Source organism: Scomber japonicus, chromosome 4 (assembly GCF_027409825.1).
Source record: "Scomber japonicus isolate fScoJap1 chromosome 4, fScoJap1.pri, whole genome shotgun sequence".
NCBI lineage: Eukaryota > Metazoa > Chordata > Actinopteri > Scombriformes > Scombridae > Scomber > Scomber japonicus.
The window spans coordinates 28,948,682-29,071,266 of record NC_070581.1 but is presented as its reverse complement, the minus strand read 5'-3'; the positions used below and the strand labels follow the sequence as shown (position 1 = coordinate 29,071,266).

General features: G+C 39.8%; 11 protein-coding genes and 1 non-coding gene across 16 annotated transcripts in view; 8 read left to right on the top strand and 4 right to left on the bottom strand.

Annotated features, from left to right (window-relative positions):
• gdap1l1 (ganglioside induced differentiation associated protein 1-like 1) overlaps positions 1-1,954 on the bottom strand; it is a 23,673-nt gene extending 21,719 nt beyond the window's left edge. For 3 of the 4 annotated variants that reach the window (XM_053318455.1, XM_053318458.1, XM_053318457.1), the window contains exon 1: positions 1,615-1,954. In XM_053318455.1, the coding sequence (XP_053174430.1) occupies positions 1,615-1,794 (180 nt within the window). In that variant the 5' untranslated portion in view covers positions 1,795-1,954. Of the gene's footprint in view, positions 1-8; positions 18-1,614 lie in introns of all 4 variants that reach the window. The other variant, XM_053318456.1, reaches the window with a different exon arrangement.
• Positions 1,955-12,298: 10,344 nt separating this feature from the next.
• jph2 (junctophilin 2) lies at positions 12,299-34,132 on the top strand. The gene is made up of 6 exons (XM_053318466.1): positions 12,299-12,854; positions 15,441-16,257; positions 28,548-28,666; positions 31,611-32,524; positions 33,853-33,953; positions 34,050-34,132. The coding sequence occupies exons 1-5, from the start codon at positions 12,476-12,478 to the stop codon at positions 33,931-33,933; spliced, it is 2,310 nt and encodes a 769-aa protein (XP_053174441.1). The 5' UTR covers positions 12,299-12,475; the 3' UTR covers positions 33,934-33,953; positions 34,050-34,132.
• A 2,884-nt stretch (positions 34,133-37,016) lies between these two features.
• On the bottom strand, positions 37,017-39,604 carry LOC128358001 (tubulin alpha-1C chain-like). Its single transcript, XM_053318452.1, has 4 exons — positions 39,503-39,604; positions 38,383-38,605; positions 38,147-38,295; positions 37,017-38,060 (listed from the first exon to the last, which is right to left on the bottom strand). Exons 1-4 carry the CDS (start codon positions 39,503-39,505, stop codon positions 37,086-37,088), a joined length of 1,350 nt encoding a protein of 449 aa, XP_053174427.1. The 5' UTR covers positions 39,506-39,604; the 3' UTR covers positions 37,017-37,085.
• A 220-nt stretch (positions 39,605-39,824) lies between these two features.
• On the top strand, positions 39,825-43,788 carry LOC128357671 (cilia- and flagella-associated protein 45-like). The gene is made up of 11 exons (XM_053318040.1): positions 39,825-39,893; positions 40,777-40,892; positions 41,065-41,209; positions 41,291-41,461; positions 41,545-41,723; positions 41,866-41,995; positions 42,542-42,688; positions 42,890-43,003; positions 43,126-43,319; positions 43,415-43,639; positions 43,728-43,788. Exons 1-11 carry the CDS (start codon positions 39,825-39,827, stop codon positions 43,786-43,788), a joined length of 1,551 nt encoding a protein of 516 aa, XP_053174015.1.
• A 4,568-nt stretch (positions 43,789-48,356) lies between these two features.
• Positions 48,357-50,027, bottom strand: LOC128358002 (tubulin alpha-1A chain-like). Its single transcript, XM_053318453.1, has 3 exons — positions 49,810-50,027; positions 49,549-49,697; positions 48,357-49,462 (listed from the first exon to the last, which is right to left on the bottom strand). The coding sequence occupies exons 1-3, from the start codon at positions 49,928-49,930 to the stop codon at positions 48,482-48,484; spliced, it is 1,251 nt and encodes a 416-aa protein (XP_053174428.1). The 5' UTR covers positions 49,931-50,027; the 3' UTR covers positions 48,357-48,481.
• Positions 50,028-55,827: 5,800 nt separating this feature from the next.
• tuba1c (tubulin, alpha 1c) lies at positions 55,828-58,797 on the top strand. Its single transcript, XM_053318451.1, has 4 exons — positions 55,828-55,894; positions 57,116-57,338; positions 57,429-57,577; positions 57,670-58,797. Exons 1-4 carry the CDS (start codon positions 55,892-55,894, stop codon positions 58,648-58,650), a joined length of 1,356 nt encoding a protein of 451 aa, XP_053174426.1. The 5' UTR covers positions 55,828-55,891; the 3' UTR covers positions 58,651-58,797.
• Positions 58,798-61,312: 2,515 nt separating this feature from the next.
• On the bottom strand, positions 61,313-73,488 carry pmelb (premelanosome protein b). The gene is made up of 12 exons (XM_053318446.1): positions 73,431-73,488; positions 71,069-71,164; positions 70,090-70,236; positions 69,201-69,329; positions 66,751-66,912; positions 65,846-66,169; positions 64,819-65,042; positions 63,446-63,578; positions 62,860-62,962; positions 62,577-62,782; positions 62,374-62,464; positions 61,313-61,475 (listed from the first exon to the last, which is right to left on the bottom strand). Exons 1-12 carry the CDS (start codon positions 73,486-73,488, stop codon positions 61,313-61,315), a joined length of 1,836 nt encoding a protein of 611 aa, XP_053174421.1.
• A 4,962-nt stretch (positions 73,489-78,450) lies between these two features.
• Positions 78,451-84,510, top strand: sarnp (SAP domain containing ribonucleoprotein). Of its 2 annotated transcripts, none has more exons than XM_053318465.1 (11): positions 78,451-78,483; positions 79,639-79,738; positions 80,022-80,065; positions 80,416-80,483; positions 81,241-81,292; positions 81,414-81,487; positions 82,454-82,491; positions 82,664-82,698; positions 82,803-82,871; positions 83,079-83,165; positions 84,024-84,510. In XM_053318465.1, exons 1-11 carry the CDS (start codon positions 78,451-78,453, stop codon positions 84,063-84,065), a joined length of 642 nt encoding a protein of 213 aa, XP_053174440.1. In that variant the 3' UTR covers positions 84,066-84,510. The 2 variants fall into 2 exon arrangements, with proteins under 2 accessions (XP_053174440.1, XP_053174439.1); XM_053318464.1 differs by having other exon boundaries at positions 79,639-79,753.
• Positions 84,511-86,982: 2,472 nt separating this feature from the next.
• LOC128357670 (cyclin-T1-like) lies at positions 86,983-90,622 on the top strand. The gene is made up of 4 exons (XM_053318039.1): positions 86,983-87,155; positions 88,376-88,457; positions 88,563-88,691; positions 90,536-90,622. The coding sequence occupies exons 1-4, from the start codon at positions 86,983-86,985 to the stop codon at positions 90,620-90,622; spliced, it is 471 nt and encodes a 156-aa protein (XP_053174014.1).
• Positions 90,606-95,481, top strand: LOC128357997 (cyclin-T1-like). Its single transcript, XM_053318447.1, has 4 exons — positions 90,606-90,780; positions 90,926-91,089; positions 91,259-91,329; positions 91,571-95,481. Exons 1-4 carry the CDS (start codon positions 90,707-90,709, stop codon positions 92,894-92,896), a joined length of 1,635 nt encoding a protein of 544 aa, XP_053174422.1. The 5' UTR covers positions 90,606-90,706; the 3' UTR covers positions 92,897-95,481.
• Positions 95,482-95,672: 191 nt separating this feature from the next.
• Positions 95,673-107,868, top strand: kansl2 (KAT8 regulatory NSL complex subunit 2). Its single transcript, XM_053318448.1, has 10 exons — positions 95,673-95,736; positions 98,435-98,692; positions 99,860-100,032; positions 100,164-100,278; positions 100,832-100,995; positions 101,590-101,753; positions 103,885-103,981; positions 105,083-105,336; positions 105,497-105,703; positions 107,170-107,868. Exons 1-10 carry the CDS (start codon positions 95,675-95,677, stop codon positions 107,257-107,259), a joined length of 1,584 nt encoding a protein of 527 aa, XP_053174423.1. The 5' UTR covers positions 95,673-95,674; the 3' UTR covers positions 107,260-107,868.
• LOC128358156 (small nucleolar RNA SNORA2/SNORA34 family) lies at positions 104,143-104,276 on the top strand. Its single transcript, XR_008321365.1, has one exon. It is a non-coding gene; the product is annotated as a small nucleolar RNA SNORA2/SNORA34 family (small nucleolar RNA).
• Positions 107,869-122,585: the final 14,717 nt, after the last annotated feature.

Here is a 122,585-nt window from a genome sequence, read left to right as displayed (position 1 = left end):
ATAATGACTTTTATTCTCTCGTATGCCACATTCACACTATGTCAGATTGGATGTGAAGACTCTGTAAGATTCAACTCAGGAAGCTTTAAAGTACTGTGCACTGACACAATGACACTATATCCATTAAATGTGGGTTTAATTACACTGAACGATGGACTTTAGCTGACGTGAGGCGCCAATGTTTGGTTTTTATGCACTTTTGTAATATTAAGTGTCAAATCGGATATATCAGAGCTTCCAGAAAAATCCCAGTTTCATAATTGTAATAACTTCTAGCAGGTTGATGTGAACAGAGCTGCAGCCAACGATTATTTTTTAAAATTATCTGTCATTTCCTTTCTTGATTACTCAATTAGTCGTTTAGGTTATAAAATGTCAAAAATTTGGATAAATGTGTTCCCCGAAGCCAAAAATGCAATCTTGTTTTGTCCTGACCAACAGCCCATTAACCAAAGATTAATAATCTATCATAGAAGATTAAAGAAAGAAGAAATGATCCACATTTAAGGTCTGGAACATCACAATTTTGTTTTTTGTCTTGAATAGTGACTAGATTATTGATTAGCCTAATTATTGCTTGATTAACTATTCAATGAGAATTAAAAATAGTCAGGCACTCAATGATTATCGTTGCAGCTCTAGATGTGAACGCTATGTACAAGACAGAAACTCCAATATGTCATGAACGTTGGTTAAAAAAAGAAGAAAAAAAACCTTTCAAACTTAAAATTTCTGAAAAAATCAAAACTTCAGCCTGGAGGTCAAGACTGAGTTAACCCTGGTGACATCACTGTGACATCACAGGGGTCCCAGACTGGACTGAGCTCCTCCATAGCCACAAAAGACATTACACATGAAGCCATGACCAGAAAAATGTATCTTAATGTGTAGAAATTGGCAGAGTGGCCCTGTAATATACAGAAGTAAAGCCCTGTTGATCATACATACCTACACACAAAGCCTTTCTGTAGCTTCATGCTGAGTTTTGAATGTCTTATCCAAAAAGAGACAGCATTTTGATCATCTTCCACTCATGCTCAGTTAAAGAGAAAGGTAACAGGTAACTGTCTGCAAAGGTAATGTGAAGACAGACTTAAAGAAGCCACAGAAATATATATGTGTGTAACATATGATATGATTCAGCTGCAGAAGGGGGGAAGGTGGCCTTTGGTTTGTTTTGCACATCATTTTCAATCAATTATTTAGGTTGTCATGTGTCAGAGCACAGAGGTTATAACCGCATCCACTGGCTATAAGGCGACCAAAAATGAAATAATAAAAAAAAGCTCCAATGTGTCAGTAAAAAGGTGGAAGCTGATGAGATTTGACGGCTGATTTATGCAGAATAATGACCAGCTATATGTCGAGTAAACGGGCACCATGCTGCAGCGCTTTGCCAAACCTCTCAAATGGGAGGTCTGCCCAGCTGCAGGATCGTATTCATATTCCGGAGGTATGTGTGCATGCACAGAGGGAAAAAACATGCTTTGATCACAACAAACACACACACACACACACAGGGAGCTCCATGCTGTAGCAGCATATCATGCAAGAGACGTGGAGCCACCTCCATTTTCAAGCGCTTGCTCTTTTTCTCTCTCTGTCTCTCTTTACCTTTTGGGAGGTGAAAGACTGCGTCCAGTGATACAAAACGAGCCTGTCTTTGCTGAAGGGTTTGGGCTCTGCCGTCGGTTCCTCGCACTCCTCGCCGTCTGTGATTTTGCCGTCTTCATCCATGGCTGAGATGGGCCACCAGCTACAGTTGGTGGGGGTAACATGGTTGGAAGACGCCATGACAGAGCGTTTTGTGCGTGTGGAGGAGAGGAGCGAGGAGGGAGAGGGAAGAGGAGAGGGAGAGAGAGGTAGAGAGAGAGAGAGAGTGAGAGAGAGAGAGAGAGAGAGAGAGAGAGAGTGAGAGAGAGAGAGAGAGGCAGAGTGAGTTTCAGCAGCCTGAGCTGAGCATCCGTCACTTTCGGACAGCTCCGGTGCTGAAATCAGCTTCACCTCTGGATTCACAACTGTGGGACGAAAAACACACATACACACACACACACACACACACACACACACACACTCACACACACACACACAGTTTAAATATGTATGCAAATGACCACTTACTCGAGCATGCTGGCTGCACTTATAGTTAAATAAATGTGTAACCGTATTACATCACATGATGGGCCACGCACAAACATGCGCGGTGGAAACCCGCGCAGGGAGCCCTTCAGTGGAAGGTCAAGCGGCTCTCTGTAAGGACATGGAGACTGGAGACTGCAAGGGCTCTGCTCATATACACGTGGGAAAGAAACAGGGTCATTAATAAAGACTTTAAAGACCTCCTTCACTCAAATATATGGTTGTTTTTCTTCTTCTTCTTCTTCTTCTGGCTCCTACAGTTGGATGTTTGAGCTTCACTCTGCAGACTGATGCACGTGCAGAGTTTGACACTGAAAAAGCTGAAAGTGGAAAGTTTCCCTGAGTACCCAGTGCACAAACACTGAGAGCAGACTTTAAAGTGAAGTATAGGAGACATCTTGTGTTCAAAAGTTAAAACTTCTGAGATTAAATATATTCACATATTTATAAGAATGGTTAATGAGGGAGAATGAGTCGTTGCTATTTTACTTAATTATACTGTTTTTGTGGGAAAAATCATATCAGACACACATCATTGTTCCAAGCAGAGTGTTTTTTTAATGTCTTATCACATGTCTGGAGGGGATCTTTAATGTTTCTTTCACTTGGATGTTTGAGCTTCAGTGTGCAGAATGAATTATGAGAAAACTAAATTAAAGAAAACAAGAATTCAAGTTGCAAGTGATGATGCCAGGGTTGCATGAGTGTCTGGATGTGCCTTCTAGTTATATTTACACACGACTGTATACACACACACACACACACACACAGACACACACACAGACACACACACACACACACACACACACACACATATATACATATATATATAAAAAACATCAGCAAAGTATTTACATTTTAAAAACACCCACAAGTTAAATAGCTCAATCTAAGAAGAATCAATATATTCACAGAAATATGCAAAATATGAATAAACAGAGAGTACAGTTATTAATATTTTGCAGATAAGATTTACATGCATGAGACAGCAGAATTAAATGAAATAGAAAACTAATTAAAAGTCAAGCAAGTCATCTTGTGCTTTATCTACACTCTGGGATTACAAATGATCAATCTAGTTTATCATGTCAATATGCTTCAGAATAAACAGTCAAATTCATTATTCAGCTCCTGATATTTAATATATTATAACGTTTTTTCTGTATTGTTTATTTGAGATGTTTTATACTTTTCTTTTTCTTGTGAAATTAAAATATTCCACAATGTGTAGCTGTGAGATTTCTAATATACACTGGACTAACTTTGGATTATTAATCAGGCCCAGCAGGCTTTTGTCCAGGGCAGCTTCACTGGGTGTAAATCTGGTTGTTTGGGGGTTTTTTGGTAGTTTAATTAATTGCATTTTTTATTTTTATTTAGGAAATTATCCCCAATAAAGTAATAATATCAGTTAAAGCAGATTTTGCTGTTTAAAAATACACAATTGCTCAACACTATACATAAATACACTAGTGCCACAAGCACACGAGCAGCCTGCTGGTTACACTGGATTTGACGAGGCACTCACACAATGAGCGGAGGTCTGTACGAGCCGCCTCACACATGAAACAGACAATCATGACGTTACCATTAAAACATTTATTAGAAGTTTTAAAAGGTCAATTATTTTTTTGTGAGGGAGGATATCCAGACACATCTAGCTGTGGGTTTACTCAAAGAGATACTTAGATACACATTTACTTTAGTGTTACAGTTTTATATTTTACACTACATTGGTTTAACCCTCGTGTCGTCCTTCCTTCCTTCCTTCCTTCCTTCCTTCCTTCCTTCCTTCCTTCCTTCCTCCCTTCCTTCCTTCCTTCTGTTTGTCCTTCCTCCCTCCCTCCCTCCCTTCTTCTTTCCTTCCCTCCTTCCTTCCTTTCCTTCCTTCCTTCCTCCCTCCTTCTCTCTTTCTTTCCTCCCCCCTACCTTCCTCCCTTCCTTCTTTCCTCTGTCCTTCTTTCCTTCCTTCCTTCTGTCCTTCCTTCCTTCCTTCCTTCCTTCCTCTTTCCTTCCGTCCTTCCTTCTTTCCTTCCTCCCTTCCATCCTTCCTTCCTCAATCCCTTCCTTCCTCCTTTCCATCTTTCTTCCTCCCTTCTTTCCTTCCTTCCTTCCTCCCTTGACTCAAGGACAACAGGAGGGTTAACAGATGTGTTTCTCTGGTTCAGATTAAGATTTAAAAACTCCTTACAAAAAAAAGTTTAATTATGTAAATGTAACTCTATGAATTGTAAGCAGCTCTACCTCCTTTCTAAACTAAGATAGTTTAATTTTAAAAAGTTGCATTATTTTCCAACTTTCCTCTGTTCCTCTGTTAATCATCTCACGACCCCTCAGATTCATCCTGTGGTCCTTTGGTGTGCCCCAACCCCTTAGGTTGAGAACCACTAGACTCCTTCTTCTGCTGCTTTGTTGATTTTTAGAGGCAGTTTGCATCCAAAATGTTGCATTAACATATACAATGTAAAAGATGATAAAGTCCAACTCTCTAATATAACTTCTCACTAGACTCTGAGAGGGCCCTGAACGCCTCTCTCGACGGCCTCTCCTCTTCCTCTACAGTCCTTCTTCTGCTGCTTTGTTGATTCTTAGAGGCAGTTTGCATCCAAAATGTTGCATTAAGACCTTTCTAATGGATCGAAAAGAACTCAAATCTCCAATCTAATCTAAATGATCATATATACAACTTTGAATTATAAAGTTTGTCCCCACCCTCGTCCCATCCATCCATCCATCTTCTTGCCGCTTATCCGGGGTCGGGTCGCGGGGGCACCCTCGTCCCATTCTCTCTAATATAACTTCTCACTAGGCTCTGAGAGGCCCTGAACGCCTCTCTCGACATCCTCTCATCTCCTCTTCCTCTTACAGTCATTCCCACAGACTTTCTCACTGCATCATCAGCTATCTCCATTAACCCACTGGGATTTCCTTTTCTGCTTCAGCGGCACAGTTAATCACCATGAACAGAAATGCTGACAACTTAATCTTGTCTTTGCAAACACAATATTCATCATATTTCTTACCTGATTTGTCGCCTCATACATCTTGAATCTTCTAAGTCCCAGCTGCTCCTCCTCATGTCTCGGCCTCCTCTTGCTGCTCCTCCTCATGACTTCTTTCTTTCTCTTTGGATAGTCTGCTTTTCCATGCAAACACTATACACTAAACTAGCTAACTGTTGAAAATCCTCCTTCCTGCCCAGTCCTACGGGGGGGCGGGACTCAGCCTCAACCAAACTAGGCCACACCTGAACTGATAAAAGACCTGGATCAAGCCCTGCTCAGCCCCCTTCCTTTGTTAGCTGAAACCTGAAAGCAGATATTATCCCCTGTTGGCTGCACACTGGATGCATTGGTTGTGTAAGTTGTAGATATTTGTTTTACCAGCTGCCTTTTCTTTGTAGAATGAACATTTAATGGTGAACTGCTGCTATATAATTATTAATTCATGATACCTTTGTTCACCAATTATTGTTTTAATTTGCCTTTTAGCAACACTGTAGACCTGCTCTATGTGAAAAGTACCTTGAGATAACTTCTGTGGTGATATGATGCTATATAAATAAAATAAAATTGAATTAAAATCATCTGTACCACTCAACACCTAACCTGGATGTCATTTGAGAGGATAATTACAAGTTGAATAGCTCTCATCTACCACCAAGTAACTGTATATAAAGTAGTATAAACTAGCTAACTGTATATAAAGTAGTATAAACTAGCTAACTGTATATAAAGTAGTGTAAACTAGCTAACTGTATATAAAGTAGTATAAACTAGCTAACTGTATATAAAGTAGTGTAAACTAGCTAACTGTATATAAAGTAGTGTAAACTAGCTAACTGTATATAAAGTAGTGTAAACTAGCTAACTGTATATAAAGTAGTATAAACTAGCTAACTGTATATAAAGTAGTGTAAACTAGCTAACTGTATATAAAGTAGTATAAACTAGCTAACTGTATATAAAGTAGTATAAGCTAGCTAACTGTATATAAAGTAGTGTAAACTAGCTAACTGTATATAAAGTAGTATAAACTAGCTAACTGTATATAAAGTAGTATAAACTAGCTAACTGTATATAAAGTAGTGTAAACTAGCTAACTGTATATAAAGTAGTATAAACTAGCTAACTGTATATAAAGTAGTATAAACTAGCTAACTGTATATAAAGTAGTATAAACTAGCTAACTGTATATAAAGTAGTGTAAACTAGCTAACTGTATATAAAGTAGTATAAACTAGCTAACTGTATATAAAGTGGTATAAACTAGCTAACTGTATATAAAGTGGTATAAACTAGCTAACTGTATATAAAGTGGTATAAACTAGCTAACTATATATAAAGTGGTATAAACTAGCTAACTATATATAAAGTGGTATAAACTAGCTAACTGTATATAAAGTAGTGTAAACTAGCTAACTGTATATAAAGTAGTATAAACTAGCTAACTGTATATAAAGTAGTATAAACTAGCTCCACCTCCAGCAGCTACAACAGTAACATGCTGCTCTAACACTGATGCTTCACTATTAATAATCTAATGATGTCATATATATATATATATAATAATCTAGTATTATATAATAGGTAATCTATTTTTCTTTGTTATTTTAAAGGCCTCATGAAATAACACACTTACTTCCTTGATTTTGTTGTATTTCCTGTTGAAACAGGATGTTGGGGGCGGGACATAGTGCAGGCAGGGATCATCAGCAAATGTAAACCAATAAGATATCAGTTTGGAAGAGAAAAAAAATACTGTTTTATTTTAAGGGATAGGTGGACAAGTAAAGATGAAGGTTTGATTGGTTGGAATTTTAATTAACGCTCTCTAGTGCAGGATAATGTCACCATTTAAGATATTCTGTTTATGTGAGGTCATTTTATGGTGACTTTAATGTTTAAATGTTGTTATATGATACAGGATTGCACAATAGAGTTCATTGTAGGCCCTGGCATTATAATAATAGAACAAATTATGAAAAAGTAGCACTATAGAGAAAAGATCCATTTTTTTAATGTGTTTTTTGGCACCTATATGAAGAAATGTAAATGAGGAGCCTTCAGAAATAATGCCATGAACAGTTTTTATTCATCAATGAACTTCAGTAAACAGAGTAAAACCTAAATTAAATCAGTATTAGTTGTGAGCAGCTTTGCCTTTAAAACAGCAGCAGTTCTCCTCGGTGCACCTGTACACAGTTTTTCAGGCAGTCGACAGTTCGTTTATTGTTCCTGCGTCTTGGAGAAGTTGCCACAATTCTTCTTGTGTGAATTTAGTCATTTCATCTGCCTCTATCTCCATGGGATCCCAGACGGACTCCATGATATTCAGATCAGGGCTCTGTGGGGGCCAAACCATCTGTTACAGGACTCCTTGTTCTTCTTGTTGCTAAGGATACTTTTGGGCTCTTTGTCATGCTGCAGAATAAATGTGGGACCAATCAGGCACATTCCTGATGGTGTTGCATTATGGGTAATAATCTAAACAAGTGAAGTGCTTAAAGCTTTTGCACAGTGCTGTACAGTATATGCAAGGAATGAACATTTATGCTTGCAAAAAGAGGAAGTTAAAGGTTTCTGTTGCAGTTACCAGCATCCTCCAGCAGGTGGAGTGAAGGGAGTGTAATACTCAATGCTAATATCTGCCAAACAAAAAACATTAATTCCCACCTTTGTGTTAATTAAATTAGCTGGAATCTAAAAATGACAACAAGAAATTAAGTGGATATTCGCAGAAAATTTAAGTTTTTGCAAATGAGCTTCTGTAAGCTGTAATTGTGTGATTGGTGTGGAAATGTAGAGGAATCCAAAGGGACTTTCTGGGGGGTGAAAAAGCAGATTTCCAATTAGATGAAACTTTTTCCTACAGAATTCCTATAGAACAGGACTTTTAGATATGTATGGGAATCCCAAAATTTTCTATTGGGAAAGATTAAATAAGTTTACAGGACTTTTTGACTTTTAATCTGTAGGTCAAGTCACTGAGATAATTTTCTGCAACATTGATCATGCAGCATTAAATAAGTCAAATCTGAGCAGTAATAGTCCAAAATATTTAGATTATTGTACTTTGATACAAAATTCAGTTGCAACCAAATATGGGAATGATGCATAAAGCCACACATGACACCAGTGTGTAACATTTCATCTAATTCTACCTACAGTCAACATTATTTCTACATCTGAGTTGCCTTTAATGAAACTTTGTTAATGTGCACAATATGAGCAAGGAGGGTAGGAAGAAAGAAGGAAGGAGGGAAAGGAGGAAGGAAAGGAAGAAGAAGGAAGGAAGGAAGGAAGGGAGGAACAGTCAAAACAGACGGGGTCAATTTGACGACAGGAAGGTTAAATATAATATTAAATGGTAACCAAACTAAACTATGTGGTTGAGGTCGGGATGCTGAACAAGTCTGTAGGAGTCATTGTAATATCACCTGTAGGTGGCGCTACAAGATTTTAAAAATGACTCCTGAAGCAGCATCTTGCAGGGTAGCAGCAGCTCTCCTCTCCCTCCATCCACACCTGTGTACCCACACTTCAGCACTCCTCCCTGGGATACACCCCCCCCCTTCCCCCCCCCCGTCCCCCCCCCCCGTCCCCCCCAAACATTTTTGTGCCCCTGCTTCCCCATATGGACCTCCACTAACATGTGCCTCCATCCTCACCTCCGTACCCACACTTAAGCACTCTTCTCTGGGCTACATCCCCTCCACACCCCCCCCTAACCCTTTTTGCTTTTCTTGGTAGTGTTGGCAAAAAAATATAATGTTTACCATCAATCTGAATTATGGCATATGCCCTTACTTATAATATTTACCTTAAATGTTTTGTTACCTTGCCATAACTAAGCTGCTTCACTTGTAGATATTTTCTGTTAAGTCTGAGATCTTTCTGATTTATTAACCAATCTTCATGTTGTTGAGTGTTTTACTCTGATTAAATATGAACAGAATTGCATTGAGTGAATTAAATGAATTGAATTAAGTTTTGAAATCAGTCTTTTGCTAGCGACTGCATAGCCTACTGTTGCTAAAACAATCCCTCGTTTCAGTGGCAAGTCAACGTTTCAGCAGAGAGGAGCTGGACTTGGACTTGTGATTGTGATGCTCCGAATTACACGGTGAGTTACATTTCATTTTGTTTTATGCCAACGTCCCCAAACAACTTAATTATATTTATATATTCCCACTGCTGTCTGTGTAGTGGCTTGTAGCACTGTGTAACTGGTGAAATTGTTTTTTTCTTTTTATGCCTCAGTATAAGTGGATTTAGTATTATAGTGGCCTGTAATAAACACATAAGCAACTGACAGCAATATCCCCTTACTTAGTCATTCAGAATGGATGTACTACATAAATTATTATTATTATGATTATCTTAATAAATGAATGAATAATTCACTCTCTCTCTCTCTCTCTCTCTCTCTCTCTCTCTCTCTCTCTCTCTCTCTCTCTCTCTCTCTCTCTCTCTCTCTCTCTCTCTCTCTGTGTGAACATACTTTTTTTTGTTGTTCAGGCAGTTCGTAACGGATACACTTTGACAAAGTCACAGAAGGATAGATAGATAGATAGATAGATACTTTATTGTTCCCGAAAGGAAATTTGTCTTGGGCTCTAAGTGCTGAGACCACTGCCACCATAGTTAAAGAACAAAGAAAGAAAATAGACGACATCATTCAGCTTCTGTGTTGAATCTACTAAAGACACTAACTGATTTCTTAGTGGGACTTCTTATAAGTCAGTGAACCCTCTCGCCCCCCACCCACATCCACCCCAACATGATCATATTCTTGTTCATTCACTCATTTACTCACTACAATTTTTTTATAAATACAGCTTGGTTTGCATTAGAGGAGCCTTTTAATATTTTCATAATGCTTTATGTCTTTATTTGTGTGCAGTGTTCAGGCCGACTCCATTACCTGTAAATATTTGCTTTTTTATGACTGAAAATTAAGTTTAATCACCTGAATGAACTCCATGCTTTATATTTTCTATGACTCTCTAATTTCATACAAATGTTTAAAAAATAAATATGGATTGAAAGAAACACCCTGAAGTTGTATCATTTGTCTTAACATTTGAAATCACAGCTGAAAATGGTCACTGTTGTAAATACTGTAAATGAGGTTTTCTCTCTCTATATATATATACAGTCAAGCCCGAAATTATTCATACCCCTGGCAAATTTTGACTTAAAGTTACTTTTATTCAACCAGCAAGTTGTTTTTTGACACAGGCGTCTCCAAGAAGATAAAAAGACGATGTACAAAAGACATTATTGTGGTAAAAAAAAATATTTCAGTCAGCTTTTATTTACATTTGAACAAAAAGTGGCATGTCCAAAAGGGGTATGAATAATTTCGGGCTTGACTGTATATATTATATTCAGATCAGGAATATCGATTAATTTAACTTCATGTTGAAAAGGAACATTTCAGATACGCTTTATTAACAGTCTTTATGAGTCTGTGTTGTGATATCTTCTGTAGTTTTAAGTCTATAGTGAGGTCTTCTACAGCAGTTTTCAGCTCCCACTGGTGAGTCATGTGATCAGAGGGGAGAGCAGAGATTTTTTAGGCCAGACAAAACTATTTAAACATGTTTCACTCCCACAGTTTTAACTCTCCGAATCTATCAAACCTTGAAATGTTGCTACAAGCCTCCCCTCTTTCCCAGAGGAGTTATAATGTTTGTCTGAGATCCACACCTTAATTAATAAAGGCAAGCGCTGTCAAGATCTCATTGACTGAATTACAATCTGAAATCTTTCAATATCTTATTTGTTAAATTTACAGATTCAGATCATCATCCTCATCCTGATCTTGCTGCCACTAATAATTTACAAATCTCTGAGCTAGAAGTTTAGTTTTAGGGAGTTAAAAATCTGAGCTCTGTGTTTCAGGGATCTTTGCTGGCTCAGTGGTTTAAACCCTGTACGTGATCAGTTTCCCAGTTAGGTTACAAGGTTCTGCAGCACTCCTAGTAACAATTGTCTTATGAACAAAGTAGATTTATTACTAATAGTTTATTATAAACAATCATGCAATGTGGCTCCAGAGTCATATAATATTATAACAATGTTAGAGCTGCAACCCTTATTTTTGTATTATTTTTTATTTTATTGCAATTAAAACTCCAAATATGAAAATGTTATCATTGCTTTCACATGTTGGTGCAGATCAGGTTTGATCCCACCTGCAGGCAACACATTAATCTGGATAGAATTTCAATACAAGTCAACTTCTAGTGTTGAAGCACAACGAATTTCAACTTTCAGAAATCACAGCAATCTTATTTAGAAGTGGAGTAGTAGGCTATTTATAAATATATATATATAGAGAGAGAGAGATTTGTGATGCAACTTTAAATAAAACAATAGTTATGTGCTGTAGATATATCAAAGGGTTAAACATAAACTTAAATAATGTTTAACAACCATACAACACTATAGTTTCCAAGTAGAATATTGTAGGAATATTATGGAAATCCAATTTGATATATGGGAACCATACAGGAGCATGAATGGCAAATTAAATTGATGTACTCTACTCTTAGATATCTCTTTCACTGAGCTTTAATAGTTTATTAGATAATAATCATGTTCAAACTTCATTAACTGTGCTGAAACTTGCAGACAAGCAGAGTCCTGAATGGCATGCACTTTAGTCCCGAAGTGGAAGATTGGCATGGCTCCTTACAGGCAGCAGAGTAAGGATTGGGCTGTATTTTTGGAAGTGTGTGTGTGTGTGTGTGTGTGTGTGTGTGTGTGTGTGTGTGTGTGTGTGTGTGTGTGGATTGGTCGCCTTGTTAGGTCTGCTGAAATATTTCCAACAGCAGCGACTGTCAGGAGATAGCTGGGTGGCAGGGACAAGGGGGAAAGGGGCTTTTCTCTTGTGTCCACCTGGAAAGCCATGTAAGATCACTGGCTTGTCAGGACGCAACAAAAATACAGAAATAATTCGGAAACTGGCTCCAAATTTTTAAAACACAGCATATTTTATTAATTCAAGGAGGAATCTGTAGTTTGTTCACAAGTATATCCAATTGGAGAGGACACTGAGTGGAATAACCTGAAGAAAAGAGACGAGAAAAAACCCCAAAAGTGCGTAAAAGTGCGTAAAAGTGCGCCCCGGAGCTTCATGGACACGCTCAGAAATCCTCAAACCAACTCCAAAAGAAGACACAAGTTCAGCACCAAGGATATCTCCAAGCAGTTTTGATGTCAGGTGAAGGTGAAGTCAGACTGAGGGAGATTTTATCTTTAGCCAGGTAACGGACTTGAAAAAAGCTTTACTTTCCGATCGGTGCGTTATTGAGCTGCGGTGAGGCATGAGTGGAGGTCGCTTTGAGTTTGACGACGGCGGAGCTTACTGCGGAGGCTGGGAGGGGGGCAAAGCCCACGGACATGGCATCTGCACCGGACCCAAAGGCCAAGGCGAGTTCTCCGGTTCCTGGAACTACGGATTCGAGGTAGTGGGAGTCTACACTTGGCCCAGCGGGAACACCTACGAAGGGTACTGGTCGCAGGGGAAGCGTCATGGTCTGGGGCTCGAGACCAAAGGACACTGGATTTACAAAGGGGAATGGACTCATGGCTTTAAAGGGAGATATGGCATCCGGCAAAGTATTGGCAGTGGAGCAAAGTATGAAGGGACGTGGAATAATGGGCTTCAGGATGGATATGGAACAGAAACGTATGCTGATGGAGGTGAGATTTACTGTACAGGCTGCAGTGTTGGAAAGTAACTAAGTACATTTACTCAAGTACTGAACTCGAGTACAGCTTTGAGGTACTTGACTTGAGTATTTCCACTTGGTGCTACTTTACACTTCCACTCCTCTACATTTCAGAGGGAAATATTGTACTTTTTACTCCATTGCATTTATTTGACAGCTTTAGTTACTTTTCAAATGAAGATTTGCACACAATGGCTGACATAACAAACTTTGACTCTGTAGTCAGGCTCACATTTCAGATGTCTATTAGTTGTTAACAGCTCCACCAAATAGTGACCTTTCCCTCTAAACTTCTCACATGGTTTAATTTCACTAAATGTTCAAATGATCCAATATTTCAGCAAAGAATCAGAGACTATAGAGAAAAAGTCCAAAAACTGAAAACAGATTTGCGTATCAGATTTGACCCCTAGGTTGGGAACCACTGGACTAAACTAGCTAACTGTATATAAACTAGCTCCACCTCCAGCAGCTACAACAGTAACATGCTGCTCTAACACTGATGCTTCACTATTAATAATCTAATTATGTCATATATAATACTATATCAGTCAGAGGGACCAAACCACTACTTTTACTCTACTTTAACTACATCAAACTCATAATACTGCAGTACTTTTACTTTAGTAGGACAGGAGGCAGGCAGGACATACTTCATAGAGAGTAACAGAGTGTTTTCTACATTCATATTTTGGTACTTTTACTTGTGTGAAGGATTTGACTTCCTCCACTAATGACAGATTGAGACGTGGATTGCACAGAATAGGAAGTATACAGATCCTTTACTCAAGTAAAAGTTGCAATACTGCAACCGAATCCAAGCCATTTGGTGTAGACTGAAGTATTATAAGCTAAATGTAAATGTAATGTAAAATGTCAAAACCCTTAACATGCATTGACATGTAAGTAGTGTCTTACAGTTGTGGCTGGTTGAGGTGGAGCCAATTTGACTTTTTTTATCTCCTGTTGAGTGATTACATCTATAACATTACATCATATCTTATAAGATGATCATGTTTCGCAAAATGGTAATACTCACAGAAACTTCTACTTAAATACAATACTTGAGTGAATGTACTTAGTTACATTTCATCACTGGACTTTTTAATTAACTCAGTGGGGGAAGAAATACCCTTTAAATGTAATCATAGGCCTATCAAAATGTAAAAATACATGAAAATGTCTTGCATTCAAATTCCCTGGCAAGTAGAAGTACCTGTGCATAAACCGCAAAGTATCAAAAGGTTTATTGTTATACATCATATTATTGGTTCTGCAATCAAAACTTTACTGAAATGCATTTAAAATTGTTTCCTCTACAGATTTAAGATGCTCAAAATACAAATCCTGCATTCAAAATCTTACCTGAGTAAAAGTGTTTGTATGAGTAATGTGAGTAATTACCTTTAAAATGTGTTTTTTAAATACACTACTTGAGTAAATGTACTTTGTGTGCCATTTAAATGTGATTTGTTGATAACAGGCCAGATCAGATTACATTTTCAGAGAGAGAGAGTTTTTTTCCACTCATCATCCACGAGACTGTGTAGAGGAAGCTAAATACATTAGACAGATAAAAATCGATTGTGGTGATGTCCGCTTGTACGATAGCAGTGGTTTCCCTCCTTAACAGCTGACTCATCAGCTTTAAGGCCAGTCTGGTGGAAGTTGCGGTGGGGGTATGTGATGGCAGCAGATGTCACGATATAATAATAGCCCACGAGCCCCCCATGCCCCGCTGGCCTCACGGGCTGAGGCCTAGCTGTCACTTTAATCCACACACATGTCAATTTTAGCATGAGACAAGACCTCAAGATGACTTGTCAGTGAGTGCATTAATAAATGAGACTTTTCACTCTATATAAATACCGTGACACTCTGGCAGAAATAAACGTACAGATAGTTTTACACAAGACTCTGCAGCCATGCTAGCAGCTCTGTGAGGCTCTACTTAGGCACTGCAGTGCTTTGAGCTAAATGCTAATCACAATAAATTTGTTAAAATGTTAAGCAGGTATAATGTTTAAGCATCTTAATTTAGCTTGTTAGTATTCTAACATTTGCTAATTAGCACTAAACATAAAGTACAGCTCAGGCTGAAGGGAATCTCATTAGCTTTGCAGGTACTCTGTAATCAATCAAAGTAGGGTATTGGACAAAATTAACCTTTGAACAGATGATGATGCTGATAAAAAGTCAGGAACTCATCAAAATTATTACAAATCATCCAAAGGGGAACATAAATATGTGTACCAAATTTGGTGACGATCCATCCAAAAGTTATGGAGACATTTGCTGAAAACCACAAACACATCATGGTGGCGTTAGAGGAAAAGACAGAGGATTAACAAAGTCTGATTATCATGAATGTTTGCACAAAACTTCTTGGAAGTCTGTGCAATAGTTGTCACTCAAGTTGTGAACTGACCGCCCAATGACAGAGTGACCCATGGCCCCCCTCTGAGCCGTGCTGCTAGCGTGGCTAAAAATAGCCTCTGATGTTTGGTCTGTGGTGCAGTTACAAAATAATCACTCCTGGTTTTCTTATGTTTTTCAGGTACTTTCCAAGGTCAGTTCACTGGCGGGATGCGGCACGGCTATGGCGTCCGTCAGAGTGTCCCCTACGGCATGGCAGCAGTTGTCCGCTCCCCTCTTCGTACCTCCCTGACCTCCCTTCGCAGCGAGCACAGTAACGGCACCGTCCTGCAGCAAGACATCCCCGTCATCACCACCACCAATGCTTCGGGTGAGGAGACACCTGTCGCTACGCCGAGCCAGCTGGGACCGTCCCGTGGTGGCTTCGCCCTCACTCTCCAGGTGGACCCAGATGCTGTGAAACCCAAGAAAAAGGGCCTGTTCCGCAGGGGCTCCCTGCTGGGCAAGCTGAAGAAGTCCGAATCGAGCACCTCGCTGTCCAGCCAGAAGAGCAAGCTCAGCTTCCTGAGGACGGATTCGGCTCTCAGCTCCAACGCCAGCGACACCAACTCCACCATCAGCATCGGGGACGAGAGCCTGGTCGGAGCCGAGGACTTCCCCCCGGTGGAGGCCGACATTGACGCCACCACCACAGAGGTCTACATGGGCGAGTGGAAGAACGACAAGCGCTCAGGATATGGAATAAGCGAAAGGTCCAGTGGGCTGAAGTACGAGGGCGAGTGGCTCAACAACCAGAGGCACGGCTACGGCTGCACCACCTTCGCCGAGGGAGGGAAGGAGGAGGGCAAATACATGAACAACATGCTGGTGAAGGCGATGAAGAAGAGGGTGATCTCGCTGAAGGGAAGCAAGATCAAGCAGAAGGTGGAGCGGGCGGTGGAAGGAGCTCAGAGGGCTGCGGCCATAGGCAAGCAGAAGGCCGAGATTGCTGCTTCCAGGTAAGAACAGACGTGGAGAGAGATGAGGCTCTTTTTTTCTGTTGTATCTTGTTTAGCAGTGAAATGTTCATAAAGACAAAGTGTGTGTTTTATAAGAATAGGGTTTGTTTTTTTTACTATAGTCCCATTTGGTGCCTCTTGTGTACAATATTACAGTAAAAGCACATTCATTTTTCTGAAAAATAAGGATAAGTCTGGCAAATTTCTGTATTTTTCTTATTTTCAACAAATCTGTAAAGCCAAATATGTAGAGCCAAACCAGCATGAACCGATCCTACTGACAAGTATCCAAATCCTGATATATGTTACTCCTCTGTGCTGTAAATCTCCATTGTTTTCCAAACCCTATTAAAAACACATCAGTGAGCCACATTGGATGTTACACTGGATGACATGCTCCTTCACATTGCAGATGACGGTCATGGTACTTTGTTGAGAAATGGCTCCAAAGACTAATAACAGCAATCATATTTTCAGTCTCTGAAGAGTAGTTCTGTGTAAGTCATTGTGGAAAACTGTTCATTTTATGTTTCTGTTTAATACATTGTACAGTCAAGATGTTGTGATATATGTAGCACAACAAACTAGCAAAATAAATGTTCCTGCACCTGCACAGTGGCATCCGCCTTACACTGAACTACTCTCCCAAGACTGAAAACGTGATCGCTGTTATTAGTCTTTTGGAGCCGTTTCTAAACAAACTAACACACAGAAAACTCTTTGTGGTGAAGGAACATGTCACCCACTGCAACGATGTGGCTCATTGGTGTGTTTTTAATCGTTTTTGGACAACAACAGAGGTCTTCTGCACAGAGGAGTGAGATATATCAGGCTTTGGATACACACATGATACTTGTGTTTGGGATCAATTCCTTGTTGGTTTGGCTCTGTACATGAGATTTGAATAAGAAAAACTTCATGATTTAACTACATTTACTGCTGTTATGAAGATATTTACAGACTCCAAAGACTAGTCTAATTATCTATTGAAAAAATATTATCTGCAGCGCTGAATTGGTAAAAAAATATGACATTTTACCAATTTCTGAAGTGGCGACAACACAAGTTAATTTTCAGCTACCTGGACATGAATTATAAGCACTACTTAAAAATTAAAAGTATTATTTTTCATTGTGCAGCAGAGAGAAAGATTTCCATCTAGATGAGCAAAAGAGTCTTTGAAGGTTGTGAAAATACCTTTTCTGTGATCACTGGTTATTTATCTCTTTTTGGAAAATTGGATGCTTAGTCCTGTGATCTGAATGTAAAGGTAAAACATGAGAGGCACAAACTGGGGCTAGGTTTACTCAAAGGACAATGCATGAAGTTAAATGAGTTCAACAGTTCATAAAGAGACAATTACAATAAAAAGAGACACTTCAGTCATTCATTCATTTATTCGTTCAGACTCACTCATTTGGAAAACGCAACCAAACAAACGCTTATGTTCATTTAATACTCTATAAAAGATAAGCAATAATGACTGCAGTGGCTTAAGTGGCTGTTAGGATTTCATGCTCTGGGTATAACCAAATGCTTAAATCCATCCTTTTTATCCATCAGGATGCAATACAAGTTGTTTGGATTCGAATGTTGCTGACTTGTGACATTATTTCTCAGTTAAGTCCCTGCAGTGATTGTACCATTCGAAAAAGACTGTTTGGAAAGACACGATATTACCTCACATTGTTTCTCCCTCATGTGTTTCTGTGACTGTTGCTAAATCTGCCTTTCTGAACTGTGAATATTACATTTCCTCTGCTGTAATTTCTCACCCGAACCTGCGGCAGGAACAGAAATTGAACTGCACTAAACTTTAAAGCGGATGACTGATTTCATCTTCATCAGTGTTCTTAGTGGGAGTAGAGATGGCGAGAAAATGCTTTTTTGTAGCAGCTTCGTTCATCTTTGTGTCCAGCTTTTTGCAGCCAGAGGACTTTCAATTTAAGTTTTTTTTTCAACTTCTCCAACACATTAAGTCTGTAATGAAACAAAAGATCATTGAAGAACCGATTATATAATAAATCTGAGTACAGAGGAGCTAAAAAGATTAAATGAGACAAACCAATAATGGCAAACCAAAAAATGGTTAAAACATAACTGCAATGGGGCTGCAGATGCAAAATAAGCTAAATGAATGAGTGACCTTGGACTACATGCAAGTTTACAGCGGTGGAATGTAAATAAATACTGCATTTAAGTTACAATTTAAACGTACTTATACATTACAAACGTGCGAGTTATTTTGCAGCTCTATCAAAGAGACATTTCCCTTCATTCGGCCTCAAATTACTGTTTGAGGCCCAATGAGGTTACTCTCATATTTCACAAAAATGCAAATAATAAAGAAAAGTTCTGGAAAAATGAATTGAAATGTATGTAGCCAAACTTTTTCTTTTTTCCTACCCAATCTATTATCTCAACAGAGAGATTTATCTTATGACCCTTACAAAGCAGTTCAAAGTAGCTCCTCCTCGAGCAGCTAGCAGCTACAAAAATAAAGTGCTACTTATGCATTGACTCATCAGTATTAACAAAGTACTTTTTAAAACTTATTTAATATCCAAATTTCTGCAAAATGAGTACTTATACTTTAGTTCATTAAATATAGCTTGTAATATTTCTATACTTTTACTTGAGAAGGTTTTTAAATGCAGAACTTTTACTTCTAACAGAGTATTTTTACACTGATGTATTAATACTTTTACTGAAGCTAATGATCTAACTACTTCACTCACCACTGAAAAAATCTAATGACATCTCAATTCACGAGGCTGGAATAGTTTCTAGCCAAGAGAGTTAGAAGCAAAAACTGACACCTCTTTCTTATCTGTCTGTTTAAATGTGAAGCTATTGACAGCAGCCAGTTAGCTTAGCTTATCATTAAGATAGCAGGGGGGGAACAGTTTGGCTAGCTCTGTCTACTGGCACCTCTAAAGCTCACTAATTAACACGTTATATTTTGTTTGTGTATTTTGTGTTTGTGCTTGGGAAAGATAACCAGCTGCTTCCTTTAGCCTGACACTAATGAGAGTGTTATCAATCTTCTTATCTGATGCTATTAGCTATCTGATTATGAGCATATTTGAACTTGAGGCTTCTTTTTTCTTAATAACTGTGCATTGTTAAATCAAAGTGATGTTTTTCTTATTATTACGTATATTGTTTATATGTGTGCGTGTCTACCTTCAGTTTTGTCCGTGACCGTACAAGGCGGTGTTGTTTTTGTGTCTACAGTCGTCTTCAGCACCTGAAATAAGCTCCCATGTTTACAGAAGTGAGACTTGCACTGATGGACTGCAGACCCCTGTCCCGGCAGATTGAAATCTAAATATTTTACTCAGAGTATAAGCAGTATATAAGAGTTATGGGACGGTGTTCACTGTATCATAGCTTTAAGCTCACCTACAGCGTGTCTACAGGCGCCTGGACGGAGCTGAGAATGGAAGCAAACACTTTTATTTATGTTGGACTGCTTTCAGCGACACCTCGGTGGCCTTTACTTTGTCCAAACCAAACATATCTCCTCGGAAATACATCCTCATCAAATACTTATTATTTACAAACCCTAACTACTGGAAGACTAACTAAACAACAGCTACTCCAGAGTGGTCCTGAACATTAAATTGAAATCCATTATTATACAAGCGGAGGAGACATGACACATCTGTTCCTGGCAGTGGTTTCTTGACTCCGTGATCCTTTGGCAATGATGTCAAGTGTTAAAAATACATGTACAACCTGTGCACTGCACGGCTTTGCCAGACCAAGTCCAGTTAGCTAAGCGTTCACTGGCATTCAGACACTCTGTGGACATTGTTCTGTTGCGTGGCCTGGCAGTCGGGTGTCTGGAGGAGGACCTGTGTGGCAGGACAGGGTGTAAATGACGCACACACAGGGGCCCAGTGGTCACAGAGGAGCTCTGACTAAATATGGACAGGCGCACTCCTGCTGTATCACAATCACAGGGGAATGCAACAGCTGATTATCCCCCTCCCCCCTGCCTCTAAACCCCATTTTTCCTGCCTCGTCACAGACACACATCCAGACTGTTTTCTTATGCTGAATCCTGGTGCTTCTTTCTTTTTGTGTGCACACCTAAGGCTACTACTTTACTCACTCTTGTCCTATTTTAGGAAATGTAATACTTGCCTCATATTGCACACAACTCTGCTCCACACTCAGCTGATTCTGTCTGTTTCTCTGTCTGTCTGTCACCCTCTGTGAGCTTCGGCTCCACTGCTACACAGTTACAGATGACAGATCCCGGTCCATCTTGCGTCAGCAGTGGTGTCAAATGGTTCTCTGGATATAAATATTACACAGCTCATAAGCGAGTGCTTGGGGTATAAAGGGTTAGCGTATACATGTACCACACCTAGCTTTAGTTGTTCGGCTTGGTTTACATACTGTACTGCTGAGACGTGCATTTTGTGTGGGTGAGCGATCAGCTGGTCGTAAGGCTTGTAAACACAGTTCAGCTCTGACCTCAGCTCGGGACTATTTGCAAGTTAATTTTTTTTAATGAGAAATAACGACACAGAGGAAAAAAATACCTCATCGGGTAATTAGATAAATTGGATGTAGCTATGTCTTACGTGAACTCTAAGCAATGTTGCAATAATGTGGTTTCAATTAGCACTTAATATGTGTGTATTTTGGCAAAGCGATTTAATTATACTGTGAAACATTTAGTCGTCTTTTTATAGAAACTAAATCACTCTTTCACACTCTCTCTGTCTTTAACCCCCTCTCTCTCTCTCTCTCTCTCTCTCTCTCTCTAACCTACATGCACGCTACACAGTTGAATAGGACCCTCCACAAAGATCCAGTGGCACATGCCAGAATGACAGAATATCTCTTCCCATCAGCACGCTCCGGGACAACTGTGGCGTGACAAAAAACAGATGCTTAGAAAAACAGCAGAAGAGTAATTTAAAGAAGAAGAAAACGTTTGCACAGATTTTACAGTATAGATTACTGTGTGATCTCATGGGTCCGGGTGATGACGGCAATTTTTTTTTTCCCAACTGAGCTTCTTCCTACAGCTGATGTCTCATCACTCCTCAGAGTACAACGAGCGTCTCCTTAAGGCAGCCCTAAAAGCATAAATGGTATTTAGGTCACAGTGTCAAATGTCATGTTTGGTTGCGGAGAAACACTGAAGGCCGGCCATCACAGTCTGCGGCAGTAATACAACTTAAAGGCCCACTCCGGTAAATTTTGACCTGGATTCTTTTGTTCTTTTTGAAGGGAAGGGGGCATGATGAGATCTGACAGATATTTCTCAGTGGTTTCAGTGTCCCAAGAGCTCTGATAATAGATTAACACATCATCTTGTGGTTTGAAGAAAACACGAAGCGGTTGTAATCGATATTTTTTCTATTAATAGTGGACCACATCTGAAAGGAGTTGCCCATAGCGATAAATTACAGATAATTATCATCCAGACTCTGCTGTTCTGTGTTTTTAACGTCATTCAGCTCATTGCTAACATCATGCTCATCAGCATCGTTTCCAGATGCAGCTGGCAGTTGTTTCTGGATGAGTCAAAGTTAGTGACCAAGTGGTGAACAGCGTAAGGCATTTACCAGCTAAAGATGTTTTCCTCAGAAGTTGGTGGAGAGCAAAAATAGCTAATAGGAGAGTGACTATTGGACTGACATTTATCGAGTTGCAACTATTTGTTAACAAGTTGGTCATAATTTGCCCATAATATACAAAACTGAAGTGAGTGTAAACATGTTTTAAAATGCTCTGCTTGCAAAGTTAACCCTTTCATGCATGAGTGTTTTTATTTCTCTTTAGGCATGAACAAGATATTTGGATCAAATTACATCACAATACATAATAGTTACATAAATCGACATAAATCATTGTGCTTCTCTCTCCTATCCTTCCTTTCTCTCCTCTCTACCACAACCGGTCGAGGCAGATGGCCGCCCACTCTGAGTCTGGTTCTGAGGTTTCTTCCTGTTAAAAGGGAGTTTTTTCTCTCCACTGTTGCTCATGTGGGAATGTTGGGTCTCTTTAAAGTTAAAACCTGAAGAGTTCAGTTTAGAACCTGCTCTATGTGTAGAGTGCCTTGAGATGACTCTGTTGTGATTTGGCGCTATACAAATAAAGATTGATTGATCGATTGATCGACTGATTTACAACCAAAAAAGTTACTGTAGATGATGGGATGACGTACTAGTGTCCACTATGCCATCAAAATCCATGCATAAGAAAACAGCTTTTGAAGAGCTGTCCATTGTAGTGACCTCTATGTCTGAAAGGGTTAAATTTACTTCTTCATTGAACTGATGTCAGATCATTGATGCATGCCTTGTTGCAAAGGTGTTTCCATGGGTTAGGGTTTGTGTTGGCGGCATTGTCGACTCACATCTCTTGGATGAGATTTCAGCTGAAATGTGTCTAGATGTATTTTGGAAATTGACATTTTTAAGCAAAGAATGAGAAAAAGTAGAGAAATCAGAACAGAGTTAGCTCATTGCAGTCTTAGTAGTCTTAAAGAGACAGGAGCTAAAACGGCCTGTTTCAGACAGAGGCTGAACTGAGTGCCTGCATAAAGGGCCAGTATAAGATAAATAAGGAGTTTTTCTTTAAATCATGCAAAGCTGTATCAGTAAAGCCCCAGAATATAAATATAGACCTGAAGTTTAATGTGCAGACTGTATTTCCTCATTTTCAGCAGGATAGCGCCTCGGAGTCAAGTTGTCTCTAACACTAGATAACCAAGAAATCTTTCTACCATCTCATGATGCCAGTACAGGACAGCAGCTGAATGATATAGTATGATAAGTATGATATAGAAGAACATTTGCTTGTAGATGACATCTGTTATAAAACCACTGCTGGTATCAAACATTTAGACCCACCCAACAGCTGAACAATAGCTAATCTGTGCGCAGGTGGAAATTTTCAGTCAAAAACAATCCCCATATTAGCCCTGCTACCTATTAACACCTACTATTAGCAGCTACACAAATTTTTAGCACACAGTAACAGCGGAGGATAGATTATAATGTTCGGCTTATAAAGTTCAAATATAGCTCTGGATTAGGGAAACACTGCTCGGTACTCAGCTGCTCTCTAGTTTCCACTGACAGTTGTTGTGTTTTTCAGTCGGTTGTATCTCATAATGCAGCAATCTACTACATCTAAATGACTTGGATGGTTATTTAATGGTTAAATCTGTTTTTGTCTTTGTTTTTTTGTATGTCTGATTGTTTTTGCAGTGCAGTGCAGGGCTGAGCTCCCATACATGGGCATGTGATTGTTAGTGCTAATCAGTGCTGGAGTTACTGCATGTTGATGATACAAAGGGAACCAGCTTTAAGAAATCATACTGACCAACACTGTGTGAGTTTTGAATAGTAGTTCACCATCAAGTCACTTTGCTGATTTGGCTTTAGGTAGGTAGGGCCCGACTGATACTGGATCTTTGGGACCAATGCCAATACCAATATTAGGAAGTATGAAATTTAGATATTGATATATTGACTGATAATACCTCCATTACATATATTGTTGTGTTTTGAAAACACCTCAAATGTGGTTTTCAATTTTACAGTTTAACAAACTTTATATATAGGTGTGCAGGTGGTCGAGTGGTTAGAGTGCATGCCATATACGCAGCCGACCCCGTTTCGAATCCCGGTCGGAGATCCTTTGCTGCATGTCACATCCCCCTCTCTCTCCCATGTTTCCTGTCGGTCTACTGCTAAATAAAGGCGTCTATGCCAACAAAATCTTGTAAAAAAAAAACAACTTCATATATAGATAAATCATTCATTAGCTATGAATTAAAAAATCCATCCATTATCCTACATAGGGATGCTGGAGCCAATCCCAGCTGTCATTGGCAAGACGAAGGGTACCCTAACCCTAAACCTGAACAGGTCGCCATCACAGTTCATCACAGAGCAGCAATCAGTCTCCCGTTCAGACCTACAGGCAATATAGAGTCTCCAATTAACCGAACCTGCATGTTTTTGGTCTGAACGGGAGGACAGATCACCCAGAGAGAATCCACACCAGCCAGCCGGCGGGTTCGAACCCAGAACCCTCTTGCTGTGAGGCGACAGTACTAACCTCTATACCACTGTGCCACCTAAATAAAAAAATGCAAAACAAAAAAAAGCATATATAACACTTGACTGAAGAAAAAGGATTACATTTACATGACATGCTGCCTATATAAGTTTTAAAAAAAATCTTTAAATATATCGACAAATATCGCTCAACATATTCACAGATACCGATATATCTGTGACAGGTACCGATATACCGGTTGGGCTTTAATCTCAGGCGATAATAGAGACCAAAAACAGAGCTAAAAGAGAGTGAATATTGGACTTACATTCACCAGGTGGAAAGAAACACAACACCAAATGAATGATAGTGTTGCTCTGTAACTGCTGGATGTGGAAATAAGCAACAAGTTCAATATATTAACTTAAAGATGAAGATATGTCAATGTTGTGTCCACCCAAGTGACTAAAAAATGAGTTAACACAGGTTTAAGTACAAGTAGCTGAAATTATACTTTTGCACTTACTTACATGTTACTTTCCACCACTGCTGATCGGTTTAGATCACTGTGGTACGACTGAGCTACACGCTGGAAGAAGCCATCTGTCGCCATGCTTCCTCCTCTTCCTCCTCTTCCTCCCACCGACTGGCAAACCACCAGCAGGACTGAGCGGCTGCCATTTTGTCAACTATTAAACACGCTCACTCTGTTTTGGAGCGAGAGCCAGAAACCAAATAAATGTGTTTCTGGCTCATCACGTTTATGGTTTGTTATGATACAATTGAAGTTTCTTACGATCATCTGTCATCAAACTGTAGAAAATCTGACTTCAGTGTTTTTACAAAAAGTGTGAAACGTCCCCAAATAGAAGCAGAAAATGTAAATGTTTGGTTCTCCAGAGACACATTTCAGCCCGTTGAATTTTTGTTTTTACATTTTATTAATCTCAAATGTGGTTATAAATTATTGGTAATTTACATCTTTTTGTGTTTATACTCACGAAGCAATGTACTGAATGGACACCTGTGCAATCTGATGCAGTTCAATACAAAAGATCTGCCATTAATTATACACTTTTACATTTTCAGTTTTTGTTTGCATTGTCAGAAATGTGATGAATCTACTTTACGTTTATTATTGAGGTTTTAGTCGGTGGTGGTGTACAGAAACTGAGCCCAATCATGCTTAAGAAAGTCCATTAAGGGTGCCCACACCTCTTCAAATTCTTGCACTTTACCCCTAATTACATAGATTAGCTTTTCTAATGTAACACACATTGCCATCTCTCTAATCCAAGATTGTGTAGAGGATATTTCAGTCTCTCTCCAAGATAGAGCAACCATCCTCCTGGCCTGCAGGAGGCCAAAGTTGATCAGAGTCTTATACTTAGAGTTAACAGAAAAGCAATCTGGGTATATCTAAAATCCTAAAATACAAAGTTTTGCTACGCACGGTACCTGAGCCCAATCATGCTTAATTTTTAATGCCTTTTTTATCTCAAGAAAGCAATCTTTGCTATCTCCTTATTATGTGCTCTATTTATGTGGTATGATTTCATCGGTCCACTGGGAGTTGTACCAAAAAGCTTGTTGCCTAAACAGCAGCTGTTGTTATTATAACTCTACATTTAATCAGTAATATCAGTGTAATTATCATCGCGTGTGTTTGAGCGGTACGGGGTGTAGAAGTTCCTGGAAGAAGAGGTGCTGACTGTGTGTGGACAGGTGGAGCTCGTATATATATCAAACAGGAAACCTCAAGAGTCTGTAATTGTTCCAGCGGGAAGCACCTTCCCCGCTGAGTCTTGAAGTGGGCAGGAGGCTATTTTCAGCTCCGTGTAAAGTTACAAATCATGTCAAGTATCCACAGAGTAATCACAATCAGGTATTCTCTCAGTTAATGTGGAGCAAATATCAGCAGCCTCCAACTTTCAGTATTCATAGCTGGTTTTAGCGAAAATCAGCCTATAGTCACTAATAGTCTTTACAGCCCTCTCTAAAAATATGACGATAAACTTGGATGACATTACCCCACATGTCAGACCTTTATACTTCCTGTTTGTTAAATAATTGATTTTTAAGATACTGCTGTTGGTTTATAAATCATTGATTGATTAAGGGTCAAAATACATGTATCATTAAATGTTATAAAAACGTTTATGCATTTATTGCCGCATTATAAATTGTCCAGGCCTCTCAGGTCACCTTGGACAAGTCTGCTCTCCGTCCACAGAGTCACAACTAAACATGTATTTGATAAATGATCTAACTCAGGCTTCTTAATTTAAACAATTATTAAAATTGTGGATATTTATTCATCTTATTGTATTTCATCATATTTTACTTTTTAAATCCTTTTTATATTGTCTGTTGTTTCTCTTGGCTTATCTTGATGTTTGGCAATATGTCAACAGTTATTAGATGAATTACCATGAAATTAGGTAAAAAATGTTCCCCTTCGGCTGGATTTAAAAAAAATTGGTGACCCATTGTGCTGTCATCAATCAAAATACATTATACCTGCTAAACATCAGCGTTCACATTGTCCTTGATCGCATATTAGCATGCTGCTGTTAGCATTTAGCTCAAAGTAATGCTATAAGGACAGTCTCACAGGGTGGCTTGCGTGGCTGCAGACTCTGTGTGTTTTACTAAAGTAAAAAAAACTATGACATGGAGGAAAATCACCCTAAAAACAGACAGAAAGTTCAGTGTGTTGCATCGTGGTTGAATCCTCCCGATCTTGTCTTAAGTTCATGTTCAGTTCTCGGCTGTGCTGTTTCTCGTCACTCCTCTCTCTCTTGTTGTCCCCTCTCCATCTCTCTGCTACATAGAAATATGTGTGATGATGGAGCCCTTAGTGAGTTGCCAGCAATAACTCGTTGACTCGCTGGGGGCGATAAAAGCATAATTTATTTCTGTCCCTGTCCAACAGCAGAAAAGGACACCTCCTCTAATAATACTAATGAGCCACATGACCGGCAGACATCCGTGGCCTTCGTTTCAGCATGATTGAATACTATAAACAAACCCTCTGTTGTGGTATTTTTGGTCAGTCTCAAACTGTTTTAATCCATCATATTCAAAAGTCCATAACTGATGTTTAATAAGGAAGGTCAAAGCTTATTAAAACATACATTACGATATGACGTGATGACATCCATGATGGCTGAGAGAACAAATGAGTGATTGTCATAAGGCTGCCACTAACTACGAAGCAGTTAACCAACAGATTATTTTCATTAATAATCAATCTTTACAATTAATTGTTGGGTCGAAACAATAATAGAAAAATAAAAACATTTTCTTTTCCAGATCCCAAGAAACTGCCTTCCATGTTTTTTTACCAACCAACAGTAAAAAAGCCAAATATATTCACTTAGTATCACATAAAGTATATAAAGGAAAATAGTTTGAGTAGCTCGGAGCAGTTTATTGTTATTCTTGCTTTAAAAGTTACAATTTATTTATTGCAAAGTGTATTTTCTGGTGATCGCCTAAATGATTAATTCACTAATACTTTCAGTTTTATGTGACACTTTGTTGGCTGATTATGTGCAGCAGCAGCAGAATTGCACCATTAAACTATAATAAAAATATATATAAAAGTGTTTGAAGACTTTTTAACAGCTTCACAAACTGAGGTCACAAGCTCTCCTCTAACAAAATGGGATATTGTCATTTTCATTCATTTCTGTTGTTTGTAGCGCTGTGAGCTGAAATTGTACTTGTTCACTTTCATGCCACAAGTTTTTTTCTATGGTAAATTACATCCAGCAGCCACTTAGCTTAGCATTGCCTAAAGAGTTGAAAAATAGGAAAACAGCTGGCCTGGCTCTGCTCAAAGCTAACAAGCAAAACTACCAGCACCCCCAAAGCTCATTAATGATGATGTTATCTCTTGTTTGTTTAATCTGACAGAGCCAAACTAGCTGTTCCCAGCTGCTTTCAATCTTTGTGCTAAGCTAAGCTAACTCCCTGTTGGCTGTAGCTTCATATCTATCGTACAGATATGCAAGTGGTACTGTAGGACTATCGATCTTCTCATCTAATGAGAGTATTTCCCGAAATGTTTAACTATTCCGTTAAACAGTGTTATATGCCAGCACAGATGTTATTTTCGGTGTATGAGTCAGCATATGAAAATGACTTCTATCTTGCTCATGCCAATAATGGTGTAATTAAAATATGATATCTGGATGATCGTTTTAGCACCGGTGATTTATGAATTGTGTTGTGTGTGTCCCCTCCAGGACGAGTCATGCAAAGGCCAAGTCAGACGCAGCTGAGCAGGCTGCTCACGCCTCCAACAGTGAGTCCAGCATTGCCAGACTGGTGGCCAAAGAGCTCTCCCCGTCCTTCTACCAGCCAGGTCAGTGGACGTCAACTTCTCATCCGAGAGGAATAAAGCAACGTGGATAAAAAACATGAAAAAAGCTCCAACTAGACAGCTGTTATTATGATGTTACCTCTTTGACTAATGTGTTTTTGCCTCATGGGAAGGACTGTATGAAGGAGCTGATGACTCAAAGCATAGACGATGTATTACATATTTTTTATATCTTTCTTATTGTCAAGAGATCTCATGCAGAGCCAAACCATTAACTGGCCTACTTACAAATATTGTGCGTGGATCCGAAGTCTGTTCTATCTTCTTTCTCTTTGCTGTATCGACCTCCAATGTTGTCCAAAAGCTATTAAAAACACCTTAATGATCCCCACCCTTCCACAACATCTGTCTTTGCCACCAAGAGTGCAGTCAAATTAGTTTGATTAGGAACAGCTGCAAAGACTAATAACAGCGATCACATTGTCAGTCTCAAGAGAGTAGTTCTGTTTAAGGCAGATGCCACTCTGCACGCTTGGGAACGCAGCTCCATTTACAGAGCTTTGCTAGCTTGATGTGCCGTCACAACCTCTCGACTTTGTAATGAAGTTCTTCGAGACATGCAAAGAGTTAGTAATACAAAGTCAAGAGGTTGGGTTGTATAGGACAACAAGTAAAAGGATGTGGATGGTCTGTCAAAGGATCCACGTTCCTGCACATGCACAGAACTGCTCTCTGGAGACTGAAAACGTGATCACTCTTATTAGTCTTTGGAGCCATTTCTCAACAAACAACCCCACCAAAACTCTTAAGGGCAAAGGAGCATATCACCAAATGCAACAATGTGGCTGACTGACGTGTTTTTGGACAACAATGGAAGTCTGTGGCAAAGAGAAATAAGATATGTCAAGTTTTAGATGCACATACAATACTTGTTATTAGGATTATTCTTGGTTTGCCTCTGCACATGAGAGCTGTTAACAATAAGAAAAATAGGACATCACCAGCCTTATCTTTAAAGCACTAATTTTCATCTAAAAACCTGGTGCTCATCTTATCTCTCAGTCTCTCCCAAAAGGAAACAGCAAACATAAAATGCTAACCATGTGTCTAGTTTTACACTGTGTCCCTGTACGCACCTCCAGCTAGGGGCTAGTGGATCCTTGGCTGAGGCTCACCACAAGGGTAGTCGCATTTGAATGTCTAAAAAAGGAACATCTTATTGGGTCGGAGGGAACATATCAGTTTCATTGCGAGTCTGGCGATGCACACTTACACATTCACACAAAAGCACCAGAGCTATTTAGGAGCCTTTTCCCCCCTTGCTGTCTCTCTCAACAGAGCTTAAAGGAGTCAGACCACAGACAGAAAGAAGCCAACTTTCTGAGTGGCTGCCCGAATTGTCTCTGACTAATACTACAAATGGACGAGGCCTGGCTGAGTCCTGCTCTGCATTCTTCCATGAAAGATCTCTCACCAAGGAGATAAAAACACAGACAGTGTGTGTCAGTGTGTGCACCATCCGAGTTATTTTTACTGGAGAAAACAACACTGTCGCTTCACAATTTAAAGGAGCATAGTGATATATTCTTATTCTCTACAAACTTTATGAGAGGACCAAAATTAACACTTCACTGATCCTGACAAATGCTGGCTCTGTAGCCAAAGCCTGATATACTGTATCTTATTACTCAGTGGCATACAGCTCCATTGTTGAACAGTGTCAGTGTGTGTGTGTGCACCATCTGGTTTATTCTCACTAGAAAAAGACAACGCTGCAGCCTCACAATTAAAGGACTAGAGTCTAGTGATATTCAGCATTTTTTACATTTTCAACCGATTTCATGAAAAGACCAAAACTAACATGTATTTTCTGTGCAGCAAAAGCCTGATATATCTTATTCCTCTGTGCCATAGAGCTCAATGTATGTCCAAAAGCTATTAAAAACATGCATTGGCTGACATGTTTGTTCATCCTGCTGCCGTCAATACAAAACTAAAGCACCAAATGTGTATTAATCCACTGCTAAAAGAAGTCCCCAACAAATGCATTTCCTCCAATTTGTGTAATGTTTGCTAAAAGCTACTAAAAGGAAATGATTCTGCATTTTTAAAAATGGAGCTGTACATGCATGACCCTCTTAAAAAAAGATTTATATCTTCCATAAGCACTAATGGGCTGAAAGCTAAAGATATTGTAGAGAGGACAGAAAGTATTGAGACAAAGATATTGTTGGTTTTGGTGTTTTCATGTGATTTATTGCCAATAACAAAAATATAAAATCTTGCCAGGCTTATCCTTTCATATGAAGAAGTTAACTTTTCTTCTTTTTAATAAACATTTTTACTTTTCAAAAGTTTATCTCAAATTCCCACTGAACATTTGACATCATGGTGAAGAGTTTCTTTGGCATTTTACACATTTTCACACTGATATGTGAGCATAAACCAACTCGAAGCCCATTTGCTCCCATAAAAGGAAAATGTGTGTCAAAGGGCAGCTACCTGTAACTCCAATAGCCTCAGTAGCTGCTTACTGTGGTCACAGGGGATTACAAGCGAGGGAGGGGGGGTGCGAGGGGTGGCATAGCTATGAAGTTGATCTCTGAGGTGTAAGGTCTCTGTTCTGGCATCTATGTCCTGATTTTTTAGTCAAAGGAAATTAGTCTGGTTTGGGAGTAGCAGAGCCGTATTACAAAGTCAGTTTCTAAAAAGAGCCTTTAGTAGTTTTCTCTTAATGTAGTTGACTGTGATTAATCTTGTCAGGGGAGAGAAACAAAGGCTCCACAGCAACTATGTTTAACAGCAGAAATGTTGGTTTTTATTATGCTGCCCATCATTCTGAGCTAAACAAAAAATGCTAATTTGTCTGACTGTTTATGTATTTATAAAGTAACAACCAGACAACAGCACCAACTATTGCTCAGAACATTAATATATAGAGACTCTGTGAACCCATTCATGTACTGATTGAACTGGTCTTTTGCAGGTCCGGAGTATCTGAAGAAGAGAGTGGTATTCGATATTGGGGAGGGCGGCAGTGAGAACACAGATACAGTTATGCATGAGCCGTTGTTGGCTGAGGAGGAGCCCCTGCCTACACCACCCGAAAGCCCACTCATGAATGAACTGGACAGCCTCATGCCTGGGTCGTCCCTAGGTCGCACCCCTTCCCCCAGCCCAGGCATCATGAGCAAGGAGGACCCCAAACTCCTCGGTCCAGGCAGCTGGAATGAAGACAAAACCAGTAAAGGTGGTGGCAGTAAGGGCGGCAGTAAACCCAACAGCAGGCCCAATAGTCGCCCCAATACACCTTCAGCAACCACTACTGCTAATACCTTGGCTGCACCTGAGGCCAGTCGTGTCCCCTCTCGCACCCCAAGCCGTCAGAGCAACAAGGCCGAGCAGGGCTCCGACCTGGAGATCAAGGCCCTGCAGAAGTTTGACTCCGAGGCAAAAGCTCCAGACGTCGCTCCTGCTGCTGCTGCCCCCTTAAGGAATAGCCTCATCTCCACAGATGAAGAAGAAGTGCCTCGCCCCTCGTCCAAAGTGTCCTCCAAAGCTATCAACACTGAGTCTAAAAAACCTGAGCTCAAAACTGAAAAAGCACCATCAGTCCGCGAGCGAGTGCCGTCTGTCTCTGAGAACAAAGTGGAGTCCAGGGAGGCGAGCAGGCCTCCAAGCAAAGCAGAGACAAAACCATTATCAAGACGACAAACCAGTCCCGCTCCGTCCCCCAAGCCTGCACCAAAACTTGAACCTAAGATAGTACACAAGCAATCAGAAGTCAAAACCACTGGTAACAAACTAGCACCAAAGGTGGATCCCAAAGCAGAGGCCCGACAGAAGGTCATGGTGTCAAGCCCTAGTAAGGAGGTTCTTGCAGAGTCTTTGGAGCTGGAGGTAAGACTGTAAACATTCTTATTGTCTCACATTCATTAATTTATTTATATATTTTTCTTGAAATGCTTTACTTTAAAGGGTAAGGCTGGTGATTTTCTATATTTTCTTATTCTCAAGAAATCTCACATGGAGGGTCAAACCAACAATGAACTGATCAACTGACAAGTATTGTGTGTGTTTGCATCCAAAGCCTGATATTATCTTATTGCCGTAGATTTCATTGTTGTCCAAAACCTATTGAAAAACACATCAAAGAGCCACACCGCTGCACTGGGTGACATGTTTTAAGCATGTTAGTTTTCACGTTTTCAGTCTCCAGAGAGTAGTTCTGTGTAATCAGTGTCAATTGCATTTACAGAGCTTGGCGAGCTTTTTGTGCTAAATGTCACAATCTCTTGACTTTGTACTGAAGGTCTTTGAGAAATGTATAATGTCGTACAGAGTGCCTCCCAACGAACAATGTTATTAGACTACTGTTATTAGTCTTTGGAGCCATTTCTTAACGAACTACAGTGGTGGCAAAAGCGAAGTAACATGTCATGCAGTGCAGCGGTGTGGCTAATTGATTGGTTTTTCAATAGTTTTTATGATAACAATGCAAGTCTACTGTACAGGCTGTGGATACACACTCAATACTTGTATTATAGATCAGTTCATTGTTGCTTTAGCTCTGCACGTGAGATTTGTTGAGGATAAGAAAAATATAGAAAATCACCAACATTATTCTAAAAGTTTTAGCTTACATAGATATTATAAGAGTAGAGTGAAAGTCTGGACATCATCTAATACCATTTAAGGCCAGTTTCACCAACCAAGTAAATGACTATATTGGAGACTGAGCATAGAAACTGTCCAGGCCAAATATGACAGTAGTACAAAAACTCTAAACACCTTTCTTTTAACCTGAAATTTCATGACTTTACCCAAAGGGACCCAGAATTTACAATATTGTAAATAATTTAACTTTTTATTTTATTTTTGTGCAGCTGATATGCATATTTGTACGGTGAGGGTTTTTCTATGGAAATTACCATTTAGAAATGGTTGCCTTCTCACACTCATAATCAGCTAAAAGGTTTTCCTCTCTTAGGCAATATACTATACGACTGTAATATAATGTGATTGTGAATGCCTCTCTGAAAGCTTCATTAAGGATTAGTGATACAGTATTTGTGAATAAAATTGATTTGAGGTTCAGAAGTCTGGTATAGAGACTAATTATGACTAATTAATCCTACATATTTACATTCATATTGTTGCATTTATTACAATCAAACATAATTAATTGATGATGTGCACTGTTCTCACATGTTCCTTTCTTTTCAAAGGGCCCAAACACCATAATGATCTGCATGGTAATCCTGCTCAACATTGGCCTGGCTATTCTCTTTGTACACATTTTGTCATGAGACACTGTCCACCATCTCAGGTAATATATGACATGCACGTTAATATACAGCCTTATAAAAAAAAAATGTTGTGAGTGAATGAGGCACATAAAAAAACAAATCGTGTTCTTCTGCAGGTCACCAGCAGTGTTGGAGAGAGATGGCCTGCCTCCTCCTTCTCAGTGAGGACCAGAGATCAAAGAGACCACTGAGGGGGACAAAAGAAAAAGAAAAAAGCCTCACGCAGACAGCCGCAGCTCCTCTAAAGGTTTTTGTTGGTGTGACTGTGTGAGGCTCTGAGAAGCTCCTCTCTGTCCAGACGTGAGAGTAACTGAAGGACACTGAATGACTGACGTGATTCAGTACATCTGAATATGATGATGTTTGTGTGTTTAAGTAACGAACAGGGGGAGGGGGAGGGGGGAGGGGCGGGGAGGATTTCGGTGCTTACACTGGAGAAGCAGGGTGGGATAGTATGCACTGAAGAACAATTTTTGTCACAGTGTGTGTCAACTTTTTTTTGCAAAAGGCTTTTAACTACATCCTTAATTGGCACACACTGGCAGATTAGACAAACTCGGTAGATAATTACTTATCGTCACATGACACGTTTGTGTTAATGTAATGCCAGCTGATGTTAACATACAGTATACAGACTTTTTTTTTCTACACTGTGCCTTGAACTTGATCGTTAGGACGCTAAGACAGCTACAGCAGATGTGTGAAGGATTTGGGAGTGATTAACCTGTAACGATCATTGTTTTAATTATCTGCAATGTCCAACGTATGGTAAAAAAAAAAAAAAAGCTGAAAAGGGATTTATTAGGTAGCAGTCTGAAATGTGTAATTAAGTGTGTCAGTCCTATCTAAAAAAAGAAAATACCAGAAAATACTGCAAACTGTAGTAATCCAAATGCTGCTGTGAAGTCAGGTTTTCATCTTGTTGCTCTTCACTCTTCTTAAGAAACAATCCAAAGCGTCGTGAGTTGCATTTTCGGCTATTGCATCCTGCAAAAAAATCTGTATTTGAGACTGTGGTGTACTACACTGTGAAATTTTATGTTTTCACTGGGATTTATATATATGCATTTATTGTCGTAACTGCTGCATTGGTTTCAGGGCTGTTGAACCAAATAGAAGAAGGAAAAATAGGAAGCTTATGAGTGTCTGCTAATGTACTGTACGTTCCTGTGGTGTCTGTAATCATGTTAAACACCCAGGTGGCTTTAAATGAGAGTTGTGTATGTTATGCAATAGATAAGGAAGCAGAAAAAATGGGGGGCTGGGAGCCAGGATATGTGAGTAAATAGGGCTTCTTATTTAAATCACTGTATGTTGGAGTAGTAGGAGCAGCAGCAGCAAGGAGGCCGGGGTGATCATGTTTGTCTGTGAGCTTTTGTGTTGTTCATGTTTTCATGTTTTGAGTCAAAGAAAATGTCCACACTGTTCCGCACCGCATTATATTCAGGGCCTGTTGTGCTTTAGAGCCAAATACGAGTTCAACTTTTGTACGCATGAGGGCACATGGTGTGTATGTGTCTGTAATTTTGTACCTTTTTTGAAGTGCACATCTTTTCAGCATTCAAAAAAAAACACTGTTGTCGGATTTATGTCAAAGAAATATGCAATCCTAAATTTATTTATTTCCCTTACGGAGTGAGTCAGATTACCTCATGATTGTGAGATGGAGCAAAATATAGATTGACAATTCTTTAACTCCATGTCTTACATTGAGAAGAGCACTCTGCAGATATTTCTCCATTGTTCTTTCACCCCATTAATATGTGGGGGTTTTAAATTAAGGTTTTTTTTTCTTGCCTTTACAGTTTGCAAATAAACACACAGATGACTGGCTGTGCATTGTTTTCATGCAAAAAGAAAAGGAAAATCTACAGCGATCTACCCCTGTGAGCTTACATTTGGTAGTTTATTCTAATTAAATCTAATTAATGACATACTGTTAGGTGACCTTAATGGTAAGTGCAATGAAACAGTATTCATGTAGGTAAGTGTAATGTAGAAGCCATTTTGTTTTGTCTGTTTTAGTGCAGTAAGATTGCTGAATTTGAGGAAATGCATTTGTGTAGCCAAACCTGGTCATAATTACAAAGCTGAAAATAAATAAAAAAATAAAAAACTTTTACAACATTTGGGAATGTGTTATTTGTAAGCGAATCAGTCCAAATATCTATCATAAGTTGCTTTTCCAAGTTTCTAAACTTATCCCACAATTAACAACTTTAATACAATATTATCCAATTATACAATCATTATCCACAAGAAATCAAGTCTAGTGAGTTCAGAACTAAGTATTTTTAAACACCACCTGTCTGCAACCATGGGACCCCCGGCCCTCCCCCCGTCCCTCCTTTGGGCCACTGTGAATACCACACCCTATTTTAAACCAGACTGGGGTTATGCTTCAGTTCTTCTCACGGGAAAGCAAAATTCACACCTTAATATGCAAATGTGAGAATCTGCAAATGTTACACTGAAAGACTCGATGTTAATGTCATCTGGTGGTAAAACTTGACTGGTGGCCTGCCCTGCAGTATTTGACATTTAAGATTTGTTTGCTGCGACTTCAGCATGATGTTGGTAGTGCAGAATGCATCTGTTGAACAGCACTGCCCCCAGGTGGCTAAAATGGGTAAAGCAGCAAAATCCTCTGCATCAGAAGACATTATTTTGAGATTCAACTAAATAAGTATGTTTGACTGATACTGTACATTTATTTATACGCACACTAACATTGTGAGGTTATGCTAAAGATTTACAGCAAACTAATGCATTATGTGAAATCCATAAAGTAGCACAGAAAACACTAATTTTGATCATTTCATTGTCACACAAAAATAGAAATATTTCATCACTAGTGTTATTTGGAGATTAACATGTTTAAAAATGTGTAAACAGCAATTTGAAGACATTGCCAAAGTATGAGTGTAACTTTTAATCTTAATATTTCCTTGACTTAATTAATAGAGGTGTGGTATGAATAGTGCTATACTAAGTTGAGAATGTATTTCTTTTTTAATAACTGGACATAATTAACAATCAGCAGCTCATCACTGCCTGTTAAAGAGAATGAGAAAACAATTCAATTAGACAATTGACAACTTTATTTTTGACAAAAGGCACAGCTTTGACATGATTAAGGAATGTATGCCTGTTTAATACTCTTCTCCTTCATCCTCATCTCCCAAACTATCTGCTCCCACCTCCTCGTAATCCTTCTCCAGAGCTGCCATGTCTTCTCTGGCCTCAGAGAACTCTCCCTCCTCCATACCCTCACCCACATACCAGTGAACAAAGGCACGCTTAGCGTACATCAGGTCAAACTTGTGGTCAAGCCGAGCCCAGGCCTCTGCAATAGCAGTGGTGTTGCTCAGCATGCACACAGCCCTCTGGACCTTGGCCAGATCTCCACCAGGAACCACAGTGGGAGGCTGGTAGTTGATGCCAACCTTGAAACCAGTGGGACACCAGTCCACAAACTGGATGGTGCGCTTGGTTTTAATGGCGGCAATAGCAGCATTCACATCTTTGGGCACCACATCACCACGGAACAGAAGGCAGCAAGCCATGTACTTGCCGTGGCGAGGGTCACATTTCACCAATTGATTGGCTGGCTCAAAGCAAGCGTTTGTGATCTCAGATACTGTTAACTGCTCATGGTAAGCCTTCTCAGCTGAGATGACGGGGGCGTAGGTGGCCAGAGGGAAGTGGATACGGGGATATGGCACCAAGTTGGTCTGGAACTCTGTCAGATCAACATTGAGGGCACCATCAAAACGAAGGGAAGCAGTGATGGAGGACACAATCTGACTGATCAACCTATTCAGGTTGGTGTAAGTAGGACGATCGATATCGAGGTTCCTACGGCAGATATCGTAGATGGCCTCATTGTCTACCATGAAGGCACAGTCAGAGTGCTCCAGGGTGGTGTGGGTGGTCAGGATGGAGTTGTAGGGCTCCACCACAGCGGTGGATACCTGGGGAGCTGGGTAGATTGAGAACTCCAGCTTGGACTTCTTGCCGTAGTCGACAGACAGACGCTCCATCAGCAGGGAGGTGAAACCAGAGCCGGTGCCACCTCCGAAGCTGTGGAACACCAGGAAACCCTGAAGGCCGGTGCACTGGTCAGCCTGAGGACAGGGAGGGAGAGACATGATTAAATATGAGATACAATATCTTTATCACAGCTATTTCTTCCTGATATGAAGTCACCCACCAGTTTGCGGATCCTGTCCAGCACCAAGTCAATGATCTCTTTGCCGATGGTGTAGTGTCCACGGGCGTAGTTGTTGGCAGCATCCTCCTTGCCAGTGATCAGCTGCTCAGGGTGGAAGAGCTGGCGGTAGGTCCCACTGCGTACCTCATCTATGGAAAAAAAAAAAAGTTTGAATGAGAGGAAATTTAAAAAATAATGGACCTGGAACAGTTTATAAATTTTTAATGAACACTTACCGATGACTGTGGGCTCCAGATCGACAAAAACAGCCCTGGGGACGTGCTTTCCGGCTCCAGTCTCACTGAAGAAGGTGTTGAAGGAATCATCTCCTCCTCCAATTGTCTTGTCACTAGGCATCTGTCCGTCCGGCTGGATGCCATGCTCAAGGCAGTAAAGCTCCCAGCAGGCATTTCCAATCTGGACTCCAGCCTGACCAACGTGCACTGAGATACACTCACGCTGCCGAGAGAAAAGATTTAGATAAGATAGTTATTTATGAGGATACAATTAAGTAACCTTGATCAAATGAAAATCTGTCTTGAAGAAGTTCTTGTGTTATTGTTAACTGATTCAAAGCTGAGGGCGACTCATCACATTTTGAGAACTGCTGCATAACTAATGCTAGATCAAGGATTAGGAAAAAGGCTCCTTTGTGAAGCACCAGATACCAGAAAATCATGACCAGTCACATGACACACGTTGCCCATTCATTTACACTCAATAGAAAACCCCTTTGGAAACAGAGGGTGATTATTCAAACACATGATATACCTAAGGAAGAAAGGAGAACTTGTGCTGAGAGCAAACAATAAAATAAAAGTTCTGTGGTGCAATATTTTAAAAGCAAACACAGCTGTAGTTAAGATTTCCATACAATAGTTGTAAGCCCCTATAAAGCTTTTAGTGAATAGGTTTTGTTTGGGGAAAAACCTGTGGTTGCAGTTTCATAAAAAAAGGGCAGGCCTCTTCAAACAGACGATAAAACAGGAATGTTTCAGGATGAGAGCACAGCGACCTTAGCCAACTAGGTCAATGTGCAGACAGAAAAGCCAGAAACCGGCAGCCACGACATGACTGTGCTTGAACTTGGGCCGTGGCCTGTCTAGCATCACTCACATGCACCAAAAGTGATGTTAAAAACTGAAAAATAACCCCAGGAAAGCCTGTGTTTAATGAGGCGTCGTGCACTAAAGCTTTAGTCTAAAATCAAAGCTCAAATGTGCGCAGCTGACTAATGCTGCTTTGTTAGCCAAGCTGATAACCCTCCATTTAGGGCGTAGCATGATGTCACACTTTCAATCTGGTCTAATAGATAAATATATGATAAGTAACGATGTGCCATATGTTCACACTCACCATTTTTCCGGAAGAAGTGAAGTCTGTTGGGGAGTAGAAGTAAAAAAAGAGGAAGAGACTAAGTTAACTCTCACAGCAGGGCCTTTAAGAGTCCTGTGTAAGTCGTAACTGAACTGTTACATCTAGGCGGGGCAATTTATACTTTCTTACCCGGCGGAAAACAGCCGCCCATTTTTATTCGTCGAAGAGATCACGTGGACACTTTTCTATTGGTCAAAACAAAAACAATCATCTTGTTCGACAGGCCATGAGCCAATCGTTTCATAGAATGACGAAGTCATGACCCGCCCTACTACGCCTCTGATTGGCTAGGACTCTGACGATGGGACAGATCGAGGCATTCTCTATGGGCATTCTAGTCTATGATTCTAGTGACAGGGCAGTTCTGACTGTAGTCATGGAAACTATAATATATTTTCAAATATTATAGAGCCTAACAAATAAAATAAAAAAGTGTATCTTATATTATCATCCTTTTTAATTTGTTTAACGCTAAATTAAGTTTTTAAAAACTAGAAAAGTTATCCAACTCTTTTCAAGCTTATTCATTCTCAGTGGACATCAGCATCCGGGAATCATGGTAAGTAACATTAAAAGGTTAAAGTTAACAGCAGAGCGGTTTGTACAGATTTGCATTATGGGCCATGAATAAGGCTTGAAAGATTGCATGAAATAAATAAATAAATAAATGCATAAATTATGTTTGCAAGTGGAAAGTTGACTGGGTTTGTCAACTTTAAGAGTCATCAAGGAACTTTTGTAATTAAATCATTACTTATTAAAGGGGTTCATGATGTGGATCTTACTTGGAGCACACATGGACTTAAATGGTGTCACAGTACCAATTAAGCTCATGCCAGACTTTTGACTTTTTTCATCAAATACCTTTATTTTATATTCCAAAATCTACATGAACTAATGAATACATTTTCAAGTGAGAGATACATCTTGCTTTATAAGAAATGATCTCCCTTATAAAACATGCCAGTATCCATGAGTCGTGTTTACCTACAATCCTCTGGACATAATAATGAGTTGTTATCCAGCTTAAGTCTGAATAACTTTGAGGTTGTCCAATTAAAAGAACATTTAATTATTTTTAATTGTATAAGCCCTTTCCCCTTGATGCCAGCATAGAGATCCCTAACAAGTCATTCATCATCACTAATGTCCCTGTGCTGATATCATCAGGTTATGTCTTTGGTGTAATAGCAGTTAATTGGGCCCAGAGGAAACATTGTATGGGTTTGTGAGATTTTGCCAACCCTCTCCAGGAAACATCAAGGTCGGACAGATGCGGAAGATCAGTCCTCGTGGCCAGGCATCCGTCTGTGAACAACCAAGAAGAGACGCTTCAAATAGTCACCAAGGACCTCATTCGCAAACTCAAGTAGGCTCATAAACACTCTGATAAACATTCATTCAAGTATCTGCATTTCATTTCACAATAACTGCAAATTTGGAAAGTGGATGCTATACTTATCAATACTTCCAATATCACAGTATGTTAAAGGCACTTACAACACAACACATGCAGTATTATAACCAGCCTATTTTGTCAGAGTCCCATCTAAGGACCCTTCTGGAGAGTCCCTCATTCTACCAGCAACTACGTTTGAGCAGATCACCACAAAATCCTGGGGTCTCACCAAGGAGGAGCGGGACGCGTTGAAAGCGGCTCAGCACAAGAAGAAAGACGAGGAAATTGTAAGAAACGTGATGAACTCCAATCATTACTTTAAAAATAATGTCGTTTAACATGCAGATAACCTGTCGCCTCTCATCCAGATAGCTGCCGAGGAAAGAAAGCGTCAGATCTATGAGGCAGATCTGGCCCGTAAGCAGAACCCGGCGCTGACCGAGCTGGAGATGGAGGCCCGGGGCCGAGCACAGCACCTGCTGGAGCGGGCCGACACCCTGAAGATGGAACAAGAGGAGGACATCAAGAAGCTCAACAAGGTGAGACGCTGCTGCACTGCTAATACACAGAAAAAAGTTTTTTAAATGTGACTCTAATGTGTGTGTTTGTGTGGTCCCGTCAGCTAATTCAGGGCGCTCAGTGCCAAGCCACCCGTGACTACCAGATCAGGGAGAAGAAGCACATCCAGGCGGAGCTGACAGAGGAGGAGAAGCGTCTGGATGACATGATGGAGGTGGAGCGCCGCAGGGCCTTGGACATTGTGAATGAGATTGACAAGCTGCGCAAACAACAGAGGATCAAGTGAAGACACATGATTATATTCTCATTCACAGACTGATTTAAACCTGACCTCCATTCTTTGTAATGAGACGTAGGCCGCCGGTGAGCTGCACATGCAACGGTTTTTTTGTGAATGTTTGGTGTCTGTGGGTTTATGTTCCAGGGGAATGCAGCAAATTTGCGACCAGATCGAGCACCATCTATTAGAGAAGGACTTGCAAGACTACATAAAAGAGCAGGAGAAATGTCAGGTCCGAGAGAATCAGGAGAAAATGAACCAGGAGGACCTCAAGGTGCTTACATGAGGGGGGGGACAGGGACCCCACAGACCCTTAAAAAGTCTTGTTGATATTCAAAAATGTCTTCTCTACTCTTGGAGTTAAGGTGTTAAATTTGATCTGAGTGTAATTATATCTGTTCAGTTTATGTTATTTATCATTATTATCATTATTTTCTGATTATTTTAATAACCAACCAATCAACTTATTAATTAAAGTAAAAAATAATCAGCAGTTGTAACTGTAATGAAACTAATCATTAGTTGCAGTCTTATATAAATTACTTCAAAATGAGCTCCATTTCAACCCAGTACAACAATAAAATCCTGCTTTTGCATTATTATTATTAGTAGTAGTATTATGTCTCAGCAATGGTATTATTTTTTCCTTAAAGAGGCATTAAAAAGGTCTTACATCTGCTCTTAAAAAATGTGCAGATACCCTGGAGGAGACAACACACGCAAACACCCACTAAACATCAGTCACATACAGGCTATGAGGGATGTACAGAGACATGAACTTGTGTTTGGAGAGTGTTTTTGACCGGTTGTCTCCTTCAAGGCTCTGGAGAAGAAGAAGGAGGAGCTCCATCAGCTGCAGCAGGAGATAATGCGCATCAACAATCTGACCCTGCGAGCCAAAGAGCAGAGGAAAGAAGAGGAGAAGCTGGCTGACATGAGAGACATGGAGTACATCAAAAACAAACTGGTCAGATAAAAAGCTAATTATCTCAGCAGGCCGTCTCCACGGATACACGAGCAGACAAACAGAAACACCAGGACAGTTCATACCCACAGAGTTTATTTTGACAGCCATCAACGCTCAACATATTTCAGATTTATTCTACCATTCAAATATTGTTCACTCTTCCAAGTGTGTTTAAAGAAAGAGATTTTACGACTCCTGCAGCAACGGGAGGCAGAACTCGAAGCGCAGCAGAAACAAATTAAGAAAGAAAAGGAGTTGGAGATCGCCCGGCTGAGGGCCCGACAGGAGAAAGCTAAAGACTACCAGGCAGACCAGGTCAGGAGTTAAACCACCTGCTGATATTTTTAAGTGTGCAGACCTCATCTTACCTCACTTTTAGATCAATAATCAATCATTTTGTATAATTTTATGTTTGTATACTATTGTGCATTTGTAAGGAGGAGCTGCGTGTTCAGAGGAGCAAAGAAATTATTGACAGAGAATGGAGGAGAAAACAGAAGGAGCTCGCTGTCAAGAAGGCGCAGGACGACGAGAAGCTGAAGACGGCTCGTGTGGAGCAGCTTCGCTGCAAACAACACTTCCAGTCTATCAAGGCTGACCGAGAGAAGGCCGACTATGACAGGGTGCTGAAGTAAGAAACTGTGGGCACAACTACCTCAGTCATAATTGAACGGTCTTCATTGAGTTTCCTGTTATTTATACCATTCAATTCATTTCTCCAAACAGGGCGCACCAGGAAGCGATCATCAAACAGAAGGAGGAGGAGGAAAAGATGCGTCAGAAGTCGCTCCGTCACTCAGAGGTCATCAGGCAGCAGGTGAAGGAGCATGAGCTCAGAGCTGTGGCTCAGCGCAGAGAGCTCTTAAAGGAGACGGATCAGACGAGGGAGGCGGTACAGCAGAGACAGATGCGCCTTAATGAGCTCAAGGAGAAGAAGCTCAAGGAGCTCAAGTAAGTTCACGCAGGTTGATGGACTTTGAGTCGTTATGTTTGAGTATTAAGAGAATATTCCTGAAATGTGTTGGTCAATGTGCTTCAGGGCGACAGGGCTCCCTGAAAAATACTGCAGTGACGTGGAGAGGAAGGCCCGGGCTTTCTGATGACCTCACGACTGGATCCAACCCTCTGATCTCATTCATATCCACATTCATCAGCACCTCCACTGGACCTCCGACAGGGTCTCATTTAAGAAGGAAGAGCACTTTTCAAATACTAATGTAACATGGACGTATATAAGAACTTTATAGTAAGGTCCGTTTGGTCACATTTCGGTGGTTCATAATGTTTTGTGATGGATCATGTGTGTATATTGTAAAAAACTAAATAAAGTGACGTGATAGTAATACTTCCACACACACAGATTGAACATTGGGTACAGTTTTTAGTTTTTATTTGGGCTACTGTTTCCCTTTCGGTTAAGTCACATTCTTCCACGTATCGATTACAGATCTGCTTTTTTTATTAATATGCATGGTGACAGAAAGGAACTCGGCTTATGGTCGGGTGTGGTATGCTATACAGGCTCTTATTTCAGATCACTGGATGTACTGAGACCTAATTTCTTTATGATAACGACAAACACAACCTAGAGGAGGAGTGTTTAAGGATCTAATAGAGTTGATATCAGGGCACCAAAGGTTTCCACCAGCTCGTCTTGTCTTCTGCCTCTTTCTTTGTTCTTCTCGCTGAAGCAGAATGGAGGAGGAAACAGGACAGTGGGTGGAGATGGCAGATGGCAAAATTGTCCTCACAGCTGTTGTTTAGCATATGAGGCCAGCTGTTATTGGTCCTGACACTTTTTTGGCACCCATCACAACCAGCAGAGGTCTCTAAAACTCAGACATGCTTCCTTTTGTATTTCACTGATTCCAGATTAACACAAACTGTGTCACTGGGTGATTCACCCTAAATCATCCTAAATGGCAGACCATTGAGTAAGCCTGCAACACAAACAGCACAGTGATGTTTCTTATTAAATGACGTCCCCTATGTGTGTTTAAGGGAACATTGGAGTGCATTTGTTGTCCATATTCGGAGCTGATATTTATTCAATTTCCTCAAAAAATCTCAAATTCATTCTGCCATTAGTGTCTCATTATCATGTTTTTATCATTTTAATTAAGATTCACACACAAACACAAAACACCATTAAGCCTACAATCTTTAATTACAGCCCATAAATGTTTAAATTACTTTATATAATATTTAGAACACAACCACAATATTACACATCTACCTAGGTGCAATATATTGTGTTTGTGTGGTGTATTTAGGAATAAAACTTAATTAAACTTAAATTCAATAAAGTTAATTTACTTGTATTTGTAATCAGAATTAGGAATGAAGCCTTGGTGTTACATTACCCTTTAAATAAACTCACAAGGCGTCATTCAATTTGACTCAAATGATTTTGATTTACAGTCTGATTTCTTTATAGCGTGTCTGACTGGAGGTTCAGTCTTTGGTTTATTTTGCAGGAATCTGGGCATTTCTGCTGCTCTCTGCTGCAACATAAGACGCGGCGGGATTAACGTAGAGTACAGAGAGGATTATCTGGGTCAGACATGTTGCTCTGGGTCTCTATAAAACACCACATTCACATTCTCCATTGGTAAAAGTATTCTCCTGTTAATTCTTTATGTTCTTATAGTAAATAGTAAAAAGAGACATTTTTGGTTGGCTTAGTTTAATGCAACATGTACACACATTTATTTTACTTATTTATTCATTTTATTGGGACCATGTATACAGTGTTTAGTTAGTTTGTAGGTAAAGGTCACAGTTAAAACATATAAGAGCTTAATAAACAGTACAAACCAAAAAGAAACCACAGCCTAGGAAACACAATACAATATACAAAGCTACACACAATGGCACACGACACACACCCACAATGTCAACAAGAAATGACAAATATCAGATTAAAAGCAAGATTAGTTGCATTCAGGAGAAGACTGTGAGATAAAATGTAGAGTCAGCTGTTAAAGTACTAGCGGTTAAAGTTAGAGTAGCTTTTAAATTGTGGGGATGTATCATTTTCACTAAATGATCTTTACAGCAAGTAGCACAGGACTGTAATATAATGTGCATTTATAAATATAAAAGCTACAAAATGGACAAAAAACTGGTAACAGAGTTTGTGTGAAGCCAGTGTTTTTCTAAACTGATGAATGAAGTGAGAAGTTGACTGGCCATTTGAAGTACTCAGTGCGTTAAAGAATATCAAAATCTACAACATTTTGATTTCTCTAACAGCAGGAAAATTGTCAATTAAACAATTTAAAACCACCATGTCTTGTAGCATAGAGCAGACAGAGTAATATCAGAGAAATCAGCTTTGTAACCTCCACTGCATCCTGAAGACGTTTAAACAATACCCATGCATCTGAATAACATTTAAAATCCTGCATATAAGTGTCCGACCTTAATGATGTTGTACCTGGTTAGATAAAGATCAAATTGAGAAATATCACATTTCTTGTGTAAGACATGGTCTGTGTCTATAATTATACTTTAAAATATTTCATGGCATCATAGTAGGACTGCAACTAATATTTTCATTATCTATTACATCGATGAGTCTGTTGGTCTATAAAACATCAGAAAATGAAGAAAAACGTCAATCACTGTTTCTCAAAGACCAAGATGTAACTTTAATCTGCCTTTTTTGACTTTTCTTAGTTTACTGTCATAGAGGACTAAAGGAACCAGGAAATATTCATATTTAAGAAGCTGGTGTCCATATGAACAGTAAAGAGGTTTCCCCAGCTGTAATCATTCCTTCTGTTCATACTGACTATTAAAAGATCTTCAAATGTGCTTTCAATGTTAAGTGATGGAGGACAAAATCCACAGTGTGTCCACACAGTCATTTTTAAAGTAGCTTATTCAGCTTCAGCAGTCTGAGAATTAGTCATATCTGTAGTGTATATCTAACACATTTACTGTCTTTTTGGTTCGGATCTAATGCTAGAACCAGTGCTCAGTTGGTGCTAAGCCTTTGAAGCACTTCCATGATTCACCAGTGAGAGGCAGCAACATGGCGCAACGCATCTAGCCTGCCGGAAACGAAGAAGAAGAAGACGACGACAGCGCTGGCAAAAAAAATGATAGAAATAGTACTTTTAATCAACAAATCTTTAACCCTCTGTAAATGCCACGCTAGTCTGCTAATAAACGTTAACCCCGCTAGCCGGCTAATAAATGTTAGCCCTGCTAGCCGGCTAATAAATGTTAGCCCCGCTAGCCGGCTAATAAACGTTAGCCCCGCCCCCAGTCCGCTGACAAGCTTTGGCGGTGGAAAAGCAAAGAACCGGTGCTTAGTCAGGCTCTGGCTCCGAACCAGCACCAGCTCCAGCTCGGTGGAAAAGGGGTATTAGTGTTTCCCTGTTGAGCTGTGGTTGAAGTATAGGAACAAAAAGAGAGACTTTGGCACTAAAAAGACTAACGTTGAAAGATAGAAGACTTGATTTGACTCATTTGGACGGCTGAAGCTTCATAGTAGCTTCAGATAAACACAGGAGGAGGACTCACCACTCACATTGTAAGTTCATTATGAAGGGATCTTCTAATGGTCAGTATTAGCAGACAGGAGTCACGAGAGGAAACTACATTATTCCATTAAGGACATCTGCTTTCAGTGAATCTGCCTTTTCAATTAAAGCAGCAGATGTAAGGGAAACCCAGTCCAGGCCGCATCAGGGAACTCACCACTCACAGGTCGTCTCCTATGGCAACGTTCATTCAGATGCCTTCATTATTGCTGCTCATATCTGTCTTTTGCTTGCATCTGTTTTTTGTGAAGCTGTTGTGTAATTTAATGTTCTGTAATGTGTGTGTTTTTGCTTGGTTGGCCTCTAAACTTGCTCTACTTGTATTTCTGCCTATGACTGTGTTCTGCGTTTACTGACACGCCTGGTTATTGTTTAAAATGTGTTTCTTCATTTTTAGGCTGACAACTTCACACCCAGCCAGGGACTACAGGTGAAAACTGGCCTCCTGGATAATTCTGGTTTATTTGATGCACTATTGCTGAGAAATGCACTGAAGTTAAGGAAATTAAGGGAGCAGTATAGCAACAAAAACCTTATTTCAATGTTTATTTGGGCGCATTATTATTTTAAGACACTTGGAACAATTGTGAACCCGTCTTTTAACACACTTTCACACTGACTCAAATTTGGTTGTTCTGATATTTTTTCAAGTAATAGTTTTTCTGTTACCAGAGTAGTTTTTTTATTTCAAGTAGTGTTTGAAAATGTTTATAAAGTAAATTATGTACTCATGTGCATGTCTGGGGAGATTTTAAGTGTTTCCGTTGTGAGAGGAAGAGAAAGCTCATAGATGATGTGACCAAATCTCTGGTGATAATCAAACATGAGCTAGTGGAGAATAAACCCTACGATCATTTTTTTTTATCCTTATTTTGTAATTCCAACCTTGAGCTAAAGCTGCAATAAGCTGGAAAGACAAGGAATTATCTTATTTAGGAATTTGTTTTTGTTTTCTTGTCTTCGTCATGTTCTTCACCCGTTTAGTTTTATTTACAAACCGAACAATTTCTTGGCAATTTCACTTAATTCGCAAGAAGCATTCAAGTCATATAAAAAACACAGACTTTAACAACGTTTTACACATCACAGGAAATTTATTGACAACAGAGCCAAACTGACATTTTCAGGATTTTCATTCTGAACAGCCAGAGCGGCAAGTGACAAACATTTCTGCTTGGAATGTATTCAAGAGCATAGGGAATCATTTGTTTCCTGTTTCACTAATGCCTTTGTGTCCCTTTTAATATTCCTCTCCTTCCTCCTCTCCCTCACCCTCAACAGAGTCGACTCCAACCTCCTCGTAATCCTTCTCCAGAGCTGCCATGTCTTCTCTGGCCTCAGAGAACTCTCCCTCCTCCATACCCTCACCCACATACCAGTGAACAAAGGCACGCTTAGCGTACATCAGGTCAAACTTGTGGTCAAGGCGAGCCCAGGCCTCTGCAATAGCAGTGGTGTTGCTCAGCATGCACACAGCCCTCTGGACCTTGGCCAGATCTCCACCAGGAACCACAGTGGGAGGCTGGTAGTTGATGCCAACCTTGAAACCAGTGGGACACCAGTCCACAAACTGGATGGTACGCTTGGTTTTGATGGTGGCAATAGCAGCGTTCACATCTTTGGGCACCACATCACCACGGTACAGAAGGCAGCAAGCCATGTACTTGCCATGGCGAGGGTCACATTTTACCATCTGATTGGCTGGCTCGAAACAGGCGTTTGTGATCTCGGATACTGAGAGCTGCTCATGGTACGCCTTCTCAGCTGAGATGACGGGGGCGTAGGTGGCCAGAGGGAAGTGGATACGGGGATATGGCACCAAGTTGGTCTGGAACTCTGTCAGATCAACATTGAGAGCACCATCGAAACGAAGGGAAGCAGTGATGGAGGACACAATCTGACCAATAAGCCTGTTCAGATTGGTGTAGGAAGGACGCTCGATATCGAGGTTCCTACGGCAGATATCGTAGATGGCTTCGTTATCTACCATGAAGGCACAGTCAGAGTGCTCCAGGGTGGTGTGGGTGGTCAGGATGGAGTTGTAGGGCTCCACCACAGCGGTGGATACCTGGGGAGCTGGGTAGATGGAGAACTCCAGCTTGGACTTCTTGCCGTAGTCGACAGACAGACGCTCCATCAGCAGGGAGGTGAAACCAGAGCCGGTGCCACCTCCGAAGCTGTGGAACACCAGGAAACCCTGAAGACCGGTGCACTGGTCAGCCTGAGGACAGGGAGGGAGAGACATGATTAAATATGAGATACAATATCTTTATCACAGCTATTTCTTCCTGATATGAAGTCACCCACCAGTTTGCGGATCCTGTCCAGCACCAGATCAATGATCTCTTTGCCGATGGTGTAGTGTCCACGGGCGTAGTTGTTAGCAGCATCCTCCTTGCCAGTGATCAGCTGCTCAGGGTGGAAGAGCTGGCGGTAGGTCCCAGTGCGCACCTCGTCTATGGAGACAAAACCACACATTGAATCAGTCGTGGCTTGCAAAAATGTCACATCTCATTTTAATTTAACTTTAATTAATGTTCAGCTAGAAGTGGCAGAGATAACACTTACCGATGACTGTGGGCTCCAGATCGACAAAAACAGCCCTGGGGACGTGCTTTCCGGCTCCAGTCTCACTGAAGAAGGTGTTGAAGGAATCGTCACCTCCTCCAATTGTCTTGTCACTAGGCATCTGTCCGTCCGGCTGGATCCCATGTTCAAGGCAGTAAAGCTCCCAGCAGGCATTGCCAATCTGGACTCCAGCCTGACCAACGTGGATAGAGATACACTCACGCTGTGGACAGAAAAAAAACCAATACAGATTATTAACATTTGCATTCATTTGTACTTATAAATTCATTTAGACCTGTCAGAGTGGAAAAGAGAAAACATATTGAATCATTCAAATTTAGTTTTCTATATTTTCTATTGATTTAGAAATCACAAACATGCTTATTATTATATGTGTTGAACAAGTGGGAGTTAAATGTCAAGCATACATTGTTGCTTATCAACTCACTGTTTAAATTTAATTGATCATCTTAATTGATTGCGTCAACCAATCAGAGCTGGGTTGCCACCGGAAACCTCCCCTCTCCCTCTCCCTCGCTCTTGCTTAAATTTAATTGACACTTTATCCCTGAGTGCTATTACATTTGTCATAAACAGTGCAATAACAGCCAGATCTAGCAGTAACAGATATGTCTCCTCTCTTTATGTCAGCACCGGCCATCTGGTGACAGCTCAGCAGTGTCCGTGCCTCGCACTATGCATTTTTAATGCCTTGCGCCATGCTGACAGGGCTCTCCATCCCTCCTCCAGGCGGATTGGGTTTCTTTGGGTGTGCGACAGTTGCAGACGCGCATCCTCCCTGCGGCTGGATGAGGAGATTGACGTTGCCGGCCGGCGCTGTCACGATGAGGACAAAAGTGATGACCAGGGGAAGGAGGAGGCAGGGAGGCAGGGAGGCAGGGAGGGGGGGATTTGAAGGCTGAAAACTGAAAATCCTGCAGACTGGTGTAACGTTTTGGACTCAAGCCGTCATTATTCATTCAGTCCACATTGCAATCTGATGAAAACCTCTTTTGTTCAGCCTGCTCGCCACGTATCCATCCACAGCGCGCACCAAAAAAACCTGCAGCCTCTTCTCTTGTCTGCATGGATTTAACTTGTTCAACACATATTTCTATTATAAGTAACATTTAAGAATAACTCCACCTCTTATTATTCCCACTTTCAAGTTATTATAATGTAATATTAACATCCCCCTCCCTTCATCCTCACATCCCACAATCAACATCTATCATTTTTTTAAAAAGAAGAAAAACAGTGGGAGCAGCTTGTTCACCACAAATTCAGCTATTCAGAAGTCATTTAAATAAATATCTTACCATTTTTGTTCTGTTATAGCGCTTGAGGTTTGCAGAAGAAGCTCCTTGATGGGGGAGTCTTACAATTCGACAGTTATGGGGTCGATGTAAGAGATAATGGCGCACATGAGGATGGACAGAGGTATATATGCAAGAGCAGCCCCGGCGCCGGTGTCTCCTGCGCCCCTATTGGTCTTCTCCCTGTCAATTTTACTCTCAGAGGCAATCCCAGGCTTCTTATTGGCTGTGAGGCTGTCTTGGCTGCACAGGCCGTCCCTCAGACCCCACCCGACATCCCGGCATCCTCCTCGTATTGTGCTGCGAGCATGGCGCCTCTAATTGTAGGGAAAATGCTGCGTAATTTTCGGCATGCCGGTATCAGACAAGCCAAGTGTGCCAAACATGAACTCCCACGTTATAAACTGATGAGTACAAACAGGAGAAATAAAAATGTGTCACAAAAATAAAAGAGATTATAATAGAATATGCTTCAATTTCAGAATAATATTGAGTATTAATTATTTGTTCTAAGCATGCCTCATATATAATACATGTGATTGATTTTTCTAAAAGCCAGCTCAGACATGAATGGGGTAATCAGTTCTTTCATCTGCCTCTACATTTTAAACTTAATTATAAACCTTTTGCCTTCTTTCAGACTCATACATGCCTTCCACGCTCCAAAAAGATGGATGCTGTTTGGTGTAACATGTTTTTCCAAAAAGATGGATGCTGCTTTGTGTAACATGTTATTCTACCCAATGACGGCATCAATAAATACGCTCCACATGTCAGTCATAAACAGTTTGGATTGGACAAATTGGATTGTGTTACAAAGAGGCCAGTCAGGCTTTCCCATCATTTTTGGTGTATTTATCATTTTACCAGAACTAGGTGTCCGCTGGTGTTATATAATTCAGCTTGTCATGTATTTATACATGTTATACATGTTATTTTAATTATATTTTAATAATCACACTTAACATAATGCTGTGGATTTAGGATTTTGTTTTATTTCCAATCATTATTTTTCGGTCTTTCTGTATAAATGAGGTCAAACTGTCCTGTCATAGATGAGGGGCATGTAGGCCACAGAGAGCAACAGACGCCCAACCCCCCCTCCCCTCCCTCTCCAAGCCCTCCTCCCAAGATTTAACCGTTGCTAGGGAATGAAAAACGGAGTTGCCTGGATACAACCGAGTATCCACATAGACCGCCTTTATCTGGTAGTCACGTGACCCAGCTTAAATAGCAGCATTAATGTGGTGCAGTGCAGCTGCCCCCGAGTGTGGGGGGATGTGAAGTGCCCAGACACCTCTTTTCCAAAATCCTTTGGCATGATGTGTCTGTGTCTGTAAGGGAACGCACTTGTTCACCTACAAGATCATATGGCCTCTGCTTGTAAACCCCCCAAAAAATAATACATGTATGAATATTATAAATTGTGGTGGGAATGATGGGGTGTGGCTGCTGCAGCACAAGATGCAAGGCTTCAGCATGGCTCAGCTCTTTTGTTCACACAATCCATCAAGGCGACTGTAAAGGTCAGTCTTTAAAGAGACAGTAGTATAACTGGACGAAAGCTCTGTTGCAGTCTGTCTTAAACATTCAGCTTTCAATGAGAGAGACCATAAATTTGTTCTTTGTGGGGCCGGCAAACTAACGGGACAGTTAAGCTCCTCGGTTGCTAACAACAGAAGAAAACTCCGTGGCAACAGTTGCCCCAAGTGATGAAATAATACCTCTGTGAATGTCTGACTTCCTGAAATAAACCATATTATGAGACACAAAGTCAAGAGCAGCAGTAAGTTACCTGCAAGCCACATCCAAGATGAAATCAGACAAGTATGGGAAGCCATCAAATCAGTTATAACGGACCTTTTCAGTATGTCTGGGTTAAAAAGTGTGAAACCTGATGATGCCTTACAGTTGATATTTTCAGGCTGTGATCAGGTGGACAAGCCGATAAGGAAACCAGATATATCTTTTCTATAAAACATTTAATATTTAAAAAAGAAAAAAACCTGCATGGCATACTAAAGCTTTTAAAAGATGACACTGCTCAACTTACATTTATTCAGGTTAATGTTTTATCCGTTATTCTGTGAACTCACACTTGCTTTCACTTTCTCTTTCTAGGCCCTTTCTTAAGAATATTTGTTACATGTCACACACACAAGCAATATGTGGTGATGTATGCAGGTTTTTGTGTGAAAGTGTGTAAATTAAGGCGAAAAAAAATAATATGAGGATAACAATTCAACATAAAACATAATAGCTATTTGGTATGTAAAAAAGTCAAACATATAAGACACAATGTGAAATATTTATAATTCTCTTTTGTGTTAATGTTCTCCTGCAATACTTATTGATCATTTGTCACATCTGGATCAATATATATTTGTATCTGTGTGTCCATGTTCATCTGTGGGTGAATGCATGCACTACCATTTCTAAATATTAGATACCATAAACATTAAAGATGATCACAGATGTTGGTACCTGAGGGCATAAAGCCCAAAGCTGCTTAGTAATCATTAGCTAAAATTATCTGTGATCATTTGTATCTGTGAGTCATCGGGTGGAGTTCATAAGTATATAACTCAAGAATGACCACTTCTCATTCATCTTGAACATGTTTCAGAAAGCATGTATGACAGGTCACCAACCATGTGGACCCCCCAGGCCAGTATTCCTGCCCCACCCTCAAAACCTCACACCAAAATATGTCAAGACCTGCTGAGGCTAGAGCTCCAAATATCTCAGTGTCTTATTATCGATTCATTTAAGAGAAGAAAAAAAGAAAGACACCCCAACTTCATTGTTTTATCTGATGACCCAGTTCAGCTAAAGCACCTGCATTAAAACCTCCAAAAAGTGACAGATGGAAAATATGTCATTATGTTGTGTATCATATTCTCTCTGAAGGATGCAGTGCAGCCATGTTCATGCCATGAAGGACCACTCCCATCTCTATAGCATTCCCATCCTCCCTCCCTTCGCATGGTGTGCAGCTGCTCAGACCCTCCCAGTCTAGCAGCTGCTGGGGAGGAGGAGGAAGAGGAGGAGGAGGAGGGGAAGAGGAGGGGAGGAGGGTTGTAGAATGTTCTCTGAAGAAGTCCTGGCAGGGAGCCACGGCAGCTTCCTGTTCTTCTCTTTCATCCCCTGCAGTTCACACTGAGTACAACAACCACAAAAAGCCAGTTGTAAATCATGCATCCTCAATTCCTTGCTGAATAAATGATGATTTCTCCCACAGCACGGTGGGTGTTCTGGTTCATGCTGCAAGGAGGAAGTGTTGCTGGCTTGCAGCATCTGTAGAGACACTGATTATGTCAGAAACAGAAACCTCCCTTTAAATGGCTTTTCACTCATTTTTTGCAGAAGTGCTGTAGCTGTACAGAAGGACCTTGACCAATGCACATATCAGCTGCCCTCAGTGGCAACCATCATACCACACTGACGACACATCACTCTAAAAAAGACCAATCAGGCATTTTCAGTTCCTTAAACAAGGACGGAAAAAAAGAGAAGGCACACCCACACCCCAAACCTCAGCCCAGCTGAACAGCAGAAGCACACAGACATGCAGCCACGTGATCGGCCCACTGAATGACATCATTGCAGAGAATCTAGGACAAAGAGGGAGGAGAGCTGAAGAGCTGGCATGCCGGGCTGATACCATGGCAGGCTTGAGCAACATGGAAACCCAGCTGATAGCAGCTCGAGTGGGATGGAAGCATCTTCTGCAGCAGAAGCATTCAGCCATTTTGCATTATGTGTAACGCGTCAGGTGCATCGAGCGTTTCTCACAGATTTTAAGACAGAATTAGCTCATATGCTCTGAGAACTGAGCAGCTTTTTATTGATTTGTAGTTTGCCACACCTAAAGAATAGAGGTATTCAATCTTTGTCTGCTCATTCCTCGGCATGCATAATAAATGAGCTTTGTTTGAATTGGTCCTTTTCCTTCAAATATCTGGTCACAAAAATATAAATAGGAAAAATTACATTCAGTATGGAGCATAACATGCAACAAAGGATTAAAGGGCTAAGACAGATTCTCATCACACTCATCACATAATAATGAAAGATCACCTTCATCCACCTTAATCCGAGATAATGATAATAAATTTAAATGATGAATTAATATGCATAGTTAATCTGCTTTTCTCTGTTTTATATCATTGTAAGATGAGTATGTTTTGGGCTGCTGTTTGAACAAAAAGAGAGACACATTTATATAAAGATCATATGAGAAATAAAATTATCTACATGACAGCTTGTTATCTTCTATCATTTATATGTTATACATGTTTTAATCATCACTATATCGGTGTCAGAACATGTCGCCAAAAGGACTGCAGTTGAAAAATTGCCAGCAGGCTAACACTGGAACATTTGCAGAAATCTTATTCTCCTTATAAATAGATATGACAATCACAGCCCTCCTATAATAACCTTCACTACCATATTTGTCCCCTTATTACAATGCATTTAACAGGTTTTGCAATTCATCATTTTGCTCAAAACAAAACAAAAATTAAATGTATATATAGACTAGCTAGCCTTTACACTGCTCACCAAATGGTGGTAGTAAAACCTCTTTTTTTTTTTCTTGCACAGTGCACGGGAGCCCTGCATGTATAAATCTGGTAGCGCCTCCTTCCCATTCAGCAGTTGTTGCATCGACCCCGCTGGGTACAACACGCGACGCAAAGACCTTTTTAAAATTTTCACATTTTCTTCTTCTTCTCTCCCTCTTTGACCCCTCAAACGAAAACATGGTAAGTAATATCATCCCATTTATCTCTCCGAGTGCACTTTAGATGAGATTTCAAGGAGGTAGCTAATTGAAGGTGAAGAAGCAGCAGAAGCAGCAGCAGAGGCAGCAGCCGGCGCGTCTCTCCGCTGTTAACACGACGTTTTTCATCTCTGACTAATCCTCTGTAATTAGTTATTAATGCAAACCTGCGCATTTTGATGCTTTATCCAGCTGTTATTTGGATTTCCACGTTTCTTGACTATATATAACTTGGCTGTTGACATATAGATTGGTCTGCAGCAGTGAAGCGATGTGATAAGTCATTGTGTAGATGGGGAACAATGCACCGGCTGGCTGCGTTCAGGCTCCATTAACAGAGAGAGGAGGAGAAATACATCTGATTTATCAATAAAAGCTGTATTATTTCTCTAGATTAAAAAAAAAGTCAAATATAGTTAATAGATATGGAAAAATACAACATCTAAATACACTAAATGCACCTTTCTTTAAGGCAGGGAGGGGGAAGGCTGGGTGGAGGTGGATGAAACATTAGATTGCAGCAATCATTTTTAATTAATAGCCTACAGAAGCGAATCTATTTTTAATCTCACTCATGCTTTAAAAATGGATGTTACAGTGTCTCTGTCCCTAATCATGCCTCGAAATATGAAAGCTTAATAGAAAAAACACAAAAAATACTCTTAATTGGTTTCATCCTAACTAGTGGTTATTAAATTATTTTTATGTGGATTTGTGCGATATGAAAATAGCACCGCGGTGTTTGTTCAGGATGAGCTGTGATTTGTGCATCCTCAAGGCTCAAAGAGCGAGCAAGTGGAATATTCCAGGCTGATGGTGTGCACGCGCATGTGCACATGCAAATGAGCCTGCAGTCGTGCTTATGCTCGCAAAAGAGGGAGAGTGTGGGATGAAACACAAGAGGACAAAAAAAAAAGACTCTGGAGGAAAGACGATAGGAGCGTCCTTCCACTGTTTGTTGGCTGCTGTCAGGCATTTCTGTTCCCTGCGGATTGTGGTGCAGGGAGGTGCCTCCTGCTGCACTGCTTGCCAGCGTCAGATAGGGGGAGCAACTCTATTTCTAATTTTTAAGATGCATTTATGTTGAAGTGTACCGCCTACCTAATTATAGACGTTTTATAGAGGCTGAAGTGAAAGCATGTAAATCCAATTAAAATGAATGCATACAGGTAAATAACCTCCTTGTGTTTTTTTCTCTCCACAGCGTGAGTGTATCTCTATCCACGTTGGTCAGGCTGGAGTCCAGATTGGAAATGCCTGCTGGGAGCTTTACTGCTTGGAGCATGGCATCCAGCCGGACGGACAGATGCCCAGTGACAAGACTCTGGGAGGAGGAGATGATTCCTTCAACACCTTCTTCAGTGAGACTGGAGCCGGAAAGCACGTCCCCAGGGCTGTTTTTGTCGACCTGGAGCCCACAGTCATCGGTAAACTCTCAGAAATGCAGATATCATAGTTACTTCTTGATTTGAACTTTGTCAAACCTTCAAGTAATTTGATTGAACCTGTCACCTTAGATGAGGTACGCACTGGGACCTACCGCCAGCTCTTCCACCCTGAGCAGCTGATCACTGGCAAGGAGGATGCTGCCAACAACTACGCCCGTGGACACTACACCATCGGCAAAGAAATCATTGACCTGGTGCTGGACAGGATCCGCAAACTGGTGGGTGACTTCATATCAGGAAGAAATAGCTGTGATTACGATCATATTGTTGTATCTCATATTTAATCATGTCTCTCCCTCCCTGTCCTCAGGCTGACCAGTGCACCGGTCTTCAGGGTTTCCTGGTGTTCCACAGCTTCGGAGGTGGCACCGGCTCTGGTTTCACCTCCCTGCTGATGGAACGTCTGTCTGTCGACTACGGCAAGAAGTCCAAGCTGGAGTTCTCCATCTACCCAGCTCCCCAGGTGTCCACCGCTGTGGTGGAGCCCTACAACTCCATCCTGACCACCCACACCACCCTGGAGCACTCTGACTGTGCCTTCATGGTAGACAATGAGGCCATCTACGATATCTGCCGTAGGAACCTCGATATCGAGCGTCCTACTTACACCAACCTGAACAGGTTGATCAGTCAGATTGTGTCCTCCATCACTGCTTCCCTTCGTTTCGATGGTGCCCTCAATGTTGATCTGACAGAGTTCCAGACCAACTTGGTGCCATATCCCCGTATCCACTTCCCTCTGGCCACCTACGCCCCCGTCATCTCAGCTGAGAAGGCTTACCATGAGCAGCTCTCAGTGGCTGAGATCACAAACGCTTGCTTTGAGCCAGCCAATCAGATGGTAAAATGTGACCCTCGCCACGGCAAGTACATGGCTTGCTGCCTTCTGTTCCGTGGTGATGTGGTGCCCAAAGATGTGAACGCTGCTATTGCCACCATCAAAACCAAGCGTACCATCCAGTTTGTGGACTGGTGTCCCACTGGTTTCAAGGTTGGCATCAACTACCAGCCTCCCACTGTGGTTCCTGGTGGAGATCTGGCCAAGGTCCAGAGGGCTGTGTGCATGCTGAGCAACACCACTGCTATTGCAGAGGCCTGGGCTCGCCTTGACCACAAGTTTGACCTGATGTACGCTAAGCGTGCCTTTGTTCACTGGTATGTGGGTGAGGGTATGGAGGAGGGAGAGTTCTCTGAGGCCAGAGAAGACATGGCAGCTCTGGAGAAGGATTACGAGGAGGTTGGAGTCGACTCCATTGAGGGTGAGGGAGAGGAGGAAGGAGAGGAATATTAAAAAGGACACAAAGGCATTAGTTAAATGGGAAAAAATTGATTGCAATGTGTTCATGAATACATTCCAAGCAGAAATGTTTGTCAATTACCAGTTTGGCTGTTCAGAATTAATATCCTGGAAATGTCAGTTTGGCTCTGGTCTAAATAAAATTCCTGTGACATGTGACATGTGACGTTTTTGTCTTTTTATTAATGCTTCCTAAATATACAGTACCAGTGGTACATATATAGGAGGTATTTATAACAATACAATAATGTGTAATAAAGTTGCAGATTTATGCAAGCACTTAAATGATCAGGTTTTTATAGCATATGCAAGATTTATATCTTACTTTTAAACATTAAAACAATGAATATCAGCAGTTTGTGGCTGAGATAAATGAGCATGTTGAAACTCTGGGTCCACAAAACTAATCCAGTGATTTCTTTCTATTACATTGATTTCTGCTGAAAATCAGGTTTAATTAATGAAAAATAACATGTTAAAGGTTGAATATGTAGAATATTTATTAAAAGCTATATTTTAAAAAAAAATAATACAGCCACGGGGCGTTTTGAGGGGTACAGAATGAAAGTATTACTTTTCCATAAAAAAAAATATTTAGTCTGAATTAATATTTTTAAAATTTTTTGACGGTTCGACAATGACGTTCTGACACGTTCTGTGTACATTGTACCAGCCAATTAACGGCCGGAAGTGCGGGTTGCCAGGGTTGCCTGTTGTTCCGGCGCAGCTACTGTAGGCTGGCACTGGGTGAAATGGAGTTGTAAACAAACACGGCCGTGTTGGACTCACTAAAACCAGCGTTTTTTGCTCTCAAGTACAACTTTTCATCACAAAATTTCGAAGGTAAGACAGAATATCTGTTAATCACTGTAAATAAATGGTTGTTTACCTTTGTATTCTTTGGCTGCTGGTTCACTGAGTTTTTAGCACAATAATAGTGGTACTGTTGAACTCGCCAGGGTCTTAGCTTTCATATGAGATGCTATTTGTTTGTGTACCATGAAGTATCAAAACGGTAGCAATGGAAATGTGGAGAGTGGGTTGACTTTCTGACGCTATTCGGATTTTGATATTTGATCATTAACCTCTTAACGCACGCTGTTCCGTTCATGGGACGGGACGGATGTTAGGAGGTAGCCACACGGTCTTCTGAATGTTTTAAACACCAACCCTTAAACATATATACTCATGCCGTACATTGTTGGAAGGCTTAGATTGTTCTGATTCATTCAAGACCACTCACGACTTATATGGTTGCTCACAGCCGTAATAGTATTACCGATTACCTTGGCTAGCCACTCAGCTAAGTGAGAAAAGCTATAATGCCTACATACCTTCAAAGTCTTCCCTTTATCCACAACGATCATCTTATGACACAGGACTTTCTGTACAGCTCGCCGAGTATCCATTCTTGTGAAATATGAAATCCGTTTTCATAAAACCGGAATATTTTCGTCAATATGTCCATGTATTTAGTTCAACACGTAATGTAATAACACAAATAACAAACCATATACGGTCCGTTTACGTCATTTCCTGACCTGCGCGTCCATCTTTACGACCGTGAGCCTCTTCTGCTTCTGACGACACCACACACAAGCCAATCGGTGTTTAGCATTAGGCAGTACATGCAGAGACATTGCTGCTACTCCCACTGGCGTTACAATGTAATGTACCTCGGTGGTTTGTTTCAAGTCAGTTACAGCGAGGGTATGTTCGCTTCCTGCTTTCAAAATAAAAGCACCAACTCTATCGTTATGGTTTTCTTAATAATAAAAGGCAACGGGTGTTTTATTTTTTGAAAATGACCGGAAGTGCGTTAATCGCTACGGCTAACTTGAGTGGCTCCGAATTCGCAGGAGCAAAACTTTAAGCAGATGTTATTTGGACAAATTAGCGTCACATTGTGGATCTAAAGGGCTACTTTCTCGCCTAAAAAGGTTAGACATGTGGATAAAGTGGTATATTTACAGAGTTAGAGCTAAAATAAAATTCGGCACCGGACCTGGCAACCCGACTGCTGGAATTACTTTTTGGTTGTTGCGACTACGATCTCGAGACATTAGATGGCGTTGTTCTGCTCATTCTACATATTCTACCTTTATGTCTCTACTGAATTGTGAAGTTGTATGTTACCTTTCAATGCATGCCTCACAAATCATACTCATGATTTGTGAGGATTATCTCAGTCAAAATGTGACATCTGTGAATATTATAAGCCTATCTCAAAGAGGAAATGAAGAGAGCTGCATTTTTGTTGCGTCAGGGATTCTGTATGCAATCTTGAATAATCCCAAAAGGAGCTCAGCAACAACCACACAAGAAGCTACTTTATAATGTGTTATGATTGAAGTAAATCAAAACTGCACGACTGTTTGGAGCAAAGTTTATTGGAAAAAACATTGAAAGTCAGTTTTGTCCAAATGAAAGCATACACTTTAACTACCAAACATGAAATACGTACAAAAATCAGAGCATGTTTTTAAGGCATAATTCCAGGAAAGTTTTGATTTAAGCATAATTGTTTGCACACTCAGTAAGTTTAGTGTTTAGAAAACTTTTTTGTTTTTTAAAAAAGTATAAAAAGACATCCCAGGTGCCTGTAACTTGTAGATCAGATGATGCTTGGTTTGGTATTTGGTTGTGTAAGGCTGGCTCACACCGGCCCCTCCTGCAGCAGAGGGCAGTTGTCGACGGCTCCTCGCCTGTTCAGGAGGCCCCAGAACATCGATGCTGCGGAGGAAGTGTGTGCCCGGCCGAGCTGCGGCTCTACGGACACCATGACGTCTTCCTTCAGAGGACGGTAGGACTTCAGGCGTCTATGGAGTGAAGCATAACATCCAGACACACTGTTTAAATGTATAAATGTGCTTAAAGGGTGGCGGATAGTCTATTTTTCTTATTGCCAAAAAATCCCATAAAAAATACCAAAATGTACAATTTGTTCGTTATGTCTCCGTACTTTATGAGTTCTTTAACCTGTCTGTGGCTATCAGACCCAAACCCACTGGTTCCCATTGAAGATATAAATCTTTAAAAGCATGTCACAAAAAAGTTATTTTTATCCATGTTTGAGGTTCTAGGGGTGAAATGAACAGAATAAACAGCATGCACCCTGCAGGGCTCCAATTTCCATTCATCTATTGCACCAAGGTGACATTTCAAGCACCACTGCTTTTTATCAGACCAAAGTGACGATGCACGCCGCCATCTTACTCACGATGCTAGTCACATGATACAGTCGCGTGAGCCGAGTTTCTAATGTGACATAGAAATAGCATATAATGTATACATGTTAACATGTTACACTAACATGGTCAGCAACCTACTAAACAAACAATGTTAGTTTTGCTATTGTGAGCATGTTAGCATGCTGATGTCAGCATTTAGCTCAAAGCACTAATTTACTGATAAGTAGGCTGCAGCGTCACAGAGGTGCTAGCATGTCTGTAGGCTCTTTGTCTCAGATGGCCGCTGTTTTCAATCATGAATTAATACACATTTTGTGCACCAGTGAGTGTATGTTGAATCGAAAACAATAGAGCTCTATTGCACAAACAAAGAAGCTATATCAGCCTTTGGATACGCAGGAAGTCTTTTCATGGGATTTGTTGACAATGAGACAAATATAGAATATCATCTAGTAATTGAATGAGATTGGGTATCATTTGTAGAAAAAATGGATATCCACAAGACATGTCAAGTTACAGTTCTTACTTGTAAGAATATGCCACTATTCCTACAGCCAGGACGAGTGCCAGGACACCCAACATCATGACGATAGTGCCAGAAGAGGACAAATCTGAGCCTGAAACAAAGAACAGGACAAAGAATCACGCTGTTAGTATTCAGGCTAGGCCGATTGTTAAACAGAACAACCAAACTTGTGTACTGTTGCATGGTGGTGGTTTGCTGCGTACCCATGTCGACATTGACTTTGGCGCTGGTGGCAGCCAAACTGACATCATTGGCCATGGACACATTGATGCAGTAGATACCAGAGTCATTGAAGAAGTGACGCAATACTAGCTGGCACTCTCTGGACGGCTCCACCATGTTGCATATGGTGTGAATCGGCCTCAAACACTGCGCATCCAGAATCACACTGCACACCTCTTTTGGAAGGCTGGAGAAAGACGATGATCCAGTCAGTAAAAGTAAATTAAAGGTGTATTTGAGAAATTGTAGTGCAAGAGTATTCACCTTCCCTGGCAGGTAACAGTGAGATCCAAAACGTGTTTGTCCTTTCCAGGTGTCTCCATCACAGCATTGTCCATTTGCACAATCTCTACCTTTTCAATGCCCTCTGAAAACCAACACAAGGAACACAGAGTGAGGGACTGTCACTGCTTTCAAGTTTTAATTGTTTCCATTTCACATGTTGATGAATGTAGATAGTATTAACCCTCAAATTGACCCCATCTCTTCTTCCTCTCTCTTTCTTTAATTTTTCCTTCATTCTTCCGCTCCTTCCCTCTTTCTTTGCTCCCCCCTCCTTCCATACTTCTTTCCTCACTTCCTTCCTTCCTTCCTTCCATCCTTCCTTCCTCCTTACTCCTTTCCTTCCTTCCTCCCTTCCTTCCTTCCTTTCCCTCCCTCCCTCCTTACTCCTTTCCTTCCTTCCTTCCTTCCTTCCTTCCTCCCTTCCTTCCTTCCTTCCTCCCTTCCTCCTTCCCTCCCTCCCTCCTTACTCCTTTCAATCCTTCCTTCCTTCCTTCTCTCCTTACTTCCTTCCTCCTGTCCTTCCTTGACCCGAGGACAACAGGAGGGTTAATAAAAGGTTACCCACCAACCACTTCGATGCCAGTGCAGAAGGAGCCGTATCGATAAATCACGCAGTCATCATCAGAGGGTTTATCGGGTTTAGTGTCCCTTTTAGTGAGCACTACCACTTTAGCTTGGCCTGTTAGTGTCACTGCACGCTTTGCTGCACCTGGTGAGGGCAAATAGCAGAGTTAGGGTTAGGGTTAGTATTACATCATGAGAGCTTGCTGACAGTCGACATTGATTTCTCTTAATGATGACCATGGTCCCCAAACTGTAACCAAGTTGTTATAATTTCTTGTAACCATGACGACTGATGACAAAGGTCCCCCTAATTTTTCTGTCAGTCCATTAATCGCACTACAGGCCCAAACAGCAAACTTTACCCCCCGGGTCCCATAAGAGTTTCTTTCATCTGGTATTTTTAAACCAAATCTATGTTTTCTTACCCTAAATATTAACAAACATTAACATTAGCAGTGTCAGATCATAAAAACAGTTAAGAAATGTTGATGTTATTTTTTCAGATAAGAGCATCAGACCAGGAAATGCCTGTATGTGTTGTTCTGAGTGCATGGATGGAAGATGGAAGATTTGTTGCTCCACAGAGCTGCTGCATGTGTCCGCTTCACTCATTTGGTGGCTGTTATTAATGTTGACTTAAAAGGGAAGAAGCATGGGTGTTTTTTTTTTTTGTTATTTTGTTGTATTATCCTTAAAAGTAATGATTTGAGATATTAGGGGAAGCTCATTTCTTGGTAAGGGAAGGTCCAAAGACAAAAATATAAAATTTAGCACCACACTCATTTTCTTACAGTCTCTTAGTGCACTTGTAAAGATGATTGCTCTGATCACTCTCTCTCACTCTCTCTCACTCTCTTTTTGTTATTTTGTTGTATTTTCCTTAAAAATAATGCTTTGAGATATTAGGGGAAGCTCACTTCTTAGTAAGGGAAGGTCCAAAGACAAAGTAAAGAGTGTAAATATAAGACTTTAGCTCCACTTTCGACCCCAATAATTTTCTTACAGTCTCTTAGTGCACTTGTAAAGATGATTGCTCTGATCACTCTCAGTCAACATGCAAATCAGGATGCAAACATTTAAACGTCAAAGCACAATAGAACAATTCATTTGGAAACCAGCTTGCCCTGCTGATTCGTGCAATGGCAGCACCTTTTTAAAGATTTACATCGCATTTACATTTGTAGGAAATCAGCTGATGCTCTTATCAGGTTCATCTGACATCTGTCGGGTTCGCATGTATGAACTCGGTGACACTTCACTGCTGTTCTACATCTGATGGAGATTGAACAAGTGATCTTCTGGTGAAATTCAAATTCAACCACTCTAAACAGCCTTACCAGCTTCAGGCCGCTCATTAGCAGATGCGAGCTTCACGGAGGCTGCGGCCGAGGCTGAGCCAGCAGGCCTGTCGGTGTTGATGGGGGAGGGAGTCTTGGCCACTGCGGATGTTTCCTGACCGGGCTGAGCTGTGGAGGCGGTGGAGGCCTCATCCTCGCTGTTGTCCTCCTCTGTGTCTGAAGGAACCATGTTGACAGTCAGACCAGTTGCTTTGGTGGTTATCAGTATTGGGACAGCGGACTCCAGTACAGGAGCTTTCACTGTACACAGAGAGGGATGTAGAGTTAAAACAGGTCCATGCTTCAATGAGACGCACATATACAGCATGTAGAGCGGTTGTAATGTTACATAGATGGGTTCAAAACAGTGTCAGCATTATTGACCCTTACATACTGTTCATGTTAAGGCATTTCATAGTATCCTCTCATAGGTATATATAATTTAGGAACCACAAATCATTCATGAATACCTCATCAGTCATTAATAAATTGGTAATAAATCTTTAATGAAGCTTTCAAAGAGAAGAGAGAGTTTATTCTTTTAGTTTTTACGCTCGTAGTTGATGGAATTTAATATAATATATAATGTTCCAACGTTATATAACACTGGAGAACATAACACGTTCAATAAATGATGATGATGAATGGCGAATAAACAGTATTTTTTAATGGTAGCTTTTTAATTTTATTCTAATAAACCAAAATGTGTATCAGCTGCACAATTTTTTGTAATATTTCCATTTTTGTACATTTTGGGTCACATTAGGATAAGTCGTCAAATTTTTGGCTAAAATTACAATTTTAAGATGTTTTTTCCTTCTTTTAAATGTAAAAATAGGTCAAATCAGGCCCTGAACAGTATGAAAGGGTTAAAGATTTTACTGAATCAACCACTGCTAGAAGTTCAATACCACTCTCACATCTGTCTATTTAACACAGAGCTGGAAACAGGGAGGAGCCGTTAGCCTGGGGTCCGTCCAAAGTTTAACAATCTGGCTGCCAGCGCCTCTAAAACTCAGTAATTAATGTTTTATTTGTTATTTGTCTAATCCAGTTTCAGTAACCTGTTGTTTGGTGATCAGAAGGTGCCTTGGTTGGGGGGTCCACTGGTGGGTCACAGGCCTTATCTGGGATCACGGCCTGGATCACCACCTGGGGTCTGAAGGATCCAGAGTTAATGTAGGTGTGAGTGACGGTCAGCTCTCTGGATATCAGGGCTCCGCTCTCATCCCCGAAGTCCCAGTTGAAGGTGATGTCAGCGTTGCCGAGGTACTTGCTGGGGTCGTGGAGGGTGATGGTGAAGGCAATGGCTCTGTTCTGGATGAAGCGCATGTCTCCAGCCACAATGTCGTTCACTTGGTCCAGAGAGACGGCGAATGGGATTTGATCTGAGGAGGGGGGGGGGGCAAAAAATACAGTCAACATCAAAATGAACACTGATTGAAGGTTATAGCTTCTAAACCTGCAGTTAACCCTTGTGTCGTCCTCCCGGGTCAAATTGACCCCATCTCTTTTGACTGTTCCTTCCTTCCTTCCTCCCCTCTTTCTTTGCTCCCTCCTACTTCCATACTTCCTTCCTTGCTTCCTTCCTTCCTTCTTCCCTCCTTCCCTCCCTCCTTACTCTTTTCTTTCTTTCCTTCCTTCCTTCCTCTTTTCATCCTCACTCCTTTTCTTCCTTCCTTCCTTCCTTCCTTCCTTGCTTCCTTCCTTCCTTCTCTCCTAAATTCCTTCCTCTTTTCATCCTCACACCTTTTCTTCCTTCCTTCCTTCCTTCCTTCCTTCCTTCCTTCCACCTTTCCTCCCTCCCTCCCTCTCTCCTTACTCCTTTCCTTCCTTCCTTCCTTCCTTCCTTCTTTCTCTCCTTACTTCCTTCCTCTTTTCCTCCTTACTCCTTTCCTTCCTTCCTTCTGTCCTTCCTTGACCTGAGGACAATAGGAGGGTTAATACTTAAGAAATCTGAGTTGATTACCAGTGATGGAGAACTGAGTGGAGGCGTATCCCAGAGGAATGAACTTCTCCTTGCTGCGGTAGTGGTAGATAACGATGTCCATGGTGTAGGAGCCCAGTGGGATGTCATCTGTATCGATGGTCAGAGAGGACGAGGAACAGTCCGCCACCTGCCAGTACTGACCTGTCAAAGGAGCATCGGAGAGTCTGATAAGTTCACTGTCTTCCTTCCTCCTCAACACAAATATCTACATTTTAATCCAATTAATTTCATAAAATTGTATCAGGAAACTTTTTAGAAGACGTGTTGAGGGTCAGATCTTGTTTTCTAGAGAAGAATATATAAAAGAAAACACATAATTTCACTCTTTTCTATTTTTATGAAGCTTTCTCAAATCAGTATTTTAAACAGTTGATAATCAAGTCCATCTTTGTCCGGGAGAAATGGAGAAAATGCAGTATAATTTGGACAGTGTTTCCCTGTTTAGCTGTGATGAAGTATAGTAACAAAAAGAAGGACTTTGGCATTAAAAACACTGTAACATTGAAAGATATCTACTTGATTTGACTCATATGGACAGCTGAAGCTTCATATTAGCTTCAGATCAACTCTTAAATACATTTTTGCACAGAGGGAAGACTGTGGATTTAGTCCTCCATCACTTACATTGTAAGTTAAGTTCTTTCTGTAAATGAGTACAGAAAGAAAATCAAGTTTCAATGTTCATTTGGGCTCCTGGCTGTTGTTTTAAGACAGACTTGAACATTTTTAACCTTAATCTTTTAACATATCCATTTTTCTAAATTTAACAGTCTTGGGGTGAATTACACAAGTCAGGAAGTGAATCAGGATATGTTCCATTATGATCTTATACCAGCTACAGATGAGATGTGAGAGTCTTACAGGAAATCCTATGAAGCAATACATTTTTCTTTGCACAAAATATTTCTATGAATAATTTTCAGAGGACGAATGAGGACAGATAATGGATCAAATTCAAACTGCTAACAGGGTTTGCATTTCATACAAGACAGTTTATCAATGTTTTTGTAATTTAAGCCAAAACCAAAGACTAGCTGTATTTATTTGTCCCTCACTGGTTAATGTGACATTTCTTTGGAGTAAATCCTTGAAGCCTTACACCATAAGGTCCACCATGCAAGGTCTGAACTCTGGGAAGTGAAAGTCATGGATTGTTTTTTTCTTAGAAAATCAAATGAAATAACATAATCTCATCATATGATCGGGCTCACTCTTAATCCACACTGGGCCATCTTTTCGGGTCAGAGCATGGGTCATAAGGAACTCTGTGACCCTCAGAAACAAAGTCAAAGTCTTTGGTGTTTTCAATAATACTGGATGACATTTATATATATATATATATATATATATATATAGTGCTTTATCATGATACCCTGCTTCTCAGTGAAAGGGGGAAAGTCGCCTCAACCACCACCAATGTGAAGCGTGACAGCCATTTTGTGCCAGAACACTGACTGCACATCAATTTGAGGTGGAGAGGGAGGAAACCATTGACTCGATTACACTGGGAGATGATTAGATGGCCAGATGGAGAGAGCCAGGCTGGGAACGTTGCCAGGACATCGCAGGGAAACCTCCTATTCTTTGTGATGTGAAGTGTCATCGGATCTTTAATGACCAAGATGAGTCAGGACCTCGATTTAACCCTCCTGTCGTCCTCCCGGGTCAAATTGACACTGTCTCTTTTGACTGTTCCTTCTTTCCTCCCTTCCTTCCTTCCATCCTTCCTTTCCTTCCTCCCTTCCTTCTTTCCTTTCCTCCCTTCCTTCCTCCCTCCTTCTCTCTTTCCTCCCCCCACTTTCCTCCCTTCCTTTGTCCTTCTTTCCTTCCTTGCTCTTTTCCTTTCTCCCTTCCTTCTTTCCTTTCCTTTCCTTTCCTCCCTTCCTTCTTTCCTCCCTCCTTCTCTCTTTCCTCCCCCCACTTTCCTCCCTTCCTTTGTCCTTCTTTCCTTCCTTCCTCTTTTCCTTTCTCCCTTCCTTCTTTCCTTTCCTCCCTTCTTCCTTCCTCCCTTCCCCCCTTCCTCCCTTCCTTCCTTCCTTTCCTTCTTCCTTCCTCCCTTCCCTCCTTCCTCCCTTCCTTCCTCCCCCCTTTCCTCCCTTCCTTCTTCCTTCCTTCCTCTCTCCCGTCCTTCCTCCTTTCCTTCCTTCCTCCCTCCCGTCCTCTCTCCCGTCCTTCCTCCTTTCCTTCCTTCCTCCCTTGACTCGAGGACAACAGGAGGGTTAAAGTCTTACACAGCACCCTAACATCTTCATCACTGCACTGGTTTATTGGGATTCATGAGGACCAGAGGAAAGACTACCCTCTACTGGCCCACCAACACCACATCCAGCTGCATCTTAACTCATCCCAACATTGACCCTTCCCAAAACCTGTTTTAGCTTCAGTGGGTACATGTTGTCATGGCTGCTGATGATGAAGGCTCCACTTACCCCAGGTCTTCCAGACAAACACATAGTTCGGCTTCTTGTCCTTCTTAATTGGTGTCCCATCGGGGAAAACAGCTTCCCAGTCTGCGTTCTGTGTTGGGTATACTGGCTCAGATTCACTGTACTTTGTTCCTGTAGGAGGAGAAAGAAGAACATCGTGACTATTAGAAAGCTGTGTGACCTACTTAAGAGATTTAACCCTCCTGTTGTCCTCGAGTCAAGGAAGGAAGGGAGGAAGGAAGGAAGGAAGGAAAGAAGGAAGGAACGAACGAACGAACGAAAGGAGGAAGGGAGGGAAGTAGGAAGGAAAGGAGGGAGGAAGTAAGGGAGTAAGAAGGATGGAAAGGAAGGAAGGGAGGGAGGAAGAAGGAAGGAAGGATGGAAGGGAGAAAGAAGGAATGAAAGGAGGGAGGAAGAAGGAAGGAAAGGAGGGAAGGAAGGGAGGGAGGGTGGAAGAAGGAAGGAAGGAAGGATGGAAGGGAGAAAGAAGGAATGAAAGGAGGGAGGAAGAAGGAAGGAAAGGAGGGAGGGAGGAAGGGAAGAAGGAAGGAAGGAAGGAAGGAAGGAAGGAAGGAAGGGAGGGAGGAACAGTCAAAACAGATGGAGGACGACACGAGGGTTAAATATCACCAAGACAAGAGTGTACAGAACAATAATCAGGTGTGACTCAGTGTCAGCGCTTATTGTTCAATAAAATACTAAAACTCGGATCAAAGGAGAAGTCAGGATGCGTCCTCGGGGCATTACGGATATCTGAACCTAATATTATGACCAACCATCTGATATTTGTTGAGATATTTCCGTCAAGAGTTTTTTGTGCATGGTGATTTACTATTATGTGTGTGTGTGTGTGTGTGTGTGTGTGTGTGTGTGTGTGTGTGTGTTATGTTACCATTGACAACGCAGTCTTCAGCCCAGACAACGTCCCCATCCGGCTGCACCTTCTGGTTGTGTGGGAACTCCAAGTCGATGGTGAAAGTGACTTTGGCTCCAGTCAGAGTCGGTGAATCATTATCTACGTTGAAAGTCACTCTGCCGCCTGCATGAGGAAGACAGGAGAACACTGAGTCATGGGAAAAGGATTTATATGTCTGTGAGTTTAAATTATGGATTAAATATATAAAGCATAAATGAATGGGGTTAGGGTCCTGGTGGTCTAGAGCAGAGGTGTCAAACTCCTTTTCATTCAAAGGCCACATACAGCCCAATTTGATCTCATGTGGGCCGGATCATTAAAAAGATGGAAGTAGCGATGGAAGGAAAGAAGGAAAAAAGAAAGAAAGGGAGGAAGGACAGATGGAAGGAAGGAAGGAAGAAAGTGAGGAAGTAAGGAAAACAAGACAGGAAGGAAAGATGGAAGAAACAAAAGAAAGGAAAAAAGAAAGAACGAAAGAAAGGGAGCAAGGACAGAAGGAAGGAAGGAAGGAAGGACAGATGGAAAGGAGGAAGGAAGGAAAAATGAAAGAAAGAAAGGGAAGAAGGAAGGAAGGAAGGAAGGACAGATGGAAAGGAGGAAGGAAGGAAAAAAGAAAGAAAGAAAGGGAGGAAGGACAGATGGAAGAAAGGAAGGAAGGAAGGAAGGAAAGAAGGAAGGACAGATGGAAAGAAGGAAAACAGACAGGAAGGAAAGTGGGCTGGAATGGATACCTCGGCGGGCCAGTTCTGGCCCACGGGCCGCATGTTTGACACCCCTGCTCTAGAGGTTTTAAGATGCTGAACACCTTTGTTGGATCTCAATCTTCTAATTCTGTCCTTTACTTTTCTTCAAGATTAAAAAATACCCAAAGATACTTTAACAAATGTGTGTAAAGTATGTAAAGACAGCATTATGTATAGTATGTATAATGCCACCCATATTTCAGCATACAGACCTTTCCAGGAGTCTTTGTATCGGGCGTCTCCGTCCTTCCAGATCGGGTACATCTTAGTGTTCCATGATGGATAGCGAGTGAAACGGTTTTTGGACTCTGAAAATAAATTGAAGATAATTATATTAAAAGGTAATAAAACAGAAACCACCAGCTCCAAACACATACTGTTTTTCTAACACTGTATTTTATGGCTTTAGAAGATATTTCCTAGAAAGAGAGATGTAATTTAATTCTTATAATAATGAAAATAAAAAAAGTATTTTACTGAGAGACTTTAAATTAATTAATTCCACGTAGTTGAACATGGAAAAACATGAAATGTGGATACAAGCAAGCATAAAACGCAACATATATATCATGAGAATAAAGATTATGGTAATAAATGAATAAAAAAACATGAATTAAAAATTGAATAAATATTTGTTAGGTGAAGTTTTATTTTCCAGAAACTTGATAAGTGTTTTCTTCTCTTGTTATTTTATTGGACTCTTAACCCTCCTGTTGTCCTTGAGTCAAGAGGGGAAGGGATGGAGGAAGAAGGAAGGAAGGAAAGGAGGGAGGAAGAATGGAAGGAAGAAGGAAGGAAAGGAGGGAGGAAGGAAGGAAAGGAAGGAAGAAGGAAGGGAAGGAAAGGAGGGAGGAAGGAAGAAGGAAGGAGGGAGGAAGGAAAGGAGGGAGGAAAGAAGAAAGGAGGGAGGAAAGAAAGAGAGAAGGAGGGAAGGAAGGAAAGGAGGGAAGGAAGAAGGAAAGAAGGAAGGAAAGGAGGGAAGGAAAGGAGGGAGGGAGGAAAGAAAGAGAGAAGGAGGGAAGGGAGGAAGAATTAAGGAAATGAGGGAGGAAGGAAAGCAAGGAGGAAAGGAGGGAGGGAGGAAGGAAAGAGAGAAGGAGGGAAGGAGGAAGGAAAGAAGGAAGGAAGGGAGGGGAGGAAAGAAGGAACAGTCAAAACGGACAGGGTCAATTTGACCCGGGAGGACGACACGAGGGTTAAAAAGCATTTCAGTGACGTGAGTTCATTTACATCCTGTCTAAAGTATTTAAATCAGTGATGTGACATAACATGAAAGTGACTGAAGGTGCTCAAATATAATTCTCTACTTCCTTCAATCCGCCTCATGTGATGCTCAGCTGAGTGTGTGTGTGTGTGTGTGTGTGTGTGTGTATATGTGTATGTGTGTGTGTGTGTGCAGATTAACAGTGTCACCAGGGTCGAATTTGGATTAAATACAGTTCAAATAAAAGCTTAAATTGATGGCAGAAAATAGAGCTCTATTATCTAAAGCAGACTTTTGGATGTGATTATGAATTCAGTCTGGATTATTTTAGATTAATCACACTCTCTCCTTTCTTCAGCTTCCTCTCTCGTGGTTCGGCTCAGAATTCGATGCCAACTATTGAAGCAGTCGAATGAAAAATAATATGCAAATAGGCCAAATTATTCATTCCTTCCCCAGACGTCCTGACACTGATTTCTCAGAATATCAGACTGAGTGGACGTCCAGAGATGAGTCCTTTATGTCTTGTTTTTATGTGTTAATATTCCCCGTATCGTCACCTTAAGGTTAAAGATGACATAAGGATTAAGATAGACAGTCTTTGCATTACAAAGGTCAGATTCTGTGTCATTTAAATTCATGCATGACTGAGTAGATCTAGATCTGTTATGTCTTTCAGAGCATCTTTGGAGGTTTAGTATTTGATAGAAAGCTAAAGGCAGCTTCCCTGGTATAGCTGAATAGTTACTGTGCATGCCACATATCCTGGTTTGAGTCAGCGGAGTGACCTTTTCTGCACATTATACCCATCTGTCCTCTAGTTTTATAGTCTCCTCTCGTCATCTTCACCAATAACTGTCCACGAAGGCAAAAAAGTGCATTAAATTATCTAAAAAATGAGCTAAATCACTGCTGACTGACAGATAAAAATACAAACTGAGTATCAATTTTGTAAATATTGTCTTTAAAATGAAGTAATTTATGATAGTTTGAGAAACAATAATGAAAAAGAAACAGAAGGTTTAAAAGACTTTTCTGAATATTATGACCTCCAATAAATAAAACCTGCATTATGAGTGCTGTTCATTACACTGGCTGCTTGTCTGTCCAGTGGAAAGACAGATTATTCTGATTATCCCATCTTAAAATATAAAAAGTTACTCATTCTGAAATACACTGCAGTCATTTAGAAACAGAAAACATCCTGAATAATAAGATCTGACACTGCAGCCTCATCACTCCCGAGACCCGAGACCCGAGACCTGACACAGATTACATGTGACATTTTTATGCTGTTCTCTAAATCATTTATTTCACACTTTCTACATTAAATCCAATGTTTAAAAAAAAGAAGCATTTTCTTTACTTACTTGCAGCAGTGTGTGAAGCCACCGCCAGCAACACCAGCAACACTACAGACGTCCTCATTGTCAGTGCCCCCTCCTCTTAATGAAATATCCCTTTTGTGAGCAGCAGGCGACAGAAAGCTGGCTTTATAAACCCTCTGATGTTTGACCTACTCTGTGTATTAGCAGGAGGAACGCCTCCATCCTCTCGAGGCCCTCCAATAAGATTTAGGGGGCACCTGGACCAATTTGTGATCAGTGTATTTACAGTTAAAGCACGTATCGGCGATTACAGTCGAACATACAGTACAGAGGAGAAAGCGCCACATAATCACATAAGAAATGCAGAATTACACATGGAGACTTTTTTGCATGGATCACAAGACAAGCTCGAGTGCTCATAAAGAGTTTTTTTATGTTTTCGGGTTGTTTGTAAGTCTGTGCGTCCGTCACATCATGAGTAAGATATCTGAAGAACAGGTGGAGGAAGACTCAAGGATGAACTGATGACACAAAAGTTTCCCACAAATGTCCAACAGGATAAAATAGTGAAGTCATGACACTTTATATCCAAAAGGTCAAAGGTCAACTTCACTTCAATGCTTTATTTGTATGCAGAATGTTGCATCCATGTCTGCACAGTGTTATATTCTCACAGCTCAGTGTCAGTAAATATTGGACAGTTAGTTTTGGACTAGAGCAGGGGTGTCAAACTCATTTTCATTCACACAAGGATGGAAGGAAAGAAGGAAGGAAAGAAGGAAATTAAAGAAATAAGAAGGGAAGGAAGGAAAGACAGTCAAAAGGAAGGAGGGAAGAAAGGTGGGAAAGAGAGATAGTGAAGGACGGACAGACAGAAGGAAGGGAGAAAGGAAGGAAGGACCGATGGAAGGAAGGACAGAAGGACAGATGGAAGGAAGGACAGAAGGAAGGAAGGAAGAAAGGACAGATGGAAGGAAGGACAGAAGGAAGAATGGAAGGAAGGACAGATGGAAGGAAGGAAGGAAGGACAGATGGAAGGAAGGAAAAGAGCACTGGATGGCAAGTGGGCCGGATCGCACCACTCAACGGGCCGTATCTGGCCCGTGGGCCACATGTTTGACACCCCTGGACTAGAGCGTTGCAACCCTCACAGGTAGAGGTGACATGGTTGGCGTGAGCTGTGTGTGGCGGTGAGGCCCAAAGCGAAATCTTTTCATGGGGCCCAAAATCCCTGGTGGTGGTTAGACTGGTTGGCTGAATCATACAACTGTGAGGCGGTATTTCTAGTTAGATAAGGAATTAATATTGATAATAATAATGATAATAATAATAATAATAATAATAATAATAATAATATGAATTTAAAGGCTGCTCACCTTAAAGAGCTGTGTTTAATGATTTACATAAATATAGTTTATTGTATTAGAGCGGAAAAGATTATTCAATTAATGAAGTAGTTGATCAACTATCAAACTATTTTGATTATCTAATATTATTTTAGTAATTCTTAAAGCAAGTTGCTGCTTTCAACTCCTCATATGTGATGATTTAATGGTTTTCTTTGCCATGAGTGAAAGTAAACTGAACATTTTTAGGTTTTTGACTCATTGTTGGGCATGCTTGGATGAAGATGTAACTATTGACTCAATATATGACTCATTTCTGACATTTTACAGATGAAACAGTTAATCAAGAAAAGAGAAGAGAAGAGAGTTTTTGTAACCCTCGTTATTTCTGTCCTTCAGGACCCAAGAGTTATAAAGAGAAAATAAATTTAACATTAAGGGAAATACACTTATTTTCTTTCTTGCTGAGGGTAAGACGAGATGATTGATGCCACTCATGCACGGCCAGGAGACAGTTAGCTTACGTTAGCATAAACGCTGCAATTTAATAGTTAAAATATTTGGTGTATATAGCAAAACATTTAGGCTTTAGACCTCCTTTTATCCACAGTAATATAACTCATTTGTATCATGCACCACTTTAGAGCCTTTGTGTTGTATTTTTATACTCAGATGAAGGTTTTCAGCTGAAACACGTTGGGGTCAGCTGTGAAATATTAAAAGCTTTTCATTGTACTGCAGACTCAGAGTGACTAAATAGATTTTTCACTCCTTTTTTTCCACTTATTTTTTTTTATTGATTTTAAGATTAATGCACAGAAGCAAGGTATACACTTTTTCTTCACAAGATGTTTCACTCCTGTTTGCTCTCCTGTCGTGACCCTTCACCTTTGAGTGTGATTTAAACTTTAAAAAACTTTACTTTTAGATGCACTCCAGACTTTTAAATATTCTCTTAAGTAGTTTTTAGTGTATTCAAATTAAATTTTTCATGCCCATTTGTATACAGTAGTTTATCAGAAGCTCCTTATTAATCTGTTCTTGTGCTTACTTGCTGCTCTGCATGGGATTAATTAAGGTTTCAAAGTGGCTTTATCTGCAGTAGAGTGAATATTTTACATTATAACCAACCTAACCTCGTCCTTGTGCTGCTTTTGCAATATTTCAAGGCTTCTGTCAAAACAACAAAAGCTAATGAAAAATGCATAAACTTGTGGAGGGAAATAACTAATTTATCAGACTGCTATAAAAGCTCAGTAATCATATCTAGATCGCGAGGGTTGCAGTCTCTTGAACTCTGAGGTCTTACATAGCAGCCAGCTCCACAAAGCATGTGCCCTCAAATACAAAATGAATGCTCACCTAAATCTCTGCTACCCGCCACCTGACCCAATTTTTGGGCTGCTTCTCTATTTATGCCGAATCACGTGCAGACATTCATCCTGCAACCTGCAATAATCTGCCTTCAAATCGACATCATAAAAACTATATTTATATTGGTTTTATTAACTGTAAATGTGCTTTATTTTAAATATATAACTCTTGGGTAATGTGAGAAATATTAAGGTGCGTGTTGTGTAGCTGTTCGTTTCTGTGTCACTCGAACAATAGGTCACACATACTGCTAAAGTAGAGGAATGCAATGCTAATGAGGATTACTGAAGCACTTGTGACTCCCTAAATTCATCCGGCTTTGTCCGTCCAGCCGACCGAGAACTCTGAAGTGACTTTGTTTGAAAGATTTTTTGTCTCCATATCATATGCCAAACTGTGACACTGTTTAAACCTCTTTTTTTTTTGAAAACAATGTCAGCATTGTCAAAGCAAATCCTATTTATCCTATTTATCTGTCATCACATCAACGGTGAACCCGGTAACTCCCACTCACGCCTCATCTCTAACATGTGCAGACCCCCAAAAATATATTAAACATATAAATTCAAGCATACTGTAAAACTACACAGTGATTTTGTTGAGACATTCAGAGGCGTTTATTCAGCTTTCGTGTCAGTTTTAAAGCTTATATTTAGATTATTTTGCTATTTCCATCAAGGATTCAAACAAAAGAAACACATTTTTTCTATATTCAGTCCAGCAATTAGTAATTATTTTCATTATCAATTCGTCTGTCTTTTATTTTCTCGATTCATTGATTAGTTATATGGACTAAAAGATGTCAGGAATAGTGAAAAATGAAAAGATAAAACCTAAAATGTCTTGTTTTGTCTCGATCAACAGTCCAAAACCAAAAGATATTCATTAAGAAGCCAGAAAATATTGAAAATATTCATATTTATCAAAATAGTCGATCAACTTATTGGCTCATCAATTCTTGCAGCCTCACATTTTGTACACACACAGATAGATTTTTTAATTTGTAGGTAAGCTTTCATCTAGCTTTTTCACATTATTGCAACATGATGCCCAATGAGCTATGATTAGCGACTTGTTGCCTGGCAACGAGAAAGTGCACCTGCTGCCTTCATCATCTGTCCTCTGAAGAGACACAAAAACAGATGGATGGATGGATGGATGGATGGATGGATGGATGGATGGATGGATAGATAGATAGATAGATAGATAGATAGATAGATAGATAGATAGATAGATAGATAGATAGATAGATAGATAGATAGATAGATGTTTAATAAATAATAAAATGCAAGTGCAAAAACTGCAGTATCTAAAAAAATAAATAAAAGATATAATATTATGTACAAGGGTGAATGTTGAATGTTGAGCTTCTCTCTCCTCTCCCTCTCTCTCCCTCTCAACCCTAACAAGGCAGATGACTGCTTGAGGTTTCTTCCTGTTAAAGGGGAGTATTTCCTTGCTGCTGCCTTGGCGCTATATAAATTGAATTGAATAAATTGATTGATTGATTGATTGAATGATACTATACATGAGTTTATTGTTATTGCACGGATATATGAGACAGCACAATGTGAAACCATGTGTTGTATTAGCACTTTTACTTATATAAAAGTACTTATTTCACCACTGGAAAATTATGAATCAAGACAATAATCGTTAAATGCAACATGTGACGAGGAGTCTCAGGTAGACTTTATTTTACTTTTAATTTTATTTATTTATTTTTATTTTATTTTATTATATTTAGTCTTATTTTCATTCATTCATTTTTGTTTTGTTTTAATTTACTTATTTTTATTTTTTATTTTGTTTTATTTTGTTTTATTTTCTTTTTGTAAATTTATTTTATTTTATTTCGTTTTGTAAATTTATTTTATTTTATTTTGTTTTGTTATATTTTATTTTGTTTTGTTTTATTTTATTTTATTGTTTTGTATTTCATTATAGTTTTATTTAGTTTTGTTATCTTTTATTTTATTTTGTTTTATTCTTTTTTGTTTTATTTTATTTTATTGTATTTTATTTCATTATAGCTTTATTTTATTTTTTTCTATTTTGTTTTATTTTAGTTCATTTAATTTAATTGTATTCTATGTTATTTTATTTTATTCTATGTTATGTTATTTTATTTTATTTTATTATCGTTGTATTTTATCTTATTTTATTGGGTCACCCAGGCCTTTTAAATAAAGTGTTGGTTACCCCTGGTGTGTAAACAGGTGTAAACACACCTAGCTGCAGTTCCTCCCTCCCACCGGCGGGGGGCGCTGTGAGTATCGCGCTCACAGTGAAGTAAAGCAGCTCCTGTGTGATTGGAGGAAGTAAATCATCAACAAAGAAAGATGGCTGAGGTGATAGAGCTGCAGAAGCTGAAGGTTGGTGCTAATCTTAAATATATACATTAAAACTTGCATTAGCTGAACTCAGTAGCAAGAGACGTGTTGTAGCTGTTGTTAGATTTAATTTGAGACAGTTTGGTGAAGATTAACGGATCGGTTTGATGAGTTTTAATGTGTGCAGACTTACCGGCGTGTTCACACCGCTAACCGGGCTAAACGCGCCGAGATGTGGGGAGTAATAACTCACATTAAAGCAACAAAAAGCTCAAGAAGGGGTTTAAAATAAGAGCTAATTAAGAGTATGTTGAATTATAGGCGTTAATGTGGATCAAACTATTCCGCCATGTTTGTCCTTGTCTCATAAATTAACGACGTCGGTGAATAAATGTCTCGGTTTTATTACACAAGTGAACTCATAAAGACTCAGTGTAATGAGCTTTATCTACTAATAGCTGTGGTGCAAAGTATGGACTGTATTTAAGGTACTTGTACTTTACTTAATATCCCTTTCCTGCTACTTTATTCTTCCACTCCACTACATTTATTTGACTTAGATGAAGCTTTGACACAAATGATCCATATTTCACCAAAAATCAAAGATTAGAGAAAAAGTCCAACAACTGAAAACACATTTGTGTTTCAGAACTTTGTTTTTTCTTCTTTCCTCTCCCATTAATCATCTCATGACCCCTCACATTTATCTGCTGACCTTTTGGAGGGCCCCACCACCCAGGTTGGGGACCACTGGACTAAACTAGCTAACTGTATATAAAGTAGTATAAACTAGCTAACCGTATATAAAGTAGTATAAACTAGCTAATTGTATATAAAGTAGTGTAAACTAGCTAACCGTATATAAAGTAGTGTAAACTAGCTAACCGTATATAAAGTAGTGTAAACTAGCTAACTGTATATAAAGTAGTATAAACTAGCTAACTGTATATAAAGTAGTATAAACTAGCTAACTGTATATAAAGTAGTATAAACTAGCTAACTGTATATAAAGTAGTGTAAACTAGCTAACTGTATATAAAGTAGTATAAACTAGCTCCACCTCCAGCAGCTACAACAGTAACATGCTGCTCTAACACTGATGCTTCACTATTAATAATCTAATGATGTCATGTATAATAATATATTATATTATGAGTCTGTAAATGTTAAAAACTGTTCCTGCTCTTTGTCTTTCAGCTTGCTGAGCTGAGGCAGGAGTGCGAGGCCCGAGGTTTGGACACCAAGGGAAACAAAGGGGAGCTCATCGCCCGTCTGCAAGCCTACCTGGAGGAACACGGTGAGAACAAAAAAGGTTGTTTTTTTACGTGTTATAAACATGAAGGTGAAATGTAATCAAGTAGCGCACACACATGAAAATATTCCTGTTGTAACTGTTCTCATGACTCGAGGTGATCAAACACAGACTCGATCAGGTCAAGATTAATTTGTTCTCCACACAATGCAGATATGAGATGCTAATTGATTTTTAGATGGGTTTTTATAATTAGATTGTGTGTCTTCTCCCTGTTTCTCTCTTCTCTCTGATGATTGAACATTTTGTCATCCTTTAATCCAAACAGAGGAAGACGTGGATGTGGATGATGTGCTCGGAGAGGATACAGAGGTAATGTGATTGTCTGCTAGATTAATATATTAACACCTTCGAATTGATGATTTTAAGAGCTTGACAGAAAATTAATCAGCAATTATTTGGATAATCAAATAAGTGTTTAAGCAAATATGTCAAAAAAAAATTTAGCTTCTCTAATGTGATGCTTTTATTCATTTATTAGTCACACATGACAGAATATCTTTAGGTTTCGGTCTGTTGTTCAGCCAAAATAAGACATTTAAAGAAGTAACTTTGGCCTCTGGGAAATTATGACATGTATTTTAAATAAATGTGTGTCTCCTTTAAGACCTCATTAGACCAGTTGTGTGAAGCAGTGATTAATGTTTCCATTTTAATTTCAGGAGTTGAAGGAGGAGAATGCCAACGACGAAAAAGCCGAGAAGGAGTCTGAATCAACTGAAAACGAGGAGTAAGTTTACATCCTTGTTTTTCTTTTTGAGTTTCTTGGTTGTAAAAAAAAAACAGACTGCATCCACACAGATCTCACTTAACATCCTGTCATTCCCTCTGTCTGCATTGTCAGACTTTATAAAGTAGAATAGAATCATCTTTATTATCATTGTACATGTTCAACTAAACTGAAAGCAATCCTTATGGTGCCATAAGTAAAAAATAAAGAAGTTATCAGTCCTAAAACTAAAAGCAAGGTGAACACACATAAGACATTCCACTCGCTGTCATCAGTATTGACACGATTCTCCTTTAATATTACACACAAAATTGTTGTTGCCGTTATTACAGGATCAGGTTGTAGGAGCATTTATAGAAGTTATTGCTTTAGAATAAAAACAACTTGTCTGTGTTTTATTTGTCTTGTAAAGTCTTATCTGTTAAATGAAGGAGATTCACCATTAATTAAAGCTTCAACAATGAAATAAGTTTTAAAAGCCATAAGTGACGCAGCCTGTAATCTTCCTTCATATCATTAAACTTTTCCTCTCGTCCTCTCTGTGACAAATATCACACCAGCATGTGTCTTTTTGCTGTAACTGTCCCGTCATGTCTGAATAAAGTCATCTCTGCCCACATGAAAGAAATACATTAATTCAACAGTCTGGTCATCATGTTTGGAGTATAATTGTCTCTCATGGTCGACCCCAGACTGGTGAAGTGTTTTCAGTCTTTGTTCATTCTTTTTCTTTACATGTTTTTTCTTCTTCTTTCAGTCAAGCTGAAAAGAAGGTGGTGAAAATAAGTCCTCTGTCAACTGCCACCGAAGTACGTATGACACCTGTACAAAAACAGTAGATTTTAAGATAATTACATCCATCACACGGCAGAACTTATAAGTCTACAAGTTCAGTTTCTGATTTTTTTTTTTTTATGTTTCATCGAGCAGAGGCTACAGAAGAGGGCCGAACGTTTCAGCATGCCTGCATCCTCTGAGAGCAAGAAGGCCATACGTGCAGCAAGGTGAGACTTCACAGGATCCTTATCTGAGTGTCTCTTTACAGATTCTTCCAGTTTATCGTAATTAGGATGTTGTTTTCATAGCCGTCGGTTCTCTAGATAACTGGCTATAAAGAAGTCAATCAATCAATCAATCAATCAATCAATCAATCAATCTTTATTTGTATAGCGCCAAATCACAACAGAGTCATCTCAAGGCTCTTTACACATAGAGCAGGTTCTTCAGGTTTAACTTTAAAGAGACCCAACATTCCCACATGAGCAACAGTGGCAAGAAAAAACTCCCTTTTAACAGGAAGAACCCTCAGAACCAGACTCAGAGTGGGAGAACATCTGCCTCCACCGGTTGGGGTTGAGAGGAGAGAGAGGAAGGATAAAGGAGAGAGAGGAGAGAAAGGAAGGATAGAGGAGAGAGAGGAAAGGAAGGATAGAAGAGAGAAGCACAATGAAAATCAACAATGAAGCTGAAGTCAGCTGGGTTTAAAAAAAAAAAAAAAAAAAAGCAAGAAGTCAGATGATCAGATTGGAAATCAGTTTCAAGTGTTTTTGTTAATCTGATCTGATCATCTGAAGGTGGTTGTATATCTTCCTGCTTCAGACTTTGATGCAGCAACGTCGGCACATTCCGACATCTGAAGTGCTGAAATCCGTGTTGTGTTGTATAGTAGGAGAAAACACAACCCTGCAACTGTCTTTCAGCAGTTTATTGCATCATTTTTAACATCACAGCTAGTTTTAGCCAATCCTGGTACGATGTTGAAACTTGAAACATTCAGGTTACACACACATTGACATTTTGCTTTTTAACAGATTCTGGTTTGTTTTTTTCTTCCAATGAAAGAGAAGAATGTGTTATTTTATAGATTGAGCAGATGAAGCATTTGAAGGTTTATTTTGGGTGGAAAAAACATGTTAGACATATTATTATACAGAAAGCCATGTTGACACAGTTCTGCTCGTTTTCTTCAGGTTCGGTTTACCCAACGAGGCCTCAACTCCTTCTCCAGGTCTGTAGTCTCTCTTTGCTTTAATAAACTGCATAAAAACCCTCTGATGTCACTATAATATAACAGATCATGGGTCAGGTGCATTATGGCGCTACATATAATATTGAACATGTTTGTCATAATGTTTAATTTAAAGGTCTCACCTCACCTTTTATGTTCTTATTTCTAACAGGAAGTACAGATGGCGTTGCAAACAGTAAAGCTCCTGTAAGTGTTAAATAATACTTTCTATTATTTATGAATGATTCTTTATTCCTTCATTTACTTTAATGATAAAGTGTTTATTTGAATGTTTTTTTGTGTCTCTAAAGGTAAGCAGTGATCAGCTGAAGAAGAGAGCAGAACGATTTGGCATGAACGTTTCATCCATTTCACAAAAGGTAACGGTGTAAAAAAATGTTTAAATGCATAAATTATTATTATTATTATTATTACTATTTAGAAAGACGGCATGTGGTTGTTCCTGCAGTCCAAGTAAAGATTCATGTTTAACTACACACTTAAGTTAATAATATTTCAGCTCTTTTTATAGATGCTTTTTTGTCCTTTGTCCTTTGCTGTTAAATTGACACTAACATGTTTTCCAGATCGAAGAGGATGAAAAGCTGAAAAAAAGGAAGGAGAGGTTCGGCGGTCTGGCGGCTACAGCAACAGCTGGAGGCCCCGAGGTCGAGGTAAGCTTCTTTTATCCATTACATGCTTTTTAAAGTTGGTTGACAGTTATCCATGTTCATGTGGTTTAGTCAAATTTAAAGGAGTTAAAATGTGAAAATAAACATATGAATAACTTGCACACATTTTTTTTGTGGACCCAGCACAGTAGTAGAATATATTAGAGGATTATGGCAAAAATGTCTAAGTGGTGTAACCATAAAAACTTCCAAATAATTCAACTTGCTTAAAAACAGTAAATAGTCAATAAAACAGCATATCAACTAGTTTGGCATGATCTTACATTATAACTTTTATATTAAATAAGGCTAATGGAATACTATTGTTCTAAATATTACATTTAATCTGGGTAACCATGGAGATCAGGAAACATAGATTTATTTAACCCTCCTGTTGCCCTCGAATCAAGGAAGGAAGTTAGGAAAGGAGGAAGAAGGAAGGAAGGGAGGGAGGAAGGAAAGGAGGGAGGAAGGAAAGGAAAGAAAGAAGGAAGGAGGGAAGGGAAGGACAGAAGGAGGGAAGGACAGAAGGAAGGAAGGAAGGAAGGAAGGAAGGATCAGTATAAGTCCACTTAAATACACTGTAGGTGGATAAAATATTTAATATGTATCATTCTTTTGTGGTTACACCATTTGACATTTTCAGGAGCATTCAGTCTTACTTTTGGTTAAATGGTGCGAATGTCATTTCAAATGATATAAAACCAACAAAAATACAAAATGTACATTTTAACAAACCTGATGCTGCTTTTAAAACTATTTTTAAAGATTTTTTTTTTTAATTTCTCATCATGCTAACCCCGATGCTGCCGACCCATCATGATCATTGTGTATTTATATCTCTGTTTTCTTTCTCTACAGGCAAAGAAAATGAAGCGTGCTGAAAGATTTGGAATAGTGTAAATAATTAGTTTTAGAGTCTGTTGTTTTTTTTGTTTTTGTTTTATTTGTTTCTTTTTTTTTTTGTAAAGCATTTTCATGACTTGTACACCAGAGATTCCCGAAGATCACAAAAATGTCACTGATAGGATTCCCTCAAAAATCGAATGTATACTTTAAATACAACGATAAATGGGTGAGTTAGATCATTTAAATGTTTGTTGGGTGGAAACGCGTAGACATAAAGAAGCTTGTGATGTTGTTGATGTCAGTTACTCGATATTTACTGGATGACTTTTTGTTTTTCTCTCATTACTGAAATGCCTTCAAGTCATTATTTTCATTTTTTGCCTCACACAACAAATTTTCATTGATGTCACTTTTTTTTTTTTTCGTTGGTTGTCTTTAAAGTACATGACGAGCTCATTTAGTTTTTGTTTAACGGATACGTGACGAAACCAGTGAGGCTTTTATGTGTCAGACAAGAATCTTTATGACATAATTCAGCATTTAACGTCCGTCTCATTATCACAGATACATGCAACGTTTTGGCCGGGGAAATTAAAAAATGTGTAATACATTCATGCGAGGCCCAGAAAAAGTTAAGATGAACAACAAAGAGGTCTAGTTAATGATAAACGAAAGAAGTAAAAAAAAAAAAAAGAAGAAGAAAAAAGTGTTTTATCAGCTTTATTGGAAATAATGAAAAACAAAAAATCTATTTTTCAATTGAAATGATTTAACTCACATGTTTGTATTTTACGGTGTGTATTCAAATGTACCTTTGATTAATCAGACGGTTCCTGGTCTTGTTTTCTTTCTGGGACTCCCATTGGTACACTGCTTTCAGTTTATCTGTCCATTTTATAACATTTTTGTGATTTAAAATAAATTCTTTTCGATTTTTTGATATCTGCTCGGTTTGATTCTTGCTTTTTTTTTTGTCTCTTTCTTGTCTTTATTGTACAATTTAGGGTTTTCCGCAGGAAGTCACTGACAGTTTACTTTTTAATTGTAATTATTATTCATGTTATTCAGGCTCAGAGTCATAATTAGTCACTTGTATTATTTCCGTCAATATATAGTTCATATTTTCTGATTAACACATTTTAATAAGGAGTAATAAGGTGCACAAGACAAAGTGGAAATTAATAAAAATATATACTTTATTTACAGTGTATACACTAATTAATACATCATTATGAGAAGTGTTGGGGAGTAACTAGTTCCATGTAATGGTATTATGCAATTTAGTTATAAAATAAATGTAACTGTAATCCGTTACATCTGAAGTCAGAGCTTTAAGATTTTGCTCAGGAGGGTTTTTTTTATTTGCTGTTTTTAATTCTTGAAATCAATATATTTTATGTTTTGTAAATAAATTATGATGTGGGCTTATTTGGAGCACACATGGGCTTAAATGGTGTCAGTCCCAATTAAGCTCATGTCAGACTTTTGACTTTTTTCATCAAATATCTTTATTTTATATTCCAAAATCTACATGAACTGAGAGATAAATGTTGCTTTATAAGAAATTATCTCCCTTATACATCATGTCAGTATTCATGAAAAACTTGACTTGGCTGAGCTCTGTCACAAAACAGCTCCAGGAAAAAGAAAAAGAAAGTTGTATCTTCCAGTTGGGAATCACTCAGTTCGTGCTCTCATGACCCTGAGTTGGTCAGATGGGAGGATGTGCAGTCTGATCTGATCTTTCCGGCTCTGTTCCTCAGCCGAGCAGAGTGGATCTGTTCTAGGAGTGGAAGAGGGGCACTGATGATCTTTTTTTGTGCAGTCTTGTTGATCCGCTGCAGGTCTGTCCTCTCCTCTGAGGTGCAGCTGGAGAACTTTCTATGGTGCACTGGTAGAAGTTGGCGAGGAGTTCCTGCAGGAGCTTCTTCTTTCCCAGCTGCTTGGTGTTCGCTCTCCATGTCAGCTCCCTTGAGGGATGAACACCAAGATACTTGATACAAGATTCTCCCCACCCTGTTCCACCTCCTCTCCACTGATCACCAGACTAGCATGTGTTGTGTGTCCCTGTTTTATCCTGCAGTCAATGACAATCTCTTCTTCGTCTTGTTGGTGTTGAGAACATAGACTGTATATAAGAAGCAAGTCGTTGTTCTGACACCATAGTTAGTGAATCTAAAAAACAAACACCAATTAAATGAGGAGATGCATGTAAACAAAATGTTTCACTGCAGAGGAGGATACAAGTCAATGGGCTGGAAGGATATTCTGGAGGCCTATAAGGGGTGGAAGTAACATAAATTAATTGATAAAAATGGAGGTGAAATGCATGTGAATTGAAAAATAGAGGGGTATAAAATGATTTGATAGAGTTATTGGCTCTCCACTTGCAGCCAAAAACTCAATGAGCTAGTCAGTCGGCATGGTCTTTTGGGCGGAAGTCACAAAAAATTGCTTGCTGTAATTAAACGATAAATGTCAGTGAGGTGAATGATGAATAGTAGAATGAAGTTTATCAAATCAACTGACAATTGTTTTTCAATTCACATACATTTCATCACTTCTATTATTAACTCATAAGCATTTTAATCACTTATTTTTTGTTACTTCCACCCTTGAAGCCACTTTTCTTAAATGATAAATGGCAATTTTGAATTGTAAATGATGAATGTAAGACGGAGAAAATGATGAAACGCGGCTCTGTTTTCATTATATCACGACTGTTTTAATCAAATCGACTTTAAATTAATCATTTGACAGTTTATCACTCTATTTTTAATTTCACCTCCATTTTTATCAATTAACTTTTGTTACTTTCTCCTCTCATAATTCTGACATCTGCCGGTCACTATGGGTAACCGCGCTGCCTACGTTCCCGACGTTCCCGACGCCCCCCCTCCTCCTTCCCTCCCGCGGTGTGACGTATGTTCCTGTGACGCGCAGCGCTTTTAAACTCTCCTCCTTCTCAGTGATGGCGGCTTCGTTTCGTTCTCTCCCCGCAAGCTGTAACAACAAATGGTACTACACCCGGCAACAGATCGACAACAGCCCATCCCGGCGAGCTGGACTTGATCCCGACAAGGAGCTGTCCTACCGGCAACAGGCGGCCAACCTCCTCCAGGACATGGGACAGCGGCTCAACGTGTATCCTTTCTAATGTCTCAGGCTAGCTTAGCATCAGACGGGTTAGCATGTTAGCATCGGCGAAGTTTAGCTCGCGTTATTGTGTGTACTCTCTTTTAGCGGGAGTTTCGCTTGTTTATGTGTTTCGGGCTCTCCTTCCCAAGGCTGGTTTGGTTGGTTTCAACCGTGTTTAAGGTAGCAGGGTATGGCTAACTGAAAGCGGCGTAGTTGTCTGAGCCGGAGCCGTGAAGGCCCTTGTGTGGTCGGCGGGCCTTTTCCAGGACGTTAGCATTAGCAATCGCCGGCAAATGTGATGTTGTTACTGCAGGGAAGGAAGAAGACGAGCATGGTGTTATCTTAAAAACACGCTGTACGTTTTGTTCTTTGGGGTCAGTTTGCCTTTTGTGTGTGTTTTTAACTTTTTTGTTGTTCTGAGTCAGATAGGCTTTATTGGCTAAGTGTGTTTACACCTATTAGGGGAGTGACTTTAGCTTAGTGGCTGTAAATTCATGTAAATATCAACATATAATCTTAAGAAATATACACAAGGATTGACTACAGGTTTCTGTAATCTGTAAACAGGATATATATTCTACAAAAGTGTGCTCAGATATGTGTTGAATGGAGGGTAGGGTAGGTGAGAAAGATGGACTATATGAAGAAAAACAACAAACAACAACACTAATTAGTCCTTAGTTAAAGCAGCTAAAAATAGATTAAACCCCATATATAACAAAGTATAATACAAATATCAAAAGAAGTGCAGTCGTGACTTATGTAAAAGTGAAAGTAAAGAGTAAGTTTTAAGCTTTTTCTTAAAAATGTTTAGTGAACTGGCTTCCTTGATATCTGTTGGTAGTGTGTTTCATAGTTTTGGGGTGTAATTGAAAAAGTATGCATCCCTTATTTTCTAAATTAATTTACTTGACTATATTTCAGCACAAAATCTTGAGAAATATACATGCAAGGAGTGACTTCATGCTACAGACCTGCAGTGTGTATTTTGTGTCTCTTTCTCATATTTCAGATGTCTGCGAGTTGTTTACAGTCCCACTAAATAGCCATGTGTATAAGAAGCATGCACAATAAACACAGGTTTTCTTATGGTTTAAATATATGTCTGGAGGTGATCTTTAAGTTAAATAAATGTTGACCCTAGTTTACGGTATATAGCCAATGTAGATGTTTTAATTTGTAAGTCCTCCTGTTTGCAATGTTTTCCCTTAACTACCACGTATCAGGTCCCAACTTACAATTAACACAGCGATTGTGTACATGCATCGATTCTATATGGTCCAGTCATTCACAAGATTTCACAGAAATGTAAGTTTTATTTATTTATTTTTGCTTGCATGGTTATTTTCAACAAAGTCCAAGATGTAACTACCAGGTTTTAAATCTTAATTATTTTCTGTTTACTCTCACCAGGTCATTTCTCCTGCCGCTCTCTTCCTCGCTGCCAAGGTTGAGGAGCAACCCCGAAAGCTGGAACACGTTATCAAGGTGGCCCATGCATGCCTCAACCCTCAGGAGCCTTCGCCAGATGTGCGCAGTGATGTAAGTTGGGAAAATAAGTAGCTTTTTGTTTTTCTGCCTGCTGATATGTTTGTCTAATAGAGTAGTGGTTTCATCTGTATTTCAGGGTTTCTGCTGGGTCTTAAAAATCTTAAATACGTCCATATGTTGCACACTAGGTCTTAAATTTAGTGAAGTCTTAAATATGTGTGTTCATTTACCACTTCCTCTGTTGCCTTTTTCTCTTTGGAGAAATGCATTGGTTGGATTCCCAGTTAGATCTGTGTGTTGTAATTCTTTCTGAAAGGATCCAGGTAGTGTTAACTTACCAAATGATCAATTTGAAACGCAGTGCATTATCTGTCCGTCAAATTATGCATACTTGGTGTTAAACCTCTGGTGTCACACACAAGATCACATCAGATATTTTGTTACTTTGAAACTGCGATTTTCCTTATTTTTTTGTACTTCTTCTTAAATTTAATTCATTATGGTCGTAAAAACTCTTTAATTTAACTAGTTCAAACCTGCAGAAACCCTGGTATGTGCTTGCATTGCTTCATTAGTAGAGTTACTGCTTATTCATAAGTAACATTTAAGAAATAATCTTTCCTTTTTATAACGACACTTTCACATTACATGTTCTAATTTGTAACTCACCATGACAGTTTTCTTCTCCTATAATGGATGATTTACTAATGTAAGCTTTAATGTTGATGTATTTAAATGCACCTTATCTTGGTGTAAATATAACAAACTATTTGAATTGGGGACAATAATTTTAATGTGATGTTTTGTTTTGAGCTCTTGCTGCCTCTTACGTTGAGGCTGCTCGATGCTTAGGGGCGAGAGCAAAAGAGGAAATGCATCACAGTCGTTAAACTCTGTATGATTTTGGTGATCCAGGTGATTTGATGTCTAGTGGTTGTAAAACAAGAGCAGCTGTACTTATCTGTGAGGCTTCATCAGTGATACATGAAAGGTCGAGTTTTAGTATAATACCGTTAAACTCTGCCGCTGTTTGTAACCCGACCTTTCAGTTCACCTCACGAAGCCTTGCAGACAAATGGTCAAAAATCATTTTCAGTTCAGTTGCTCTTGTTCGACAACGGATAGAGGCCTCCTCCCAGTGAGTAACGTGCCTCTCCTCTCAACCTCAGGCTTACCTGCAACAAGCTCAAGACCTGGTCATTCTTGAGAGCATAATACTCCAGACCTTGGGTAAGTTGGGAAGGAAGAACTGGGTCCCCTGATTTATTTCCCCCCCTGAAACTCATGTGATTATAAAAAAAAAAAGAAAAAAAAACAGTGTTAACCTTTTTTACTTTTGTCCTACAGAAACCTTGTGTGCAGTTAGCAGCGCTGCGAAGTGACACGCATGCGTAATATATTGGCAACATCGCCTTACTGCTAAATTACCGTTTTCACGCTTTTGTTTCTGTCGTGTCCTTTTTTTTTTACATTTCCCTCTTTATTTGATCTACAAGCCATCTGTTTGAGGACTGAGCATGGAAGAAGACGGCTGAAGAAAATAACGTTAATGAGCTTTAATGTTAAACAACCCATCTGTTTTCTCATTTGTCAGGAAATTGCTGAAGATTTTTAGCTTGCATGCCGTTAATGTTTAAATTGATTTCTACGCTGTTGTCCAGGATGTTGTTGGAAGACCTTCGTTCAAAGTGACGTTCCACGTTACTCTTAACTTTTTAACGCCATGTTCGTTTTTTTGGTTTTCAGGGACTTTACTTGTTGTTGTGTTTTGTTTTGTTTTTTACTGCTGAATGGAAAATAACCTTTTGAAACCTGGAAATCTGTCAAGTGGATTTGTTTCGTTTTGACTTCTCCATCTCATATATTCTTTGTTCTGTCTCCTTTTTTTATTGCAGCTTTTGAAATCACCATTGACCATCCACATACTCATGTTGTCAAGTGCACCCAGCTTGTCAGAGGTGAGCATCAAAAGACAGGTTTGAGTTTTACTTGAAGCATTTTTTTACAATACATTTACCACAAATTTATTTTCAAGTTCGCATTTACAACAGTTTCAGATTTTAAGTATGTTTTTCTGTTCTGTTGTTGTTCCAGCGAGTAAGGATCTGGCTCAAACATCATACTTCATGGCAACAAACAGGTATATGCACAGTTCTTTACATAGCATCGACTTTCACGCTTAATCCTTAAAAACTATATATACTGAATGTCTGTCTGTTCTCTCTCTTTCTCTCCCCCGTGTCTTTTCTGTTTTCTGATCATCTGGGACGTATGCTGCCACATAGTCTGCACTTGACCACGTTCTGCCTGCAGTACAGTCCTCCTGTGGTGGCCTGTGTGTGCATCCACCTCGCCTGCAAGTGGTCCAATTGGGAAATCCCTGTGTCTACAGACGGAAAACACTGGTGGGAATATGTTGACCCCACAGTTACCCTTGAGCTGCTGGACGGTATGTGCTCCGATTGACCTTGTAGCTCCGTCTATTCCGCACGCAAGCAAGAGAAAGTGTTTTGAGAAGGGGCCTTGCAAGTCGTGCATTAGTTACAATGTTGAGGATTTAATTTTACAAACGTTCTCCAGCTGATTTTTGTCGTCATTGTTTTCATGAATTCATTCAGAGCTCACACACGAGTTCCTGCAGATTTTGGAGAGAACGCCCAGTCGGTTGAAACGGATTCGCAACTGGAAGGTACGACTTTTTTCTTTTTCTGGAGCTCTTTTGTGACAGAGCTCAGCCAAGTCAAGTTTTTTGTTGAATTACTAAACAGGAAATGGTTGTTTATCTATATCTGTCTATATTTAACTAAGGATATGAGTTGTACACAAAATACATTCATATATTATAAACAAACTCACCCTCTTGTACTCTTCTTGATATACTTTAAATTCAGAGTCACTTAACAGGAATTGTCTGTTTTCTCGCCCCCCAGGCTGGAGGTCAGACACCAAAAGTCAAGCCAAAGGTCCAGGAGGAAGGTGACCAGAGGGACACCATGATGAGCATGATCTCCATGGCTTCATCAGAGAGCACTGTGGCAGGCCTGATGAGCCTCTCTGCTCCACCTTCGTCTTCTTCTTCCTCATCCTTGGGCGAGAAGGAGAGAGGTACGCCTGGCAGCGCTGCGACTTGGAGCGGTAAAAGCCAGAGTGGAGCAGAGCAGCAGCAGCAGCAACTACAGCAGCAGGCCAATAACGAGGTCCACGCCCCGGCTAAGGTGTCGCTGAGTGAGTACCGCGCCAAGAACGCAGACGTCCTGGCCGCCCAGAAGCGGAAGCTGGAGAACATGGAGGCCAGCGTGAAGAGGGACTACGCCAATGCTGCCCAGGCTCTCATTGGTCAGCAGCAGAGGAAGGATAAGCAGCATCATCACCAGCAGCAGCAGCAGTCCAGCTCCTCCTCCTCCGACATGTCCAACCCGTCCCCCATTATTCTGAAAATCCCTCTGGAGAAGGAGAGGCACGACCGTAGCTCTTTGAAAATGCGCCTCCCCCTCGCTGGCGGAGGTGGAGGAGGAGGAGGCGGAGGCAGCGCGCACAGCGGTAGCGCCCGAAGCCAGGACCAAGACATCAAAGTCAGAATACGAGTGCCTGAAAAGCAAAGGGGGAGTTCAGGAGAGGAGGGGAAGAGCAGGGACAAGCACAGGGACCGGTCAAACCACCATCACCATCATCATCACCACCACCACCATTCGTCCTCTAGCAGCACCTCACTGTCTTCTTCACATAAACACTCATCTAGTTCCAGCGGGGCGTTAGGAAGCAGTAAAAAAGTCCCCAGTGACTCCTCTAGAACGAGCTCTTCATCCTCCTCTGCCTCGCGCAAGAGAACACACTCCCAAGATCCCTCGTCAGGATCTCACCAGGCCTCTAAAGTCAGCAAGTCCTCTAGGAATCCCTACCAGCTACCGTCCCTGTCTTCCTCTGCGGGGCAAACACTGGGACACGGTCCAGACATCCTCCCCGCTCTGGGCCTTCCTCACCACCAAGGGAGCTTTTCGCACTCCAAAAGCGACAAGACGGACACTAACGGACACGGCGCGGCAGGCGGGACCCAGTCGAACGAGTACCAGGACACTTTTGAAATGCTGAACTCACTTCTGAGCGCGCAGGGGGTGCAGCCGTCCCAGCCGTCCATGTTTGACTACAGATCCCAGTACGGGGAGTACCGGTACAGCGGTGGCTCCAGAGGGAGTAACTCCAGGCCGCCGCCCCTGCCTTCAGACCCGCCCCCACCACTGCCGCCGCTACCCAAGTGAGACCCTGGTCAGGAGATGAATTATGTACATTGTACTTGACATCCATCTTGTTACATAGAGTATTGTATAATGATTTTTTTTTGTTTAAATACTCACAAAACATTTTTATGGGCTTCAGTGTGACAGCAGAGAAATGTACCAGTGAGATGAGTTTTTTGTTTTTTTTCTCTCTTTTTACGGTTCACTTGTGGGGCAATAATGAGAGGCTTGAAAAGCTTACAAAATGTGAGAAAAATATTTACAGGAAAGTGTACATACTAATTTTTCTTTTCTTTTCTGCTTAACTCAAATGAAATGTGATGATGGGACCTGTTGTTGTTTTTTTTGTTTTTTTGTTACCATCACAGTTTTTTGAATGGAAGTCATTGTCTTTGAAATCATGAGGAAAAGATTTCCATCACATAGCTGTCAGGTCTTCTTACCGATTGTCTTTTTTATAATGTTTTTATAGTATGTTATTTATTAATTGAATGCTTTTAAAAACAAAAACAAAAAACATAGTCTCCCCCCCGCCCTTTTTTTAACCTTAAGGGCCCCCCTCTCTATTTCGTCATCAAGACTGTACAGGCTAATTTGAGAGTGCATGTCTCCAAAGCCATCTTTTCAATATTTTTTGTCTTTTAAAAAAAAAAAAAACCCAACCCCACCCATAACCTCCAAAAAAAAGAAAAAAAATTAGGTGATAGCCCCAAACCTTGGTGTTATCTATTTTTGTTTCTTGCATTATTTGGTAAACTTGTACAAAGGTTGTAAAATGTTTAAAACATGAAATATTTTTTACATTTTGTTATGGAAAAATTGCAAAAAAGATGTAAATTAACGAAGCTTGTACTTTTTTTTTTTTTTTCTTTTTTCTGATTTTTAAGTGTTGCAGTCATTGTTTTAAATGGTTGTAAAATATTATGTCAGTTCTCTAATAATTACACTAATGGACAAAGTTCATACAAAAAGGATATACTGTACATCTATGGATCATAGGGTTCAAATTATTAAAACATATCTCCTCGGTATGGTCACAGTGAAGGAAATGCCAACACACATAAAAAAATCCCTCTAGGAATAAATGTGAGTTTTTTTTCTCCCTGTAATGTAACTGTCACTTGTCCAGTTTTTTTGGGTGATTACAGCTTACATGCAAATATATAAGACACAAGGCAGCCGACATGGATACACATGATTCCCAGCGCCCCCACTGTAACCATGAAACTCTGCCAGAAAAATAAAAGTTTTAACTGCCGGTGCTAACTTTGTGGTGACCATATTGAGCTCCGCACACAACAAAGTATTCACGACACACATTATCAAAGACTTAGTCACAGGTCTTCTGTCTTTATGGTCGTCTTTCATTTTTTTTATCGATTCTCCCCTTTTTTGGGGGGGGCGGGTGTTTTTAAAAAGAAGTGTAAAATCCCAGTGTATACCTGTGAGTTCATGCCGATCTGATTTTAATCATCTTGAAGTTGTCTTGTTACTCCATATGCATCGTTAAAAAACCCTCAAAAAAACTGACTTGATGGGTTTTTTTTAATTTTTTTTATTCCAGTTTCAGATTGTTTGTTTTATAATCCATCCACGAAGCCATGATACATCAAAAAACAAAACGAAAAAAAAAAGTTTGCATGTGTTCTTCAGTTGTGTAAAATCATCCGCGGCGAGCAGGTTATCGACATACCTCCACTACAGGGTCATAAGCATGAAGTATAATACTGTTTTAATTTGAATTAATGTTTAAATTTGTGTTGGAGCAAAAATAATGGAAGACTGCTATATGTTGGGAAGAGAATCGGGTATCATCTGTACATTTGATTCATATTAAGCTTTACATGGTTTTTTGATTGTATAGTATTACTGCTTTTAACCTGCTTCTTTTTTTTTTTAAACTTTTGTTTTTAAACCTGTTTATCAAAAAAAAACTCATTTTGTTTTTAGGCAGTTCACAGTAATGCAGTACAACAAAATCAGCCATACAACTGTAAAATGTTCTTTGTTCCTTTTGATATATGGAAGATACACAGAGAAGAGTGCAGCTCTTTGCTCAGGCAGCAGAGGTTTTTAAAAAGTCATTTAGTTATTCCACTCTTGGTTGTAACAGGGAAAAAAGTAAATGCACTGAATATTTATCTTGGTAGGTTTGCCTACAATGCAATTGACAAAGTGTTACATGTATAATGGTGAGACTATTAGAATAGATTTCAATATATATCATTGCCATCTTCGGGGGAAAAAAATTGTTTTATTTGATCTGGACAAATCCTCCAGTTAAAAAAAAAAAAAAGTATTAACTTTTATGCTGTGAGAAAGTCATACAAAAGGACACACATTTCAGATTACACCCATATGTGAGAAATAAATGGAAGACACTCATGCAACCTAACAATGCAAAAATCACATAGCTACAATAAGTTTCATGTTTTTTTTTCATGTCTTGGTGTTTTTAGTGACACTCAGGTCTGGAAATATAAACGTTTTTTTGGGATTTCTTTGTTTTTTGTTTTTCAGTTTAAAATGTTATATCTGAACACTGTTCTTTTTTGATATAATGTGGTTGCTTTATTCCCAATTAAAGTCAATAAAAAATATTTTAAGAAAAACCCTTTCTCATTGCATCATAAATGTTTCCACGAAGCTTATTTTACTGCTGCAATGTATATACAAGTTTCATTCTCCCCCTTCTTGATTGGCGTGTAAATTAGCCAATGGCGTGCTATAAGCTGTGGCGTCTCGGCCAATCAGCGCTCGGAGTGGGCGGGCTGTGGTGGCCGTGGCAGTTATCAGGGAATGCAGGCAAACCGACGCAGTGTGCTTCGGGAGCTGCGCATAGAGAGGCAACCGTGCGAAAGGTAAGCAACCATTAACAGAAAACCAACATATTTATTCATCTTCTGACATGGAGGGATATCGGTAGTACCTAGAGGGAACATTACCTGTTGAAATATGTCACTAAAATGCGCTTCACAGCCGCGAATTATTCAAATTAGCCGTTAGCTGCTGTTAGCCAGTGGCGAACAAAGATGGCGGCCGCTCCACTGAGAGAGGAGTGACGCAGTGAAGAGAGGCGGGCTGACGCACGGTGTGGCGCTCGGTTAATAGAGCGGTCTGGGAGGGAGAAATGGACTTCTGCAGCTATTACAACTCATATAACAAAATATACTCTGGCATTTACTGCTGATGCATATTTATATTTATAGGTTGTTGTCTATATTTTAAAGCGCATTAAAATAATTATTAAAAAAAGTAGATTTTTAGACACGATACCGATCTGATAAACCACCTGACCCGCCACCGCCTCTTTTAATGTTAGTTTCAATGACTATTTCCTTTTTTAAAATCCGTAATATCTCATTAACACATTAATTTAACTGAACTGACTTGTACAATGTTCACACAGCAGCATTCAACATGTTTTACTTGTATAAACAGTGTCAGAAAACAACGTGACATGAAACATATTCAAATGCAACATTTTGGTTTTATAAGAACACTTTTATCCCTAATGAATGAAAAGAGGATAAAGCATGAGTGTTTTTATTGTGTTTCGCAATTATATAACTACGTGAAATCAGTAGCACATTGCCACATCTGACCTTTGGACCCAATTTGTGTTTGAATAAGCCACGTGTATCTCCAAAATGTAAACAGGTATCTCAGTGAATCACCTGCTGGGACATTTCTTTGCAGGCTCCACAGATTTTTGCCCACATTTTACATGTAATATGTTATTAATGTAACTGCAGCCTCCATATGTCTCTGCTGTTTTTGCTATGAAATGTCAGAAAACAACCCTATCTCCATTGTATTTTCACAGACTGCAAGGTGATGCTTTTAAATGTCTTGTTTAATCCCACAAACAGTACAAGTATGTTCACTTTAATGCCATATATGATAAAGATAAGACCATAAATCCTCACATTCGAGAAGATGTTCATACGCCATATTCTGACTCATAGTCTCTTAAACCAATTCACATGAAATGATTTAGAGCTGATACAATGAGTTGTTTAACAGATCATTTATTTAATAACTCTTCTGATAATAAACTTTTTATTAAGGAGATATAAAAAAAATTTTTTGTTGCAGCCTCTCAAATTTGACTATTTAAAACCTTTACGTGTCATACGTGATTGTAAACTGAATATATTTGGATTTCGAGCTGCTGATCAGACTAAACGAGACATTTGCTTTTAATTTATTTGACTGAGAGATTATGAGCATTTTTTATATTTTATGACATTTTATTTCCAAAACCATTAAATAAAGAATATAATTGGCAGATTAATGGATAATAAAGATACAATTATTTGTTGATTTAAATCATTTCAGGGCTGTAAATAACTTATCTTTGGTACGTAGTGTAGCTCAAGCCTCGATATCCCGATTTAATTACTTCATCTATAAATGCTGATTGTATTCTTCCAGAGCCGAATGTGTTATTCTCAGTTGTCCTGTCGTATCTGACCATTAGGGGTCTAACAGTACACTAAATTCACAGTTGGGTGTTTACCTTTGTTTTGGGGTCAAGGTTTAGCATGATTTTGGTACAGCAGGGGGAGAATTGAACATTTATTTTGAAAAGGGTAAACATCCAAATATCTCAAATTCACTGAAACAGTTCAGTTGTGCTGCAGCGGAAAAATGAAAACCACATTTCTGCTTCTTGCAAAGAGTTGCTAACAGCTGCATTATGATGGCTTTTATGGTCTAACTGTTGATAAACTAGCTAACTGTATATAAAGTAGTGTAAAGTAGCTCCACCTCCAGCAGCTACAACAGTAACATGCTGATGCTTCACTATTAATAATCTAATGTCATATATAATAATATATCAGTCAGAGGGACCAAACCACTACTTTTACTGTAATACTGCATACTACATCACTGCTGTCTTACCCGGTCAGAAATGTAAATGGTTTTTATTCCTCCCAACAGTTTTATTCATAGGGTAGTGAAAAGCCAACCATCACAGAGAGGGGAGGGAGGGGACATAGTATCATTTGATTGCAGAGATAACTGAGTAGAGTAGGAGTGAATGTATTTAAATCTAGATATGAACGCGCAAGATATTAATGTCGCAAAAATATGTATATCAAATATACCCTCCCACTAGAGTTTACACGTTTATTGCTGTTTACAGTAAGTGTAATAAATGTGAATGCTTCATTTTCACTGTTGCTACACTTTCAAACAAATGTGAAATCATAGTCCTATCGCAACAATATTGAGACATGATAATCTGTCCATATCATGCAGCCCTATAACGGAGCACATTTTATGTAATAGTGTGGCACTCAGTCAGCATTATGGGGTTGTCTGATGGCAGCGACACTACAGGGTAACGAAGCTACCGTGGCTAAGTCAGCTAGCATACGCTCTTGAGTATGGTGTCGCTACACTCTATAATTATTGTTCTGCACTTGAGACTGACGATCTTTGGGTCACGGAACATTTTCTTTATACGACGGCACAGTTGGGGATAAATATACGTACTGTTACAGTCAGTCGGCGATCCAGCTAACAAACTAATTGTTTCCTTTTTTGCAGATCTGCGATGAACAGGATACGCATCCATGTTTTGCCATCAAGTCGGAACCGGGTGAACCAGACGCCCCGTCCTCAGGAGCCTCAGGCCTGCTCCTTCACCCAGCGCCCGTGCCCTCAGCCCCGCCTGGACGGCCTGGAGTTCTGCATCAAACACATCCTAGAGGACAAGAACGCCCCGTACAAGCAGTGCAGCTACATCTCCTCCAAGAACGGAAAGCGCTGCCCCAACGCCGCGCCGAAGGTCGAGAGGAAAGATGGGTGAGTCGGGAATCAGAATTTAACAATACTTTTTATTTACTGTGTGTCTCCTGTCCAGTGGTTCAACTTGCATATAGAGACTAAAGGCTAATTACCTCCTGGTTGGTTAGTGCCGTGGTCACCGGAGCTGATCTCTGCCACTCTAATCAATGAATGTGACCACCGAGAGCACCGCAGCACGTCTCAGCAGTGGCTCTCCGTACCGCAGTGCTGTGAATTTGCAGCAGGTCTATTTTTGACGGTGCCGTTTCAAAGACGCCAAGCTCAACAGAGAAGATGGCACCAGACAGGAAGTCAGACACAGAATCAGAACCAGCCTCCTGGTCGTATTTCAGCAACGAACACGAATAAAACAGATAAAGAGAGAATTTATCTATGTAGTCTACTCCCTCACAATAGAAGCACAAAAATCTAAGAAAATTACCAACTAAATTTGAGCAAGTTAACAAAATTGGACTCTTTAGTTGTGCTGCTACTACAGTAATTACGGTATCCTAAAGGCACTCGTTTGGATTTAATTGGGCTGCCATAATTATTGTATTAACAGTGCAGATTTCTCTCCCAGAGCATGCTCCGCTCCGCTGCTGTAACGCTCCCGATGGCGTAGGAGGACTGAGTAAAGAGGTGGAGTAATCGTACCCGGTGGAAAACCGGAGTATGGGTGTACTCACACTAGGCCCAGTTGCCTTGTACTGTGCCTGAGCAGTCACGGTACGGATCACCTAGTATGACTACGCCTTTTTAAATTCTAAACATCTGATAACAAATCCAATCTGATCTCTGACTTGTTCAGCCTTTATTAAGATCCTGTGTCGGGCAATTTGGTGGCAGCACAACAGACAGAAAGATAAACATGGAAACATACAACAGGCATGTCTGAACTATTCCATGGAGGAACGTTCCAACCAATCAAGACCACACGATTCGACCAATTAACTGTCTGAAGACTGAGATCAGCTGATTAAATGAGTCGAGCCTGGTGAGCTCCTGCTTGGCTACAGCCACATGAACCCTTTATGGAATAGTTTGGACACCTCTGACATACAAGAAACAATGTAGATAAAAAAATAAAACCTCCAATAGATAAGTGATCTAAGCCTTAGTATGTTGGATAATAATCTGATTACACTAACGATCCATTCTCCAATGATCCGGTCTGTTCCTCAGAGTGACGTTCTGTGCAGAGCACGCTCGCAGGAACGCCATGGCTCTCCGCGCTCAGGTGAGAAAGGCGTCGTCTGGTCCGACCCCGGAGTCACTGTTGTCTCAGCTCAGCGGATACAACCGAGGGGAGACGCACAGCATCGAGGGAGGCCGCTCCGAAGCAAATCGTATTCTAGGTGACTGTTCTCATTCATCCTTCTGTATTGGGACAAATTGAGTCAAGCAATGTGTCTGTTTGTCTTGCAGTTTCTTTTTAAATGTGTAAAAACATAAAAATCTTAACGTTTGACTACGTTTCCCTGGACAGATGAGGACAGTCTGAGTGAGGAGGAGCAGGGTCCTCTGGTGTTAGATCAGACGTGGAGAGGAGACCCTGACAGCGAGGCCGACAGCGTTGACAGTGATCATGAGGATCCTCTAAAGTGAGCTGAATATCATGTTTTATTTTACAGAATGAACAGTTTGAGATAGTTTAAAGTCAGATTGTCATTTTATTGAATTCACGTTATAGACCTTAATTTGTGACAAAATGAGGTAAAGTCATTATAACTAGAAAAACAGGTGATCCTTGAGTGTGTTTTTTTAGATGTCATATTGTCCTGCACTGCACAAAGGAACCGTAAGGAGTTACTCACAACTGCTATGAATTAAACTAAATGACGAATGTTGTAGAAAGCTCTTTTGAAAACAACCCCCCCTGAAAAAGGTCATATCTTCGGGACAACATTTGTTTTCTCTGTAAAGTTTAATCAGCTGTGACTTAATTAAAATCGTACTTTTATTGATGTCCAAAGGCACACATATTGTATAACTTCCTGTTATTATAATTACAATCTGCAAAGTATGTTTGATTTATTATGTGCAGTAAAATGACTAAGACTGTGTTCTCAGACTAGTTGGAGCTTGTTTTTAAAGAGTTGAGTATGTGTTGCTGGTTGTTTTTATGATGAACATATTTCTTCTGTGTACTGACAGACATGCGGGAGTGTACACAGCAGAAGAAGTGGCGCTCATCACTCGAGAGAAACTCATCAGGCTCCAGTCTCTCTACATCGATCAGTTCAAACGCCTGCAGCACCTGCTCAAGGAGAAAAAGCGCCGATACCTGCACAACCGCAAAGTGGAGCATGAAACTCTTGGTAAACGTGCAGCTAATTGATGACTAACTAATTGTGACAGTTAATGATCTTGTGATATTAAAACGTGACGATGTTTCTCGTCGAGGTGAAAAGCTGTCTCACAAAAAAGGTTTGGTTTGGTTTTTCTATCGCTCACACTCACACACATCCCGTCTTTTCATAATGTGAATGTGTGGCTCAGTTAACCTTTATTAGAGTAGGTGCCCTTGTTCTAACTCGTGAACTAGCAGCTTCTACCTGCTGAGAAGATTTCACAGTCAGAAGTAGGAGATGAGGAGAGGAGCAGGAGGAGGTTGACCTCTCCACTGAAAGCCCGAAGTAGGAGAAGCGGGGGAATCTAGCGCAGCTATGCTAGCCTAATGATGCAAAAAGTAAAATAAGTCAAACTCCGAAGTAAACCACAATTTATTTATTTTTATTAGCAATATATTATAATGTGATTTTTTTTTAAAATTTCATAGTCAAATTTCATCATTTGAAATGTTCTTAAAAATAGTCTTGTGTATCGTCACACCTTTAGCACTTAACAGTTCTTGTTAGGAAATCATGACATCCCAGGCCTCGGTTATAACTGTGTTTTTATGTCGTTGACAGGCAGCAGTCTGCTGACGGGCCCTGAAGGACTGTCGATGAAGGAGAGAGAGAACCTGAAGAAGCTCAAAGCTCTGCGTCGATACCGTCGTCGGTACGGCGTGGAGGCCCTGCTGCACCGGCAGCTGAGGGAGAGGAGGCAGGCTGTTACAGACGGAGCTCCTCAGGTGGGACCCCATCGAAGTTAGAGCAGGAAGTAGTGAAACTAGCTCGAAACTCCCACTTTTCATCTGTACATGTGGAAGAATGAAGTTGAGTTTGTGATACTTGATGCTTTTGGAGGAATGTAGTGCTGCTTGAAAGTCTGTGAGAACCTGAAGCATGAGTTTAGATTATGTAAAACTGGATAACACTGGTGTTGGGTGTCATCCATTTCTACACAATCTGCCTGATAGTTGACGGGTGGAGTCCAAATTCTTATGAAATGGCTTTGTAACCCTTTCCAGTCTGCTGAGACATAACACACTTCCACCAGCCCTGTGTTGTGAGACTTTGAGAGTGAAGAACCAGATTTCTCTTCTTAAATAAAATTAGGGCCTTCCAGACTCACACTTGATTGTTATTTAAGTCCTTCAAATTAATTGATAATCATAGGGGTTCATACTTTTTGCCCCACACAAATATGTAACATTGGATAATTTTCCTCAGTAAATAAACTAACAAGTGTAAGATGGAAATCTGATCACACACATTTATGCAGAATTAGAGCAAACTTTCAAGCAGCATTGTATATCTGAAACCACGAGAGCAGCAAGTCTGTAGAAACGATGGATCTCATGCAAGAACTCAACACTACACTACTCTACTCTACAATTCAAGCAATTTAAGAATTTATGGTATTTACCAATTTTCTCATAAACAAAATTTTTGAGTAGGACAGACTCATACTTGGATAGACAGTACAAGTGTGTGGGGTTTTTTTTCTCTTGAGACTTTTTATTGGCATATTTCTGCACAACAACTCGTTATATTAGTGTTTACTAAGAAACTTCTTACTGTGGCCAGTATGTTTCACCTGACAGTGTAACGTCACATCACCTCCTGTAGGTTATGATCTTTTGTCTTTTATCTCATGATTGTCAACATCCTCTGACCGCCTCCGATCTTTTTTTTTTTTTTTAAAGCGACGCAGTTTAGGACTAACATTTGTCAGTGTCTAGTTCCACATCAGACCACTTCGTGTTGATTGCTGTCATGTAACATTGTCGCTCTTATTACGCCATTCACAGCTCTACCATCAAGATTTTCTAGTTATTTCAGATCTCCAACTACTGATACTGTTTTTTAAATGCTTCGTTTTCTGTCTGCTGATAAAACAGGACAGACTTTGAGCTCTGAAGTGAGAACATGTCCTCTTTTTTTCTTTTGGTTATGAAACTTGCCCAAAACAAAGGTCACTTTTATTATATGGCATTTATGTCGATGATGCTTATGATTATATCTCATAAACACTCACAAAGCAGAGTCACCGCTTTAGGAGAACGTATCATTAATGAAGCAACAACCCACACTGTTTATCTGTGTTTTATGCATTAACCATATTTACCAGACACTTTTTGCGGAAGGAGAAGTTGGTGGTGAATACATTATTTAATATATTTGAAGAAGAAAACAAAACAAAAAACAAACCCAATGCTGTCAGCAGTTCAAATTAAATACCATTCACCTTTTTTTTGTTGTATTTGGGTGGAGGTAAACATCTCTGAGTCTCCCTAAATCAAAATCTGAGCAAGACACAGAAACTATTTGGTGGCTAGATACCACGAGGGGTAAGTGAGGCCATTCAACCCTTTTTTTTTAAATTAAAAGGCAGCACTCCAACTTCAGTCAGTTTTGTTTCATGATTACACGGAGCCAAAACACCAAAGATATTGTTGAAATAAACATGACCCCTTCTGATAAAAAGAAAAACAACATAACTTGCTCTACAGAAAAGTGGTGGTAAAATACACGATTGTCCAAAACTACAGTGACTTGGAGGGGGGGGGGGGGGATAAATGCATACTTTTGGTTTTTAGATTACACTCGACATTTTTGCAGTGCTTGCAGGATGTAATTGAGATTTGATCAGTAAAGACGCTGAAAAACAACCAGAGGAGTTTCTCTTAGTTTTCAATATGCCTCTTCCTCTGACAATTTTGTGGCATCCAGGAATGATAATAGTCCTTAAAGATGATTATAGTTATAAAGGAAATGCTGTTATGTTGAGGTTTTTCCGTCTCGGTTGAGTGTTGCGATCTTATCTGACACTTCTCTCTATCTCTCGTTCTCTCTCTCGCTCTCTCTATCTCTCTGCAGCCGCACACAAGAACGGCGTACGAGAAATGCATCTCGTTTGTGGAAGGGACCCGATGTACCAACCCCTGCCTGCCCATGACCCGCCACTGTGTCGCACGTATCCTCCCAAAGATGTTCTAGTGTTGCTTTGACAAAAAGATACAACCCACAATAATTCAGCATGTTTCAACACACCAAAAAAAAACCCCAAGATGAGTTTTCGACAAATTGCATGAAAATATTAACGTTTCCTGCATGTCAAGTTCTCCATATTCACTTCCGGCCCCGATCAAGACCAGCAGCTTGCAGTAGGTGCTGGTTTCAAAGGGAGCCTATATAAACTCCTTCCTGTGGTCTGTTGATTTTTCCCAGAGTCGAACAGGGGTTAATCATTTCAGTTGGAAGGAACAAAACAAATCCCTTCCCGACCTGTCTCGTCTTCATTTTTTCTTTTTCTTACATTATTATTATTTTCCATTCAACGAGATTTATGTGTTGCTTTTTTACATTGTAGTTAAACCGGTTTTATTGCATGTACTGAATCTTGTGTTCCTCTAATTGCCAGTTTAGTTTTGTTGTCTTCAATGTTTCATTGTGAACAAGCTGCAAAGTATTTACACTCCAGACACACAAAAAAAAATCACTAACACTGTACAAATCCACTCCTTTAGCCTTTTGCAACTCAGTAAGTAGCTTTACGTTGAGAATTAACTACAGAAAGATTATTTACTGTTAACATACTTTTTTTTCTCCTTTTTAGATGTAGTTACCAAACACTTGTGACAAAGATATGAAATGGCATGATATTTCACAGTTTTAAGAATAAACTTAAGTGCAGTAAACGGTAAAACTTCACTGGGAATTGAATGTGTATATTAAACTTAAAGTAAAAAGAAAAAAAGAAGATAAAATATACATAAAATAGCAAAGTGTTTATGCTCAGCCAAAAAAATAAATCACTAACACTGTACACCACTCAGGCATAAAGCAGTCGAGCCTTTTGCAATTCTTAAGTAGTTTTATGTTGAATTAATTACAGAAAGATTATTTACTAGAATAAATGTGTTGCTTGCACTAAAACTAATTTGGCAGCTAGTGAAGATGAAGCTTTCCATTTTATGTTTTGAAAATGGGAGCAGCAGTTTTATCAGTTTGACCTATGTGTTAGTTTCTCTGTTTGGGTACAACGTGTCATTATCCTTGACAGCCAGACGCTCAGACATCTTCCAAGACAGCAATCAGGTTCTTTTCAAAATGTGTCCCGGCCTGAAGGACGTCCCATGCGACCGCACTGTGCACATGGGTCACTCTGAGGATCCTCGCTGCCCGCTTCACCTCACCCTGCCTCCCCCCATGTACCAGCCGGAGCAAGAAGCTCCGCCGCAGGAGCAGTTCACCCCCGTCAGCAAAGACATGTACCTGAGCGCCGCAGAGCTTCAGCCCACAGAGAGCCTTCCTCTAGAGTTCAGTGACGTACGTAGAGATGATTATGAGGACGATGATGTTCCCTTTTTCCTCTCTCACCTCATATCTTGTTCCACATTTACTGCCAGATCCTCTTTTTTACAAGTATTTTTAAATGTCACTGGTGGATCTTAAATTTTATGATACATAAAAATCTGATGTAATGCAGGACCTGGATGTGGAAGGAGATGGTATGCAGGGTCCTCCGTCCCCCCTGCAGTTTGACACGGCCTTGGCTCTGGAGGACCAAACTATTAGAGCCATTGCTGAGGCCCCAATGGACATCCTGACCGGAGAAGACCCCGACACGGGCGACCTGGACAACTCAGGACAGGAGCTTTCTGAAAGGGACGTGGACGCCATCATGGACGACCAGGTTAACTTTCTGAACATCTTGAATCTCTCTGTTGACTGATGGTGCCTTTTTACACTGTGCAGACAACAATCGATGAAAATAGGGTTTTAAAAAAAGCTGCAAGCGGAGACTTTAAATCATTATCCTCTATCTGCAGACCAGCTACGCACATAAAGGTGCCACTTACATGCATTATAAAGTGTCTGAAGTGGAGGAGAGAGGATCTGGATCCCAGTTCTGCACAGCGTGTTTGTGGAAAAATGTCTTTCAGCAGCTTATCCTGGTTTGAGTCCAGTTGACTTCATTCACAGTCTCTCTCTCTCTCTCTCTACTGTCAACAGATAATAAAGACATAAAATGCTCAATAAATAAACCCGAAAAAATGGTTTTAGCATTATGCTTGCGTGCAGATGTCAATGTTCAGCCTCTTCATCCATAACAACATGGAAATTGCAGATCTCCCGTCCAAATCAACCAACGCTGATTGCCAAAGCATAGGATATACTCGTAAAAGTAAAAACCAACATAAAACTATATTCCACAATTAAAACAGTTTTAAAGAACCGTCCAAACAACATAAAAAAACAAAAATGGAGCTTCGTAAGTAATTTTATATAGTCACATTTTCCATACGTCTTTGAGTTTCAGTGGTACGCGCCTGTTTCAACAGTAGTTAAGCTGACTTTGCTTCAGTCGTTCTTCTGTCCTCTGTTTAATCATCCCTCTGTTTCTTTCACAGTTCTCTATTTAGGTCATGTAGAGACAAGAAACTGTAAAGATTTACAGCTGCTATCTCTTCACCCTGACTTAGTCTGTGTAATGACGCAGCTTTAAAAAAAAAAAAAAAAAAAAAAAGAGGCAGTGATCCGGCTGACGAATGCATGTCGACTCAGCAGTTCATCGACTCAAAGTGATGTCATTAAAGGTTTTGTTTTGTCCAACCAGCTGTCCAAAATTGACTAATTATTGCAGCACTAATAAAGAATGCACTGTCCTATTGTTTGTAGACATTAGTCATAACAGCAGTCACACTATTGGATTTTATTCCTAAATCTAAAACTTCATCATTGGAGATAAAAGTCGGGCTGCGTCAAAAACTCTTGACAAAGCTCCAAATCATCCAGCAGTGAGATCTCAGATGTCAGTGTTTAATTAACAAAAACCTTTTCTTCTTTTCATCTTTCTTTCAGCCCCAAAATCACATCATGTAAACAGGCTTCGAATAAACATGTACAGTGTGCCTGCGAGTCAATAAAGGAAGCAATTATTTTTGTTGTTTTTCCACATTCTTGTCCCGTGCTGTATGTCAAATGACGTGTCCGAGTCGGGAGAAAAACACGAAGGAATTTAAGCCCTTACGAAACAAAAAAAAACCCATTGCGGTTCTGCAGCTGAAAATTACAGCGTTTAAACTAAGAAAGCAGTAGATCTTATTTTTTTGTAGCAGCAGATAAACTCACTTCCTGTTCTTCTTTTTCCTCCTATAGGTGGTGTCAGAGGTTGTCGGAGGCGAAGGTGACGCCACAGACGGTTCACTCCAAGACATTGACGCTGCCACTGTCGACGCTCACAGATGAACAAAAAAAAAAAACCCACCCCTGAAAACTCAAAGACTGATTCTTGATCCAGGGCTGCTGCAACTATAACGATTATTTCCTCCATTAATCGAGTTTTTTTTTTTTTAGTTGCTATAAAAATACAGAAAATGGTGAAAAACATCCATCACTGTTCCCCCCCCCCACAGCCTGAGGTGACATCCTTGATTGTCTTGTTCTGTCCTGACAACAAGTTCACAACCCAAAGATGTTAAGTTTACTGTAATAAAATACTAAAGAAACTAGAAAATACTCCACATTTGAGAAGCTGGAATCTGAGAATTTGGACTTTTCAACAACGACTCAAAACAGTTGGCGATTAATCAGCTAATCATTGCAGCTCTTTGATCGACAGTGAAGCATTTCCAGTAGAGTATTAGACTTTACATTCACTGATTGTACTTGTTTGTTTGTCATGTGGGTGTATTTATTTGTTTTTTCATGTTTAGTCTGGGTTAAATTGCCTTAAAATTGCACCCAGTTTAGTTGGTCAACATTTTTCTCAGTTTTGCATCACTTTTGTTTGTCTGTGTAACTAAAACAATTTAAAGTGCACTCATCTCTCATCCACAAATAAACTATTTTCTGATACTTTTTTTTGATTTTGTCTTTTCAGGTATGTCCTTAAAACAACAGCCAGATTGCCCGTATGAGCATTGCTGTAATCATTCTTCCTGTTTGTTTTAAAATGACTAATTAAATATCCCAAAATGTGCTTTCAGTGTAAGTAATGGGGGGTTCACAGTCATTTAGTGGCAAAAAATCATTTAAAAGTAGATATGAAGCTTGTAAGAGGCCTGAGTTAGTCATATCAAGTGGATATCTGCCACATTTACAGTCTTTTTAGCATCAAATTCCCTACTTTTCCCTATTTTCTTTAGACTGTTTTCCTTTTGGGTGGAAGTATAGTAATCAAAAAAAGGCTTTGGCACTAAAAAGACTAGAGTTGAAAGATATCTATACTTGATTTGAATCATTTGGATGGTTGCAGATGAACTTTTAGACACATTTTTTAGACCCACTTTGTCCCCTCCCATCACTTTTATAGTAAATGTTAAAAACAACATGTGCCACTGTTCATTTAACTTGCTATAAAACAGATTTTTTTTGAAAAATGTTGAACTTGCCCTTTTAATGATACACTAATCCGGACAGATTTACAGTCCCAGCAGAGGTATTTTTAAATGTGCAGAGCGTATTTTAGAGCACAGAAAGAAAAAGAAAAAACCACATATAGAGGCAGATTTATATTTATATAAGTATATGGTGAAGTTATGTTTGGCAGCATGGGACAACCTCTCTGATCTGAAGGAGGAAGAAGAAGAGAAGGAGAAGGAAAAAAAAAAGAAGAAATTTGGGGCGGGTAATGCAATTTCATGCAATGACATCACTTTTCCTCCTCGACCCAAACACTGAGCAGAAAGAGGGGGAGAAAGAAAGCGGCTGCTGCAGGGAGAGGAGGAGGAGCAGCAGTAGAGCAGGAGGCTAGAAAAATGAGCACACACAGGCTCAGACATTAACCGAAACATTTAACACATACTAGCTTAGTTTATATATATATATTGAAGATGACACGGCAGCGTCGACTCCGGCGGTCTCCAACCAAATGAGGTGAGTGTAAACAAAGAGGAGAAAATAGAAGAAATGACCATTAAAAAAAAATGGAAACGGTAGCTTAGAAATCTGCATACCGACACACATCCTGGCGTTGCCTTTTTTTTGTTTTAACATCACCGAGAAAGTACATTACAGGAAACGATTGTAAAGATGTGAAATTAAGCAGTTTTATTATATTTTGGTGTGTTTTTATTGAAATGTTTAAGGTTTAACGATCCCCCTCCTCCACTGTTTGGAGACGCAAGGGCGTAACATCATTTATGCCCGTGTTGGAGGTTGGAGAGGGGGACTCGTGTCGGTGTTTATGGCCTTTAAAAAAACAAAAAGACATTTAAAAGGTTTGTTGTTATTGAAGATTGAAACATGTGCTTTTTTGTTAATGGTGGATAAAAACGTGAGAGCTGTGTCGCAGTTGCCATGGTTATAAATTTGAAAAATGGAACGTTCGGAGATGGAACTGTCAGCTTGTATATAAAAAAGCGTTAACGGTCACTAACGGTTCATATTCTTTTTTTTCCCCCCGAATCTTGTTGATTTTCAAAACCGCACCAGCGCCATGTTTTAATTAAAATATAAACAACAAACTGTAATAACGATGATAATTATAATGATAATGCGAGTGAATGAATTAACATGTCTGCAGCAGCCAGTAAGTAGAGGTGGTGGCATCAGCAAGTAGGGAGAGGTAGAGGAAAGGATCCACCACCCTTTTTGGGAATGTGACGAGAAAGGGATTTAACAGAGTAATAATAGTTGTTTAATAATATGGCTCTAGTTTGTGTTTATGTTGGTTATCAGCTGATTTTAAAGCTCCCTTCATTCAAAGATTATGCTTCAGTTTGGTTGTTTGGGCTTCACCTCGCAGTATAATGTATGTGCTTGTATGAGTTTGACTGTAGAAAAGCTTGTTTTCGGTGGAAAGTTTCTCTTTCTCTGAGCTCTCGCAGTAAATCTCAGCTATTTATATGGCTGGGACCAGAGCAGGATTTGTGACGTCACAACTTTTTTTTTTTTAATTTTCAGCCAATCATATTGCAGTATGCATATTTAATGAGTGTGATGTAGAAACTTGAAACCTGTCTTTAGTTTTTTTAGTAGTTATAAGTTTCATAATGAGGAGTTTCTGTAAGGAGGAGTAGATTAAGGCTGCAGCTAGCGATGACTTGCAGTTTCATTATTGATTTATATATTTGAGTTCCAGTATTTGAGTTGGGCCGAATTTCGGCTTTGTCATGCTCCCGACCGGAAATCGGATAGTCAGATGAATTTCTGATATGTCAGAAATTTTGGTTGCCCTTTGTCGTGAAGGTATTGCACAGCTGAAGGAGAGCCATGAACCAATTCGTGCAGCTGCACGAAAACATGGATAGTAATTGAGCAAAGTGTTGCTTACCTTCAGTTCTTTTTGGGAAATGGATGTACCATATTGTCCACATCCTCCAAGCCATACACGCCGGTTCCTCTTTTTTTTCTACTGCTTCTTGTTCTTCTTCTTTCTTACATTCTTCTTCTTTGAAATAGTCACACAGTTCTGTGTTCGAGGGTCCTACATGTTTATTTCACTCATATAATGTGAGCAGGTAAGTCTCAGCAGACCGGTGGACCATGTAGTGTGAGCACATACATTGTGACCCCTGGCTTTACATCGTGAGTGATTTACTCGTACAGAGCGAGCTGCTATTTAAACAAAAACATTGCTAAAATCACACGTTGTATGTCTGGCTTAAGTTGGTGAAATGGAAACTAATGGTGGAAAAAAAATGCTACTAGAGCCTGACTGATATATGGGTCAACCGATATTATTGACCAATATTGGCCTATCACAGATATTGGTGTTTTTGTCATCCGATATCCTACGTGCTGATTGTTTTCCATCTGTAATGACAACTGTTTCTACGTTGATATCAATACCACATGTATTTAGACTTATCTTCAAATTTGAATAAACTTTATTGACATGACACTGCAGTACTGGAGATTGTAAATAAACCAACAAAATGCAAATATCAACTAAAGCCCAACCAAGATATCGACCGACCGATATTATCTGCTGATACTAAGGCTATATAGCCTAGGCTGCATTTCACTTATATTTAATTCTCTTTCCTAATTTCCTAAAGTTTAATAAATACATATTAAATTCCCAGTGAAGTTTATTGTTTCAGTACACTGATTTATTTTTAAACTGCTAAATATCATGCCACCATTATATATCTTTGTCACAAGTGTTTGGAAACCATATTTGAAGAAAGAGTGTTTACATATATATTCTGTATGTATAATATTATTGGCTGATATATTGATGTTTTTTACTTTTTCACATCGTCTCCAATAGTCCCTTCAGTCAGGCCCTAATTACAACTACATACAACTAATCTATATCAGAAAGACATTTGACGAAGACAAACAGCAAGTCGTCTCATTTGAGAAGCTGGAACCAAAAAACCCCTAACCCTAATCCTATTTAACGTGTCTGAAAAATGTCTTTAAATGTTTCTGGTGGCTCAAAATGTTCTTCTAGTTCATAGTCTGATTGCTTTAGTTTAAAAAGTGTCAGAAAACAGCACAAAGAGAGAGAGGAAAAGGAAGTGAAAACAGTCTTTAAATTTAGTGGCAGCACACAGTTGGGGGTTGTGATTTGAATGAATGAGCAGAAGCGCCTCATGTTGGGGGTGGGGTGAGGGGGGTGTTGTTTATGTGTACAAATTGACTCCAATTTTCGGGGGTTGGGTTTTGGTTTTGGACATTTTTCTAAACCTAGTTCCTAAATGTCCAAACACGGTTTTTCTTTAATTGCATTATATATGAGCAAGAATCCAATCCTGTAGCAGCTTTAGCCTCGTTTTAAGGGCAGAAATCTGAAAAAGGGGAACATGGAAAACTCACATTGACAGGCTGAGTAGCTAATGCAGTGTTTAGGACTGCAATTAATGAATATATTTTATTATTGATTTATCGCTTTAGTTTCAAGTTAGGGCTGGGTATTGTTTAAAAAATGTACGATACCAGTACCAATCCAAGTACCCTTAAAGTCACACTAGTCACACTTTAGAGCGTTTAGGTGGCATCTCAGCTGCTGAACTTACGCGCTAACTCAAATTCACCACGACTTCACCACCACAGACGGGTTGTAGCTGCTGTGGCAGTGGGCCAATCACATGTCGCGTTAAATCGAAGAACACTTGTCTTTATTGGCTGTGAACAAGTCCGCATAAATACAGTAGTCCTATTTTATAGCTCTGGGTGCAAAAAGGATGGATTGCAGGTATCGTTTGACGGGAGATGTTTCGATACTACTTGGTATTGATTTATTTAGCGAGTACTGATACCCAGCCCTATTTAAAATGTCTTCAAACCTAAATATATTCAGTTTACTCTCTTAAAAGACAAAGAAAAATGGCAAATCTTCACATTTGAGATGCTGGATTCAGAGATTTTTTTGAATTTTTGCTTTAAAAGTTACTTCAACGAAACAGTCTCAGTAACAGAGAAGTAATAGATTGGATCGGTGTCTGTATTTACCGATTATAAGCGCTCATTCGGAGCAGAAAGGGCCATGAATTGGTGTTATCAGATCACCGTTTGAAACAATGCTGCTTCTCAGTGAAAGTGCTAACCTTTCCACATTTTCTGAATGACTCTGACAGTCATGAGGAGAGCTGGATTGTTTCTGTTTGTTTTCACATTGCGAAGGATTTTTTTTTTTTTTTTTTTTTTTTTATTGGCATTGAAACATGTGCCAGTAATCTTGATAAGTTTGAAGGTCTGCTGGGAGATTAAAAACAAGATTTAAAGACATCTATTGCTGCACAGCGGAGGAGAAAACATCCATACTTAATGATCTGCGCCTGTTTGGTCTAAAGCCAGAGAGACGCTCATGCTGTTTTTCATTGTCTCATCGTTTTCTGAACAAAGACCAAGTTAGATGAAGTAAGGATGGAGATGGAGAAATAGTTTGAACCCTTTTTTTTTTTTTTTAAATTACCGACTTAAAGAGATGGGCCAGAATTCAGGCTGTAAAATGTTTTAAGTTTTTCGCTGAAGAGTCTCCTGTGAAACGCTCCGATTACTCTTTTTTTTTTTTAGTGTTTTGCAGGACGAGGTGACGTATCTCTCGTGCCTTCGACAAATTGTCTGTTGATGTAATGTTGCTGTTTTGTTGTTTCTGGCAATTGCAGACAAATGTGCATCGTGTCAGAAAAGAGCTCATAGACTACATGTGTGAGCTCATGATTGGAGCAAAAAACATGGAGAATAGTTCCTGAAAAAGTAGTGAGAAAGGTCAGAGATGATTTCACTCAGATACACAGTGGTGGAAGTTTTTGGGTACTTTACTCAAGTAAAAGTAACAGTACAGTAATGTAAAAGTACTCCATTACAAGTTAAAGTCCTGCATGAAACGTAAATAAAAGGACATAAGTATAAAAGTATTAGCAAAATGTAGTTAAAGTATTACAGTAAAAGTTGTGGTTTCGCCTCTCTGACTGATATATTATTATATATGACATCATTAGATTATTAATAGTGAAGCATCAGTGTTAGAGCAGCAAGTTACTGTTGTAGCTGCTGGAGGTGGAGCTAGTTTATACTACTTTATACAGTTAGCTAGTTTATACTACTTTATATACAGTTAGCTAGTTTATACTACTTTATATACAGTTAGCTAGTTTACACTACTTTATATACGGTTAGCTAGTTTATACTACTTTATATACAGTTAGCTAGTTTACACTACTTTATATACAGTTAGCTAGTTTATACTACTTTATATACAGTTAGCTAGTTTACACTACTTTATATACAGTTAGCTAGTTTACACTACTTTATATACAGTTAGCTAGTTTACACTACTTTATATACAGTGAGCTAGTTTATACTACTTTATATACAGTTAGCTAGATTACATTACTTTATATACAGTTAGCTAGTTTATACTACTTTATATACAGTTAGCTAGTTTATACTACTTTATATACAGTTAGCTAGTTTATACTACTTTATATACAGTTAGCTAGATTACATTACTTTATATACAGTTAGCTAGTTTACACTACTTTATATACAGTTAGCTAGTTTACACTACTTTATATACAGTTAGCTAGTTTACACTACTTTATATACAGTTAGCTAGTTTATACTACTTTATATACAGTTAACTAGTTTATACTACTTTATATACAGTTAGCTAGTTTACATTACTTTATATACAGTTAGCTAGTTTACACTACTTTATATACAGTTAGCTAGTTTACACTACTTTATATACAGTTAGCTAGTTTACACTACTTTATATACAGTTAGCTAGTTTAGTCCAGGAGTGGAAGTTTAAAGCAAGAGAAAATGGAAATACTCTACTAAAGCTACTAAAGTACCTCAAAATTGTACTTAAGTCCAGTACTTGCAGATAAACCTTTTATCTTCTAAACTTAAACTCAGTGTAAATGTATTTTTTTTCTAAGTTGTTGATCGAGTCAAATTATTGACATTTTTAAGCTGATGCATGTTTAGAGAAAGAATTCAAACACGAGCTCGGGGAGGCGGTGACGATTTTGAGAATGAAACATTCGGCGGCGGCGGCGGGGGAACATAAAGGACTCCCAAACCTTTGCGCTCTTCTTTCATCCTGAAGGAGGAGGAGGAGGAGGAATGACCTCAGAGCTGCCGAGGGGCTCCGCGGATAAATGTGGTTCCACTCTCCGCTCGCTAGATTACATTTATGGTCTGTGTGCCCGTGTTTTGAGCTTGATTGAAGTTTTGTGAGAGCCCGTGTCCCAGTGCAACTTTGGAGATTGCATATCCAAAGCTGCGCCGCATTACATCATGAAGAGCTGAGCCAGTGACTTATTCGAGTGTAATGGGCAGTATAAGTGCTGGCTCGCTTGCTCTGTTCGCCTGTAATCGCTCACAGATGTTCTGCACGCCTTTGTGTCCCACATCTTGTTGCAGCCCCGGCTCGCACAGACGCCACATACGGTGTTCAGACTTTATTGCAGCGAGAATGGGCGAGGGGGGTGCGGAGGCGGGACGTGGCACGGTGTAAGTAAGTGTTTAATTTGGCTGTCGGTCCTGTTAACCTGCTCCGGTTATTAAATTGTTTTTATTAGGCATCAAAATCCACCACTAAACATGGCAGCGCTGAAACAATTAGTCATCATCTTCAGATCTTCAGACATAAGTAGAGATTTTAAGATGTCACCTTGGGCCTCTGGTAACTTATTAAAGAGACAATACATTGATTAATTGAAGGTAAAGCAAGGCAGGTTTATTTATACAGCAGCTTTTCTTACACAAAGACAGCTCAAAGTGCTTTATAGAAAGAAACAGGTTTGCATATTAACAGACCATTTAAAAAATAGCTTAGTTTCAGCCCTAAAAACATGGCAGCACATTACTACTACTGATTAATTTAATTAACTGTTCATTTATGTTTGTGCATTGAAAAAAATTTCAGTTTCTATTAAAGCTTTTAATGATTTTATATTTGCAGGAAGACGAGTTTAAAAGCTTTAAGACTCCTGCTTTAAATTCAGTAACAATGGTGAGGAATGGAAAGATGAAACTGTGATCTGCTGATTACTTTCTGCCATTAATTACTTGTGTAGGCAATGAAATGTCAGAAAATAGACCAACAAACCCAAAAAATATTCAATTTATGCAGAAAAAACAGAGAAGAGCAGCAAATTCTGTCATTAGAGAAGCTCAAACGGAGCACTTTTAGTTTTTTTTCTCCACTATCTTTGCTTATAATACGACTACAACAAATCCATCATCAGATTAGTAGCCTAATACTTCTCTGTCGATCAATTAATCGATTAATCGGATCATCGTTTCAGCTCTGAGTCGCAGCGTCTGTGTGTTTTTACGGAGCAAACGACCTTCCAGACGCCCAAGGTCAGCTCAGGTCTGTGAAATATCTCTTTATTAGGTCGCAGTTTACGGCTTTTAACGGGGAGGAAGGAGCGGCGGGACGATAATTCAGTCGGTTTGAAGTCTGGTCGTGGTGCGTAGACGGGTCAGAGCCTCCTGCGGTTGGCCTATCTCTCGGTGTCGCCCCCCCTCCACCCCCCCCTCCTCCACGCTTTGAAGATAGGGGGCTATAGGCCGAGGCTTCTTATCAGCTTATCAGTTCAGCCCCCCTTTCACCGCCCCCGCCGTCTGATGCATGCAGGTACTGTTAGTTACCATGGTTATACACCACTTTACTGCTGCCCCTGCATAAGCATTAGCAGGGCAGAAATATTCATCAGTTACCCCCCCAGACTCACAGCGGGGGAGGGAGGGGGGGAGGGGGGGCTTACTGAGAGATCTGCAAGACATCATCATCATCATCATCGTCGGGACTGTTTACACACACACACACACAATGCAGATATTCAGATGAAAGGAAGTATCTTTGCCTGCAGTGTCTCATCACAGCCGCCCCCCCTTTTTTTTCTTCTTCTTCTTGTTTTTCTGCATTTTTTTTTCTAACCCCACCCCACCCCAACCCAACCCAAGAGCTTGTGATTATTTGTCTGCATGTCAGCTCGAATATTTTAACCCAAGAAGTCAAAAAAAGCAACTTAAAGCCACATAAACTGCATCAGAGCCAAGTCCGACCTCCTGGAAGGACCATGATTTAACCCTTACGTACTGTTCAGGGGCAAATTTGACCTATTTTTACTTCTAATAGCTGTAAATAAAACCCAATACTCATTTCCGCTAGCTGGAATTCCTAATGTGACTCTGAATATATAAAAGTGGAGATAAAACGCATACATTTTAAACATTTTGTGCAGCTTATACACATTTTCGTCTATCAAAATCTCCAAATTTGACTTGAAAAATGAGATTTGCACCAACCATTTTTTAAACCAAAAGTAAATGCTCCTGAAAATGTCAAATGGTGTAACCACAAAAGAATGATAAACATTCAATATTTTATCGCCCTACAGTGTATTTAAGTGGACTTATATACTAATAATGACTTCATTTAAAAACATCAAATGAAAAGAAAAACATTCTGGAGTATTTCTACATTTAAATATTTGAGCATTTTCTCAATATTAAGCAAGACATATCCTAAAAACAACCATTTTTTCAAATTAAGTTGTGGCAAAATAAAAAAAAATGTTTTAAAAAACAGTGTTGCCTTTTAAAAGCAGATTATATTTATTCCACATTTATTTTCCTGTGTATATAATCAGATTTTTAATGCCAAATATGCTGGTTACACCAAATGGACACTGGGTTACATCACGTCACTGACCCATATTCAGGGTCAAATTAAGGAAATGAGTATTAGGTGTTTGTTTTTTGTTTTTTTTACAGCGCTTGAATGTAAAAAATGTGTCAAATTTGGCCCTGAACAGTATGTAAGGGTTAAAGGAATCCTAATATATGTGAGAGAGAGAGAGAGAGAGAGAGAGAGAGAGGGAGAGAGGGAGAGGAATCTGTGGTCATAAAAAACATTGGAAGTTGGCAAAACACTGCTTTAGCTGCTGCAGCTGTAACAAACATTCGATTCATCAGTCCGTCCAGAGAAAATATGGCTTGGAATGTAGCTTTAATCAATTCAAGCAAACCAGGTCCCCACCACGTCCTGTTTGGGCCCGAAAAAAAAAGGGGATTTAAACTGTCGCAATTTTGCTGTGTGGGTTTTTTTTGTTTTTTTTTACTCCAACAGAATCTGTACGAATCTAAAGTTGGATTTATGCACTTGAGTTATGAGCCGTGATAAGTTGGATTAAGTCTGTGTAGATAAAGAATGAGCGGCTACAGCGGGAGGTTTTGTCTCGTATCCTCAGCGTCGGATGAAACAGGGTTCCTTTGTGCAGCTCTGCAGTTTATTTTCATTTGTCTTAAAATAAGTTGTTATTGAGGCGCTTTATGCACCCTCCCTCCCCTCCTCCTCTCCCACCACCACCACCCCTTCAATCCCTAAACCCTCTCCCACAAGGTGCTTTAGCTGCTCGGTGCTGCTTCGGTGTTTTTTTCCTGTCTCCAAACGTCTTCCCCCATCAGCTCAGATCTATAGGCCCCCTTTTTTCTTTTTTCTTCTTCAAAACAGCAGCTCCTTCCCTTGGAGATGTAGAGCGGCCTTTAAAAAGGAGGATCTCCATATATAACCCCCTCCATATTATCTTTATTCTCTACCATAAATAGGTCCTTCCTCTTGGACAGGCCTTGGGAAGAGGATGTGGGTGATGATGAGCACGCCCCGGCTCTGCTGAGATAGCACTACGAGCTCCAGGTCTGAGTTGGAGCTGCCGTGCCTGGCGGCCAGATGTGGCCAGATGTACTTTGTCCTTCGCTTTTTTGTCCGGTCTGGTGTCGTTGTTCTCCAAATGTTTGCCTGCATCAAAGAGCTCGCTTCTCTCTCTCTCTCTCTCTCTCTCTGTGTTAACGTGGCTTCATCGAGACTTAACGCTGATTAATGTGGATCATCGTTAAGTGTTTTTTAATTTATCGAGCTAATAAGGAGTGACTTTTCAAATAGGATGCATTAGTGGTTATACTTTTATTTCCAGTTATCATCTCATTGAGTTTAAATAGAGTAACACACACTGAATCAACTCGCTCCCTGGTGGACAAACAGTGTATTGGTGACACAGTTTCTAAATAACCTCAGATTTAGTTTTGGCATTTGTGTGTTGCAGTTTCATGATACTTGAGTTATTGCGAGTGGAAATGCAGGAAAAATTATCTTAAAATCTCTTCAATTTATCAATAAAAGCAAAATGTGACAAAGTGCAGCAAATAAATCGTCACATATCTGAAGCCTTTGACTGAAACCTGCAGTGTGTAAAACTTTTTATAAATGAATGAACTTTTGTTGCATTTAGAGCCAAACGAGTTCACACGAAGCTAATTAAGCTTGTCACCATCAGATAAAGCTCCCTGTATTTCAGTTAGCAGAGTTTTTAAATCTCCAGCTGTTTGGATGCGTGCCAGAGACTTCAGCCGTTTGAGCGGCTAAGTTGCGGTTAGCTTTCTGCCAACTTGAATGGGAATCAAGAGAGAAGAGTCCGCACGCTGCAGCTCCCAATGAAGGCATTTATTAGGATATCACCACAGCGTGACGTTTCGAGAACAATGCTCTTCTTCAGACTCAAAATCAACTAAAACATCACCATCTTAAATTCACAAAAGGCCATGAGGTCACATGATGTGCCAGTCCCACTTCATACTTTTCAGGTGTACAGATGGGTGCAAACGAAAGAAAGTATGAATAAAAAATTAAGAAATAAGAAAAAAGAACAATCTATGTACATAAATGCAAAAGTAGACATATAGCTGTAAATTATGTATATAGATATACAAAAGATGTAGATATGACCCTCAGAGCACAATAGTAGAGCATCGGGCCATATAGCCATCATAATATCTATATAGCTAGATTTATTTATTTTTTTTTAAATGAGGATAAAATACACTCCACAAAATTTATTTTTCTGGACCAACTGGATCAAATTCTGACAGTGAAACAAGTCATTTCACAGCTTTAAACAATTTATCCATCGTTTCACAGCCACAGCAGTAGCAACAGAGCTACAGCAGAACCTGTCTGACATGTAATTACTCTCACTGCCTGTAGGGGGAGACAAACGTCCCACACTGTAGCTTTAACATCTACTGAATCAATCAATCAATCAATCAAACTTTATTTATATAGCACCTTTCATACAGGCTAGTGCAGTTCAAAATAAATAAAAATGTTAAGAAATTTAAATAAATAAGTAAAATAAAAGAGAAAAACTCTGTTGAGACCTCTAAAATTAACACATAAAACAAACCAAATTTTTTTAACCTATTAGAAGTTTGATTATCTTGTGCGAACACCAGCTCCACCAACTATTTTATCTTACTGACTCTACTCCTGGTATTTACAACAGTAGATCAATAAAAATGCAAACTAATTAAACTCTTCTTTTGCCGATTTTCAGGAAATTCAGTTGAAATTTACCCTGGTACCGAAATATGTGCAATAAGCGCTTTTTTACTCTCCGATTTATCAGACCATTTCCTGGCTGTGCTCAAGCTGTTGACTAATTTTGTTACCGTGGTGATCCAACGTGTTTAAAAAGTGAGTCAGTAAATCCTAAACTAAGCCCAAAGAATAACTGGCTAACCCCTCTGATACGCTTTGTAGCACTTTGTCGTCCAGATCTCGCCCCCTTTTTTTTTTGTTTCACAGTTTGTTCATATACTCCTCCGCTCCGTAGACCGGACATGATGGCTGCTGCCCGTGACCTGGATTCACTCGTCGTCTGCAGCAGCTTGTCTTGTTTCAGCCCTCAGCCACATTTTTTCCAGGCATGTCAGGGTTCAGTCATTTGGTGCGAATATGACTCACCGAGGAGATCAGGTAGTAAAGACGTTTGCTGACACACATGGAAATCCAGTGTGGGAGCCGAACTCAAAAAAAAAAAGGAAAAAAAAAAAGCAGTTGTTCCTTTGGCATGCAAAGTCTGGTTACATGGCTCGTAGTCTGGTTGGCAGGGGACTCCACCATCTCTCTCTCTGTGGAGTATTTACAGTGGTATGAAACCTGCTTTATAGGGGCCACGACAAATGGTTTTCATTACCGGGGCCTTCTTTTTATGAATGCAGAAATGAACTGAAGAGCAGACTCTGGATCTTTTCACATGTGAGTCATTTTATATTTAAGGTCACAGCTGCTCTAGAAAAAAAAGAAAGAGGAAAAAAGGAAAAGGTACCTTTTGAAAAGCGTACATGGGTCAGTGGCAAATAACGGTTGGCAAGGTGAACAATTCAAAAAAATGTTTAAAAATGGTCTTAAAAGCAGCATCAGGTTTATTAAAATGTACATTTTGTATTTCTGTTGGTTTTGCACCATTTCTTTTTAACCAAAAATAAGACTGAATGCTGCTGAAAATGTCAAATGGTGTAACCACAGAAGAATGATAAATATTACATATTTTATCCACCTACAGGGTATTTAATTGGACTTATACAAATAATTACTTAACGCTATTTAATTTTTATTGATTTATTTATTGGCTTTTTTGCCTTTTATTTATATAGTAACTGGCAGAGAGGCTGACAGGAAACAGGGAGAGAGAGAGAGAGAGAGAGAGAGGGGAATGATCTGCAGCAAAGGTCCCTGGCTGGATTTGAACCAGGGCTGCTGTGATTATGTGGCATGTGCTCCAACCACTCGACCACCAGCGCCTCCTACATTTAAAACTTAAAGCATATTATCAATATTGAGCATGACTTAACCTAAAAACAAACATTTTTTCTAAATAATTTTAGACAAAAGATGTAAAATATGTTATAAACCGTAGTGCTGCCTCGCAAAAGTGGATTATATTTATTCCACATTTGAATCAAACATTTATTTTTCTGTCTATAATCAGATTTTTATGAAGAAATGCCGGTTACACCAATTGACACTGGGTTACATCACGTCTTTGACCCACATGTGAAGCAGATTTCTGTATCGCACACAGACCAGATCCAGCCACTAATGATGGCTCACCGGCTACGACTGCTGACTTCTTAATGAGGTCCGACTAAGCCGAGGCATCATGCAAATTTACAGGATGGAGGGCCTCCGCCGACCCCACCGGGGCTTTCATAGCTCCAGCTGTAGACCCTGCACATCTCGTCTCCGAGGCCCCGGTGTCACATTTCTTGTAGGTGGATTAGTTCTCCAGCCTCACATGGAGCTGTGCACATTACTGCCCGTTAAACTGTCTGCCCCTCAATGGGGGTTTGTACCCCACGAGTCTGATTTACAATCCTTAATTCAGAATATCCCTGACAATCGCCCCCCCCCCCCCCCCCCCCCCCTTCTCTCGCTTTTAGCCCCCTCCAACCTGAAACAGTTACGATGGACCATCTGCTAACGGATCGGCGCTTTCTGTGTCTCTACTAGAGCGGCGGCTAGCTATTATGTTTGTCATCGATAAATCGGCCAGATGTTTTCTTTAAGAATTTAGTCCCAAAAATCTAAGAAGAGAGTAAAAAAATGTACATCACACCTTCCCAGAGCCAAGTCGTCATCTTAAAATGACCTGTTCTGCTCGACCAACGATCAAAAACCCAAAATACGTTCAGTTTACAGTCACAAGACAAAGAAAAGCAGTAAAATCTCACATTTTAGAAGCTGGAACAAGCTGGAAGTTTAAGAATTATTTTCATTATCAGTGAATCTGTCAGATAGTTTTATAGTTTAATCGATTAATGTCTGAAAATGGTGAAAAATTTAGATTGCCAACCAACCGACAGTCCACAACCCAAAAATATTCAGTTTACTGTCATAAAAGACTGAAGAAAACAGAAATAGTCAGATTTGAGAAGCTGGAACCAGAGAATTTGGACTCAAAACGATGAATTGATTATTTTAATACTTTAAAATAATCGACTTATCACAGCAGCTCCATCCAAGACAAAGAAAAACAGCAAATAAGCTATTTCAGGAAGTGAAAAGTTAGTTATTGATCAACCTTCAAAGTTCAAACTGAAACGCGTTTGGTTGACAGTAGTCTTTTGTTTCGTCATCATCAGGAGTTCAGACGGTGCATTTGTGTAAATCTCAACTTTGAATAGAAGGTGTGAGCATGATGAGCGTGATGAGCGTGTGACGGCGTTTCCTGCTTTACATGTCGTTTGCATCAAATTTCACATCGGTCACATTTGGCCTCCGGTGTCGCCTCCAGGAGAAGTTCATCCATCCAACCGGG

Coding starts and splice junctions, on each gene's coding strand:
- LOC128358002 (XM_053318453.1), bottom strand. CDS start 49,930: ATGCCTAGTGACAAGACAATTGGAGGAGGTGACGATTCCTTCAACACC. Junction 49,698..49,809: donor TCTGGAGCCCACAGTCATCG/GTAAGTGTTATC, acceptor TTGTCTCCATAG/ACGAGGTGCGCACTGGGACC. Junction 49,463..49,548: donor TGGACAGGATCCGCAAACTG/GTGGGTGACTTC, acceptor CCCTGTCCTCAG/GCTGACCAGTGCACCGGTCT.
- LOC128357670 (XM_053318039.1), top strand. CDS start 86,983: ATGGCGGCTTCGTTTCGTTCTCTCCCCGCAAGCTGTAACAACAAATGG. Junction 87,156..88,375: donor ATGGGACAGCGGCTCAACGT/GTATCCTTTCTA, acceptor ACCACGTATCAG/GTCCCAACTTACAATTAACA. Junction 88,458..88,562: donor TCACAAGATTTCACAGAAAT/GTAAGTTTTATT, acceptor TACTCTCACCAG/GTCATTTCTCCTGCCGCTCT.
- sarnp (XM_053318464.1), top strand. CDS start 78,451: ATGGCTGAGGTGATAGAGCTGCAGAAGCTGAAG. Junction 80,066..80,415: donor TGCTCGGAGAGGATACAGAG/GTAATGTGATTG, acceptor TTTTAATTTCAG/GAGTTGAAGGAGGAGAATGC. Junction 83,166..84,023: donor CTGGAGGCCCCGAGGTCGAG/GTAAGCTTCTTT, acceptor CTTTCTCTACAG/GCAAAGAAAATGAAGCGTGC.
- jph2 (XM_053318466.1), top strand. CDS start 12,476: ATGAGTGGAGGTCGCTTTGAGTTTGACGACGGCGGAGCTTACTGCGGA. Junction 28,667..31,610: donor CCCGTCCTTCTACCAGCCAG/GTCAGTGGACGT, acceptor GGTCTTTTGCAG/GTCCGGAGTATCTGAAGAAG. Junction 32,525..33,852: donor CAGAGTCTTTGGAGCTGGAG/GTAAGACTGTAA, acceptor TTCTTTTCAAAG/GGCCCAAACACCATAATGAT.
- LOC128358001 (XM_053318452.1), bottom strand. Junction 38,296..38,382: donor TCTGGAGCCCACAGTCATCG/GTAAGTGTTCAT, acceptor TTTTTTCCATAG/ATGAGGTACGCAGTGGGACC. Junction 38,061..38,146: donor TGGACAGGATCCGCAAACTG/GTGGGTGACTTC, acceptor CCCTGTCCTCAG/GCTGACCAGTGCACCGGCCT.
- pmelb (XM_053318446.1), bottom strand. CDS start 73,488: ATGAGGACGTCTGTAGTGTTGCTGGTGTTGCTGGCGGTGGCTTCACAC. Junction 63,579..64,818: donor CAGCCTCGGCCGCAGCCTCC/GTGAAGCTCGCA, acceptor GGTGCAGCAAAG/CGTGCAGTGACACTAACAGG. Junction 62,963..63,445: donor CACTGGCATCGAAGTGGTTG/GTGGGTAACCTT, acceptor GTTGGTTTTCAG/AGGGCATTGAAAAGGTAGAG.
- kansl2 (XM_053318448.1), top strand. CDS start 95,675: ATGCAGGCAAACCGACGCAGTGTGCTTCGGGAGCTGCGCATAGAGAGG. Junction 98,693..99,859: donor AAGGTCGAGAGGAAAGATGG/GTGAGTCGGGAA, acceptor TCTGTTCCTCAG/AGTGACGTTCTGTGCAGAGC. Junction 100,033..100,163: donor CGAAGCAAATCGTATTCTAG/GTGACTGTTCTC, acceptor TTCCCTGGACAG/ATGAGGACAGTCTGAGTGAG.
- LOC128357997 (XM_053318447.1), top strand. CDS start 90,707: ATGTTTTTCTGTTCTGTTGTTGTTCCAGCGAGTAAGGATCTGGCTCAA. Junction 91,090..91,258: donor TACCCTTGAGCTGCTGGACG/GTATGTGCTCCG, acceptor GAATTCATTCAG/AGCTCACACACGAGTTCCTG. Junction 91,330..91,570: donor AACGGATTCGCAACTGGAAG/GTACGACTTTTT, acceptor CTCGCCCCCCAG/GCTGGAGGTCAGACACCAAA.
- tuba1c (XM_053318451.1), top strand. Junction 57,339..57,428: donor CCTGGAGCCCACAGTCATCG/GTAAACTCTCAG, acceptor CTGTCACCTTAG/ATGAGGTACGCACTGGGACC. Junction 57,578..57,669: donor TGGACAGGATCCGCAAACTG/GTGGGTGACTTC, acceptor CCCTGTCCTCAG/GCTGACCAGTGCACCGGTCT.
- LOC128357671 (XM_053318040.1), top strand. CDS start 39,825: ATGGGACAGATCGAGGCATTCTCTATGGGCATTCTAGTCTATGATTCT. Junction 40,893..41,064: donor GACCTCATTCGCAAACTCAA/GTAGGCTCATAA, acceptor CTATTTTGTCAG/AGTCCCATCTAAGGACCCTT. Junction 41,210..41,290: donor AGAAGAAAGACGAGGAAATT/GTAAGAAACGTG, acceptor CCTCTCATCCAG/ATAGCTGCCGAGGAAAGAAA.